Consider the following 136,778-nt stretch of genomic DNA (forward strand, 5'->3'; position numbering starts at 1 on the left):
GTTTTCAGGAAGGGAAATGAAGACAGCAGAATCAGGGGTCCAGGGACTCACCGTGGCCCTGAGGAACCGGGGGACTGGGGGCCCACCGTGGCCAGGAGGAACTGGGGGACTGGGGGCCCACCATGGCCAGGAGGAACCGGGGGACTGGGGGCCCACCATGGCCAGGAGGAACCGGGGGACTGGGGGCCCACCGTGACCAGGAGGAACCGGGGGACTGGGGGCCCATCATGGCCAGAAGGAAGCGCTGCTCTTGGAAGGACACCGTCTCCCTGCTGTCAGTGTGAGGCTCACGTTGCCTGTCCCTGCCGCTAACACATTTTGGGAGGTAGCAGTGACAGATCGAGTGATTGGGTTCCTGCCACTCCTGGGAGACCTGGAGTTGATTCTAGCTCCTGGCTCCAGCCCAGCCTGGCCCAGCCAGGCCCAGGCCATTGCAGGCATCAGGGGAGTGCGCCAGCAGAAGGGAGCTCTGGCTCTCTGCGTCTCTCTCTCTCTCTCTCTCTGCCTCTCAAATCATCGTTTTATTTGAAGGATCAAAGACTTCTGCCGGATCGCAGCTGTGGCCCGGAGCGTGGACTCGGGTCACCACCACGCTCTCCCTGCAGGCACCAGCCACAGCCTAATGAAGGAGCAGACAATTACACTGCCCGGAGGCCCCGCTGCCTGCCCGAGGCCGCTGGCCTGTGCCTCAACAGGCGTTTCCTTTCTAAAGCTGTGGCTTCTTAGCTTCTACTGGTCACATGGCCCCTGCTCCTCCCCAACACGGAAATTCCCCCCAACCCATCCTGCCTTCCTTGGAGCACTGATCCAGAGCCCTCCCAACCTGTGTCCCCAGACAAAGCCCTTTTACTTCAGCGGTTCCTTGTGTTGACAGACACCTGCCACAGAGACGCAGGGACGGACTGACCGTCAGTCCTGCGGCGCAGCTTCTTTGGCACCGTCACTTCTCCAAAACCGTGCTGCTGGTTGTCTAAGACGCTACAGCGACTGGAGCTCTGAGCCACCTCTGGAGTCCTCCTCAGAGCCCTGGAGATAAAGATCCACAAGCTAAACACACGCCCTTTGCTTTCCTCCTGTCCATCTGTCTCCTGATACAGGGACCACAGGACCCAACCTGGGCTGAGGCTCCCTTGGCTCCAGGCTGGGGCCTGTGCAGAGGGTATGGGGGAAGTGGAGAGGCGGGGCGTGTGCGTGTAGAGCTCCGACAGGTTTCAGCCTCTCGACCCCCGCTCAGGCAAGGGCCTCTCGCAGCTGTGGGCAGCGTGGTCCTCTCTCTCAGGGTCTGCCTCGCCTTTTGCTTCCTGGGACAGACCCCACCCAGTGACTGAGGAAGACGGTAGGTTTAAGGGTTGGCCATTTAGACTTAAAATAACTCACCAGAAGGCCATGAGGCAGAAGTCGGTTGCTACATAAGAAAGGGAGAGGCAGCTCAAAGGAAACTAAACTTAACCAATCAGAGACTGCTGAGCTGGAGAGTTTAACCAATCAGAAACCACCAACCGACCTCTAACAGCAGCCATACCCCACACATCTTCCTTTCCTTTTCACATCCCGTTTAACCAGAGCCGAGGGCTCCTCTTGCGGCTGTTGGAAACGTGCGTTCAAGCAGAAGCCGACCTAAAAACTTCGGGAGCTGGCAGCAGGGAGCGGGGCTGGAACTGCAGACCCCAGCTACGGATGGGACAAACACAGAACCTTATCTACGGCGCGATCTACGCCCTGGGACACCATCCTGGGCTCTAGTCCCTGCCGCCATGGCTGGAGGCCAGGTGACCCCATGGCCCAACCACCGGTGTCAGCTCCACCCCCATCCTCCTGGGATTCGCTGCTCCTACTTCCCTGCCCGCCCTCGGGTAAAGTTTTAAGAAGACCTGTTCCTGAACACGTGGCTCTCTCCTTCTGTCTCTCTCTCTCTCTCTCTCTCTCTCTCTCTCTCTTTTGAGCTCTCTCCCTTACGCTCTCCTCTTTTCCTTCTTCACCCCTTCCCTCTGGTCTGTCCTGTCCGGTTTCCCTCACCGATACACCCTTTCCTTTCCTCCGGTGTTGGGTGTGTTTTGTGGTGGCCTTACACAACCCCCAGCCCAAACACCAAGTCTCACACAAAGGAGCCTCCACTTAAAGCAGCCCTACCAACCTGTTTGACAACCTCCCCCACCCCCGCTTTCATGGTTTATTTGTTTGTTTATTTGAAAGGCAGATTTACAGAGAGAGAGAGAGAGAGATCTGAGAGAGAGAGACCTTCCATCAGCTGGTTCACCCCACAAGTGACCACAGCTGGGCCAGTGCTGGGCCCAGTTGAAACCAAGAGCCTGGAACTCCATCTGAGTCTCCCATGTGGGTGTAGGGGCCAAAGCACTTGGGCCAGTCTCTGCTACCTTTCCAGGCGCGTGAGCAGGGAGCCGGACCAGGACTGGTGCTCATATAGGATGCGGGCAGGCAGTGGCTCATCCCATAATCCACAATAGCCTTGTTTTCCTTTAAAAGTCTTCCTATTGAGTTGCAAATTGGAAAGAGCATATCTGGGACCAAAGAGGTCCCCTTCCTCCCAGAGTCCCAGTTTCTTGAATAAACCCGGTTCCTTGCACATCTGCTGAACTGGCTGTCCAGTGCTGAGCAGCCAGGGCCTAATTTTGACTGGTAGCAAAAGTAGGGACTCCCACTTTAACCAATCAAATATTTTTTCTGTCTCGCTCCCACCAGCATCTTTTTTTTTTTTTTTGACAGGCAGAGTGGATAGTGAGAGAGAGACAGAGAGAAAGGTCTTCCTTTGCCATTGGTTCACCCTCCAATTGCCACCGTGGCCGGCGAGCTGCGGCCAGCGCATCACGCTGATCTGAAGCCAGGAGCCAGGTGCTTCTCCTGGTCTCCCATGCAGGTGCAGGGCCCAAGCACTTGGGCCATCCTCCACTGCACTCCCGGGCCATAGCAGAGAGCTGGCCTGGAAGAGGGGCAACAGGGACAGAATCCGGCACCCCGACTGGGACTAGAACCCCGTGTGCCAGCGCCACAGGCGGAGGATTAGCCTAGTGAGCCGCGGCGCCAGCCCCCACCAGCATCTTAAAAGCATCTCCCCTCTGCCCCGGTCCAGTGGAGCACTGACCCCTCACCCAGCTGGAATTGTTCAGAGTTTGGTGACACCCGACTCATGACCATAAATGCTCAAATAAACCTGTTACAGTGCTTCTGTGTCTTAGTTTATCCTTTAACAAGCGTCACCTAGAGACCTCCCACCCAACCTTGACCCTTGTACGCTCCCATTCCTTCCCCTCCTCTCCCTCCGTGGGTCTCCCATACATCTCAGCACTGCTTCCAGAGAAGCTGCTGTTTCCAGGGGCCGCGGAGCCCACGCTGCCTGCCGCTCCTCTCCCTTCCAGTTCGCTGAGGTTCCTGACCCATCCAGAGGACGGAGATGGAAGCTGGCTCACTCCCCAAAATGGCCGCGATGGTTGGGGCTGGGCCAGGCCACAGCCAGGAGCCAGGAGCTTCTTCCAGGTCTCCCACATGAGTGGCAGGGGCCCTAGCACTTGAGCCATCTTCTTCTGCTTTCCCAGGCACCCTAGCAGGGAGCTAGATCAGAAGTAGAGCAGCCGGGACTTGAACCAAGGCCCATATGGCATACCAGTGCTGCAGGTGGCGACACCTGCATTGTCACAGTGCCGGCCTCTCTCCCACACTTCTGAACCGGAGAAGAGGTGGGCAAAGTTAGGCAGGTGGTGATCAAAGTAGCAGCTTTACCATGGTCACAGCTGGAGGAGAGCATGGCTTCGATACACAACCACCACAGGTCTCCTCACAATGGAGCCCACAGCCAGGCCCCGGACCTCCCAGTCTGTGTGTCGCAGGCAGCAGGGAGCAAGCAGTTCCCCTCAACGGAGGGCAGAGGCTGTGGGCACTACGCCCCACATGGGGTTCCCATGGGTGCCCCACTCTTGAGCAGGAGGTGAGGAACTGTGAGAGCCTGCTTGGCCCCTCAAGAAAGCTCAGAAACGTGGGCGTCCAGGGGCTGACACTGTGGTACAACTGCTTAAAGCCACAGCCTGCAGCACCAGCATCCCAGAAGGGTAGTGGTTTGAATCCCGGCTGTTCCACTTCCAATCCAGCTCTCTGCTGTGGCCTGGGAAAGCAGTGGAAGAAGGCCCAAGTGCTAGGGCCCCTGTACCTGCGTGGGAGACCTGGAGGAAGCTCCTGGCTCCTGGCTTTGGATTGGCCCAGCTTTGGCCATTGCGGCCATGTGGGGAGTGAACCAGTGGATGGAAGACCTCTCTCTGTCTCTGCCTCTCTAACTCTTTCAAATAAATAAAATAACTCTTAAAAGAAGAAAAAGAAAAAGAAAGAAACACGGGCACCCAATAAGCCTCAGCCAGAGGGAGGAATGAGGGAGGGGCCGGGGCTCAGGCTAGGAGCTCCTTCCCATCCCAGGGCGGCACAAAGCAGGAGTTCTGGAACAAACAAGAAGCCCAACAACAGGTTGAGGCCAAAGTCCAATGTGGCATTGGGTTAACTCAGAGTTTCTCAGCCTGGGCGCTACTGACTTGTGGGGGAGGCTCCTTTGTTGGGGGGCTGTTCCCTGTATTGGAAGAAATGCATTGTGCAGCAGCCCTGGCCTCTACCCACTGCACGGCTGGAGCCCCTCATTACCCCACCCCAGCAAGACCACCAGAAACGGCTGGTGTGGTGGCTAAGATGCCTGTAGCCTGTATCGAAGTTCCTGGTTCGAGTCCTGGCTCCGTTTCCAATTCTAGCTTCTAGCTAGTGCAGGCCCTTAGAGGCAGCACGTGGGAGACCTGGATGGAGTTCCTGGTCCCTGGCTTCGGCCCAGCCTAGTCCCAGCTGATGCTGGTATTTAATGAGCAAATCTTTAGACGGGAGCTCTCGCTGTCGGTCTGTCTCTCTACCTCTCAAATAAAGAATAAATATATAAAGAAAAAAAAGTTTAAAGAAGAGAAATCTTTTGTTAATATTTATTTATTTATTTTGAAAGTCAGAGTTCAGAGAATTGGGGAGAGAAATTCTCTGGATGGCTGCAAGAGCCAGCCCTGGGCCAGGCCAGTCCCCGGAGCCAGGAGCTTCCTCTGGGTCTCTCATGTGGGTGGCAGGGGCCCAAGCCCTTTGGCCATCTTCCAGTGCTTTTCCCAGGTCCTTAGCAGAGAGCTGGATCAGAAACAGGTCAACAGGGATATGAACTGATACCCAGATGGGGTGTTGGCATCAGAAGCAGCAGCTTTACCTTCTACGCCACAATGCTGGACCCAAGAAAAAAAAAATTTTTTTAAAGTCTCCAGACATTGCCAAATGTCTCCAGGGGTCACATCACCCTGGCTGAGCACCGCTGTGTTTACTGGGGAGAAAGACAAGAAGATCTCCTCCCCTAGCTGCTGCGGCTGTGCGAGCTGGGGGGATGCACCTCAGACTGCAAAGGAGGCGCAGGGGTGCCCACCCAGACAGGTGTGCAGTTGACACGCACCTGCGCTGAGGAGGGGGTAGAGCCTAGGTGTGCATAAACACACACAGCACAGAACACCACAAACTGACATTACTAGCAGCCAGAACCGGCTTCACATTTTTATGAACACGGGAGACCCCCGTTGAGAGGTTACACAAGGGCAAATATCATCTTCATTTTTCAACATGTTTCCAGAATGTTAAGGCCACCGGGCTTGACAGCTTTGAGTCCAGCCGGGTGTGAATCACCCAACAGATGGAAGGCGCACATTTAGAAGCAAGCGCAAGGGGCCCTGGGAGCTAGGGGAGCCCCAAGGACAGCCCTGCCAAGCCGAGCTGAGGGGCTCCTTGGAGAGTGGGCCGGGCAGCTGGGGGGTTTGGGGGTTCCACTCTTCCTGGCTTCGGGGAGCAGCTGTGACTCCACACATTCCAGTACAGAGGGGTAGAGGGACACAGCAACCTCGACACAGAAACACAGAGGCACCTCTGCCAGGGAGTGGGGTGCACCGGCTGCAGAGGGAAGAATGGGTGCTACCATCAGCAGGCTCACGAGCACACAGGACTACCAGTCACCCCAGCCCTCTGGGGAGTGGGAATGGGACGTAGGAGAGAGGAGGAAGAAATCCCTCCTCTTACTTTGCAACAAGACAGTTTGGGTTATTTTAACTGCCCTCCTTGCTGGATATATGTCACTTTCAATCAAAAGAACCCAGAGGAATCATTGTACTGTTCTTGTGTTTTTCCGTAAGTGTTTGTAAATTTTTAAAAACTGCTTTATTAAAGGGATGTTTTTTCAAAATGCTGCTGGCTAATTCTTAATTATAATGTGCATTTAAAGGTAGACTTCCAGTGGCTCCTCATGGTTTCTCTCTTGCCATCGTTTCATGTGCCATATAAAACTTGTGAATTGGGGCCGGCGCTGTGGCATAGGGGGTAAAGCTACCGCCTGCAGTGCTGGCATCCCATATGGGCGCCGTTTCTAGTCCCAGCTGCTCCTCTTCCGATCCAGCTCTCTGCTATGGCCTGGGAAAGCAGTAGAAGATGGCTCAAGTCCTTGGGCCCCTGCACCGCATGGGAGACCCAGAAGAAACTCCTGGCTCCTGGTTTCAGATCAGCTCAGCTCCGGCTGTTGCAACCATCTGGGGTGTGAACCATAGGATGGAAGACCTCTCCCTCTCTCTCTCTCTCTCTGCCTCTCTGTAACTCTGCTTTTCAAATAAAATAAATAAATCTCTTTAAAAAATTTGTGAATTACCCCTAGGTGACTGGGATTTACAGAGTTCATTTTGGCGCTGGCTGTGGCCTTCAACCTGACAACAGAACTAGTGCTGACTTAAAGACAGCTCCTTGCCACTCGGAGAAGCAGGGCCGCCCCAGTGCCCACGGCAAACAGCTCGCTCGGTCGGACGAGCTTGCTCCTGTGGCTTCATTTCAGCTCCATGGGCTTGTCTGAGCAGGCCTGCTTTGCATGGGTGGCTGAAAACACTCCATGAAGCGGTTCCCGGGTGTTAACAACAGAGAGCGTCGTGTCGAAGCCCAGGACATGAACGTAATTAAAATCACATTGTGTTTCCTGTCGGTCGCTGAAGCAGACACTAAGAAAGTCTTATCTTCACCAGTACATTTGGAACGCGCTGTCACAGAGAATTATCTTTAAATGATAGCCCAGGAAAGAAATAGAGAAGGTTCTCATGCCATTCATTATTCATGGGATTTATGTTGAGTCTCTCGGTGGAATGCTGAGAATGTGCCAATAAATAAGCTCAAGAAATGATGCAAAATTAAGTATTAATGAAGTGCTCAAACAAGCACCAATTATACTGCAGTATAAGCTTGTAAATATGTCCACAAGTAATTCCACTCCCTATTCAGGCAACAATAGACCCAAAAAAGTCATTAATTTATACCAAAATTTTTTTATACTAATAAATTTTCCGATTCACAAACTGAATCCTAACTTCTGCTTTTAAAAATGTCAATAAGCTGCTAATGTTTGCGCTTGGATTCCTGGGCAGCGTTGATGGCCTGCGCCCAGCAGAGTGCGGCAGGTGAAATGGAAGCCCCTAGGGGTTGGTGCTGCGGCCCGCGATGCTGGCAGGTGCAGGTTTGAGCTCTGGCTGCTCCCCTTGTGATCCAGCTCCCTGCTAATGCCCTGGGAAGACCGCAGAAGATGGCCCAAGTGCCCGGGCCCCTGTCACCCACGTGGGAGGCTGGGAAGAAGCTCGGGCCTCCTGACCTGCCCGTGTTCAGCTATTGTGGCCATTTAGGGAGTGAACCAGAGGTTGAAGGGTCTCCCTCTCTGCCTCTCCTTCTCTCTGTTGGAAACTCTGCCTTTCAAATAAACAAATAAATCTTTAAAAAACAAAAACAGAAAACCACAGAAACCTTTGAAAGTGACTCCCACACCCCAGCCAATCAAAACCCACAATGTGTGCTGGGAAAGCAGTAGGAGATGGCCTAAGTGCTTGGGCCCCTGCACCCATGCGGGAGACCCCGAAGAAGCTCCTGGCTCCTGGCTCCGGCCATTGCAGCCTCTGGGGAGTGAACCAGTGGTTGGACAACCTCTCTCTGTCTCTCTCTCCCTGTAATTCCACCTTTCAAGCAAATAAAATAAATATTAAAAAAAAAAAAAAGGAGGAGGAAGATTGGGAACCGTTTTATGCCTGGTGGAAAACATCTTCGGGGCACTCTGCACAGCGACCCAGGAGTGTGGCTGTATTGATGGCGCTCGGTAACCAAGTCGAAGGAGGCAAAGTTAGCTCTGGAGGGTGAGAGATGAAGCCTCCCGGGATCCGGGAAGCCATGACGTCCGCGGCCTTCTTAGGAGCCCCATGGGGATAGCCCACTCGCATCAGGGAGAGATGATGTCATCTCTGTAGGCTTTGGGTCCTGCTGGCCCTGGATTCCTGCTCCCTGCCCAGACGGCTACTCACGCAGCCCTGTCCCGGGGCCATGGGACTGCAGTGTTCAGAGATCCCTGGATGGAAGAGCCTGGGCAAAGCTCCCGAAACGCACCCATGGGACAGTCACAATTTAGATCCCTGGGGCTCAGGAGCAAGGTCCTAGCGTCTGCACCAACTGACCGGACAGCGGCAGGACAGCGCTGGGTCTTGGAAGCAGAGACAGAACCAACAGGAGACACAGAGATCCGTGAGAAGAGAACTGTCAGGGGAGTTGCCGCATGCGGTTACGGAGGCTGAGCAGTCCCGTCGATGACCTGTGCTGGGCCGGCTGGGCAGCCACAAAGCCAGTGGCACAGTGAAGGCCACGTCTGCAGGCTGAGCCCCTGGGGATCCGATGGCACCGATCCTGGAGACCAGACGCCCGGGAAGCAGGAGTTTTAATATCCAGGGGCAGAAGGTGTGTGTCCCAGCTCGACGAGAGATAGAGGGGGAATTCTCCCTACTTGCAGGCTTTTGTACCGTGCAGGCCCTGAATGGAGTCCCTAACGCCCACTCATGTTGGTGCACCCTCTGATTCAAATGCTGACCACTTCCGGAAACGCTGGCGCAGCCACAGCCAGGCATAACACTTCACAGCCCTCTGGGCGTCCTTGAGCCCGCTCAGGTTGACAGGTGCATTAGCTGTCGGAGCATCTGACCCTGGGATACCGAATGAGCCTCTCAGTCCACCCTCTGTCGCTTGAAGGAAATGGAGCATAGCAAGGGAAGAGCTTAACTGAGCTCCCTGCGCTGGCCCCCACGGGCCGGGTGGAGAGAGCAGCAATGGGGACCCAGGGCAGAGACACAGGTCTCAGCTGGCTGGCCAGGGACCTAGAGGGAGACACAGTAGATGACCCCAGAAAAGAAAATCGGGAGAGGAGCCGGCACCATGCTGTAGCAGGTAAAGCCGCCTTCCACCCAGGCTATAGAGGAACAAGGAAACAACTTTGAATTTAACATGCTCATCTGGGGACTGAGTAGCCAGGGACACTTCCGGCTGGACAGAGCTGGGAGAGCAGGGGTCCCGTCACTCACCAGGGAGGCGAGGAGCCCGCCTCCACACCAACACTTTCCACATCAGACGCCCCCTGCCTCTCAGGACCACGGGGTCTCCTCCTGGGACAGGTCCCGCTTGCCCTTCCTGTTCCCCAGGAAATGCGCGCACACACACACACATACACACATCTTTAAACTCCATTCCAAGCCAGGACAGATGAGAAGAAACTGGGGGATGACGAAGACACGTGGATCCACTTTGTTAGCACAGAATTCAAGGGAGGTTGTTCGGCAAGAAGCTACACACTGCAGTAAGGAAAGAATTGTGGGTTTTTCTTCTTTTTTTAATTTTCACTTTTATAAGGCAGAGAGACCGAGACAGGTAGAGAGAGTTCTCCCATCTACTGGTTTACTCCTCAAATGCCTGCAACAGCCAGGGCTGGGTCAGATCAAAGCCAGGAGCCCAGCACTTGGCCCAGGTCTCCTGCATGGGTGCAGGGACCCAAGTCCTTGAACCATCAGCTGCTGCCTCCCAGGGTGTGCATTAGCCGGAAGCTGGATCAGAAGCGGAGCGGGGACTCCGACCCCGGGCACTGGAGTACGGGGTGTGGGTGTCCCAAGCGGAATCTTAACCACTGGCAGGGAGGAATGGTGCTACGAGTCAGCATTTCACTCAGAGGGAACTCAAACCCGCTTGCTCACACGCCAACTTCCACTTGCATGGAGAGAAAAACTAGAAAGGGCCATGTGGCCCGGGCTGGCACTGTGGCACAGCCAGGTTAGCCACCACTTGCGATGCCAGCATCCCGTGTTGGAGCACCAGTTCGAGTCCTGGCTACTTCACCTTCCCATCCAGCTCCCTGCTGATACGCCTGGGAAAGCAGCAGAAGGTGCTCCAAGGGTGTGGGCCCCTGCCACTCACATGGGAGACCTGCATAGAGGTCCAGGCTCCTGGCTTCAGCCTGGCCCAGCCCTGGCCACAGTGGCCATCTGGGGAGTGAACCAGCAGATGGAAGATCTCTGTGTATGTGTTGCTCTTTCAAACAAATAAATTTTTAAAAAAACAAAACAAAAACTGTGTGGCTGACAGCCTGGGGTAGAGAAGCAAATGGCCTGGACTGAGGCTGGAGGTGTGAGGAGGGGGAGGGGAGAGGCTAAGGAGAAGGTAGACGGGGCTTCCTGATGCCCACTGAGTGGGGCTCAGCGACCAAGGGGTGATGGTGTCCACTCCATTGCCGTTAGCCAATGCCGAGCCATTGCCTTCCAACTCTGTCGCGTGTTAAGGGCTGGGCCCCCTTGTCCTAGCCGTGTCCTTAATTGCTCCTGGGTATAACCCAGGTGCTCTCGGAGCGCTGGTTAAGATGCAGGGCAGCTGCTGGGGAGGCGCCCTTGGTATTGGAAGGGCGATCCCATGAACTCAGAGCTCCCACCTGTGCTCCGTCGACTGTGTGCGGTACAAATGATCCCCCCTCCCACCAGAGGCGCCTGGCCTCAGAGGGGAATTTTAAAATGCTGCTGACCAGCCCCAGAGGAGATCTGTGGCGGGTTTTCACAGCACGCTTGCCAATCATGGAGCACAGCCACCAGCACGGACAGCAGCTCCACACCAGCCAGCAGCTCAGACAGGTGTCTCTGACGTCAGCAGGTGAGCTCGCTGAAATCATAGACCAGGTCACGCAGTGGGGTGCAGCTCACCCAGAAGCAGAGGTTTATTTTGCTGTCTAATATCCAAACCGCCTCCCAATAAATGAGCAATAAACCCCTCATTTTAGTCAGGGGTACAGATCTGGAACACCTGCTTCTCTCCGTCTCCTCCTAATAAATGTTTAAGGAGGCTGGCTTGAGGGGGCACCCATGGCTCTGTCCCCCTGGCGCCAGCCTCCATAGCCTGCAGGTGCAAAGGAGAATGTCCGAAGCTCCAGGCCCTCAGCGGCACTGCCCAGCCCCCTGTGCCCAGGGACAGCCTCCCTGCCGCGCCTCCTCCCCAGCCAGCTGTTCCGCCCAGCACTGACTGTCAACCCCCTTCAGCATCCACGAAGACAGAATTCCCCAACCTCAGGCTGTCAGTTAGGATGGACGGTCACTATGAGGAGAGCATCAGGGGCCCGAACGCTGTCCTGTGAAAGTTCAGCCCCGCCAAGCCTGGACGTGTTTCTTTGTAGTGAACGTGGACGCAGGGCCGTGTCTTCACATGTGTGCTCAAGCCTCAGCCGCCGTGATGCACGAATGAACAGACATACACACACGCCCACACACGCCATGGACCATCCATCAGAACCCATCCTGAGAAGCTAAGCTGTGTCCGAGGGCCAGTTCTGCAGACACGAGCCCGTTAACCTCTGCAGGCTGGGTGGTCAGTGCCTTGCAGGTCTCCCCCGAGGAGGAATGGGTGGGAACTTGTGTGTCCTCCACGTAAGTCAGGCCCCCTCCCGGTGTTTTGCCTGGAGACAGAATCACCTGGGCACAAAGGTGAATTGCAGGCCCCGCTGTGAGCTGTGAGTGAGAACCCAGCACAGCTGTGGACCTGCAGTCCGCGTCCGCTCCTGGGAGCAGCCTCCGGAGGCCTGATTAACTGCAGCTGCTTCCGCCCCGCGCCATCATTTTTATCATGTTAAAAGCACACAAGAGGGCTCTTCAAGTGTTTTGCAATCAGAAATCAAGGGTAGGGGGAGACTCTTAAAATCAGAGCAGACCAAGAGGGAAGGGGATGAAGGGGGGCAGGGGCAGGGGTCATGAGGTCAGCTCAGCCTGGAGGGAGCCTGGGTCCAGGAAGACAGGGCCCTGGGGAGGACCTGGAGTTGCATTTGGAAGATGAGGTAGTGTTTGTAGGCCGTTGGGGGCGGGGGAGGGGGCTCAGAGGTCAGGCCGGCCTGCGCCCTTCTCTGCACCTGCGAGACGTGGTTTTCCAGGGCCTTGAACAATCAGCAAATCCTATCACAGGAAACGGTGGATGCAGCAAGCACGGGATGCAGCACATTGAGGACAGGAAGGACCTGCGCATCTTGTTCTCAACGCTCAGGTGAACGACGAGATTGGAAGAGCCTAACTAACCCTTGGCCGGCAATGGCTGGCAGGTGGAGGGGCAGACACGGCTCTCTGGATGTTGTCCTGTCTCCCCTTCTTGTTCTAGCCAAACACCCCAGGTATGGCCGTCCTGGGTAACTAGCCATGCCCAGCAAGGAAATTTGAGGAACTTCAGCCACAGTGCGCCACTGGGGCCGAGGGCAGGCATCGCTGGAGAGGGCAGGAGAGGCTGGCGGCCCAGGGGAGTCCCCCTCCCTCTGCAGGCTGGGGCTAGAGGCTGGAGTGGCCTGAGAGATGACAAGGCGGAGCTGCACCCCTGCTCTGTCCCTCACCTCTGCACCCCTGCAGTTTTCAGAGCACCCCAAGTGCACTGCGGCTGCCGGGCGGGTCACGCTAGGCAGAGCCACGGAGACCCTGGGGAGCAGCTGGCTGGCTCCATGCAACAGACAAGCCCCCCGCCATCGTACTGGGGTCCCAGAAAGCCTTCTTGTTGACCTGGTCACAATGTTCCACCTTCAGGAGAACTTAAAACTAACGCACCTCCAGGGCAGGCCCTTGGTGCCGAGGTCAAGACCCTGTTTGGTTCACCTGCCTCCCCTATCAGAGCGCCGGGTTCCAGTCCTGGCTCTGCTTCTGGTCCAGCTTCCTGCTAATGCCCACCCTGGGAGGCAGCAGGTGATGGCTCAAGTACTGGGGTTCCTGCCACTCAAGTGGGAGACTCAGACTGAAATCCAAGATCCTGGCTGTAACCAGGTCCAGAGAGAAATAGGCCACTCCCATCATGCAGCTGGAGATCAAACCATCAGCTTCATCCGTGGCAAAGGGAACTGGTGGATATGGCTTTGGCTCCTGCCACAAATGGGCTCGCCGTGGTCCACCCCTGACTTAGGCAGACTGTGTGCGTAGCCCGGACACATCGCCTCCTGCAGGGCCACGGCATCTATTGCCAGGCAGAGAGCAGCTCAGAGAAGCCCTTGCCCACAAACAGAAAAGGCATTCCTCTGAGGAGTGGGCCACGCAGAAGTCTCCAGGGTCTCCGTGGCCTGAGTCGGTACCACCCTGATCCAATCTCACCTCCAAGGAATAAAAAAAGGAAAGCAGGGAACTGGGGATTCTAACTCAGCAGCCACCCTGGGCAGGCTCAGCTTGTCCCCGGGAGGGTGAGGTGGGACAGAGCCCTTAGCAGCTGGAAGAAGTTTCTGCAGCTGGAAAGATGAGCAGCCCCCGAGCTCTTAAGGAAGCCGCCTGGGGTGGGGTGGGGATATTTTCCTGCAGTGCACTTTGTAAAAGCGTCTGATTCAAATTCTCAGTAGGATTCCACCAGGCTCCGGGCGGGTGAGAGCTAGCAGCGAGAGAGAAAAGCTCCTGGTAGAGACAGACAGCTGAGAGCAGGAAGTGCAGGAGGCAGACAGAAACCACCAGGGCCAGGAGAAAACCCACAGTGCAGGCTCAAAATAGCAGGCGAGGCGTTGGGCAGACAAAATTCACAAGGTCATGGGTGAGATGATAAAAAGATGGCAAGGGAAGAGGCAGGGGATGGAGCCTGGGAATAGCAGGAATTCTGGAGGGAGGAAGATAGATGTAGCGAAAGCAGTAATCAAAGAAATGGGGAGAGAATTTTCTGGTATAAAGATCCCAGTTACTTAGGGTATTTCTGACTTCTGAGAAAAGTTAATGGGGGAACAAAAGCCACATGGGGACACACACGATGGATTTCTCAGAGGGAAAAAGTGAAGAACATTCCTGGAAGGCATTTACACACACACACACACACACAGGTCCACACACCTGAAACAGGGAACAGAAGGGAGGAGACAGCTTACTTTCCTTTTTGTATCTCTTGTTCTGTTGGGGTTTCTTTCATTACCACGTACATATATTTCTTTTTGAATTTTTAAAAAAATGTTATTTACTTGAAAGGCAGAGTGACAAAGAGGGGGAGACCCTCCATCCAGTGGTTTTCATCCCAGATACTGACAACAGCCAGGGCTGGACCAGGGTGAAGCCAAGAGCCAGGAACTCCAGACAATCAGATGCAAAAAAAAAAAAAAACCCTCAGGAATGAGAGGTAAACCCAGCTGGAAGCACCTGCTGAGAGGCAGCCCTTGTGCATTCCCGGAAGATGTGAATTGCTGGCACTTTTTTGCAATCTTCTGGCAATATCCTTACAATTGAAATGCATGTAGCCCTCTGACTCTTGGAGAGCTAGCACACAGAAAGGAGGACACCAGTGGATCACACTATGAGCTAAGATGCTTCTCGCAGCACTGGCAAAATACTGAGTGATGCTCTCAATGTCCAGTGACAGGGCAGTGGTTTATTAAATTACGGTGCGTCCATACTAAAGTAAAAAACATCGTGTAGTTATCAAAAAAAGATTCATTGTATTTACTTGAAAGGCAGAATGACAGAAAGAGGTAGAAACAGAGATAATTTTCCATCTGCTGGTTCACTTCCCCAATGGCCACAAAGGCCAGAACTGGGTCAAGCCAAAGCCAGAAGCCAGAAACTCCATTCTGGTCTCCCAAGTGGGTGCGGGGCCCCAAACACTTGAACCTTCTTCCACTGCATTAGCAGGGAGCTGGATCAGAAGCAAAGCAGGCTGGCGCCGCGGCTCAACAGGCTAATCCTCTGCCTAGTGGCACCGGCACACCAGGTTCTAGTCCCGGTCGGGGCGCCGGATTCTGTCCCGGTTGCCCCTCTTCCAGGCCAGCTCTCTGCTGTGGCCCGGGAGGGCAGTGGAGGATGGCCCAAGTACTTGGACCCTGCACCCCATGGGAGACCAGGAGAAGCTCCTGGCTCCTGCCTTCGGATCAGCATGGTGTGCCGGCCGTGGCGGCCATTGGAGGGTGAACCAATGGCAAAGGAAGACCTTTTTCTCTGTCTCTCTCTCTCTCTGTCCACTCTGCCTGTCAAAAATTAAAAAAAAAAAAAGAAGAAGAAGAAGCAAAGCAGCTGGGCCTCCAACCAGCACTCCAAGACACCAGCCCCTGTAGGTGTTTTTTTGTTTGTTTGTTTTTGTTTGGTGACAGGCAGAGTTAGATAGTGAGAGAGAGAGAGAGAGAGAAATGTCTTCCTTTTTCTGTTGGTTCACTCCCCAAATGGCTGCTGAGGCCGGCGCACTGCGCTGATCCGAAGCCAGGAGCCAGGTGCTTCCTCCTGGTCTCCCATGGGGTGCAGGGCCTAAGCACCCGGGCCATCCTCCACTGCCTTCCCGGGCCACAGCAGAGAGCTGGACTGGAAGAGGAGCAACCGGGACTAGAACCCAGTGCCCATATGGGATGCCAGTGCCACAGGCGGAGGATTAACCAAGTGAGCCATGGCGCCGGCCCCTAAGTTGTTTTTTTTTTTTTTTTTTAATTTATGTTTCCTTATTTGAAAGGGGGAGAGAGAGAGAAAGAAAGAGAGGTCTTCCAGCCACTGGTTGACTCTCCAAATGCCTGCAACAATCAGTGCTGGGCCAGGCTGAAGCCAGGAGCCAGGAACTCCATCCACCCAGGTCTCCCATGAGTGTAGCAGGAACTCAAGTATTTGAGCCTCACCTGCTGCCTCCCAGGATGTACATTAGCAGGAAGCTGGGTCAGAAGTGGAGCTGGTTCTTGAACCCAGCAACTCCTTTATGGGCTGCAGGCGTCCCAAGAGAGCTGCTTAACCGCTGTGCCAAACACCGGTCCCCACCCCATCTTCTTGGTACTACAAAGCCTGCCTCCCGCAGCCCCTAGTTGCTCACTGTGTCCCGGGTACTGCCCCTCCCCCAGCCCTCATGTGGCCCCACCTGCTCTGTGCACAAGTGACTGAGAAACTCCCTCTGACCTCATGTGCCCAGAACCAGGTGTCATGTGTCCAGCCATCCTCAGAACTCTGGGGCAGGACCTCTTCCCTCACTAATGGGATGAATGAGAAGTCAGCAAAACACCAGAAAATACTAAGCAAATAACTTGGGACTGCTGGTTAAGAAAACTAACATGGAAGGTATGATCAATCAACAAAGTGGGAAAGGAGAAAAAGGACAGTGAGAAAAAAAAATTACATGGAATAATAGTAACAAAAGAAAGTCCAAATAGCAATAAAGGAAATTCAAATACATTGTTAATGGCAATAAATGATTACCCCAGACTCAGTAAGACATAAAGTATCAAACTGGGTTAAAAATATCAGAATCCTATTGTATGTTACTGATGCTTTCCTTCAATTCTGGAATAATCACAGCTCTCATGTCTTCAATGCTCTTTCCTGGTCACTTTCTTTATTTTCTTCCTCTGCAGATCCTATTAGACATATTTTGGAGGCTCTGACTCTGAACTGTTCCTTCTTATTTTCAATCTCTTTGTCTTTCTGTGTGTTCTTCAGAACCACCTTCCATTTCACTGATCTTACCTTCAACTATTTCCAGACTAATGTTCATCACAGGGGCCAGCGTCGTGGCACAGCAGGTTGTCAGTGCCTGCAACACTGGCATCCTGTATTGGAGGTCCAATTCAAGGCCTGGCTGCTCTGCTTCTGATCCAGCTCCCTGCTAGTGCACCTGGGAAAGCAGTGGAAGATGGCTCCAGTGCTTGGACCCCTGCACCCATGTTGGATATCCAGATGGAGTTCCAGGCTCTTGGCTTCAGCCTGGCCCAGGCCCTACGGTTTCAGCTATTTAGGGAGTGAATCAGAGGATGGAATAAATCAATCTCTCTCTTTCTCTCTCTCTCTCTCTTTCTCTCTCTGTCCTCTCTATCACTCTGCCTTTCATATAAACGAAATAAATATTTTTAAATAATAAGGTTCATCCCATTTTATTTTTTATTTTGTTTTTTTAAAATATTTATTTTGTTTGTTTGAAAGAGTTACAGAGAGAGGTAGAGACAGAGAGGTCTTCCATCCACTGGTTCACTCCCCAGATGGCCACAACAGCCGGAGCTACGCTGATCTGAAGCCAGGAGCCAGGAGCTTCTTTCAAGTCTCCCACGTGAGTGCAGGGGCCCAAGCACTTGGGCCATCTTCTACTGCTTTCCCAGGCCATAGCAGAGAGCTGGATGGGAAGAGGGGCAACCAGGACTAGAACAGGCGCCCCATATGGGGTGCCGGCACTTCAGGCCAGGGCTTTAACCCGCTGTGCCACAACGCCAGTCCCCACCCCATTTTATTTTTAAGATTTATTTATGTATTTGAAAGTCAGAGTTATAGTGACAGAGGGAGAGGCAGACAGAGATCTTGCATCCACTGGTTCACCCCTAAGCTGGCCACAACAGCCAGGGCTGCTCCAGGCTGAAGCCAGGAGCCAGGAGCTTCTTCTGGGATTCCCACATTGGTGGCAGAGGCCCATGCACTTGGATGGGAAGTGGAGCAGCTGGGACATGAAGCAGCGCCTGTATGGGAAGCCAGTGTTGCAGGTGGTGGCTTTATCTGCTATGCCACAATGCTGGCATCTCATCCCAGCTTCTAAGATTTTTTAATTGCATAATTATATTTTTATAGCTCAGATTCACAATTATTTTTCATGGCTGCATGTCCTTTCTTGTTCATAACTTCTCCTTTCTCAAACAATTTCTCCATTTATCTCTTTGAACACACTTATTTCCTGGGGCTTTCCCAGACAAATCCAAACAAGGAATTTCTCCTAAGGCAACCTCCTGTCCCAGCTGTTGGCTTGGGTGGCATTCTGTCTTCGTGTGCTGTGAAATTTTGGTCTATGGGCTCATTGTGGCTGGGAGGCTTTGCTTTTGCGTTGTTTTCTCTCCCCTTTTTGCCTGTTGATGTATTTTGTGGTTGCATCCACTGGGCTCTGGTCCAGAACCCATCTTGCCATGGGTGTTGGGAGTTCCTGCTCTTCCCTGATGCTGGGGAGTGGGGGTGGGGGACCTGCAGCCCCAGTCCCATAGTTACAGGATGGCTCCACCCAGTTCCTTCTTCCAAGGCTGTTTCCACCATTAGCTCCCTATAGGGGTCCTGGGCTAGATGCTTTTGCTAGAAAGTGCTTTAAAATCCATAATGAACAGCAAGGTCTATTGTTATACAGATTGTTTCAAAGACAGAATAAAGAAAGAATGCTCTTCCACTTATCAGCTGATATAACCAGGTCCCAAGTTACCAAACATAAAAATGGGGGGAGGGGCAGCACTGTGCCATAGGAGGTAAAGCTGCCGCCTGCAGTGCTGGCATCCTATATGAGTGCCAATTCGAGTCCTGGCTGCTCCACTTCTGATCCAGCTCTCTGCTGTGGCCTGGGAAACAGTAGAAGATGGCCCAAGTGCTTGGGCCCCTGCACCTGCATGGAAGAAGCTCCTGGCTCCTGACTCCAGATCGGCTCAGCTCTAGCCCTTGCGGACATTTGGGGAATGAACTACCAGATGGAAGCCCTCTCTTTCTCTCTCTCAAATAAATAAATACATCTTTAAAAAAAATTGGGAAAATAAAACCACAGACCAGAGATTGCAAACTCAAGTTTGTACAGCAGTCGGAAAGTAACATACAGGTGCAGTTGATTGGGAGTGGGGGCAGGGAAAGTGGGAGCTGTAGGCATTGGCCAGTGTGCACCCCTTGCCCAGGAATTCAGATTGAAATGCTCCACAACTCTAGGCTGGCAGCAGGTGTTCGATCTAGGGATTAAGACACCTGTGTCCCACATCTCAGTATCTGCGACTCTTGCTCTTGACTCTTGCTTCCTGCTAACAAAGACCATAGAAGGCAACCAAGAGCACCACAGGGTAATGGGGTTCTTGCCACTCATGTGGGACACCTGGCTCCAACCTCATCCACACCCTGGTCATTGTGGGCACTTAGGGAGCAGATACAAGATGGGAGTTGGTTTTTTCTCTCCATCTCTAATAATTTTTTTAAAAGATTGTATTATCTGAAAGGCAGAGCGACAGTGAGAGAAGGAGAGAGAAAGAAAGAGATTTTCCATCCACTGGTTCACTCCCCAAATGCAACAATGGCTGGGGTTGGGCCAGGCCAAAGCCAGGGGCCCAGAACTCCATCTGGGTCTTCCACACGTGTCAGGGCCCCAAGGACTTGGACCATCTTCTGGTGCTTTCCCAGGAGCATTAACAGGGAGTTGGATTGGAAGTGGAGCAGCTGGGACTCGAACTGGCATTCTATTAAGGGCTGCCAGTGTCGCAGGTGGCGGCTTTACCTGCTCTGTCACAATGCTGGCTCCTCTCAAGTAAACTTTTTAATTAAATTAAAAGAAACTTGTGCTGGTCAAATAAACAAGTCCCTTGAGCCACCAGTTTTCAGTCTGTGGTTTATCTCCATTATAATCATAGATGCAAGAAAGCCAAAATACTAGTAAATCCACAATTAAAAATAAAAAGTTAAGACCAAGTAACATCTACTCTAAGGATGCAAAAAGTGATTTTTTTTTTAGCTATGAAATTTCTATTTCTTTGGATACTGCTGATTCGTTGTACAGTGCATCCCTGACAAACAGCCAGGTTGGTTTTACATTGCTTCTTCTGAACTGCAGTTTTCTGTGGCTCCACATTGGAGATCGTCAGATTGTAAGTCAGGAAGCGCGTTCCTGTGCCCTCCACCCCACGGCTCCAGCGGCACAAGCCCCCACGCTCCAGCTGATGTTGTTTGCAGCCCTGTCCCTTGCTCTTGTGCTCAGAGTCCCCGCACAGCATCGGGCTCCTCGGTACACCGTGTTCCAGGGCAAATGGACTGAGGCAGCAGCCCAGCGACAGAGGACAGCCCGAAGGTCCTCCAAAGGACCCCGGTGATGACACGGAGCTTGCACTTGGCCCCCTGCTGCCAGGGCCACCGCTGCCGCCACCTTCTACTTTTGGCCCTGGCTCAGCCCCTTCTCGCCTGCTGGCCGTCACAACGCCCCAAGATGTTTTCATACGTGGAAGTGATGCTTTTAAATAATTCATCGTCTCCAGGGGTCACATTGGAAAACCCCACGTGTGATCCTTTGGGTAGACCCACAAACTTCCTGACAAGCAGGGACGCGGGGACCGAGCGCTGGGCTGCCAGAGGTGCCCCAGGAGGCAGCACGCAGGGAAGAAGCCAGGATCAGATCCTGCAGACAGTGCAGGAAAGTGTCAATCTGGAGGAATCGGACAGATAAGCAGAAACCAGATAAAAGCAGCCAGACAGAGCCTGAGGAGGCTCCGGGAGGCACAGCCTCGAGCCTTTGCTGCAGGGCCTCCGTGCCCTCTGGTGCTGAGCCAAGGTTGGACTCCAGCTGCTGAAAATGCATTTGAAAACATTTGGCATCTTTGCTCCTAAAATATCCGTGCACAGGAAGACCAGGGGGATAATCCCTTCACATGAGAAAGGAAGCATCCTACAAGCAACCTCCTGGAAACGAACGTGTGCTGTCCCACTCTGATTTTCAGAGCTACCATGTGGCATTTTCAAGACTTCCTATGACACCATGGAAAAAGCACCATGGAAGTTGGAGGGGAGCGTGACGAGAAGACAGAGGGGAACCATGAAGCATTACCTCTGCTGAAATAGAACTCGCTCTCTGCGTGATGCGCCTCAACAAAGCTAGAGTAAACTCACGCAGGCAGCTGTCTGCTGTAGTGGCGAACGCGTGCTCAGGACCCCCGCATTGCATCCCATATTGGAGTTTCCGGCTTTGAGTCCCGGCTCTTCGGCTCTGCTTCTGATTGCAGCTCCCTGCTAATGTGCACCCCGGGAGGCAGCAGGGGACGGCTCAAGGACTTGGGTCCCTGCCATCACATAGGAGACCTGAACTGAGTTCCAGGCTCCTGGCTTCAGCCTAGCCTGGCTATTGTGGGCATTTGGGGGTGAACCAATGGATGGAAGATCTTTCTTTGTCTCTCTGACTTTTAAATAGAATTTAAAAAATAACTCTTAAAATAGTAAACTCTAAATAGATTATCATAGAATGACTAGAAATATCTATTAAATAGATCTCCCTTCCCTGTTTCATTCTATATTCAAAAACAAATTCCAGGGGCCGGCGCCGTGGCTCACTTGGTTGATCCTCTGCCTGTGGCACCAGTGTCCCATGTGGGTGCCGGATTCTGTCTCTGCTGCTCCTCTTCCAGTCCAGCTCTCTGCTGTGACACAGGAGGGCAGTGGGGGATGGCCCAAGTGCTTGGGCCCTGCACCTGCATGGGAGACGGGGGTGGGGGTGGGGGGGAGGTGCCTGGCTCCTGGCTTTGATTGGCGTAGCTCCAGCTGTGGCGGCTGTTTGGGGGGTGGGCCAGTAGAGGGAAGACCTTTCTCTGTCTTGCTTTCTAACTCTATCTGTGAAATTTAAAAAAAAAAAAAAAAATTTCAGGGACTGGTGTTATGGCATAGTGGGTTAAGCCACTGCCTGTGACACTGGCATCCCACACAGGCACTGGCTCAAGACCCAGCTGTTCCACGTCAGATCCAGCTCTCTGTTATGGCCTGGGAAAGCAGTAGAAGATGGCCCAAGTCCTTGGGTCCCTGCACCCATGTGGGAGACCCAGATGAAGCTCCTGGCTCCTGGCTTCAGCCTGGACCATTACAGCCATCTGGGGAGTGAATCAGCAGATGGAAGACCTCTGTTTCTCTCCTTCTCTCTGTAACTTTGACTTTCAAATAAATAAATAAATCTTTTTTTTTTTTTTTTGACAGGCAGAGTTACAGTGAGAAAGAGAGAGACAGAGAGAAAGGTCTTCCTTCCGTTGGTTCACCCCCTAAATGGCCGACGTGCTGTGCTGATCTGGAACCAGATGCCAGGTGCTTCCTCCTGGTCTCCCATGCAGGTGCAGGGCCCAAGCACTTGGGCCATCCTCCACTGCACTCCCGGGCCACAGCAGAGAGCTGGACTGGAAGAGGAGCAACCAGGACAGAATCCAGCACCCCAACTGGGACTAGAACCCGGGGTGCCGGCGCCGCAGGCAAAGGATTAGCCTAGTGAGCCATGGCACTGGCCTAAATAAATCTTATAAAAAGAAAAAAAAGTCTCCTGAACATATAACTCATATATGCAACTATGACCTTCAGAAGTTCCTCAAAATGAATATAGGTAAAATTAAAAATAAAATTTGCTTCCCCCTTGGTAAACCTTAAGTCAGAATATGTCACCAGGGGCCAGCGCTGTGGCGCAGTGGGTTAATGCCCTGGCCTGAAGCACCGGCATCCCATATGGGAACAGGTTCTAGTCCCAGCTGCTCCTCTTCTGATCCAGCTCTCTGCTGTGGCCTGGGAAAGCAGTAGAAGATGGCCCAAGTGCTTGGGCCCTTGTACCCACGTGGGAGACCCAGAAGAAGCTTGGTGGTGACCAAGCTGCAGCTGGTCCACCCCAGGTCCAGCTCGCGGATATTGCAGGCATTTGGGCAGTGTTAGGTGGGTTTTTTTCACTTTGGATCAGCTCAGCTCTGGCCGTTGCGATCATCTGGGGAGTGAACCAGCAATGGAAGACCTCTCTCTGTCTCTACCTCTCTGTAACTCTGTCTTTCAAATAAATAAAATAAATATTAAAAAAAAAAAAAAAAAAGAGGGCCAGTGCCATGGCACACTAGGTTAATCCTCCACCTGTGGCGCTGGCATCCCATATGGACGCCGGGTTCTAGTCCTGGTTGCTCCTCTTCCAGTCCAGCTCTCTGCTGTGGCCCGGGAAGGCAGTGGAGGATGGCCCAAGTGTTTGGGCCCTGCACCCGCAAGGGAGACCAGGAGGAAGCACCTGGCTCCTGGCTTCAGATTGGCGCAGCTCCTGCTGTTGCGACCATCTGGGGAGTGAACCAATGGAAGGAAGACCTTTCTCTCTGTCTCTCTCTCACTGTCTGTAACTCTGCCTGACAAATAAATAAATAAAATCTTTAAAAAATATATGTCACCAATATTCAACCTTCTATAAAAGACAGCTATTTGGAATTTAAAAAAAGAAAAGCAACATATAAACATTTTTAAAATTCTAAATTCATGACCATTGAGGGAAACTTTACATTTTAAATAGATAAGAATTCTTAAAATTAATAGGAAAAAAGAAACAACACAATAGCAGTGAATTAACTCGTGGCAAACAGGAGGAAGCAATTCCATGAAAACCAAATCCAAACAGTGAATAAATGAATTAACAGACACTGCCCAGCCCAGAGAGTTGCAAAGTAAAAAACAATGCGGGCTCTTCTCACCTATGAGATTAGCAAAAATGAAAAGCACACTAACACCTGCTGCTGGCAGGGAGGCAGACAACAATACCCTCACACAGTGTGGTGGGAAATGTGAATGGTCACATTTTAGGAAAGCAGTCTGGCAATAGCTCGTAAAATTAAAATCCCCTGGGGTGAGCATGTGGCCTAACAGTTAAGCCACAGCTTAGGACTCCCACATCCCATGCAGAGTCCGTGAGTTTCGTGAGTTTCATTCGCAGCTCTGTACCTGCTGATGTGCCCCTGGGAGGCAGCAGGGGGGCTCAGGTGGTTGGGGTCCTGCTGTCCCCATGGGAGCCCTGGATTGGCTTCCGGGACCCCAGCTGCAGCTTGGTCCAGCCCAGGTCCAGCCCACGGTTATTGCAGGCATTTGGGGAGTGCTAGGTGGGTTTTTTTCTCTTTATCTCTAATAAATTTTTAAAAAAGATGTATTTATTTATTTGAAAGTCAGAGTTACACAGAGAGAAGGAGAGGCAGAGAGAGGGAGAGAGAGAGAGAACCTCCATCCTCTGGTTCACTCCCCAATTGGCTGCAATGGCCAGAGCTGTACTGATCCGAAGCCAGGAGCCAGGAGCCTCTTCCGGGTTTCCCTTGAAGGGTGCAGGGGCCCAAGCACTTGGGCCATCATACAATGCTTTCCCAGGCCATAACAGAGAGCTGGATCAGAAGTGGAGCAGCCGGGACCTGAACTGGCACCCATATGGGATGCCGGCACTGTAGGCAGCAGCTTTACCCGCTATGCCACAGCACCAGCCCCTTTCTCTCATAAATTTTAAAAATACATTTTAAAGATACATAAAAATTCCCCTTTCCCAGGAAACGACCCTAGAAATAAAAGCATCAGTGCTTAGGGACACACACAGAAGCCTGTCCATCATAGCCTGTGGCGGTGGCAAAACCTTGGAAACAAAGTGAATGCCCGTTCAAGAAGGGAGTGGAGTATCACGCTGCCATGAAAAAGAACGGCTTAGACCTGTCCCACCCAAGCTAGGGAAATTTCTACATAAGTGTATAGGACATGGTTCAACTTTTAACATACCCCTACCCTCTCTCTGTGGCACAGTGGGCTAAGCTGCCTCTAGGATGCCTGCATCCCGTAACAGACTGCCTGTTCAAGTTGCAGCTCCTCCACTTTAAACCCTGTTTCCTAATGTACCTGGGAAGCAGCAGGTGATAGCCCGAGACCTTGGGCCCCTGCCACCCATGTGGGAGACCAGGATGGGACCAGGCCTGGTCTGATACAGCCAGGTGGGCAGTGAAGCAGTGAATGTGCTAGGGAGAAAGGAGAAAACAGCCTACAATGTGCGAGCGGGGACCTAAAGAAAACAAAGCACCTATGGGAAGCCACTAAGAGGTCCTGGGAAGCAGCCCAGGGTTCACACCACAAAGTCCTGCCCGTATCCCGCTAACTCCACAGGTGTTCCCAGCCTTCCCCATGGGAAAACTCTCCAGGAGAATCCTCTCTGCTCAGCACCAAATGAGCTCCCCAGGCTGATAGCACTGGGTAATAAAAAGAAACTCCAGGGGCCTGCGCTGTGGCGTAGCAGGTAAAGCCACTGCCTGCAGCACCGGCATCCCATATGGGTGCCTGTTCAAGTCCCGGCTGCTTCTCTTCCCATCCAGCTCTCTGCTGTGGCCTGGAAAAGCAGTGGAAGATGGCCCAAGTCCTTGGGCCCCTGTACCCACGTGGAGACCCTGGCTCCTGGCTTTGGATCGGCACAGCTCCGGCCGTTGCGGCCATCTGGAGAGTGAACCAGTGGATGGAAGACCTCTCTCTCTCTCTCTCTGCCTCTCCTCTGTGTAACTCCGACTTTCAAACAAATAAATAAATCTTTAAAAATAAAAAGAAACTTTATCTACTTCACACCCAGTAAACCCTCTGTCCAGGAGAAGTGGGGGGGAGGTCAGAAACGGTGGGGAGAACAGGGCCCCGTTCCCTACTGAGCCCCAGTCTGAACACAGACTGCATTCTTAGTCTCTCCTGAGACGCCCACCTGGCCTGTCTGTATTCTCTCCATTAAACTATGGAACTTTGCTTACCCCAGTCTGAATGCCTGGGTTCTCTCTCTCTCTCTCAGATTCTGCCTGGAGAGGTGCCCGTACATTCTGACGGATGCCCTACTCCATTAAAACTTGCTACCTCACTTACCACTGCTTTCTGCCTCACGCCTGAATTCTTTCTTGCGCAAAGGATCTATTCCACCCCATCACTGCTAACGAATGGAAGACCTCTCTCTCCCGCTCGTACATTTGTGTGAGTGCCTGTGTTTGGATTGTTAGGAAGAACGGTGGGAGGAAGGAAGTTAAGAAGGCAATAAGCAAGCTGGGTTGTTGGCAATGGAGGGGAAGGAAAGAGGAATTCTTACAACACAAGTTCCTAGATTTTTTTTTTTTTTTTTTTTTTTTGACAGGCAGAGTGGACAGTGAGAGAGACAGAGAGAAACGTCTTCCTTTACCATTGGTTCACTCTCCAATGGCTGCTGCAGCCGGCGCACCGCGCTGATCTGAAGCCAGGAGCCAGGTGCTTCTCCTGGTCTCCCATGGGGTGCAGGGCCCAAGCACTTGGGCCATCCTCCTCTGCACTCCCAGGCCATAGCAGAGAGCTGGCCTGGAAGAGGGGCAACCGGGACAGAACCCGGTGCCCCAACCGGGACTAGAACCTGGTGTGCCAGCGCTGCAGGCGGAGGACTAGCCTTGTGAGTCACGGCGCCGGCCACAAGTTCCTAGATTTAAAAACCACATTGCGCTCTGAGCCCATCCGTGCAGGATGAGCCACCCAAGCAGGGTCACCCAGCCGCTCTGGATGATTATCTAAGAGGGTGGGACTGCAGCTGCTTTTCACCTTTTCCTGCATTTTTTAATGTTTCCATGCTGTGTAAAGAGTACATGTTATTTACACGATCGGGGGACAGAGAGCCACTCTCGTAGGTAGAGGAGGCAGAGCACAGAGGTCAGCGGTTCACGGACATATCAGTTGCTGGCACGTCAACCGAGGCGTCCCCAATCCTGGGTTTGGAGGCCTCTCCTTCAGCAACCAAACTGTCACCTGAGACACTGTTTACAATGCTCCCGCTGCACTGATTACAAATGTCAAAGCCGCAGGAGATGATGAAGGCGGATTTTATTTAAGAGCCTTCTCAATGGCTGTATCTTCTGTGCTCATCACGGCTGAGAACCCCTCTCTGTGCTGGCTTCCCGTTTGCTGCCTCACCCTGCTCTCAGCGCCTTCCGATTTTACAAACTTTTCCTTCCTTCCTTCCTTCCTTCCTTCCTTCCTTCCTTCCTTCCTTCCTTCCTTCTTTTCTTTCTTTCTTTCTTTCTTTTTGTTTTAAGCTTACCATTTTTTTTTTCAGATTTATTTATTTGAAAGGAAGAGTTACAGAGAGGCAGAGAGAGAGGGAGAGGTCTTCTATCCATTGATTCACTCCCCAGATGGCCGCAGCTCTGAAGCCAGGTGTCGGAGCCTCTTCCAGTTCTCTCACGTGGGTGCAGGGGCCCAAGCACGTGGGCCATTTTCTTTTCTAAATATTTATTTATTTGAAAGTCAGAGTTACACACAGAGATAAGGAGAGGTAGAGAGAGAGAGAGGTCTTCCATCCGCTGGTTCACTCCCAATTGGCTGCAACGGCCAGAGCTGCACCGATCCAAAGCCAGGAGTCAGGAGCTTCTTCTGGGTCTCCCATGCGGGTGTAGGGGCCCAAGCACTTGGGCCATCTTCTACTGCTTTCCCAGGCCATAGCAGAGAGCTGGATCGGAAGTGGAGCAGCTGGGACTCGAACCGGTGCCCACATGGGATACCAGCACAGCAGGCAGCAGCTTTTACCTGCTATGCCACAGCGCGTGCCCCAAAACTTTTTCTTAACCGTTTCTCTTTCCAGGCCTTTCTGTGGTCGTTCTGAAAGTCTTCGTTTCAATTCTCCTGTTTTTGTTTTGCTATTTTCGTTGCTTCCTTCTCAGGATGCTTGGCTTAGCAGGCTGGAGATTCACCCGCTTGCCTCTTCTCCCCTTCCCTGTTGCAGGGGACCGCCAGGTGCAGGAGGGCCTGCAGGTGTCTAGGCCTTGTCTAACGCAGGGCTTGAACCGTAAACGTTAGGGTCGCTAATTTGAGGTGAGGTTGGTGGTCGCCTGCTTGTTTCCTACGCAACCTTTCTGGAGCAATGTTGGGTGTCCAATGTGGGGGGCTAAGGATTCCAAAGTGGATGTGGCAGAATCCCAAGGCGTCACCAGCAGACGTGTGATCACACTTGGTTGCTCAGTGCTGGGGACCCAAGTTGCGGAGGGGAAGGGGAGACACGACCTCCAGGGCTTAGGAGGGAAGGGCATGGGCCGGGGTCTGGTGGCTCTCCCAGTGTGGTCGCAGACCTGCAGCACCTGGGAGCCTGCTGGAAATCTTAATGCTCGGGCCCCATTGCCCGGTTCCCAGAGCAGGCACTCCAGGGGTGGGGGCTTGCAATCCTGCGCTCCACTCTGGCATGCTAGGGTTTGCGAATCACAACTCAGCCTCCTGAAGGGCCTGGGATGCCTGCGTGGCCCCTCGGGGAGAACCCCTCGGTCCTTAAGCAGGGCCTCTCTCTTTGAACCTGTGTATCGGGGGGCTCTGGCATTCCCTGTGCCCTGGGACTGAGTTCCCCATGACCCCCGACACCAGGAAAGATAGGCCGGGCTGCATTCGCTCCGCGCCCCCTGGACAATGGGTTTGCTGTCCAGGAGGACATGAACACGGCGGGACACGCGCAAGGCACTGCTGGGGATGCAGGCCGGGCCGGGGAGGCGGGCGCACAGCTCCCCACGGCCGCGGCAGCCAGGGACCAAGGCTCAGAGGCCCAGGCTCCGCCCCTGGCCCGCCCGGCTCGGCGCCTCGGCCCCGCCCACGCCCCGCCCCAGCCCCGCCCCGGCGCGCTCCCGGCTAACCACCCCAGGCGGAGGGGAGGGAACGGCCCGGCCCCGCGTCCGTGCGCGCTCCCGCGGCCAGGTTGCAGGGCTAGGCGCGCGCCCCGCGTCCCAGGCAGGAAGATGGTGGCGAGCGCGCGGGTGCAGAAGCTGGTGCGGCGCTACAAGCTGGCGATCGCCACGGCGCTGGCCATCCTGCTGCTGCAGGGCCTGGTGGTGTGGAGCTTCAGCGGCCTGGAGGAGGACGAGCCGGGAGAGGTGCTCCGGCGGCCAGGCGGGCGGGCCGGCCGAGCGCGGGGGCGCGCGGGGTCCTGGCGGGGCTGCGGGCAGCCCCGGAGGGGAAGTGGGGAGAGGGCCGCGTGCGTGCGGGGCGCGGGCGGCTGTCCGGAGCTGGGCAGCCGACCCCCGGTGCCGGCTTATCGGGCGGGCCTGTGGGGCTGCGCGCGGGGGCGGTGCGTGACCCGGAGGCCCGGGCCGCGGGAGGACTGGGGGCCGGGGCGGGAGGAACGGGGTCGAGGTGGGGTGGTCTCTGGCCTGGGAGTCGATGAAGGTCAGGCGCGGGGAGCGAGACTAAGGAGGCAGGGCTGGGCCCGAGCCTGCTCGGAGGTGGGAAGCCCCAGGCCAAACTTTCAGAAGTTGGGAGGGGGCGGGGGGTGTGCGCGCCTTGGGCGGAGGAGTGGGGCCGAGGGACCCCGAGCACCGTGCCCAACTGTGCCTGAGAGGCAGTGGAGCTGGGCTGGAATTCGGGCCTGTGACAAAGTGCTCAGGAGCTGGGGGAGCAGGGAGTGACCCAAGGGGAGAACTGGGGTGTCTCCAAGGTGCGGCTTCCTGGGCCAGGGGTTTGAGGGATCTGGGTGGGTCTTCAGGAGGGCGTGGGAGGGAGGAGTGAGCTGATCAGAGCATGAGGGAACTGGGGAAGGGGCCAGAGCCAGGGCTGCTCAGCCCCTGCCCCCAGGGGCTTCCTGGCTCGGGGCTGCTGTGTTGTCAGCTGGAGGCCCAGCAGAGAGCCCACCCCCCCCACGCCCCCCCCACCCGCCATGTGAGGAAGGGTCCAGGGACCCGGCCCATCCTGGGGGGCCGAGCAATGGGCCACACCGCAGCCCGAAGCTGGGGGCCGGAGGTCAGGCTTCACCCCGGCCCCCTCTTTGTTCTGGGGCCTCCAGTGCTCAGGGTCCGAGGCCCTGCTTGCCTTGCCCTCCGGGGCCTCTCCACCTGGCAGGGTGAGGGCCAAAGGAGCGCTGATGTCCAGGTCCGCTTCCGCTGTCTGGGCAGTCGGGGAGGAAAGCCGCCCTCGCCTGTCTTAGGAGAACCTAGGGGCTGGGACGGTGAGGGGACCTGGGAGCCGGGAGAGTCACGTGTGACCACAGCGCCAGAGGGAGCTCAGGGTGGCAGGTGTGGAGGCCGGTTCTGTGACGTCCACGGGGAGTGAGCTTGCTCCGTGCGCGCTGCTAAGTAGGGGGATGAGCAGAAGAGTTTCAGGCCTGCTGTAAGGGGCTCCAGGCAGGTGGGACGTCGTAAGGTGGAGCGGGGCATGCACGCAGGCAGTCAGGGGCCCTCAGACCCTGGGGTACCTGGGCAGGGGCCAGTCACCACTTTGGGGAGGGGCGTGTCAGAGTCCCTGAGCCATCTGGGAAACAAATGGCCCTCAGCCACACAGACCTGTGGGTCTCTGCATGGGCCAGGCTCCCTGCTGCCCTGCCCACAGCTGGCTTGGCCAGGTGGAGCAGTGCTGTGGTTGGGGTACCTCCCGTCTCCCCTGCTCCCAGCGTTGGGGTTGCCAGGCGGCAGAGCGTGGGGTTGGGGAGGTGAGCCCCCTCCGGCTCTGGCTCCGCTAGCCAGTGGGCCTCTTCTGAGTGCGCGTCCGTCGCCCCCCTGAAATGGGGATAATAATAGCGCCTCGCGTTGGATGATTACAGAGATTACATGAAAACGAGGCCTTCGAGCACTTACAGGAGTTCCTGGCACACGCGAAGCTGTCAGTAAATAACTCTGATTATCTCAGCACTGTATCTTGGGAATAGAGACTCATTCATCTGAGCATTCATTCAACAATTATTTATTAAGTCCTGCTTTGTATCAGGCACCGTGCTTGTCCTGGGGATGCGGAAGAAATAAAGGAGACAGAGGGGCAGCTTGCCCTCTGCGCGGACGAGCCACAGGGAAGGCCAGAGGCGACGAGAGGGTCCCCAGGGGCTGGTGGAGATCAGCTGGTGGGGAGAGGCTGCTCCTCCCAGGCAGAGGCCTGCAGGAGAGTTTGGGCAGAAGGCTCCGCGCCTGGGCTTAGCTGGGCACCCTCAGGGAATGGACAGGAGGGTGCGGTGCTTGCCCTGGGAGAAGGCGCCATCCTGCCTGGCGGAAGGCACCGTGGTGAGGAGCCCGGGTTTTAGCCTAAGTGCGGCGGGAGAGCGCCCAGGGGGTTTAAGCACAGGGGATGCCATGGAGACTGTACGCGGAGGACACCTGCGGGAGGGCTGGAGTGGCTACCTCGGGTGATCGTGCCCTGCCGAGAGCCACTTGAGAGTTCTCAAAGCATTCACAAGCAAACATCGCAGGCGAAGTGTGCAGGAGGTGGGCGTGGGGTGAGCCTTTCTGTGTTCCCTGTGCCCGGGGCTCAGGGCAGGATCCCCAGGGGGAGCTGCAGAGCCAGGAAATGGGGGGCGGGGTGGGGGGGGACTTTCAGCGCCTCTCCATGACGGGAGGGTGCCTGAGGCCAGAGTGCCTGCAGGACCAGTCCCCACCTGCAGTGTTCAGAGGGGCCCCTGACCTCAGGGTGTCCTGGAGGTAGTCCCTCTAGGGGCACAAGGCTGGGGCCCTGCTGATGCTCAGCTGGGCAAGCTTAGGAGGGGCCTGGATGGAAGCCAGATGCGCCCCCCCCCCACACCTCTGACTCCTGGCCGCTGCCTCCTGGTCCCCCAGCCTCCTCTGGGATTGTCCTTCTCAGGGTCAGCCAGCTCCCTGCTGCAGTGCAGGGCACACTGTGCCCGTCTCCTCCCACATCCTGTCCCCCACCGCAGCCAGCCTGGCCCTGTGCCCTGTGCCCTGGCCTCCTGACCAGCTTCCTGACTTGCCCATCCTGGCTTCTACCCTGGGCGCCCACAGCCGTCCCTGAGTGTCTTTGTCTGCTGGTGTGTGACCAGGTCAGATGTCCCCAGTGGGGCTGCAGCCACCTTTCCTCGGGACAGAATTGGGTTTGCCGCCTGCTCTGGCAAGGGTCTTTTCTTAGATGCTGTCCTTGGACATCTTAAGAGATCAGAGGGCTGGCTGGGCACTGGGCACTGAGGGCGTAGGTGCTAGGGTTCTGGACTGCAGGTGGCTGTAAGCCTGACAATGGGAGGTTCCTGCCTCACTGGAAGAGGAGCAAGAAGGTAACAAGGAGATCAGAGAGGCGGGATGTCCAGGGGGCTCGGGCCTCTCTGCCCTTCCAGTAGTAATAATGAAAAAGAGGCAGTGTAGCGTTTCATTCACTCAGCATCCCACAAATAGTTCTATGTCAGTGGACAAATGAAACTCTGCCCTTGGGGTACTTACAGCCTTGGGGGGTGGGGTGGGGGGGATGGGGACGGTCGCCCAGTGACACAACATAGCCGAGTAAGCGATAGGACTAGGACGACAAGAAGGTGTTCAGTGCTATGGGGAAATTAAACGGGGGCTGAGGGAGGGCTGGAGTGTGAAACACAGTTCGGTGTTCTCAGGGTGGAGACGCCAGCAGAGCTCAGAGTGGGGCTGGAGCTGGGGCTTTGTGGCATGGGGAATGGCAAGTGCAAGGGCTGGAGACAGGAGAGCCAGGTGGGGCGGAGGGACGCCGAGAAGGCTGTTGGGGCTGGAATAGTTGGTGGGCGAGGGGGGCGGTCATGGAGGAGGCCCTCCCGTGCCCTTGTGGGCTCCTGTGGAGACTTTGGTTTTTATCTAAGAGGACAGTCGTAAGAGGGAACTTCGGCTTGGATGGGAGCATTGGCTGTTGGGACCAGAGCAGCCTCTAGGGGGCAGGGAGGCCAGGAACCCGGGGCCAGCAGATTCTGGGTGTACTAGGAAGGCAGCACCAATAGTGCTTGCCGATGGATTCCATGTGGGCTGTGAGGGAAAGCGGGCAACCGAAGCTGGCTGTGGCCTGAGCAGCTCGGAGGGTGGAGTCGTCCTTAACCGAGCTGGGGGCGCGGAGCAGCAGTCACTGGGGTGGCGGGGAGGGCAGGCGTTGGCTCTCGACTCGGGGGTTTGCGAGGTCTGTGAGGCTCCAGGGAATGTCAGGGGACTGACAGTTATACGCCTGGAGGTCCAGGGGAGCAATCAGGGACGGACGGAGAGATACATCGGGACTCTGGGGCTGAATGAGAACTTCTAGAAGGGATGGAGCCAGGAAGACAGAGGGAGGAGGAGCCAGGAGCCAGGCAAAGTCCGGAAGGGTCTCCTGGAAGCCTCAGAGGAGGTGCTTCGAGGAAGAGAGAGGGGCCTGTTGAGTTGCTGTCCTGGTGCCTCTGAGCAGAGGGGGGAGGGGACTTAGGGAGAATGACCCCTGGGAGTGGGCTCCCGCTGGTGGAGACAGCACTCTCCCCTGCCCCGGGCGGCAGCAGCTCTCGTCTTAGCTCATGGGACAGGCTCAGCCCTAGGAGCAGACTCCGAGGAGTGAGGGGACTGCTGGTGGCTTGGCAGAGCTGGACTCAGAGCTCTGGTGACTCCGGAGCATTCACACTGTGCCGCTGCCCCTCTGGCCCTTCCAGCACTCAGCCACCAGCCACCTGTGCCCTGGGCGCCGGCTACTCCTCCAGGCGCTGGGCTGGCAGAGCTGCCCCGTCTCTCCTGGAGGTGTTCACCACCTCAGAGCTCGGCACACTCTGGGGCAAACAGGATGGCTGTGGATGGGGTCTGGCCAGGCAGGGGAGGAGAGGAGGGTGGGTACACAAGTCGTTCGTGCGGGACCAGGCCATCTAGAAATGCAGCAGGTGCTGGGGCACTCAGAGCCAGGAAGCAGCGGTGTGACAGCACGGCGGGCAGCGTGGTGGTGCGCAGCTTCTGAGTTCTTCGACAGAGAGAGAGAGAGCCCATGAGTGCGAGCGCCAGCTATGGGCGCCTTCCGGCTCAAGCCCCGCACTCCAGGCAGGGACAGAGCGTGTCGGGGGCTTCCTCAGTGCTCCATCCTGCCCGGCTCTCCTCTTCCCAGCTAGCCCCAAGGGCAGGGACAGGCCCCAGGATGACACTCCTGGGAGCCTGTGCCCACCATGCCCTTGGGACATACGTGGACGTTGGCACCTGAGGCTGCAGCCAGAAAGGAAGCGCAGAGCTGTGCGACGGGAGAGCTAGGGGGATGGGTGTGTGATGGCTTGCATCCTTCCAGCCACAGGCCAGGGAGATGCCCAGTGGTGCTGGTGTTTGCACAGCGCCCTCAGGTGGGCAGAAGCTGCCAGGGCTGAGGATGCCCCACTCAAGGTGGAGCTCAGGAAACAAGAAGTGGTGAGTGACTCTGCCCCTGTGACCTAGGTCCGTGTGTCTTTAACAGAAAGGAAGACAGAGGAAGCCACGGCCCCTGGACCCCGGCGAGGGCTCCAAGGACACAGACAGTTCCGCGGGGCGGCGAGGCAACACGGGCAGAAGGCATGGGCGCTGGCGGGGCCGTGCTGAGAGCCCGGGCGTGCCCGTGGCCAAGGTGGTCCGGGCAGTAACCAGCCGGCACAGAGCCAGCCGGCGAGTGCCACCTGCCCCACCCCCAGAGGCCCCAGGCCGCCGGAACCTGAGTGGGGCAGCAGCCGGAGACGCTGCAGTCGGCGCAGCTGGCTTCCCACCCCATGGAGACACGGGCAGCGTGGAGGGTGCCCCGCAGCCCACCGACAACAGCTTCACCCCTAAGTGCGAGATCGTGGGCAAGGACGCACTGTCTGCCCTGGCCCGGGCCAGCACCAAGCAGTGCCAGCAGGAGATCGCCAACGTGGTGTGCCTGCACCAGGCGGGCAGCCTCATGCCCAAGGCTGTGCCCCGGCACTGCCAGCTGGCAGGTGAGGGACAGGGGTGCTCCAGGCCTTCCCAGGCATGGGGGGTGTGTGGCATGGCCCAGATCCCTATCCCCCATTTTCTGAGGGCCCCCTCCCCACCAAAGTTTGCTGGCTGAGTGTACTAAGTGGCAGAGGTGGAACTGGAACCCGGGAGCAGCAGGCTCCAAGCCTGTACCTACTTCCATTGGAGGCAGGCAGCCCCCCTCTTCCCATCTCACCCCCGTCCTGGGACTCACCCATGCCCCTGTTCTCCACGCCAGGGAAGATAAGTCCTGGCACCCAGTGGGAGGAGGTCCGGGCCCAGCAGCCCCTGGACGGCCGCTCCGTCAGAATCGCCTACATGCTGGTGGTTCATGGCCGCGCCATCCGCCAGCTGAAGCGGCTCCTCAAAGCCGTCTACCACAGGGAGCACTTCTTTTATATCCACGTGGACCAGGTACTGGAGTGGAGGAGGCCGGGCGGGCTGGGCAGCAGAGCAGAGGCTTGGAAGGTCACAGACAGGGAGGGTCTACGGCCTGGCTCAGGTGGCCTAGAGATGGGGAAACTGGGGCCCTGAAGCCACTGGTGCACGAGGTGGTGTAGCTGCTAGGAGCCAGCGCTGCCATCATCTCCTGCATCCCATGGGTGATGGGAGTGGGTGGGGGGCTTACCATGCTAGAGGCCCAGCTGTATCGGCTAAGTGTCCCCTTCCCCCCAGCGCTCCAACTACCTGCACCGGGAGGTGGTGGAACTGGCCCAGCGGTACGATAACGTGCGGGTGACGCCCTGGCGTATGGTCACCATCTGGGGCGGGGCCAGCCTCTTGCGGATGTACCTGCGGAGCATGCGGGACCTGCTGGAGGTGCCTGGCTGGGCCTGGGACTTCTTCATCAACCTCAGTGCCACGGACTACCCAACCAGGTGTGGGCATGGGGCCCCGGCACCCTCTGGCTGGGAAGGGGCTGGAGCTTTCCCCCGTGGCCTCCTTCCCCTCCCTGAAGCAAGCCCCATTCTGGGGGTCCTGGGAGTCCAGGTGCAGCTCCCTGGACCCCCTGCCATGTTTAGGGGAGAGGACTGGGGATGACAAGAGCTGGGGAGGGGGAGGGACCAGAGACCTGTCCCTGGAGTGCCAGATCAGACAGCTGGGGCAGAGGGATGGGTCCTTTATCCCAAGGAGCGAGGCACATGGCCATAGCTATCAAGAAGGAGGGACGCGGCCGGCACCGTGGCTTAACAGGCTAATCCTCCGCCTTGCGGCGCCAGCACACCAGGTTCTAGTCCTGGTTGGGGCACCAGATTCTATCCCGGTTGCCCCTCTTCCAGGCCAGCTCTCTGCTATGGCCCAGGAAGGCAGTGGAGGATGGCCCAAGTGCTTGGGCCCTGCACCCGCATGGAGACCAGGAGAAGCACCTGGCTCCTGGCTTTGGATCAGCGCGATGCGCCGGCCGCAGTGGCCATTGTGGGGTGAACCAATGGAAAAAGGAAGACCTTTCTCTCTGTCTCTCTCTCTCTCTCGCTCCCTGTCCACTCTGCCTGTCAAAAATAATAATAATAATAATAAAAGGTCGGAAGGTGAAGGTCAAGGTGCTGGAGGGAGTCTGCCCTGGGCCAGCAGCCGAGCATCTGCCTCTCACACAGCCTTGTCTCCTACCCCACCCCCAACCCCATTCCCTTGCCAGGACCAATGAGGAGTTGGTGGCATTCCTGTCCAAGAACCGGGACAAGAACTTCCTCAAGTCACACGGCGGGACAACTCCAGGTGAGGGACTGCGGGAAGGTGGGCCCTGCCGTTGCTGTCTTGTCACAGCCCCTCCCGCCCAGGGGCTCTGCGCCCTCACAAGCCCTCCCCAGCAGTCCAGATTGAGGAATGCTGGTTGCCAGGCAGGACCTCGGCCATAGCCCTTCTGCCACCCGCAGGTTCATCAAGAAGCAGGGCCTAGACCGGCTCTTCCACGAGTGTGACTCCCACATGTGGCGCCTGGGGCGAGCGGCAGATCCCCGCGGGCATCGTGGTGGACGGCGGTTTCCGACTGGTTCGTGCTCACGCGCAGCTTCGTGGAGTATGTGGTGTACACGGACGATCCCCTTGTGGCCCAGCTGCGCCAGTTCTACACGTACACACTGCTCCCTGCCGAGGTGCGAGAGGGCCCCGGGGGGGTGGGGTGGGGGTGGGCTCGGATCGGGCTGCCCACGGCTCACCCTCCCGTCTCCCGCCTCCCCGGCCGCCTGTAGTCCTTCTTCCACACGGTGCTGGAGAACAGCCCGGCCTGCGAGAGCCTCGTAGACAACAACCTGCGCGTGACCAACTGGAACCGCAAGCTGGGCTGCAAGTGCCAGTACAAGCACATCGTGGACTGGTGCGGCGGCTGCTCCCCCAATGACTTCAAGCCGCAGGACTTCCTACGGCTGCAGGTGCTGGCCCGCGGCCCCGGGACGCCGCCCCTGGCTGGGTCTTCACCCGCCTTAATTACCATGAACTCCCCAGGGTCAAACGCAGGGGGAGCTGGGGGGAAGACTCCACCCTTGGGCCTCCAGTGCCCTTGACCCCGCCTTGCCTCTCCTTCCCCAGCAAGTGTCCAGACCCACCTTCTTCGCCCGCAAGTTTGAGTCGACCGTGAACCAGGAAGTGCTAGAAATCCTGGACTTCCACCTGTACGGCAGCTACCCTCCCGGCACGCCCGCCCTCAAGGCCTACTGGGAGAACACCTATGACGCGGCTGATGGCCCCAGTGGGCTCAGTGACGTCTTGCTCACCGCGTATACCGCCTTTGCCCGCCTCAGCCTGCGCCATGCCGCCACTGCTGCACCTGCGCCGGCCACCTCGCGTTGCAGGTGAGACCCCACCCCCCGCCTCCTGACCCAGAGCAGGCCCGCAGGTGGGGTGCCCTAGGGGGATGCCCGTGAGAAAGAGACAGCCCCTGCCCACAGCAAGCTCCCAGTCTGAGGCAGAGAGGAATGCAAACCACAGAAGTTCAAAAAAGAGGCAAGAGGCAGGTGCCTAGGTCTGTGGGACATGAGACTGGGGCAAGGACATGCCTGGGGCTGGGACTCCCCGCTGCCCCTCCCCGGGACTCCCAGCCCAGTCAGGTGCACTGATGGCATCTCCCTTTCTCCCTGCTGGAACCTTCTTAGGTTTGAGCCCCGGGGCTTGCCGTCCAGTGTGCACCTGTATTTCTATGACGACCATTTCCAGGGCTACCTGGTGACGCAGGCGGTGCAGCCCTCAGCCCAGGGGCCGGCAGAGACGCTTGAGATGTGGCTGATGCCCCAGGGGTCGCTGAAGCTGTTGGGGCGCAGTGACCAAGCCAGCCGGCTCCAGAGTTTGGAGGTGGGACAGGTCCTCCCCTTGCTTTCTCCTGACCTCCCCCAAAACTCAGGGTAGTGGGAGAGGGGGCGCACCCGGGAGGGCAAGGGCCCTGTGAGGCCTTCGCGGCCTGGTAAAGGCAGCCTTGGCGATGCCCCTTGCATGCACACGCTAGGGAGCACCCCAGACTTGTGGGGGTAGGGAGTTGCTAGTCCCACTACACCATGAGCCCGGGCTTCTGAACCATAGCAGTTTCCTTTAGAGGAACAGGGACATTCCGGGGAGGGGCCCTAAGGTCAAGCTTTTGGCTGTCTTCTCGGCATCTCTGGCTTCCGTGTAGCAGTGGTCCATGGACATGACCTTGAACTTCGTTTCCCTTTTGTCCCACCCCAGCAAGGCAGTTCCAAATGGAAGCCTAGGACAGATCTCAGAGCTGGGAGGGAGAGTAGAGAGCTCCTAGTCAGACCCCCTTTTTTTTTGCAGAAGGGGAAACTGAGGCCCAGAAAGAGATAGTGGCTGGCCTGAGGTTCCCTAGAGGGAGTTAGCAACAGAGTAGAGAGAGGCACACTCCCCAGGCTCCTCCCAGCCACCTCCCTCCCTACAGGTCGGCACTGAGTGGGATCCCAAAGAGCGTCTTTTCCGGAACTTTGGGGGACTGCTGGGGCCACTGGATGAGCCTGTGGCCATGCAGCGCTGGGCCCGTGGCCCCAACCTCACAGCAACCGTGGTCTGGATCGACCCAACTTATGTGGTGGCCACATCCTACGACATCACGGTAGACGCGGAGACCGAGGTGACACAGTACAAGCCTCCGCTGAGCCGGCCCCTGAGGCCAGGGGCCTGGACTGTCCGACTCCTTCAGTTCTGGGAACCCGTGGGCGAGACCCGCTTCCTCGTGCTGCCCTTGACCTTCAACCGCAAACTACCTCTCAGGAAAGGTGAGGACCCGGTCCCCAAGTGAGGCCCAAGCCCAGCGTGATAGGGTTCTGCAGGGGAGGGGACCCCTTGGGGAGCTGTAGTCAGGGAAGGTGAGCGTGTGTGCAGTGTGTCAGGGCCCCGCCCTGGGCTGCAGGAGAAAGCATGGCTTTGGAGTTGGGCAGACCTGGGTGTGCGTGGAGCCCTGACATTGATTGGGCTTTTGCCCTTGAACATCACCCTGATCTTGGTCTCATCAGAGTTGAAGAGGAGGTGCTGGGGGCGAGGACCACACGGCCCCTCCAGTGATAAAAGGGGAATTTCCAGAGCGTGGGATCCCACCCCGCAGGGCCCCACGGGAGGCTTGGCTCTCATCAGTGCTCTCTCCTCCTCTCGGGCCTTCCTGTCCCTTGCGCTGTGCTCCCTCCGTGTAGGAGCCCCGGGCGCTCTCCCTGGCCCTCTCCATTCGGAGCCCACTCATCCTGGTGGAAACTGACCAGGGCCCCTTGGCCTCCACATTGCACGGTCTCAAGAGAGCAAATGTGCCCTGCCACCCCAGCCTCCGCCTTCTGGAGTAGGGCAGGGCAGGCTCACGCGGTGGGGGCCAGGGAGCTGCCTGGGAATAGAGGTGTGGGCTGGGCAGGTTCCTGAGGGGCGGGGCTCCTACCTCTCACACCCTCTGGAGAGGACGGGGATGAGGGTGTGGGTAGCAATGGCTGGGTTGCAGAAGGTGCTCAATAGGTAGAAATCACCTTCTCCTGCCACATGCCATGACACGAAGGTGGGTCGGGGGCTGTGGCAGATCCAGAGCAGCGAGCCATGATGCCCCCTGCCCTCTGGAACTGGCAGTCCGGTGTGGGCCAGCTCCACAGCAGGTGCACCCGGATGCTAAGCCTCAGGATGGAGACAGAAGGGGGTGTGAAGCGAGTCTAACAAATTTGTGCAGGGGTCCTGGTGCATGAAGAAAACAGCAGGGGCCGGCGGGTTGTAGGGGGGTGGCAGCGGGCTGGCAGGCAAGGCAGCTGCAAGGCCTGAGCCCAGGCTGTGGAGGGCTCCAGGCACCAGTGGCAGTGCCAAGAAGGCCGGGGTGCCGCAGACCAGACTGCTAGCTGATTTTCTCAAGTGCCTGAAATCCGCTGTTTTACTTCATCCGAAAGTTAGGAATTCGGGGCTGACTGCCGTGGTTTTATAAAACAGATTCTCCCAGGCACAGAAAGGTCTTTGGATCAGCCCAGGGTCACTCAGCAAGATGTGAGTCAGTGGAAGGGTGGGGCGGAACCAGGGCTCCCTGGAACGGGCAGGGCGGGGTACTTACTTCCTGCTCCCCTCGCCCCCAGATGATGCCAGCTGGCTGCATGCGGGACCGCCCCACAACGAGTACATGGAGCAGAGCTTCCAGGGCCTGAGTGGCATCCTGAACCTGCCTCAGCCGGAACCGGCGGAGGAGGCCGCCCGGCGGCGCTCGGAGCTCACGGGCCCCGCGCTCGAGGCCTGGACAGATGGGGAACTGAGCGGCTTCTGGTCTGTGGCCGGACTGTGTGCCACGGGCGCGTCTGCCTGCCCCTCGCTGGGGCCCTGCAGGCTGGCGAGCTGGAGCTCGCTGTCCCCCGACCCCAAGTCGGAGCTGGGGCCCGTCAAAGCCGACGGGCGGCTCAGGTAGCAGGGCCCCAGCCGGAGGCCCCCCGGGAGGGTCCCGGGGAATTGCACCTTTACCCACGCTGGAGGTGGGACCAGCGGCTCAGGCAGTACCCCCCACGTCAGCCACAGAGAGCCTGCGCGTTGGCCAGGGCGGGCTGGAGCCCCTGCGAGCCGCCCGACGGGCTTGGCAGGAACCGGAAGGAAAGGGCTCCTGCCGCGTACCACGGCCCACTCTTCCTCACCGTCCTCTCTAGTTTGTATTTTTTTAAGTATTATTATTTAAAAAGGAAAATGGGTGACGGAGGAACTCGAGACAGAGGATGTGCAATAGGGCTCCGTGCCGTCCCCCGAGGTGGCCAGTGGCTGTGGGGAGCAGGAGCCACTGAGCCCACGGGCTGTTGCTCGGAGGAGCCTGGGCCTGCCTAGCATTCCAGGGCCTCGTGCCCCAGCCTGGGTGTGCGGTTCTCATGGCTGAGGCTCTGCAGGGGCGCAGGTGCCCTGCCAAAGGCTCTGCGGCTGGGAAAACAGGTGGTTTGTGGGGGGAGGGGCACCGCGGAGCTGGGCTCCAGTGGACAGCCTCTCTTGTAGCCAGGGGACCCTCGAGGGGGGCGGGGCTCACCCAGGGGTTTTCCAGCGTTCCCTGGCCCTTGACGGGAAGGGCAGGGAGCAGAGCCTCCTGAGACCAATGCAGACTTGCCCAGCGTCGCGGGAGGCACGCGCCCTCAGGAGCAGAGCAGCGAGAGCCTGTGGTGGCTCCTGGGAGGACCTGCGGTAGCATCGTGCCTGAAGCTCAGTGTGAGGTCTGAAATATGCAACAGAGGAAATATAGCTCTATCTCTCTCAGCCGAGCCTCTGTGTCTTTCCTCTTGTGCAGAACGGGGCCTCCTCACCGGTGCCCTGGTAGCCTGGGAAAAGTGACAGTCCCACCCCCTAGAGCGCAAGTAGTTCAGGAGCCGTGCAAGAACCACAAGGGATGCAACACCCATCTGATTTAGCTCGCTCTCCTCCTGAGGGGCACACAGGCCCAGGACTGACTTCCTCTGCTGCCAGTGAGACGGGGGACCCGAGCCTCGTTCTTGAGAGCCCTGACCTAGCAGGTCCACCCCTGCCACCGGCCAGGCCGCAGCAGATGCTGGCTTCTGTCTTCAGCATTGCCAAGGCTCAGCTTAGAAGCCCTCACTGTGCTGCTTTCCTGCCCAGCCCTCCTTGTGGGGCACCCCCAGGGACACAGGCAATCCCAGCTGGTCACCACTGAGCTTGGCCCTCTGGGGACAGAAGCAGCAGTGGTTGGGTCCCTGGCCACTGCTCTGGGACCTGGGAGGGCCATGTTTAAAAGGTCTGTCCGTCTTCCCTCCCTTTCTCAAGCCCCACTCCTTCCCCCCATTGTCATCAGAGACTCGGTGAGAGTCTGACATCACTGTCAGCCAGGTGTCTCCTCAGGACAGAGGGCTCAGTTAAGTGGCACTTATTTGAAAGGCAGAGATAGGTCTCCCGTCTGCTGGTTCACTCCCCACATGCACGGCCAGAGCTAGATCAGGCCAAAGCCAGGAGCCCAGAACTCAACCCAGGCCCCCACGTGGGTGGCAGAGACCCAACTGCTTTAGCCATCACCTGCTGCCTCCCGGGTCTGTATCAGCAGGAAGCTGGGATCTGGAGCAGAGCCAGCACTCAAACCCAGGCATTGGAACTGTTAGGCCAGACGCCTGCCTCTAAACGTTTTTCCTAGTGGCCAGGAGAGGGCGCTCATGACTCACCAATGACAGCTCCTGGGGCTTCTGTTAGCCAGGGTGCTGACCTTGTATGCAGCCTTTGACCCCTCCCAGCAGGGCTGGAGGAATGCCTGGCCCTGCCAAGGCAACCACAGGTGGAACTTGAAATTCAATAAATGGACAGCAGGCTAATTTTTGAGTTGACAGCTTTATATGGCCCTTTTATATGATGTCATAAATATCCACATGGCCCTTGGCAGAAAAAAGGTTCTGCAGCCCTGCGGGCCGGCAGGCACTTTGGTTGTCTTCATTTCGCAGATCGGGAAACTGAGGCTTAGAGCGGTGAAATGCTGGTGGTGACGGCAGGCTTCAGAGGGAGGAGGCAGCCTCCGGAGCCAGCACTGGCCGCTACGTTCTGTCCTGCGGGCTTCCGGACAGGCAGCCAGGGGGCGAGAGCAGGAACTCAGAGGAGATGGCGTTTGGGTGCCGGGACCACGGCGCTGACTTCTTTCTCGCTGCTATTTTAGTGGACACAGGACTCTGGTTCTCTAGAATGTTGACTTTTTGTTTTGTTTCCCAACCTCAACATTCAGGTCAATGCAAAGAACCCATAACCGCACAGGCAGTAAACAGTGGACCCCTCTGACACAGCAGCCCGCGGGGGACCCCAGGCTGTGGCTCCACTAGGTTTGGCTGTTTTCAGAGTCTTACTTGATTGATTTAGGCAGGACATGAGTCTGTTTCGACTCTTGCCGGCCTCCATCCTGTTCCAGGCGGTCCTGGTTTTATATCACAGTCAGTCACCTGCGGTCATGTTAGTGACTGAGGCAGCCTGTTTTAAAGCCCCAGGTGATTCTAATTCCCAGGCAGGCATGAGACCTAGGGGGATCCAGCCCCACGCCTGGAGCTCCGGCTGCAGGCTGACCTAGGAGCTCTGCAGGACCCAGGACCAGGCTTCAGGACGCGTGAAGGGTTCAGGGCAGGCCTGGGGGTGAAGTCTGTGCCCCCCTCCAGCCGCACCCCATTTCTGAGGCAAGGGGGAGCAAAGCTGCGCTGCCTGCCTGAATTCCTGGCAGTGTTCCCCTACCAAGTTCCTGGAGAGTTAGCTCAGCCTGCAGGCTTGGGTTTTTGAGGCTCCTTTGAAATCCTCCTCCCTGGCAGGGCCCCTGAGGTCAACAGCAGGATTCAAGCCGGTCAGGACACAGGGTGGGGGCGGGGAGTGAGCTCAGGCCGGCTAGGCCCCCGGGAGCTGCACAATAATTGCTCTGAAGGGAGGAGGGCCCAGGCAGATGCTTTTGTGCTGTGTGGCCCGGCGTGCCCTGTTTCCAGGGCAACCATGGACCCCACCGCTTCTTCAGAGGTGGGAGCCAAGACCAGAGGAGAGCCAATTGGCACGCAAAGCCCAGTTACCTGGGCCAATGGGAAGTGGAGGTGGGCAGGGTCAGAGTGGGAGGGGAACCTGAGGCTGAGATGTGCAGAGATCTGAGCTCCCTCGGCTGTCCGTCAGGTGCAGCAGAAGCCAGCCTGTTCCCGCCAAACCCCTCTCCTGAAGGTTACGGGGGACCCTCGCGGCTGCCGGGCGCACTGAGGGCAGTGCCATCCGTGGGACGCTAGGTCATGCGTGGTGCTGACCAGGACAAGCAAGGGCAGGAGGCCGAGAAGCTGCAGAGCTGCTCACAGCTGCCCCAGCCTTGAAGGAGGCTCTTCCTCTGGGCAGAGTGCTGGGCGGGGAGGGCCAGCCCCGGGGCCCTGCTGGCTGTCCTCAAAGCCCATGCCCCAGTCTGGGCACGCCGTGCCACTGCTCTGCGTGTGCAGACATCACCATGGACAGCAGCCTCCTGGCCATAGTCGCGGCCGCCGGTGAGTACTCACTGCCTTGCCGAATGCCCAGGGTGGGGCCCTATCCACCGCCGACCCCTCACCATAGGCCGGAAGCCCAGCCTCGCCTACACGGCCGCGTCCAGCAACGTCCCTCCCCGAGCCACTTGGGAAGAAAGCCGTGTGTGGTCAGCCTGCGGTCCCTAACGTCCCCTTCCTATCTGTGCCAGACTCTGGACGGCAGGCCTTCACAGCAGGACAGGGCCGGCCACTGGAGGTTGAGACCAGGCTCTTGGGGCCTCTCCTTCCCTAACTTTGTGCCCTCGTAAACTCCCCCTTACACCTAGCCCCGCCACTCGGGGCTGAAACTGCTCTGCTCTCCCGCATAAAGCTCTGCCCCAGGACGCTGAAGCAGCAGCAAAGGGAGACCTTGCCCTGCCCCTTGAGGCTGCCACGAGACCCAGCCAGGTCACTGCCACCCCACCTGCCGGAGCGCAGTTCCAGCATGGGGAGATGGGCCGCGTGCCGGCCCCAGGCTTCCCCTAACTGTGCCTGGGTGGGGGCCAGTTTCCTCCACCGTGTTCATCATGGCCATCCTGCTGCGGCTGCTGTACCAGCGTGACCTCCGGTGCTGCCAGGTCCTCTGCTCCTGCCACTTCTTTCGGAGTCCCAGCCGCTACGTGAGCACCCCTGCCCAGCAACCCTTTGCCTCATGCCCCTCAGCACCTGCACGCTGGCCTGGGAAAAGCCTAGCTCGGTGTGGGAGGGGCCCCTGAATCTCCGGCACCCTCCAGCCTGGTTCCTTCGGGGTCAGGGCGGCAGTGTGGGTAGGGTTAATAACATCCTGGCCAGGCCCCTCCCTGACAGCGGTCTTCCCCTAGCACTCCAGCTCCCACGGGGAGAACCCAGAGCCCCAACTTCAGCACCATCAGTCCTGTAGGGGCCAGGGCACCATAAAACTTCCTATAGAGAAACCTGCTGAGCTGCAGTCCCCCAGGCCCTGACTCTCCAACTCGGCATGATGCAGGAGGGAGGGTGGGGGGACAGGAGGAGGTCTCTGACTCTCCCTCCAATGGCCACTGAAGCCGGCTGCCAGATCCTGAGACAATGAGCCAGTGGCTGGAGAGGACTGGAGTCTCTACACCCCAGTGCATTTCGCAAACGCCAAGGGTCTGAGCTTTGTACCTTGGACTTGGTGGAGTGGACTAGTGGGACGGGGCAGAGGAGCATGGGGCGAAGGAAGGGTTGGGCTCTGCTCCCTTGCCCACCGACCCACACTCCTGAGCTTCACCCAGAGTTGACCTTCATGACCCCCAGGCCTGGCCCCCTCCCTGCTTCAGCACCACACGATGCCCCACCCCCGAGGTCCAGCCGGTGGAAAGGAGCCGAGTGTCCCAGGGAGTGCAGGTGAGAAAGGAACCTGTGCTGCTGTCCCTGCGGGTGTGGGAAGAGGTGTGTGCTGGGGTCCTGAGGCCAGGCAAGGGGCCCAGTGTGCTTAGGGGACCAAAAAGAATGCAGAGCAAAGAAGGGGGGGGGTGCTGGAGGCTTCTAGAAGAGGCGCATGGCATCCCATGTCTGAGGCTCGCTCTGTGGCAGCGAAGTCGCATGGAAGCCTGTGCCCCTGGCTCCCCTGGCTTTTCTTGGTCACAGGGCCATCCCCAGGGGGATGAAGTGTTCTGCGTGGGACTGACCAGGAGCCATCAGATGCCCCTGTGGCAGCCAGCTCGGCTACCCAGCTACGAGAGTGTTCGAAAGAAGGACCGGCAGCAGCAGATCCACCAGCTGATTGCACAGCGCTTCGGGCTCTGGGCCTGCAGAGAGGTGAGCGGTCAGCGCTCCCGGCCCCGTGCCTGCAGGGTGGAGCCTTGCCACACTGTTACCCACAAGGCCCAATTTGAGCTCCTGGGGTCAGGACAAGGGAAAGGCCACTGGTGGAGGACTTCAGTCTTTGCCTGGGGCCCACCCCACCTCTCTGTGTAGAGGGGAGGATGGCAGGCCCCAGCCCAGAGACTCAGGATGGGCTCCTGCAGAGGGGTCTCCATAAGCCACAGCTCTCGGGTCTTCTTTGAAAAGAAGGACTGGTCACTGCGGGAGACGACGCAGAGAATAGCAGAGGGCCTGCGTGTCTCTGGCGGGAAGACAGGGAATGGCTAACACCTTTTCTCCCATCCTTCCAGCTGCCACCAAGCTACGAGGAGGCCGTGGGGCCACTGCCTGCACCGTCGCCCAGCTGTGGCTCTGTGCACCCATCCCAGGAAGTGGCCACCTTCCCTGCCCTGGGGAACACCACTGTGTAGGAGGGCAACCGCCAACCCCGCCCCTTGCCATTTCCCCCTGTGGCTGGGACAGCGCTGAGTCTGTGGGGTCAGCCTCTACCCCCTTCCCTGCCTAAGGACTGGCCCAGCTGGGCCTTGGTGCCTGGTACCCCGCACAGGGCTTCAGAATGAACCCCTACCAGCCCCAGGTCAGCTGCAGGTGGGGAATCCGGGATCATGCCGAGAGAACGAGGCAGAACCGTGGAACTGAGGGGCTTCTCTGTGCTGGGTCCCTGGAGCCCCTGCCTCAACAGACCCCTTGGAAGGAAGCCCCTGGCCTCTGTAAGCCCCTCTCTGGGCTGCAGTCACCACCTACCTCCAAGAGCCAGGAACTGCCATCTTCCCCCGCGGAGACCACCTTCCTGCCCAACCACTCAGGTCTCGGCTGAGCTGCCAGCGAAGGCCTGTCCCCAGCCCGCCCCAGTCCCTCACTGAGTAAACCAGAAGCCAGATTCTTCGTTGCTGTTAATGGTTTGAGATAAACCAAGAACCACAGAAGTACACGGGCTTGTTGTGTCCAAATTTTCAGGTGGGCAGGAAGAAGCCATCTGTAACCTATCCTCTCTCGCCCTTGGTACTCAGGGGCAGATGGGGCCGATCAAGGCTAAGAGGGTCTCTTGGGCATCCCACAAGCCCTCCCTGTCCCGGACCCACATAGGCAGGGAAAGGTCTCCCATGTGGCCACCCCTGGGGCTACAAGCCCTGCTCTCTGCGTGTGGCTCTAGGAGACAGGAACACAATTACATCACTCCCTCTGCTGCTCCTACCCAGGGCCCCGTCCCTGGACGCCTTGGGATACAAGAGGGTATGGGGCAGTGACTCCCCCAGGCACAAGATCTCTCCCTTCCCCTTTGGGAGACGGAACCAAAGCAAGTCTTCTGCACATCAAAGCGCCCTCTTCCATCTGCCGACGGCCCCATTCCCGGCTCCCCCCTTGGCGTGGCACAGAGAACACGGGTAAGGACCACACAGCACAAACAGCTCCTTCAGGGTTTATTTCAAGCTTGCAGGCCACGACTCCAGCTCACTCTATCTCTGCCCCGAAGGGTTTCAGTCACCAGCTGGCAGGCCTCTTCCGGGGAGCCTTTGTAGTCACCCCAGCTGTTGCCTTCTGCTGTTGCCTTGTCACCTGAGCTTCAGTCTCTGTCCAGTGGCCTCGGCCAGACTTCAAAGCATGGCTACCAGTTTAAAGGTGCCCTCAGGCTTGGCAGGAACCACATGGACAAAAGTCTTATAGAGCACAGCCCCCCTGGGCAGCCTGGTGACCAGATCCACGGCCTCCGAGTTGCTGGGGTTGGGCACGTAGACCTCCTTGGTGTAGCGCACTATCCCTTCCTCCAACGCGTACAGGCACTTCCTCTTCCCCAGCCCCACCTGCAACACACAGACCCCGTCCGTCAGCTGATGGGGAGCCGGGTGGGCCACCACGGGGCTTCACAACAGAGTCTCCCATAGACTCGCCCTGGACCGGGGGGTGCGGTTCAGAGGGCTCCATCTCAGGTTCCCTTTCCCACTGCCTGGCACTTCCTTGTCCGGGTGTCTGCTCAGTCCCAGAGGGCTGATGCCGGCAGCCATGTCTATGCAGCCAGTCAAAAGCTTCAAAACCAGGCCCGACCAGCGCTGTGGTGTAGGAGGGTAAGGCTCTGCCTGTGGCACCGGCATCCCATGTGGGCACCAGTTCACGTCCCAGCTGCTCCATTGCTGATCTCTGCTTATGGCCTGGGAAAGCAGTGGAAGATGGCCCAAGTGCTTGGGTCCTCGCACCTGCATGGGAGACCCAAAGAAGCTTCTGGCTCCTGGTTTCAGATCGGCTCAGCTCTGGTTGCGGCTGGACATGTGAAAACCAACCCCACGGATCGGAACTGAAATGTGGCACACACACAACAACTTCCGGGCACGCCTCCCAGAGCCTCCCTGAGCGCGCACCCCCAATCTCCAGACTTCGGTGTGGGGAGGATTACAATTCTTTGGAAGAATAAAAAGTTCACACGTTTGAAATTTCAAAGAAGAATTTTAAGGCCAAAACATAATGGGTTCATTTCTCTTCGCTGCCAGGGACCACTGTGATGCTTGACTCAGAGCCACATCAGGAGTGATGGGGAGTGACCCAGTGGATGGAAGACCTTTCTCTCTACCTCTCAGATAAATAAATAAAATCTTTAAAAAAAAAAGAAAACCAGGCCCAGGAAGATAGCCTCAATCACTGCCTCTGGCGCTTACTTTATGTAGACTTAGAACATTAAAACTAGGGATGGGCAGCGGCCTGGCAATTAAGCTGCCAGTCAGGAAGCTCGCATCCCTCTCCGAAAGCCTGGGTGCGATGCCCTCCTCTGGCTCCGCATTGCATTCTCCCGCCAGGGCAGAGCCTGGGAGGCAGCAGTGAGAGCTCAAGTAACTGGGTTCCTGTCACCCACACCGAAGAGCTGGATCAACCAGAGACCAGCGCTCATAAGGAGTACCAGCAGCGCAGGTGGTGGCCTAACCCGCTGCACCATGATGCCGCCCCCTGAAGTAGTTCATGCTGTCCCTATTTTGCAAATGAAATCACTGAGGCACAGGGAAATACAGTAACTTGCCCAGGATCACGCAGTGCTAAACTGCCCACTCCTGGCTTCAGGCCCACAGGTTCTGGGTATCTGGGGAGCAAATAGTGGATGAGAGCATGCTTTCTCTCTCAAGAAAAAAAAAAAAGAAGAAGAAAAATTTGAAACACACTAGAACTGTCATATTAAACACTAGTTTGGTATACATTTGCATTTACATAAAGTTTAGGTCCCATAGAAAGCACAGATTGGGGTCAGTGCTGTGGCATAGTAGGTTAAGCCTCAACCTGTGGCATCAGCATTCCATATGAGCGCTGGTTCTAGTCCCGGCTGCTCTACTTCTAATCCAACTCTCTGCTAATGGCCTAGGAAAGCAATGGAAGATGGCCAAGTGCTGGGCCAATGACACTCGCATAGGAGACCTGGAAGAAGCTCCTGGCTCCTAACTTCAGATTGGCCCAGCTCCAGCCATTGTGGTCATTTAGGGAGTGAACCAGTGGATGGAAGACCTCTCTCTGACTCTCCCTCTGTCTGTAACTCTGACTCTCAAATAAATAAATCTTTTTTTTTTTAAAAGCATAGATGAAAGTTATATGAATAATACATATGCCAATAAAATGACATTAGCTAATACCTGTATGAGTATTACCATGTGTGCTTACCACATATAAGCACTGTTGCAAGCCCTTTTATATACGCTAACCCATTTAATCCTTACCTTGTGAAACAGGGACTGTTTCCAACCCTGTTTTCACATGACTGAAGCGGTCAAGTCAATGTGCATTGTATATGTGGTTTCTGTTTTTTAGATTTTTTAAAAATGTGTTTGAAAGTCAGAGTTACAGAGAGAGGAGAGACAGAGAGAGATTTTCTGTCCACTGGTTTGCTCTCCACATGGCCACAACAGCTGAGGCTGAGTCAGGCAGAAGCCACGAGTCAGGAGTTTCTTCCAGGTCTTCCATGTGGGCAGCAGGGGCCAAGCACTTGGGACATCTGCTGCTGCTTTTCCCTGGCCATCAGCAGGGAGCTGGATTGGAAGTGGAGCAGCCAGGACATCAACCGGCACCCATATGGGATGCTGGCATTGCAGCTGCTGGTCTTACCTGCTATGTCATAACACCAGTCCCCTTATATGCAGTCTTTAAACTCTACATATTTCAGTTTTCTGCTTTTAGAACTTGAGTTTGGATCTGTGGCAATTTTCACCCAGGCCGTCCAGCACTATTTTATGTCTCTCCAATTAAAATGCTTCACTTCCACCCAGCTCCCTGCTGATGCACCTGGGAAAGCAGCGGATGATGGTCCAAGTCTTTGGGCCCCTGCACCCGTGTGTGGAAGACCTGGATGGAGTTCCTAGCTCCTGGCTTCAGCCTGACCTAGCTGTGACTGTTGTAACCATTTCAGGAGTGAACCAGCACATGAAAATCTCTTGTCTCTCCCTCTCTCTAACTCTGCCTTTCAAATTAATTAATTAATAAATATTTTAAAAACTATATTAACTACTTTATAGGGTCATCTTGAGGTTTAAATGAGTTAACAATCATAGAGAGCTTTTTAAAATACCACCTAGCCCTGCCTCTCTCTGGTGCAGGTGGCTAGCATGTTTGGCTGTTAACCGAAAGAATACCACCTAGTTCAGAACTTTAGCTTTTACTGCTGCTGTTATTTTAGCACATGTCAAGAGTTAAAGCTATACATCTAATATCTTTCAAGTTGTAGAAGATAAAAGCTACTACATATATAACCAATTCACATCCAAATTAATATCTTTGAAATAATTACAGATTACTAACAACTTTTTTGTGTCTAGTAAAATTACCAAAAAGGGGTGAGGGGAGAAATAACTATAAAGGAAACTAAACAAATCTTTAAAATACGTGCAGGCCAGCACTATGGTGCAGTAGGCTAAGCCTCTGCCTGTGGTGCCAACATCCCATGTGGGTGCTGGTTCAAGTCCAGGCTGCTCCTCTTCCGATCCAGCTCTCTGCTATGCCCTGGGAAAGCAGTGGAAGATGGCCCAAGTGCTTGGGCCCCTGCACCCGTGTGGGAGACCCGGAAGAAGCTGCTGGCTCCTGGCTTCAGATATCAGCCCAGCCCCAGCCATTGCAGCCACTTGGAGAGTGAACCAGTGAATGGAAAATCTTTCTGTCTCTCTCTCTCTGTCTGTAACTCTACCTCTCAAATAAATAAATAAATCCTGAAGAAAAATAAATAAAATATGTGAAGCAGGGGGCTGGTGCTGCGGTGCAGTGGTTAAGCTACCACTTACAATGCAGGCATCCCGTATCAGACTCTGGTTCAAATCTCAGCTGCTTCACTTCCGTTCCGGCATTTTGCAAATGCACCTAGGAAGACTGTGAATAATGGCCCAAATACCTGAGCCCTGCCACCCATGTGTGAGACCTGAATGGAGTTCTAGGTTCCTGGCTTTGCCTTGGCCCAGCCCTGGCTGTTCTGGCCATCCGGGGAGTGAACCAGCAGAAAGATAGAAGGTTCTCTGTCACTCTGCCTTTCAAATAAATAAATCTTTTAAAAAATAAACTACGTGAAGCAGATAGTACAGTTCTGTCATTTTGTCCTAACAAAGAACTGTCCCACCTCATAAAGTAATCCCAACTTGCTGAAACGGAACCCTCTGCCTGGTGGGACCTGATTTCTGGCACATACTGAGTTCTATTTTATCCAATTCAAGTTATCTCTCAACCATCTAATAAGTTTATGCAAAAGAAGAATTTTCAGAAATAAGGAAAAAATGAATACACTGAAATCAGTTTCCCTAGACTCAAAAAAATCTTCAATCACTAGGCACCCTGGCCTCCAAAAACTGAGGCTTAGAAAGAAACAAGAACACCAGGCTGACGCTGTATCAGGGTGGACAGGAAGCCCCCACAGCACCGTGCTATGCGTCGTAGTTACAGGAAGAAATATTTATTGAATTTGATTCAAGTATAATTGAAAATTCCTTTCTCAAAAGGAGTCATAAAAAGAGAAATGTCTACTTTATCAAATAGACTAATAAAAACATACAACGTCCACAGGAGCATCTTCAGAAGACTGCTCCAGCTCTCAGCCCTCAGGCTGCTCCAGCTGCTCTGCACATTATAGTTTTTCTTAAACATGTATTTATTTATTTATTTGAAACTCAGAGACAGAGAAAAATATTCCATCTACTGGTTCACTCCCTAAATGGCCACAACAGCCAGAGCTGGGCCGGTCAGAAGCCAGGAGCCAGGAGCCAGGAGCCAGGAGCCAGGAGCTTGTTCTGGGTCTGTCATGTGGGTGCAGGGGCCCGAGCACTTGAGCCACCTTCTGCTGCTTTCCCAGGCCCATCAGCAGGGAGCTGGAACGGAAGTGGAGCAGCTGGGACTCCAACTGGTACCTATGAGATGGCGGCATCACAGGCAGCAGCCTTACCCACTACACCACAGCACCAGCCTCTGCACATCACATAATAGTACCCATTTCTATTTCCCATCCAGGAGAAAATGAGACACAGGATGTAACGTTGGGTAAATCCTAGCTGTTACTTGGGCCCTGTCACTCTTCAGGTCTCTGAAATGTCACCATGTTGTAAAATGGAGATGATACCCACTTCTGAGGCACACGGGAATGAGAAATGAGGTAAGTAGGCAGAGGAATCAACACAATGCTTACATACAACAAAGGCAACTGCCACTGTTATTCCTGTGTTTAGGGGCAGGCAGAGGAGGTCTTAGGAAAACTGGGGAGCCACAGAGCAACTCACGTGGGCGCCTGGGTGCCAGCGGAACTGGCGCTGAGTCCCAAGGATGTTGCCAGCATGCACGTAGTGACCTGGAAGAGAAGCCCCAAGTGTGCTGACTCTCGGCCCCGGTGACCACAGCAGCACGGTCCACTGCCCAGAAAGCAGACAGCCCAAATGCTGCGCACCAGCCTCGCAGCCTGCCCCCGTCCCGACTGCTCCCAGGCGGTCCGACACGGCAGCGCCCAGCCCCCGCCCACCAGTCTCCTCTGGTTGCATGGCTGAGGGCCGCACATGCGCACGCCTCCTCAGGTCTTCTGTGCCCCTTGAATCTGCATGGTGCGGTGAGCTGAGAGGAGAGGACAGGACTCGACACCCTGGGGGCTTCCCAGGCTCAGGTGCAGCTGGGAACAGAAGCCAAGACACAGCCTCACCTTCCAGCTTCTTGATGCCAAAGCGCTTGCCTGGTGCCTTGCCACCGAGGTTTTTAGAGCTGCCGCCTGTCTTCTTGGATGCGTATCTGACAGCGAGCGCGGCAGCCGGTGAGGGGCTCAGCAGAGCTGCAGCTGCAGAGGAAACAGAAACTTTGCTCAGGGAGGCTCTCCGGGACCTTTCCTAGGCCTCAGCGGACCAATTGCTAAGCTGGGAGGTGGTGGGGAGCCGAGACAGTCGGCGGGGAGCCGAGACAGACGTGTGAGGAGAACAGAAATACTCCCTGAGTGTGCGGGAAGGCCTTGGGCTTTTCTCAAGGCAGAGGTCAACTCATTCCTTCCTGTGCAGGCCATCCGTGCTGCGTGAGGGGGGTGGGGGCAGTGAAATGGAAACGCGAGCAAACATCATGTGCTCTGGGCCCTGACCCGTTCAGTCTTGCTGAGGAGAGAAAACCACAGTGGCGGGAGAGGCCAGCGAGGGGACACGGCGCTGCTGCCTGCCTCGCAGCCTCACTGCCCCAGGTCACACCGGAGAGGGGCTCCGCCTCAGCCTCACCACCACTGCCTTTCCTATCCACTCATCTCCCAAATGGATTGGCTATTTAAAGCGCACTGGGTCCGGGGGTGGCTCCCAGCTGTTTCAAAGGCTACACCCTTTCTTCCCAAAGTCCATCAAGTGGTAGCGGTTGTGGTACAGTGGGTAAAGCTGCACTTAGGACGCCTGCATCCCTTATTAGAACCGCCGGCATCAAGTCCGGCTCCTCCACTTCCCATCCAGCATCCCGCCAGTGCGTCCGGAAAGCACACGAAGGCCCAAGCACTTGAGTTTCTGCCACCCATGTAGGAGCCCTGGGTGGAAATCCTGGCTCCTGGTTCCAGTGTGGCCCGTCATCAGCTGTTGCGGGCACTTGGGGCGTGAACCAGAGGGTGGAAGCTCTGTCTCTCCTCTGCCTTTCAAATAAACAAATTAAAAAAAAAAAAAAAAAAAAGTCTATCAGAGATCCAACCAAGACCAACACAATGTCCTTGTTAATCTCACCTCTCTAGACTCGTTCCAAAGTGTTCAGTGGCATTTATTTTAAAGAAAGAAAGTGAACTAAAGTTCATTGTAACTCAGATGGAAGCCCTTGCTGCATGACCAGCTGGCAGGCCTTGCCCCAGGTCTGCTGAGACAGTCATGGTTTAAGGACCAGGACAGCGTCTTAGAGAGGCCTTGTAGATCTGTGGTGCATGTAAATTCAGTTCCCAAAGCCTATGTTTCTGCAGTTTTCATGAGAAGAGATGAGCTGGGGCAAAGGACCAGAGACAGCATGCTAAAGGCCTAGCACAGGGACCGGCACTGTGGAGAAGCCGCTAAAGCCACCGCCTGAGACGCCAGTATCTCATATGGGTGCCAGTTCAAGTCCTGGCTGTTCCACTTCTGATCCAGCTCCCGGCTAACGTGCCTGGGAAAACAGCAGAAGATGGCCCAAGTGCTTGGGCCCTTGCACCCATGTGGGAGACTAGGAAGAAGCTCCTGGCTGCTTGCTTCGGCCTGGCCCAGACCTGGTCGTGGCAGCCATTTGGGGAGTGAACCAGCGGATAGAAGATCTCTTTCTTCCTGTAGCTCTGCCTTTCAAATAAATAAAATAAATCATAAGAAAAAAAAACCTTTAAACATCCATTCATTTACTTAACTTGGGAACTGACCTTTTGCTTTTTCTATATGATCTCATTCACAAATCTTCGCTCTTAACCCGTACTCCCCATCCTCTTCCTCAACATAAATCATTCCACAATCTACCCAGCTGCTCAGAGACCCTGCAGGCATCTTTCCTGTGCTTCCTCCACAGATCCAGTGCACCGGCAACCTCTGGTGGAGCCTATCTCCAAAAGAGATCTCAAGTCCACTCATTTCCTCCAAGTTCAGGGCCACCACCATCTTGGCTAAATCATCTCTCATCAGGGTTCATATGACAGCTTCCCATCTGGTTTCCTCATTTCTACCAAAACTCCCTTAGTTACATAAACACAATAGTTTCTCAGAATGTGAAACTGGGGGCCAGTGTTGTGTCCAAGTGGGTAAAGCTGCCACCTGCAATGCCTGCATCCTATATGGGTGCCATTTGTGTCCCAACTGCTCCACATCTGATCCAGCTCCCTGCTAATGGCCTAGGAAAGCAGCGGAGGGTGGTCCAGGTGTTTGGGCCCTTGCCACCCAGACTCCTGGCTTCGGCCTGGCTCAGCCCTGGCCATTGTGGCCATCTGTGGAGTGAACCAGTGGATGGGAGATCTCTCTCTCTCTGTCAACTCTTTCCAAATAAATAAAAATAAATTTTAACAAATATGTAAAGCTGGATCAAGTCATTCTCTGGTTCCCACAGGTCTCGGCCTTTTAGGTCTTTAGGTGTTATCAGCTGCTAGGGCCTTCCTGACCAATGTAAAACACACACACAAACACGTTCTTTTCTTAGCACCGATCACAATTTACAACTGTCATATATATGTATGCTTTTTTATAATAAATTTTTTTATTATTTTTTATAATAAATAAAAAATGAAAACTAGAAAGGGCCCTCGGGAGGGTGGAGACCATGTCTTCACGTTTTCCACTGGTACTTCGAACACCCACCGGTGTCCGGCACCAAATTAGATCTCAACATGTTGAATGCACAGATGAACGTTCTAAAGTCCAACGTGTCAATATTACTGCTCCTTCTTACACATGAAGGGATTCACGCAAGCCCAGCGAGGCAATGCTGCGTGCTCACGTCACCAACCGCCAGAGAAGCCAGAAATCCACACGCAGGGGAGGGCCGAAGGCTCCCCAGCTATTCCCGGAGCCCGCGGCTCCGCCCAGGATACGGCACGTGACCGGCCACAGCCGCCACTCCAACCGGGCGTGCGCCACAGAACTCCCCAATCCCGCACCCGGGGACCTCCGCGGGGGCTGCCTGCCACCTCCCGGCCCCCTGCCAGATCGCTCCGCAACGACTACGATGTCCCATTACCGGCCGCCCGCGTCCTCAGGGCCAGCGCCGCCGCCGCCATGTTTGCCTTACAATCGCTTCCGGTCTCGGAAGGCTGCTTCCGCTACCGGGAGATCTACTTCCGGGTCCGGTGCGGCAGTTGAACGAGTGGCGCGAGAAGGTACAGGTGAGCGTCCGGGGTGTCGGACTTCACCGGCCAAGGCTGTCTTCCAGAGCACCGCCGCGCGGCAGCTTGGTGGCCAGGGCGTCGGGGTCCTCCGCCCTGACGGCTGACCTGGGAGGCGCGGAGCGTGCCGGGCAGGGGTCTGCTTGTCCGAGTGGCTCATTTTGCAGGCGTCAACTGAGATCCCGCTGCGGGACACGGATGAGACCCCCTCCCTCGTCTTTAAAGTAGCTGGAGAACTGTGCCAGACACCGTCCTAAGCGCGGTAATGCGTTAATTCCCACGGCCCTGCAAAGGCGGTATTGCTGTCCCTACTTTACCAGGGGAGAAACAGGCCGAGGATTAGCTGGCTCACCCAGGGTCAGTAAGTTTTTTGAGAAAGGAGGCTTGCATATGACCCAGCTAGTCCAGTCCTCAGTTTATATGCAAGAGAATTGAAAATATGCCCACATAAAAACTTGTACCTCGATGTTCATAACCGCGTTATTCATAGTCACCAAAAATAGAAACAAACCGGACGTCCCTTAAGTGATGCATAAGCAAAATGTGGCAGAGCCACACGTTGGAATATTCAGCCATGGAAAGCAATAAAGTACTGGCCCATACTGTGACACAGATGAAACTCCCAAACATAAAAGGGAAAGAGCCACATAGTGTGTGATTCCTCTGTATACGCAGTATCCAGAATGGGCAGACCCATAGAGACATGGTAAATCTGTGGTTGCCAGGGGCTGGGGGGAGAATGGACAATGATTGCTAAATGACTTCTGAAGTCATTAGCATTAGCAGTGATAGTTGCACAACACTAAATATATTAAAACTGTTGGGCGGTACACTTAAAAAGGGTGAACTTTTTTTAAAAGATTTATTTATTTATTTGAGAAGTACAGTTACAGAGAGGCAGAAGCAGAGAAGTCTTCCATCTGCTGGTTCACTCGCCAAATGGCTGCAACAGCCAGAGCCAGGCTGATCTGAAGCCAGGAGCCTGGAGCTTTTTCTGGGTCTCCCATGCAGGCGCAGGGGCCCAAGGACTTGGGCCATCCTCCGCTGCTTTCCCAGGCCATAGGAGAGAGCTGGATCGGAAGTGGAGCAGCTGGGACTCCAACCAGCAGCCACATGGGATGCTGACACTGCAGATAACAGCTTAAACTGCTAGGCCACAGCACCATTTCAAATGGAGAGGTCAAGAGGGTGGTGATGAGTGTTGTTACTATCCAGTGAAAATTATAATATTGTCCCTACTTTTTTTTTAAAGATTTATTTATTTATTTGAAAGGCAGAGTTACAGAGAGAGAGAGAGAGAGAGAGGTCCTCTATCCGCTGGTCCACTCCCCAAATGGCAGCACAGCCAAAGCTAGGCTGATTTGAAGCTAGGAGCTTCTTCTGGGTCTCCCACGCAGGTTTAGGGGCCCAAGCACTTGGGCCATCTTCTACTGCTTTCCCAGGCCACAACAGAGAGCTGAGTCGGAAGTGGAGCAGCCGGGACTTGAACCAGCACCCAATGGGATGCTAGCACTGCAGGTGATGGCTCTATCTGCTATACCGCAGCACCGGCCCCCTTACTTTATTTAAACTTTGCCTAGACAGAAAAGATTTGAGGAAGGTTCCTGTTAGACCACAGATGTTGCTGTTCGGGGTTCCAGACAGGATATGGTGGGGATGTCCTCTTCCTGTGCTCATATTTTATAAAGCTTGGCTCTATCTAGTGTACCGAATTGGATGCTGCAGTCTCTGTCACCTCTCTCTTTTCCCTTGTAGGGAATTCATTCAAATAGCACGTGTTGATGGCTCTAAAGAAGTCACCACTGTCGCTGGAATCCAGTGGGAGTGAATCCGAAGAGTTACCCACATTCGCCTTTCTGAAGAAGGAATCATTTTCAACCAAGAAGAGGCAGGAGAAGGTCATAGTGGTTGTCAATTCAGATTCCGAGGGCTCCTGTCCGCCATCACCAGAGCCGATAGGTCCATCCCCTGGCCCAGACACAGAGGAGGCGCTCCCACACACAGAGCCAGTCCCGGTACTGAGCAGTGGAAGTGAGGACGAAGAGGAGTTCATCCCCTTGGCTGAGAGACTCACATGTAAGTTTTTGACCCACAAGCCGCTGAGCCCTGAAGACTCAAGCTCTCCAATTAAAAGTGTCTTGGATCATCAGAGTAATGAAGGAGCATCCTGTGACCGGATCCCCAACATCCCTGCTGTCCTCCACGGACCCTCAGGGAGGAACACATCAAGTGGCAGGGACCCTATCTTGGACAGTCCTTGCCGTCAGCCTGCGGCCTACCGGCCCTCGTGTGCCCTCCAGAGCGACAGCTTGACAGTGACCAAAGCAAATCTTGACATCCCCCCACCTCAGAAGACAGCCACGCGTGGTCGGAAGGTGGGGGGATGGCGGCAGCAGGGACAAGCAAGCCGGAAGGAAAGCCCCCCGAGACAGCAGGGAAGGAAGAAGGAAGCTCCAGTTAGCAGGCTGAAGGCGCCAAGGCCAGAGGAATGCTTAAAGCACATCGTCGTGGTGCTGGATCCAGGTCCTGCGAGCGGCCGGTTCACCTGGAGCCGGGTGATGGCTCTCCGGACCACCCGCTAACGGTCCCTTTCCCATCTGTTGCAGAGCTTCTGCAGACGGAAGGCGGGGGCCAGCTCCTGGGCGCGCTGCAGTCCATGGAGTGCCATTGTGTGGTCGAGGCGCAGGCCGTGCCGTGCAGCGTCACCTGGAGGAGAAGGGCCGGGCCGCCTGAGGTAGAGTTTTCTGGCTGATGTCTCTCCTCTCCTCTTTCACGCTTTTATTTGAAAGGCCGTCAGGGCCCCCAGCAGGAGAACAGATGGCACACTCGGGGTGATTTGAGGAGGACGGAATTTCGGGACTGTTTTCCAAGGCGTGGGCAGGGTGCCAGGGAACCACAGGGGAGGGGACAGTGCAGCTCTGGGATCCTCGACCTCGGCTTGGTTGACATTTCAGACCGGGTGCCTCTGTGTGGTGGGGCCGTCCTGTGCACTGTGGGATGTTACCCACTAGATGCCGGTAGCTGTCTTCCCAGCTGTGACAACCAAAATGGCTCCAGGCATTGCCAAATGTCCTTAGTGGAAAAAGAACCAGGGGCCTAGCTGCCACCATCCCTGGGCCTGAAGGGGTGGTTAACGGAATCCAGAAGGGGAGACCACCTGAGAGAAGCTTTGCTCTCCCATAGAGGGGTCAGGAAGCAGTAGGTGAGCCCACCGGGAGCAAGCCAGGGAAAGAAATGCCCTGACTTCCTTCCCACGGGTCCCCTCCTGGGAGTCCCCGCTGGTCACACCCAGCTGGGAGTCAGCGGGCCTGTGGATGTCAGGACTTCTGTGGAGACAACCTCAGGCAGAGAGCAGAGGGGGCAAGGGGGCGAGGGGTGAGCGTCTGCCCAGAATTCCTGGTTCTCCAACTGGGCTTTGGCCGGGGCCTCGGCCTCCGTGACTGTGTTGCTGTGACCCTGGGCACGCAAGTGCATGTCTGTGTGCCTCAGTTGCCTCTTGTGTGAAATGAGGACACTGTTACATCCCTTTCTGTCCCTCCAGTTTGAGATGACCTGGCACTGGCACGTAGAAGGCACACAGTGAATGAATGTTCTCCCCAGCCTGGGCTCTCCAGGTCACCACGGTTCCTGGACCAACCACTTCTCTGTGAATCCAGAATCCTCCGCCCCTTATTTTCAAGGGTCTAGAGATGAAGCATTAGGAGTATTTTTTGTCTCTCTCTCTCTCTCTCTCTTTTTTTTTTTTTTTTTGACAGGCAGAGTGGATAGTGAGAGAGAGACAGAGAGAAAGGTCTTTCTTTGCCATTGGTTCACCCTCCAATGGCCGCCGCGACCGGTGCGCTGCGGCCTGCACACCGCGCTGATCCGAAGCCAGGAGCCAGGTGCTTCTCCTGGTCTCCCATGGGGTGCAGGGCCCAAGCACTTGGGCCATCCTCCACTGCCTTCCCGGGCCATAGCAGAGAGCTGGCCTGGAAGAGGGGCAACCGGGACAGAATCCGGTGCCCCAACTGGGACTAGAACTCGGTGTGCTGGCGCCACAAAGCGGAGGATTAGCCTATTGAGTCGCAGCACTGGCTTGTCTCTCTTTTTTTTAAATTAAGATTTATTTTGGGGCCAGCCCTGTGGTTTAATGGGCCATTGTGGCCATCTGGGGAATGAACCAGCAGATGGAAGATCTCCTTCTTGCTCAGTATTTCTGCCTTACAGATAAATAAATAAATCTTAAAAAAAAAAAAAAGATTTATTTTATTTATCTGAAAGGCAGAGTTCCAGAAAAAGAGGGAGAGACAGAGAAGGAGAGAGCACTTCCATCTGCTGGTTCATTCCCCAGATGGCCACAAAGGCTGGGGCTGGGCCAGGCCAGAGAAGTTAAAAGTCTTGTTCAGGATCCCAGCTGGCACTGGGACCCAGGGCTCCTCCCACTTGCACTTTGCTGTGGTGTGGGTCTTGCCTTTGCTTGTAGGGACCCAGTGAGAAAATTTCCTGCAAAAGCCCTGTTCCCCAGGGACCTCAGTGTCCTGTGCCACTGTCGGACTGCTGGCCTTGGGGTGCCTTGGTTCTGACTGTGTCCTGGCTGTGACACAGATGCTCTCAGACTGAGGTTCCCTTCGGGATTCTTACCTTCATCACACAAAACCCACACGTCTAGGGCTGGCATTGTGGTGCAGTGGGTTAAGCCCCAGCTACTGCACCTGAGAAAACAGCAGGAGACAGCCCGAGTGCTGAGGCCCCTGCACCCACGTGGGAGCTCTGGCTGGGGCTCCAGGCTCCGAGCTTCTCTCTGGCCCAGCTCTGGCTGTGGTAGCCATCTGGGAAGTTGAACCAGTGGATGGAAGATCTAGCTCTCTGTGTTTCTCTCTTCTCCCTCTCTAACTCTGCCTTTCAAATAAATAAGTCTTAACAATAATAAAAACCTAGTATGTATAAGGGCCACCCACATAGCATCTGCCTTCAAAGCCAGAGAAACTTGTTTTCTTTCAAATCCTTTGGAAAAGTTTTCTTTCTCTCCATTCCCCAAAGTGTGTGGCAGGGAAAAACAGTTGCTCTCATCCCCTTTCAACTGGCTGCTGGTCCTTGTTTAGTCACCCACCCTGATGCAGTGTCCCAGGGTTAAACCCGTGAGGTCTGAGGAGGGATGGGATCACAGGTGGTTGTCTCCTGCCACCATGACTGCGTTTAAGAAGAATGGTGATGCACAAGGGTCAAGGGCGAGTTTGTCCACACAGCAGACCAGGGCACTCCGACAGGCGCTCTGTGCCGGCTCACCTCCCTCGCCGCGCTGTGTCTGGTCCTTTGGCAGGATGGAGAGGCCTGGGCGGAGGAGCCGATGGTGCTGGTGGTGCTGCTGGTGGAGGCGTTTGTATCCATGGTCCACAACGTTAAGCAGGTGGGCAGCACCAGAGGGGTGGGGGCCGAGCATGCGACCGAGGCCGACTCACCTGGGAGCAGGTTTTAGTTCTGCCCCTCCTGCAGGGAAGTGTAGGCAGCACTGAGGAAGGGAAGGAAACACTTCGAGGCTTCGTCACTGATGTCACGGCAAGGACAGCGGGCAAAGCTCTGTCGCTGGTGATCGTGGACCAGGAGAAACTCTTCAGGTTTGGATTTGCCCAGGAGGTTTAGTGTTAATGGGGCAAGTGATTGGCCTAGCAGGTTGGGATGCCCACATCTCACATCCTTGTGTCTGGGTTCAAGCCCCAGCCCTGCTCCTAACTCCAGCTTCCTGCTCGTGCAGCTCCCGGGAGACAGAGGTCAGAGACTTGGAATGAGTTCTCAGCTTTGGCCTTGCTCAGTCCTGGCTGTTGCATGCATCTGGGGGGCAAACCAGCAGACGAGAGCTCTTGTCTCTTCCTCTGCCTCTCCAGTAAGTAGTGTAAATTTTTTTTCCTGGAAAGCAGGGGGCCACTCTTGGGCCAATGGAGGTGAGTTTATTCACCCAGATATAAGTTACTCTGCAACACAGCATTCCTGCAAAGCCCCGGGGATGCCCTGGTCCTGTCTTCTTGCCCATCTTTTTCTAGAACACAGCCTGGAGCTGCCTCTTTTCTTTGATTTCCTCCTCTGCTTCAGTCCCCAGAATCCACCAAAGAGAAGGAAACAGGGAGCAGGACACAAACAGGCCAAGGAGAAGCAGCAGCAGAGACAACCAAAGGCCAAGACAGGGCGCGTGGTGTCCAGGGTAGACATGGAAGAGGTAAGAACTGTCCCCTGAGTCAGGCTGGGTACTCACTGGTCACCTAACCAGATTTGCAACTGATAAAAAACAAAATGGCCACTGGGCGCTGCTGTCTGCATTGGCACCGAGTAGGTGAGAAGGGGCCACACAGGGAGCCGAGGGGCTGGGGTGCAGCTCCAGCAGTGAGAGGAGGGCGGTTTCCAGCGGTCTCTGCACCCTTGCAGCCCATCGCTGCTTTGGGGTTTCTAGGCACTGGTGGATCTGCAGCTGCACACAGAAGCCCAGGTTCGAATCGTGCAGAACTGGAAAGAGCTGGCCGACTTCGCCTGCGCGTTCACAAAGGCTGTGGCCGAGGCGCCCTTCAAGTGAGTGCCCCGAGCAGGGCCAGCCTCCGTGCTGGGCCTTGTCCTTTACAATGGTTCTTGCAGCCAAAGAAAATGTCCCTTTCCCCTAGACTCCACTGTCAGCCATGGTCTCCAGCTTGAGAAGCAGCTGGCCTCACGCTGGGGGGATTGCAGGGATGAGCCAAGCCCAGTCTGAAATATTCTCCTTAGCTTAGTCCAAGTGCATGTTCTGCAGGTCGACACTGGGTTACCAGTAGGTCGAGTAGCCAGGACTCATCATAGGTCTGAACACAATGTAGCAATCCTATAGTCCTATGGTAAAAGGACATTTTTAGCCTACTTGGTTCAAAAAGTGTTTATATTCAGAAGTTAAAATTGATAAGGGTGACCGGCGCCATGGCTTAACAGGCTAATCCTCCACCTTGCGGCGCCGGCACACCGGGTTCTAGTCCCGGTTGGGGCGCCGGATTCTATCCCGGTTGCCCCTCTTCCAGGCCAGCTCTCTGCTATGGCCCGGGAAGGCAGTGGAGGATGGCCCAAGTGCTTGGGCCCTGTACCCCATGGGAGACCAGGAGAAGCACCTGGCTCCTGGCTTCGGATCAGCACGATGCGCCGGCCGCAGCGGCCATTGGAGGGTGAACCAACGGCAAAGGAAGACCTGTCTCTCTCACTATCCACTCTGTCAAAAAAAAAAAAAAAAAAAAAAAAAAAAAAAAAAAATTGATAAGGGACTTCAGAGAATCCTCTCCAAGTCCCTTATTTTATACCTCAGGGAACTGAGGCCTGAAGTTTGACTTACCCAAGTTCCCAGCAAGTTAGAAGAACCAGAAATTCTCCAGATTGCCCGATATCCAGGCCCTTGTGCTGCCATGGCACACTGCCTCCCTGGGCACTAGAACCCCACGTCTACATGAGCCAAAGGGTCTGGTCCCTTCTCTTCCAATGGAAAGGACCAGATGTAGTCTTTGGGGGAATCAGCAGCTAGCACTATGCTTGGGAACAAAGTACGTGCTCAAACTGCTGGAGGCTCAGGCTGCACATACACAGGGTGGCCCTCTCCTGAGTCACTGCAGGTTCCCGTGGAGGGGACAGGTATAGGAGAGTAACGGGCAGCTCACAGCTCTGCCACCGCTCTGTTACAGGAAGCTCAGAGACGAGAGCAGCTTTTCCTTCTGCCTGGAGAGTGACTGGGCTGGAGGGGTGAAGGTGGACCGCTCTGGCAGGGGGCTTGCACTGGTCTGGAGGCGGCAGATTCAGCAGCTGAACCGAGTCAGCCTGGAAATGGCCAGTGCTGTTGTGGATGCCTATCCCTCCCCACAGCTCCTGGTTCAGGTACGCCACTCTGGAGTCCCTGCTAGGTGCCCGTGCCCGAGGTCTCAGCAGGGCCCTAGATGATTCCCACTGACCGCAGCATTGAGAGCCCAGGGATGCCTTGCAGGTCAGCACTGTGGGTCTGCTGAGATCCAAGTGGTTGGCCCCTGGAGGGAGGACAGGTTCTCGTGCCCCAGCCCATGCCTGCTGCCCTCCCTGGTCATGGATGAGGGATGATCATGGATGACGGGGTTGTAAGAGGCCAATCGTGGCTTTCAGGCATATCGGCGGTGCTTCTCAGTGCAAGAACGCCAGAATCTGCTGGCAGACATCCAGGTACGCCGTGGGGAAGGGGTGACATCCACCTCGCGCCGGGTCGGGCTGGAGCTGTCCAGGCGGATCTACCTTCAGATGACCACCTCGCAGCCAGACCTCTCTTTAGACAGTGCTGACTGATGCCAGCCCTTGGGGACAAGGATGGAAAGCTGGTTTTGACCTCCCCAGCTGCAAGACCTGACTGCCATTAAGACTTGGAAGTGCCTTCTGGGACGTGCACAAGTCGACGAGGCCCACAGTGGGCTCTCCTGGGTCTCGTTGGTGTCTTTCCCTGTCAGCTCAGGGCAGAGGCTGCAGCTCTGGCATTGACATTCACACTGAATCTTCCCCTCCTGGCCAGTCAGCTGCCATGGTCAAACCACCCTGCCAGCCCTCAAAACACAAAGGAACACACACAGACCATTCAGACACGTATTTAATAATCATAGAAATCCAAAAGAATCGGCATGGACTCTGGAAGTCGTGAGTGAGCTGTCGCCTGTGGGTTGGCTTGACTAGGCTCAGCCACTGAGCTGCCTCAACCAGCCAAGGAACAGGGGTTTGATGACTATGCTGACTTCTGTATTATCTTAACCTCACCTTACGTATTACGTGTTTAGCTTCAATAAAGCATTTGTACCAATGGCTCTGGAGCGTGGAGGAAGACTAAAGGAATGTGTAGTGACTCTGAGTAAGGTGTGGACCTACGCAGCAGAGCTGTCCTTGGAGGAGAGGAGAACAAAGTCCTTTCTTGCAGTATCAGGACAGTGCTATCGAGATGGGCCGCTGGGGCTGAGCAGTTGGACCCTGCCCTCTGTGAGCTATGACAGGCTCTTGCCCCTCTGGAGAGAGGCCAAATGCTTGCAGTTGGGAGTTTCTGGTGAATGAGCACCATGGCAGTCATTTCTGATCCCTGCATCCAGCTGTTTTAAAAGGTGGTGAAGGAGGCGAGAGAGAGCTGCTGTAGTGGACGAGAAGGGACGGTGCTGCCCGATGTGTGCTGGGCACTAGTGAGCCACTGTGCAGCTCCAGGGCGCTGCCCGGTTCCCTTCATTGTTCCCTTCAGTTAAAGGCTGAGAAGCAGGTCTGGACCTCAGTGTCTACAAAGCCACGTGCTCAGGCTGCCCCTGAGGTATTTAGTCACACTGAGTCCTAACAGCTGTCAGGGCACTGTAGCTTTGTAGAAACCCGCTTCCTTGCCTACTGGTAATCAGTTAATGCTCCAAAATTCACACAAGGAGCCCGGATGTTACCATTTAATGGAAACCAGATATGTTGGGGCAGGACTCCACAGGAGCTGCTGGAGGCCTCGACAGCGTGATGTTTCTGTTAGCGATGAATCCGTCTGCCGTGAAAGTCTATACTTCGGCTGAGACATACTCACTCCTGGTGTGAGTTCTGTTCTCTGAAGATATTATAAAGGAGGCAAAGTGACAAGGAAATAGCACTGAGTGAGTCCAATTCTGCTTCACACTAGCTGAGAGACTGCAGGCGAGCCACGGGAGGCCTGTTTCCATGTTTTCAAGTATTACATTGGACCACGTGGTCAGGAAGTCCCTTTCACAGCTAGCTTGTGTGTGGTCACAAAAGGGCCTGACTGTCTGAGGTCCTTAAGAAAATAGAAATGTCCCCCTGCCCTGCAATTTAGGCTGCATTTGCTGAGTGTAGTGTTCCCCTAGTCCTTCTAACGCACTGCCTCCTGATCTGCCCTGATTGCCCAGGGAGGAATGAAAGAAAAGGTTTGTGACATACAAAAGTATAAATGTAGTGACAGCTGACCGTTTAGTAGAAATGAGCCTTGCCTTTACACAGCTTTGTACAACTAGAAAAGGCTATGTTGTTTTCTCTCCCCGCCCTCAGCCCATTCCCTTAGGCATGCAGGTAGCCGTCCCCCTCCCACCTCCTCACTCCACCAGGGGACCCCGACTAAGGAACGCAGAAGTCCTACAAAGAGGAGGGCTCAGGTACCAATCAGCAGCCATTTGATGGTGGCAGGTAGGTCTGACGCTAAAAAGAGGTGTCCAGCAGAACCCAATTCCATAGGAATCCAAGCTGCGAGGCTGGGAGGCAGCAGGTGCTAAGGACAAGCTCACTGCTGGGAGTCGGTCTGCAGGACCCACTGGAGGATCTCGTGGCGACGCAGGCCCTGGACGGCATTGTCGTAGATGGCGTTCACGCTGGTGCACAGGGGCTGTTGCTGCAGCTCCGTCACCCGGCACGCAACCAGCCCGCCTGCCACACACAGCAGGAGCAGCAGCAGCAGCAGCTTCAGCACAGCCCAGGACCGAGTTTGCTTCCGGGGTGGTGGCTTGCGGGGGCGGGAGCCAGACTTAGATTCTGGAGGGACAAAGTCACAGCAGACAAAGTACAGTCAGTTTGAGGAGGGCCACTCTCCACCCAGCTGTGCTGGTCTCTTCCATGCAGATCCCTCCTCAAGCTCCGAAGAGAAAAGCGTGTTCAGAGTATCCGAGACCTTACAAACCTTGCTACCCACTACCCAGAAGCTGAAACATGAATGTCTTCCCCCTGGGGTCTTGGGAGAGCGCACTGGAACTGGGACTCTGCACATGTCACGGAGCTCACCACGCCCCGGCCCCAGGTTCTGCTTGGGAACATGGTGATGATCACAAAGGGAGGGGCAGGGAGAAAGTGCTGCCTGTCGCAGGGGATGTTGTGAATGTCATTACTGTCACGTGACACGTACATGGGAGGAAAGTCCGGAAGATTATGCACCATTCATAAGCAGTACTGCTGAAATGGGGTATTACAAGGGACTGCCGTTTTTTGCGATACATACATATCTTTTCTAATTCCTTTGCAATGAATATAAATTTAATTTATGATCATAAAAAATGATTTTGAGACCTTTTTTAAGGCAATTAAAAAAAAAAAAACTTGAAAGGCAGAGACAGATCTTCCATTTGCTGGTTCACTTCCTAAATGCTCATAACAGCCATGCCTAAGCCAGGAGCCCAGAACTCAAGCAGGGTCTCCCACGTGAGTGAGAGGGACCGAAGTACTTGAGCCATCACCTGCTGGCTCCTAGGGAAGTTGGAATCGAAAACAGAGGAGGTGGGGCCGGTGCTGTGGCGTAGTGGTAAAGCCACCGCGTCCAGTGCCAGCATCCATGTGGGCACCGGTTCGAGTCCTGGCTGCTCCACTTCCAATCCAGCTCTCTGCTATGGCCTGGGAAAGCAGTAAAAGATGGCCCAAGTCCTTGGGCCCCTGCACCCATGTGGGAGACCTGAAGGAGACTCCTGGCTGTGGATCTACTCAGCTGGGCCATTGCAGCCAATTGGGGAGTGAATCAACAGATAGAAGACCTCTGTCTCTCTGCCTCTTCTCTGTATAACTCTTTCAAATAAATAAATAAATCTTTCAAAACAAAACAAAACAAACAGAGGAGGGACACAAACCCAGGCACTCTGGTATGAGATGGGGGCATCCAAGTGGTGTCTTCCCCCGCCCCAAACAAAGAAACAGTTACTGAATGATCAACAACTGGGTGTATTTATAGCTAAGCTAAAGAAACCTGCTGTTACCAACATCTCCTGGTAGAAACATAGGACACATTAGCTCAGTTAATTCTTCCTATTTTGATATTTAATTCTCACGCTAGCTCTTTGTTATCCAGTAGAAGGCAAAATATTGTTGAAATAATGACCCTAAGCAGTAAATATAAAAGAAAATAGATTCCATATTTACTGAAATCTCAAGTAGTATGCTGGGAAAATACAGGCCTAGTACAGAATAAAGTACATAAAGGAAGCTGCAACTCAGAAGACGCACTAACAAACGGCCAACACTCTGGGTGCTAGACAGCAGCTTAGCCAGGATGCGCACATGTGCCTTTGTAGCTGAGATAAGCTGGGCTAAAATTCTGTTAAAGTTGAGTTAAAATTCTGTTGTTAATCCTGTTTTGCTTAGAACATAATGAATTTGGATAAATCAATTCCCTTGTTAGACTGTACAGCGTACCAGACAACCAGTGCACCTCACAGGTGCTAAGAGGCACTTTAAGGAGCAATTTGACCATGCGTGATCTTAACCTAGCTCAGTGATTTCAAGGCCTCACCCCAACAGAAGGGGAGACTCCCGGTTCTGACAATGTCCATGTTCTTAGGCTCACTAGGAGACAGGGTCACCCGTTCCCTGTAACCATACTTGAAGCCTGGCACCCCTCAAAGCCTCACATGCCACTCGGCTTATCTATCACATGCCTGAAGACACGGCACGCCCCCCACCCGTGCACCTCTGCAGCACAGAAAACGTACTTGGGGCCTGGTTTGCTTCCTTCTTCGGCTTCTTCTCCTGCTCCCGCTTGGCCGCTTTGAGGGCGTCATACTCCTTTCTCCGACGCTCCTTCTCCTCTGCCTTCTCCCGCTTCCGCACCTCCCGCTCCTGTGCCTCCTTAGCTCGTTGCTTGGCCTCGCGTTTCTTCTCTGCCTCTATAACGTCAAACACCAAAAATGTGATTTCTCTCCCACAAACCCTGTAGCAGTTTGCTCTCCAAAGTGATTAAAAGTATGGATTCAGCCACCTTTTCCTTTATGCCATGGGTTGCATAGGAAATACCGAAAGGCTGAGACCAGCATGTGGAGCAGTAGCTGAAGCCGCCACTTGGGGCACCAGCACCCCTTATCAGAGTGCCAGTTCCAGTCCCAGCTGCTCCACTTCTGATCCAGCTCCCTGCTAATGTGCCTGGGAAGGCAGCAGAAGATGGCCAAAGTGCTTGGGTCCTTGCTACCCAATAGGAGGTCCAGATGGACTTCTGGGCTCCTGGCTTTGGCCTGGCCCAGCCCCTGGTATCATGGCCATTTGGGAAGTGAACCAGTGGATGGAAATTATCTCTCTGTTGCTCTGCTAAAATAAATTTTTAAAAAGAAGAAGAAGAAAAAAAAAAAACTACTGGAAACACCCATCTTTCTGCTCTCCAGGAAGGAAAGCCCTCCCTAAACTACAGTAGCCCCTACGAAGATTCAAAGGGTTCCTGGCCAAAAGCATCAGGAAGATCTGGGTGAAATAACAAAAGTGACCTCGGGCGGCACTGTGGTGCAGCAGGTAAAGCCGCCGCCTGCAGTGCCAGCATCCCATACGGGCACCGGTTTGAGTCCCAGCTGCTCCACTTCCAATCCAGCTCTCTGCTATGGCCTGGGAAAGCAATAGAAGACAGCCCAAGTCCTTGGGCCTCTGCACCCACGTGGGAGACCCGGAAAAAGCTCCTGGCTCCTGGCTTCGGATCAGCCCAGCTCTGGCCATTGCGGCCATCTGGGGAGTGAATCAGCAGATGGAGACCTCTTTCTGCCTCTCCTCTCTCTGTGAAACTCTGACTTTCAAATATATAAATAAATCTTTAGAAAAAAAAAAAAAAAGTGACCTCAGCAGGCATGGTTCGAAGTGTGATGGTACTCTGGTGCGAGGCACTAACCCAGAAGGCACCGCAATCGACAGCCTTCTGGAAGTCAGACACAGAGAAAATGGTTAATTCTAAGAGAGGGCAAGGGAGAAGAGGACATACGCACTCAGGCTTAAGCTTGAAGGAATGACAATGTTTCTCTGAAAAAATACCCAGTTTGTCAGAGTAATCTCTAGACTTCAGCTTGGCAATCTGTGCGGCAAATTCTGATTAACTTAACAGCTCAGATATGTTACATGCAGTACCCAACTTCCAAAATTACTGGGTTCTAAAAATGCATTTCCAAATTAGTTATCTGGAAGTCTGAAATACATTTTCCCAAAGCCAGAATGCCACAAATGGAGGTTACGTGTCTTAGGGCTTAAACCAGCGTCATCAGAATGTAGCTGAACAGCAGTGGCCTAAGTCCTGCAGCTTTCCACTGCTTCTCCGTGGATAAACAAGCTCCCAGCTGGGCACCGAGAACGCCAAGAGCATGCTACACCCAGCCTCTAGAGGACGCGGGCCGTCAAGAAGCGAGAGCAGCGGGTCTGAGTGAACGTGGTTCGTCCTACCACAGTGGCTGTGCAGGCAGAGAGGATGGTGGCTGTAACTCACGGCCAGCCCTTCTCCAACCACAGCATCCTCCAAGTGCCAGCTGGCCAACAGGGTACCCGCTACAGGCCAGATCCTGTTCTAAGTGCTGAGATGCAGCAGCAAAGAAGACAGGTCAAGTTCTAGTCCTGAGTTACTTACTTAGGAGAGGGAAACAGACTATCAGCAAGTGAATACCCGGTATGGGAGACAGTGACATGTGCCATGGAGAGTGACTGGCAGGACAGCCATTCTAGTTGGGGTCATTCAGAAAGGGTTAAGGCCAACCTAGCGCAACATCTGAGCAGGGAAACCAGGCATGGAGAGACTGAGGGAAAAGGAAGCCAGGCAAAGCCCCCGGGGTGGTCCAGGGCAGTAGGGGCTGGTGTGGCTGGAGTGACAGGCATGCTCTCCCTGAAGTGTGGACAGGGCCAGAGAAGCAAAGGAGCAGGCCTGCACCATGTCACTGAGCTTGGATTTTATTCTCAGTTCCATGGCATGCCAATGGATGGTTTAAGCCAACAGCTACATAACTGATTTTTAAAATGTTACAAAATGATCTCCCATACTAGTGTGCAGGAGGTGAGGCTGTGGAGACCAGGCAGGAGGTGGAGCAGTGGTCCACAGGGGGGTCTTGTTCCAGAGGAGGCACTGGAGGCCAGCAAACTTGCTGACAGACTGGGTGTGAGAATAACACAATAAAGGGGCTGAGATGTCTTTCTCACCCCAGGCTGAGTAACCTCCTTTTATGGGGACTGAAGGGAACCAGGGCTCTGTTTCAGCCACGTTTAAGAAAACCATTAGCACTCCTAGCAGGTGATGCCATCTACCACCACACTGCCATGCCCTGGCCCACTCTTTAGGACTAGTCTACAGACCCCCAGCTCCTGACGCAGGAGCCTCTGGTGCTGGGACAAGGGCCTGGAGAATGACTAGACGAGGGGTGGCCACCTACCGCGCTCCACTTCCAGCCGCCGCTGCCTCTCCCGCTCCTGATCCGCCTGCACGGCCTTCATGTGCTGTAACACCTGCAAAGGGAGAAGAGAGCTCGGAGCTACTCAGGCAGTAAAGTCACTGAGTGAATCCTACTTCTGTAGCCCAAGTTACCGCACTGAGTTGGAGAAGAGCCATGAGCCCAGTTCATTAACTGTCAGAATAACTCGGTTTTGGGATAGATGTTGTGGCACAGTGGGTCAGGCTGCCAGCTGGGTGCCTGCATTCCATACTGGAGTGCCAATTCAAATTCCAGCTCCTGCATTTCTAACCCAGCCCCCTGCAAATGGGCTTGAGAAGGCCCAAGATGACAGCCCAAGTACCTGGGTTCCTGTCACCCACATGGGGGACCCAGATGGAGTTCCTGGCTCCTAGCTTTGGCCTGGCTCAGCCTCAGCTGTTGTGGGTATTTGGGGAGTGAACCAGAGAATGGGAGATTCACACATACCCCCCAACTCCTGTGTGTGTCACTCTGTCTTTCAAATAATAAACGCTACAAAAAGAGTCTGTGAAACACATGCCAACTTAAATCTGTAGAAAAGTTCTGCAACGTACAATTACTCTCGCCAGATTCATGTCATCCTCCAACACACTTTCCTGCCCTCCTGCCTTTGCTACCTAGGGGGCCCCTGCTCCCACACCACCACCAACATCCAACACAGGGTGCCACAATTCCTTGCTATCTGTCAGTCTCAGTCATTGGACTGCAAGTTCCTTAAGGATGGAAACTGCTGTCTGTCCACAGGGACTCACGTGGCTGAAACAGAGCTTAACTGACTCCAGACATTCAAGGCAATGATGATGACTGATAAAGAGTCCCACTTCAGGCCGGCGCTGTGACTCAACAGGCTAATCCTCCGCCTAGCGGCACCGGCACACCAGGTTCTAGTCCCAGTTGCCCCCCTTCCAGGCCAGCTCTCTGCTATGGCCCGGGAGTGCAGTGGAGGATGGCCCAAGTCCTTGGGCCCTGCACCCCATGGGAGACCAGGAGAAGCACCTGACTCCTGCCTTCGGATCAGCGCGGTGCGCCGGCCGCAGCGCGCCGGCCGCAGCGGCCATTGGAAGGTGAACCAATGGCAAAGGAAGACCTTTCTCTCTGTCTCTCTCTCTCACTGTCCACTCTGCCTGTCAAAAAAAAAAAAAAAAAAAGAGTCCCACTTCAAAAGACCGGCAAGACTGATGGGTGACTTTTCCATGGCTAGAAAGTAGAACAGCTGAGACCTAAGTACAGTTCCTGAGTTCCTAGACCAGCACTTGTTCCACTCACTACCAAATGAAGAGAGGAGCAGCTCTCTGAAAGACCCAAACAACACACATTTGTACTTGGCACCCTGAGCAACCCAAATCTTTATCCACCCATTCATGGATGACCTCAGACTAAAACAGCTGCAAAGATTCTCACTGTGAGCATGGTTGGCGAAGAAGTCAAAGACCTGTTCTGTTTGTTTTCAGAAGCTGGTATTCTTTGGATGTTACGATCAGAGGGTAAGCCTGGAGCCCAATATGGTCACTCTAGCACTTACCAGCTGTGTGATTTTAGCAAGTGACTTAACCTTTCTGAGCCGTCTTCTCATCTGGAAAATGCTGTAAAGATGAAGTAACATAGCTTGTCCTGGCTGCCTAGCATAGTCCCTGGCCTTGCATGCACTCAGTGAATACTGCTGCTTTATCACTGCATCTTCTTTACTGCAGGAGCAGAAGGAAAACCAGAACTATTCTAATTTAAGGCAAAGGTCTTATTTGACTACTGCACCACAGACATGTCAATATTCAAAAGCTGTTCTTTTTATTTCTTATCATGCCCCTCACAAGGTCTGCAAAATCAGCTCACTACAAGAGCGTGGTTGGAGCAACCAGGGACTCTGGCCCTGAGTAACCCAGAACTCGAACCTTCTATCCCCTCTCCCAAGGGAGTCAAGCGGCAAAAATGGCTGCTGGATGAGGAGCTGCGTGATATGGGGGAAGGGGGGAAAGCAAGGTGAGAGGCAGCCCAAGTTGAAAGCCCCTGTCTCACTCTGAACTCTGAGTATTGAAAAAAAATCATCAATTACTGAGCTCGTGTTAGGGAGTGCACAACTGGCTAGGAAGCATCCTTGTTTGCCCTGGATACTGTACTGCAATCAGGAGGCCGTTATCTGGAAACACAGGCAGTCCAGAAACGAACAGGCTCCCCTAGTGCAGACTGAGCTCCTGGAGGCAGATTCTGTCTACCTATCCCAGTTCACAGAATACAGAAAGCACTTGAGGAATACTGTGGAACAAATTATTTCTAAAAGGTCTTTTGGGGCCGGCGCTGTGGCACAGTGGGTTAATGCCCTGGCCTGAAGTGTTGGCATCCCATATGGGAACGGTTGGAGACCCGGCTGCTCCACTTCTGATCCAGCTCTCTGCTCTGGCCTGGGAAAGCAGTAGAAGATGGCCCAGGTCCTTGGGCCCCTGCAGCCACGTGGGAGACCTGGAAGAAGCTCCAGGCTCCTGGCTTCGGAATGGCACAGCTCTGGCCATTGCGGCCAACTGGGGAGTGAACCATCAGATGGAAGACCTCTCCCCACCCCATCCCCTCTCTTTCTGTGTGTAACTCTGACTTTCAAATAAATAAATAAATCTTAAAAAAAAAAAAAAAAGGTTGGCTGGCGCCGTGGCTTAACAGGCTAATCCTCCACCTTGCGGTACCGGCACACCGGGTTCTAGTCCCAGTTGGGGCGCTGGATTCTATCCCGGTTGCCCCTCTTCCAGGCCAGCTCTCTGCTATGGCCCGGGAAGGCAGTGGAGGATGGCCCAAGTGCTTGGGCCCTGCACCCGCGTGGGAGACCAGGAGAAGCACCTGGCTCCTGCCTTCGGATCAGCACGATGCGCCGGCCGCAGCGGCCATTGGAGGGTGAACCAACGGCAAAAAGGAAGACCTTTCTCTCTGTCTCTCTGTCTCTCTCACTATCCACTCTGTCAAAAAGAAAAAAAAAAAAAAAAAAAGAAAGAAAGAAAAAAAAAAAAAGTCTTTTAATATGGCTGATCAGTTACTCTGACCAACCCACATACCCTCAAGGTCAGAGCTAGTGAGACCTAAACTATTTCCTAGAGACAAGTGATTTCATTCTGACTGGCCCAAGCCAACCCCTACAATGCATAAGGGCTCACAATGCACTGGGCTGCCTGGAGCTTTCTGTAAAGATAAATGGAGTCCAAAAGGCCCTTTTTGGGGCCAGCATTGTGGCGTAGTGAGTGAAGCCGCTGCCTGCAGTGCTGGCATCCCTTATGGACACCGGTTCAAGTCCCCGCTGCTCCACTTCCAATCCAGCTCTCTGCTATGGCCTGGGAAAGCAGTAGAAGATGGCCCAAGTCCTTGGGCCTCTGCACCCACGTGGGAGACCCAGAAAAAGCTCCTGGCTCTGGATCGGTGCAGCTCCAGCTGTTGCGGCCATCCGGGGAGTGAACCAGTGGATGGAATACCTCTCCCTTTCCCTTTCCCTCTCTCCCTCTCCCTCTTTCCCTCTCTATCTCTCTGTAACTCTGCCTTTCAAATAAATAAATCTTAAAAAAAAAAAAAAAAAAAAGCCTTTGCACCTAACATTCAATTTTGTAGGTCAAAACCTTTGGATCATCAATTCCATACTATCTGTTGAATGAATGGACGGATACATGCACACGGCCTGCTGTGTTGGCACAATGGAAGTAGTCCTCAGGGCCTGAGGATTCTGAGATACACACAGAGCACCCAGGACAGAGGGAGAGCAACCAGGCCTGGGTCACCAGACAGGCATCACACCGAGAGCACCAGGATTTCACTGATGCCTTCTGCCATTTTCATCCAAGAGGAAGCTGTTGCCCTGGCTACCTGGCTATGCTAACTCTGTGCTTGATTTCTTACAACAGTGAGTAACATGAGACTATGGAAGAAGCTCTGGAGGGTGGACACTGTGGTGCAGCAGGTCAAGCTGCCACTCGGCACACCTGCACCCCAAACTGCAGTGCCTGGGTCAAGTCCCTGCTACTACACACTTCCAGTCCTGAAAGGCTCGAACGCTTTAGCTCGGCCACCTACATACATGGGAGACCCACATGGAGTTCCTGGCCATCACCTGGTCCAGCCCTGGCTGTTGCAGGCATCTGGGGAGGGAACCAGTGGATGGAAGATCTCTCCTCATCTCTCTCCCTACCCCAATCATTCTTTCAAAAAAATAAATCTTAAGAAAAAAAAAAATCGGCCATGGCTCACTAGGCTAATCCTCCGCTTTGCGGCGCCGGCACTCCAGGTTCTAGTCCCGGTTGGGGCGCCAGTTCTGTCCTGGTTGCTCCTCTTCCAGTCCAGTTCTCTGCTGTGGCCCAGGAAGGCAGTGGAGGATGGCCCAAGTGCTTGGGCCCTGCACCCGCATGGGAGACCAGGAGAAGCACCTGGCTCCTGGCTTCGGATCGGCGCAGTACGCTGGCCTTAGTGGCCACTTGGGGGGTGAACCAACAGAAAAAGAGGAAGATCTTTCTCTTTGTCTCTCTCTAACTCTGCCTGTCAAAAAACAAACAAACAAACAAAAAAACCCAAAAAACAAAAACAAAAAATCCCCAAGTTAACAAGGAATAAAAGGCCATTACACTTGAAATTCACAGCAGAGCCCCCTCATCACACATTTTGCTTACATTAGTCCTAGCGTTTTGTTCACGTGCCCCTAACCAATAGCTGAGTATGGCATCTGGTGCTTGGCTAAGGAAGCAACCATCTGTTCCAAAGCTGGAGGAGAAGACGGCTCCAGCTGGAGCTGGCTGCAGGGCTGTTCTCAACAAGCACCCTCCAGGTTCCCAGCCTGGCAGTGTTCACCCTTAATGCTGCCTTTAGGTCCCCAGATGACTCAACGGTAACCAAATGCCAGGTCTGCCCAATAGAGGTCTGTCTATAGCAATACATTTAAATACATATTAATACCTTTATTACCAAAACGCCTACAGATACGGCCTCAGAAAGGCCGCAGCCCCAACCCTCCTGTCCCATTGAAACCACTGTCCATGCAGTGCACCGTGGGCCCCGGGAGCCCTCGTGGCTCTAGCAGGGAAGCACCGCAGGGCAGCACAAGGCCACATGGTTCTACTTGAAAAGCAAATGCAGCGACAAAGGTCCCTGCTTAGTAGGCTCCTCTCTCTGAGACCTCAGTGCTTTGATCAACACAGCGACAAGTGCCCTGGCAGTGAAAAACAAGAGGGAGTGGCAAGTCCCAGGGGAGCGAGTCAGTCCCTGGGAGTTCTGTGCTTACCTTGTTTGCGCACTGCTTACACTGCTTCTCATCCAAGCAGTCCCCTGCCACTTTGGCCAGGACAGGGTCCAGGGGGTTATCCTTCAGGTCCAACCACTTCAGATTCTAAACAGATAGGCAAAGAAGCAGCCCAAGTTCATACACAGTCCCTCAAGGCCAAACCAAACAAGCAGAAAGCGGCTCCTCTGTGCCCCACCTACAAGAGCCATGCAGGCAGGTGCCATTTCTGTCAGCCTTTCTCACAGCCGTGCCCCATCTGTCCCTGTGCCCTTAGCCACACCTGCCATGAACCATGGCTCGGGAATTGTTACCTTGAGCTGAGCAAAGCTGACAGGCAGGGTGACCAGCCTGTTGTTGAGGAGATCCAGGTGCTGGAGGTTGACCAGCCGGCCAAAGTCTGCTGGCAGCTGCTGTAGCTTGTTCTTACTCAGGTCCAGCTTCACCAGGTGTGTGAGGCCACAGAAATCCGACTAGGACCCAAAGAGAGAACACTTCAGCTGGGACTTAGACACTTTGGAGTAACAATGTGGGAACCACCAAGCCACAGGCATCTAAGTATAAATCCTGACTAGCTTTTGCCACCTATTCCTCCTTGTGTGAAAGTGGAGAACACCTGCCACTCCTGGTGGTGAATGACTGAGGAGTGCACACCAAGGGGCCTAGCGACAAACACAAGTGTGGGCCAGCTTTGCAGCACAGTAGGTAAGTCGCCACCTACAGCCCTGGCATCCCACATCGGTTCACGTCCCTGCTAATGCACCTGGGAAAGCAATGGAAGATGACCCACATGCTCAGACCCCTACCACCCATGTGAGAGACCGGATGGAGATCTGAGCTCTTGGCTTCAGCCTGGTCCAGCTCCAGCTGTTGCAGCCATTTGAGGAGTGAATAAGATCTTTCTGTGTCTCTCACTCTGCCTTTCAAACAAATAAAAACAAAATCTCAAAAAAGAAAAGGGCGGAGAGACAGAGGGAGACATAGAGGTCTTCCACCTGCTGGTTCACTCCTCAAATGCCAGCAACAGGCAGGGCTGTTGACTAAAGCCGGTAGCCCTAACCCCCAGCCAGGTCTCCCACATGGGTAGCAGGGGCCCAAGCACTGAGCCATCATCTGCTGACTCCCAAAATGCATTAGCAGGAAGCTGGATCAAAAGCTGAGTAGCTGAGACTCAAACTGGCACTCCAGTATGGGATGCCGGCATCCAAGCAGCAGCTTAATCTGTTGTACCACAACGCACACTCCTGTGTTCACCTTCCATAGCACTTGATAAAACACAGCATGACTGTCCCTTTTCCCAAAAAGTCCAGGCACTCCTTAAGTTCTCAGTCTTAGTCTTCTTTGCTATGTGCATCACCGAGCACAGGTGCTCAATGTTTTTTTATTTTTTTAAAGATCTATTTATTTGAAAGTCAGAGATACAGAGAGAAGGAGAAGCAGAGAGAGAAAGAGAGGTCTGGAGACCTTTGGAGAAAGAATCCGCTGGTTCACTCCCCAGCTGGCCACAACGGCTGGAGCTGTGCTGATCTGAGCCAGGATATGCCCCAGCTCATTCAGTCCCTGTTCTAAGAACATTGAGGGGCCAGTGCTGTGGCACAGTGGGTAAAGCCACTGCCTCCAGAGCCGGCATCCCATATGGGTGCTGGTTCAAGTCCCAGCTGCTCCACTTCCAATCTAGCTCTCTGCTATGGTCTGGGAAAGTAGTAGAAGATGGCCCAAGTCCTTGAGCCCCTGCACCCACGTGGGAGACTTGGAAGAAGCTCCTGGCTCCTGGCTTTGGATCGGCGCAGCTCTGGCCATTGTGGCCAACTGGGGAGTGACCCATTGGATGGAAGACCTCTCTCTCTTTGCCTCTCCTCCTCTCTGTAACTCTTTCAAATAAATAAATAAATCTTAAAAAAAAAAAAAAAAAGATGAGCCCAGTGATTCAGCCAGCATCCTGTTGCCTTTAGTTCTCTGTGCCCTGACTTTTCCAGTGTTCTAAAGAAGGAGGCCTCAAGTCTCCTCCAGTGGACAGCAGCCTGACTGCACACCCCAATACACACTCAGATTCAGCTGTCGCCTTCCTGCAAGACCTATACTGAACTATGTCTTATGAATCCCCCCACAACCCCATATGTAGCAGGAAGGCGATGCACCCAGAACTCGGGCCGGCCGAGTCACCTGTCACACCTACCGGCAGGGTACTGAGTTTATTGCAGGACAGATCCAGGACGGTGGCCTTTGGAAGGGCAGCCTAGGAAAGGAGATGAGAAAAACACATCAAGTCGGCACCTGCAACGGCTCAGTGACACCTGCAAGTGACGCATTTTCCCAGGAAAGGATTTTTTTTTAAATGGCACTGAAGAACAGCGTTGCTGGGGGTAAGAGAGGAAAAACTGAGCCAGTTCTAAGGCAGAACGAAAAGAGGGGTTTGGCCATGGAACAGCAGAGAAAGGAAAACCAGGGTGCTCAGAATTCTCTACGGCACCAAAACTCTCAAGCGCCCCTCTTGGGAGGCTGCGGGGCAGGGACCGAGTCTCCCAAAGTGCTGCAGTTTTCGTACTTCCCACTTCAGGGCCCTCCTGGGAAGCAGGCGCTCAACCGAGAGTGCACGGACATAACGCCGGCGTGCAAACGGGGCCCTCACAGCCCATCATGTTCCCACAGTGTCAGGGCGGAAGAGGCCCCGCACACCTGACCCTTCTTTCGCTCTGGGAGACAGTGGGGCGCTGACCAGACAAATCAGTTTCCCACAGCAGTCCCGGGGCCAGTCCGGAACAAGGCTGGCCATTAAGGACCCACAGCCCACCTGCCTTTCCAAGCGTCAGAAGGTGAAATGAGACAGTGTTGGCCGCTACAGCGGGAAGAATCACGGTAACGGTCCACCTGTCAGCGCCTGCCACCTTCCAGGCACTTTTAACTGTCACAACCAGCATAGGAGAGATGATCACCATTTTATAGGTGAGGAGATCTAGGCCCAAGAGTTACCCAGCCGCCAAGGGCACTCAGCCAGTAAGCGATGAAGCTGCCATATGATCTGGGAATCCACGCTAAGCGCCACACTACACAGCCCCCTGGTGAGGTGAAGACTGGGCCTTGCTAAAGGCAAGGGTGGTCCTTCACCCGCGGTAAGGAAGGTGTAGGAAGTTAGCACTCCGGGTGGGGGCGGCTGGGGCCGAGGCTCCAGACCCACGTAGGCAACGAAGTAGGTAGTTATCTCCCCAGGATCGCAGGCTTCAGTTTGTGGGGTAAGAAAGGAGGAAGGGTGGGGGGAGGGGGGTTTCCCGCCAGTTTCGGCGGTGTTGGGATGAGACCTTGCCAGCCTGGCCGGGGAGACTTAAAGTTTCTCGAAGCTAGTCGCCCGAGGGCTGGGACAGCCAGCAAGGCTGCCAGGTCCCGAGCCACACCCAGGTCTGCAGGGAGGCCTATTTCCCCACACCGACTCATTCATTCATTTTCCAATACAGCCAGCAACCGTTCGGTGGGCTTCGGCTTGGGGTCGGGCACCGGCTGGGGCTATGAAAGTCCCCACCCCCCATCCCTCACTCTTGGCTGGGGAAGAGCCCAAGGCCAGAAGAGACCGTCTCCCCCATCTTCTGGAGCCGCGCCAAAGTGACACGTGTACATCCCAGGAAGAACACTGCGGCCGGACGTGGCCTCCCCGGGGGCTCAGTCCCCCGCCCCCCGCCCACCATGGCTTTAAAGACGGGGAAACTGAGGCTCGGGACAGAAGGCGGCCCGCGCGGGGGCCACTGCCAGGCGAGGTGGGCGCCTGCGCCTAGCGGGGCTGTACTGACCAGCTCCTTCACTGGGACCTCATTCAGGTCGCTGAGGCTCAGGTCCAGCTCATTGCCGTCCAATTTGTCGCGGAGATTCCCGCCCTTGCTACCGGCCTTGGTCATGATGACGCCGGCTGAGCGGGCCCGGGTCCGGGCTTCCGACGGGCAGGAAAAAGGAAAAGCCTCTCGAGGGTCCGGCAGACACGCAGCCAACCGACAACGCCTGCGCCCCCGATCACCGCCGGTGCGAGACCGCCGCGACCGTCCGCCCGCCGGCCGCACTCGGAGCCCCGCGCCCCGCTCCCACCGGTACCGCCGCGACGACGACCACTTCCGTGTCCACGTCACCTTCCGCGGCCACCGAGACGCGCTGGGCCAGAGCGGCTCGAGGTTGTACGAGCGCGCCCTCTGGTGTCCAGGAGCGTGTAGTGCCGTCGCCGCCACTGGGATCGGGTGCAAAGCTCTTTGAATCCCGCTTCTCGGCGGGAAGCCCTGGTCCCCTTGGCTCCACGCAGAAGATCTGCATTCGCATCTAAAACGGACTCCGTCAAATCTGACCCCACCCCCTTGGATAAGGAGCAAAAGCCCCCTGTCCTTTTCTTAACCACGCAAAATCACCGCCTTCCGGAAAACTCTACTTCCTGAATTTCTCTTCCCTCTTGCTCCCCATCCACCTTCACCTTGTGAAAATCTGGCCTCCTTCCTGGGCTGGGTGCTGCCTGCTTCTGCGGCCTCCTCCCAAGCTGCAGCCCCTGCCTGGCCTTGGTGCCCATCAGACTTCTGGGCAGGTGCCCCACGCACCTTTCCCTCTACCCAGCTTCTCTGCCCAGCTAATTCCCAGCCCTGGCAGCCTCCCCTGACCACCCTGAACGCCGGGCTAAGTTCGGAGCCCTCCCGGGGCTCTGGCACAGCGCCATCTGCGTGCCATCTTATCACAGATGGTAGAGCTTCTGGGTTAAGTGGGACCCCCGCCCCAGGCACGCTGGGTGCTCCTCCTGGCTCTGCTGTTGCCATGCCTTGGTCTTATCAGTGGGTCCCTGAAAAATATGAATTAAAATGTTAGCCAGCTGATGCGTGTGGGCGGTCGAGTGAGTGAAACACGGGAAGAGATTAAGGCAGGAACCAGGAAGCACTCTAACCATCATCCGGAATTCGCCGTCTGCCTCTCGTTACACTGTTCTTGGTGGATCTGAAATGTGAGGGCGGGGGTTGTGCCTTACTCACCTTTGTATCCCCAGAGTCTGAGCCCCCGCGTGAGATTTGCCGGTTCAGATGTCTTTGGGAGGAATGAATGAGGCAGCAAACCTCAACTTGCTCATCTTGAAACGGGCTATTGTCCCAGCGGGGAGCCTTGAAGACCCAGTGAAGACGGGCAGTGGCCCAGTCCTTGGGTCAGGCCCCACGGTCCCAGCCTCCGCACTGTGTCGGCTTCTGGGAGACAGGCAAGGACACATTTGGATGATGAGACGTTAGCTTTTGGCAATCCCTACGTCCTTTGGCACCCGTTACTTTGCTCTGATGATGAACAGGAGACTGCGAGGCACATTTTATTGTAATACTTCTCTCACGGAGGAAGAAACCAAGGCTCAGAGAGACAGAGTAACTTGTCCCCCGCCACACAGCTGGTTGTGCACAAGTCCCTTGACTCCAGGTCCTCTTTCTGCTCACTACGCTTTATTATTGCTACCCCGAAGAACTCTATAGGCCATGCAAATAATTATTATACATCACGTAGGAAGATCTGTGCCCTGACACAGATAAAAACCTGTGTGCGAATGCATAGGGCAGTGTGTGTGAGTGGGGTGTGTGTGTGTGTGTGTGTATTGACATCAGAGTAACAGGCAACAGCATTCTTTTTTTTTAAGATTTATTTATTTATTTGAAAGTCAGAGTTACACAGAGAGAGAAGGAGAGGTAGACAGAGAGAGAGAGGGAGAGAGAGAGAGAAAGAGAGAGAGAGAGGTCTTCCATCTGCTGCAATGGCCGGAGCTGGGCTGATCCAAAGCCAGGAGCCAGGAGCCTTTTTCAGGTCTCCCATGTGGGTGCAGGGGCCCAAGCATTTGGGCCATCTTCCACTGCTTTCCCAGGCCGTAGCAGAGCTGGATTGGAAGTGGAGCAGCCGGGACTTGAGTGGGCGTCCATATGGGATGCCGGCACTGCAGGGGTGGAGGATTAACCTACTGCACCACAGCGCTGGCCCCCACACATATTCTTTTAACTCAGTCCTCATGGCAGCCTTGGAGAGAGAGATTATTTCAGCCTTCCCGTTGAAGTAAATGCGGCTCAGCAGCGTTAACTACTGAACCACCATCACCGCAAGGAAGTGAGGGCACTCCAAGAATGGCTCCCACCCAGCATGGTGAGGACAAGGAGCCCGCGAGGAGGAGACGGGAACCAGACAAGGCCCCACGGAGGAGGTGGCAGCATCCACTCTGAGTTTTGAAGAATGGGACAGATTGCAACAAGCACAGCCACAGCCCAGGGAAGGCAGGCAGCAGAGCGGCAGGGGTTCATGGTAGGGAGGTGGCTCTAAATCTCTAGGCTTGGTGAGGACATGAGGCAGTGGCCTTTCCCTTGGGCACAACATATTGGATATGTGCCACGTGTCCTCTGCCTGCCCCCCACTCTCAGGTACCACCTTGTGCCTGCAAAAGGGTACATGAGAAGGCTCCTGGAAAATGCATATGATGTCAAAATGCAGGTGGGGCTGGAGCTTGGCGCAGCAGTTAAATCATCACTTGGGACTCCTTCATCACCTGTCAGAGCACCTGGTTTGTGTCCCTCTGCTGCTCCATTTCAGATCCAGCTTCCTGCTGGATCTTGGGAGGCAGCAGGTGGTGACTCAAGTACCTGGGTCCCTGCCACCCATGTTGGAAACCCAGATTGAGTTCTGGGTTCCTGGCTCACCCTGGTCCAGCCCCAGCTATCGTGGGTATTTGAGGAATGAACCAGCAGATGGAAGCTCTTTCTCCATCTGTCTCTTATCTCTCTACCTTTCCAATAAAATGCAAAAAATTTTTAAAATTTTTTCAAAAGAAAAAAAACTATGCATGATTTCAAAATGTTTTGTACTACGATAAACTCTGTCCATTCCATTTTCCCATGAGCTCCCTGAAGCACCTGCATAGGCCCGAGGTTATCGGCAGAAGAGAATACAGGTACCTGCAGCCCCTGGGCAGGTGCGGATCAGAAGATCAGCGCCAGCACAGGAGGCAGAGGTTTCCTGAAACTGAAAACCCACTGGCGTCAGGCCAGCACCGCCACTGCACACTCCAGGGCCGTCTCAGCAAATCACTGCTTCTCGGGCTCCTGCTTCTCCTTCTGTAATGTGAGAAAGAATGTGGAGAACCCACAGAGAGACGCACGTGACAAGGGACCAGCCAGCACCTTGCGGCATGAGTCAGCCTTCTGAAGGGCACTGGGTTCGTTCACTGTTCTCATGGCTGGAGGTGGATTTTAAAAAGTACTCTCCAGGCTCTGCGTTGTGGGCAGCAGGCGAAGCCTCCGCGTGCGACACTGGTGTCCCATACCGGAGTGCCAGTTTCAGTGCCAGTTGCTCTTTTGCTCTTAGCTCCCTGCTAATGCACCTGGGAAAGCAGCAGATGATGGTCTGAGTACTTGGGCCCCTGCCACCCATGTGGGAGACCCAGATGGAGTTCCTGCCTCCTGGTTCCTGGCTCCAGCATGGCCCAGTCCCAGCAGATAGAAGATTCTCTCTCTCGTTCTTGCTCTCTCTCTCGCTCTCTGTTTATCCTCTCTATTACTATGTCTGTCAAATAAATCAGACAATCCTAATAAAAAAGAAAAAAAGGTGTCTCAGGAATAGCCTTTAGGGATTGGAGTCTGCACAGTACTTTTGAACGCAAACAATCTCTGTTTATTTAGTTTATTTATGTAACATTGCTTTAAAAATGAGAGTACTTTTTAAAGGCTCATGGAAAAATGGAATTAAAGAGGTGAGTTTAATTTGGTACAAAAACATTGAATCGTTTCTATGAGGAGTCTTCAAGAAATTCAGGAAAATGCATTCTATGAAAAAGCCGTGGGAGGTGTTCGGCACGGGGGTTAAGATGCCACTTGGCATGCCCACCGCCTGTGTCAGAGTTCCTGGGGCCGGGTCCCAGCTCTACTTCCAAGTTCAGCTTCCTGCTGATGTGCACCCTGGGGGGCAACTGAATTGAATTGAATCCCTGCCACCCATGTGGCAGACATCGCCTGGGTTCAGGTCTCCTGGCTTGGACCTGACTCCGTGTCTCTCTCTGTCTCTGTTTCTTTGCTTTTCAAATAAAAATAAATAATTTTAAAAACTAGGCATATATTTAAAATGTTTTCACCAAGGATCCTGCATGTGGCACAGTGGGTTAAGTTGCCACCTTCGACGCTGGCATTCCATTTCTGAGCGCTGCTTCAAGTCCCAGCTGCTCTGCTTCCGATCCAGCTCCCTGTTAATGTGTCTGGGAAGGCTTCAGAGGATGGCCCAAGCGCTTGAGTCCCTGCCAACTATGTTGGCCACCCGGATGGAATTCCTGGCTTCTGGCATTGGCCTGGCCCAGCCATGGCTGTTGTGTGTATTTGGGGAGTGAATCAGAAGATGGAAGATCTCTGTCTCTTCCTGTCTGTTGCTCTGCCTCTCAGATAAATAAATCTTAAAAATAAAATAAAAGCCAAGGCCGGTGCTATGGTATAGCAGGTAAAGCTGCAGTCCGCAGTGCCGGCATCCCGTATGGGTGCCAGTTTGAGTCCCGGCTGCTCCACTTTTGATCCAGCTCTGCTATGGCCTGGGAAAGCAGTAGAGGATGGCTTAAGTCTTTGGGCCCCTGCACCCATGTGGGAGACCCGGAAGAAGCTCCTGGCTCCTGGCTTCGGATCAGCCCAGCTCTAGCCATTGCGGTCATTTGGGGAGTGAACTGGCGGATGGAAGACCTCTCTGTCTCTCCCTTTCTCTCTGTAACTCTGCCTTTCAAATAAATAAATCAATCTTTAAAAAATAAATAAATAAAAGCCTATGCATGAAATTAAAATTTCTTGCTCCAAAATAAACTTCTTTTAATTCCATTTTCCATGAACTTTTTGAAGCACCCTGGTACTTCCATACATAGGAGAGGCACCCTACTAGTCAGTCCTTCCCGAAATAACCTTCAAATTTAAGGCAATTGCAATTAAAAATCCCAGCAAGATGTTTGTTGTGTGTTTATTTTTAGAACTAAGTAAATTACCTAAAATGCATATAGAGACATATGTATAGCAATTACATTCTTAATTTTTGTTTAAGATTTTAAATTTTAAAAAATGGTTAAGTCTGCTTCATTTATCCTTTCCCCATATCCTTGTAGCATCCCATTGGCTGTCCACAATTTCTCCTACACACCCTGTCCGTGGTAGGCTGCACAATGGCACCCAGAGAGATCCACATTCTATCCCTGGAACCAGTGAATGGCAAAGGGACTTTCCAGATGGGATTCGGTTATGGTGCTTGACATGGGGACACTGGCTTGGAATTGCCCAGTGGACCCTCAACGCCATCACACGTGACCCTCCTTTGAAGAGGACAATCAGATATAGAGGAAGAAGCCATGTGACCACAGAGAGCCAGATCAGGGTGTGTGGCCGCAACCCAGAGGATACCTGGGGCTACCTCAAGCTGCAAAAGACGAGGAACAGGTTCTGCTCTGGAGCTTCTAGAAGGAACCAGCTCTTGCCAGCACCTCAGTTTAGTGATCTCAGGTTCATTTTTGACTCGTGAAATCCAGAACTGCGAGAGAAGAAATCTACGTTGTAGGAAGCACTAGACATGCGTGATTTATGTCAGCAGCGATTGGAGACAAGCCCACAGCTCGTTTCTCAGATATCCTGGAGACCTCTGCCACCTGCCTGGGGTACAGGCCTCTCCCCTGCTGCCCCCTCACCCAGCCCTGGCCCCACAGCGCTTGGTCGTCAGTCACAAGGGTGCATTCTCTACCAAACAGCCCATCCCAATCACATGTCCAGTCCCAGGGCCCAGCATGGCGGCTGGCACCAGTTGGCCTCCGATGAGTGGCTATTAAAGCAATGAATGAGTAGAGGAAGATAAACTACAGCTGACCTGACAACACTGGATCTTTACCCGAGAGGTCACAGTTGACTTTCTTTGGCTAGTGCCTTTGACTCCCAGAATGTAAAAAAAAAAAAAAAAAAAAAAAAAAAAAATTGCATCATCCAAAGGTGTTTGTTTTATTTTCTTCATAAAAGCAAGGTTTTCACAACTTCTGGCAGTCGCTGGGAGTGTGTGGCTTCTTTTGCTTTTTGATCTGGGAGCTGTCAGCAAGATCCTTTAAGAGCACACCTGCCATGGGCTGTGTACTTGTCAGCGCAGTGGTCTGGGCAAGTTCCTTATTTCCGCTTTCAGTTTGAAAATCAGAAACATCCGTTTTGAGACTAGTTTTTACAGCCTTGTTTTCCGGTATCAGATGCTGGTATGCAAACGCAGAGTACAAACATTGGGTTCCCAATCATGTTAAGGTCTCCTTTGGACCCTGATGCCTCCTTCCTCATCCTGTTCTCCTCTCCTCTCTGTGTGGCTACAGCAGTCTCTCCTTCTCACTCCTCTCTCAAAATCATGGCACTGCTTGAGACAGCTTCCTTAGGGTGAAGAAAATTCTTTAGAAGAGCCATTTTCCACATACTATTGGAAATACTCAATGACTACAGAGAGCTATGAAAAAACACACCAAAGAAAAGGGGTTTTGCTCAAGGCTATTGATAGAAAAAGCAGTCAGGCTGGATTCTTCCAAGATCTGACCCTGAGCCCAAGTAAACTCTTCACATACAATTTTTTTTTTTTTTAAAGTAAAAACCTCATCAAACCTTGTAATTGATTGATGGCCTTCATCAGGAAGCCTCCCTTAGGCTGGATAATAAAAATATTTTATTGAGATAAAACATATAGGGGGAGGGGAGGATAGGTTGGGAGTGTGGATAACAGGTTCCAAAATACAGTTCCATAGGAGGAGTAAGTTCTAAGGTTCTACAGTGTGGCCACATTGTGGAATAGCGGGGTAAGCCACCACCATATGGGTGCTAGTTCAAGTCCCAGTTGCTCCACTTCTTATCCAGCTCTCTGCTAAAGCAGCGGAAGATGGCCCAAGTGCTTGGGCCCCTCCACCCATGTGGGAGACCTGGAAGAAGCTCCTGGCTCCTGGCTTTGGCCTGGCCCAGCCCTGGCTGTTGCAACCATTTGAGGAATGAACCAACAGATGGAAGATCTCTGTTTCTCTCTATCTCTGTAACTTTTCAAATAAATAAATAAATAAATCTTTATAAAATAAAATAAAAAAATTCAACAGTACAATGTATTATATATTTTATAAAGAATTAAAAAAAAGGTCAGATGTTCTCAACACCAGTGATAAATGTTTGAGGAGATAGAAATGCTAATTACTCTGATTTGATCATTACACATTACATACCTGTGTCAAATTATCACACTGTACCCCATAAATATGTGCAATTACTATATGTCACAAAAGGATGAGGGGCTGGCATTGTGGTGTAGCAGATTAAGCCTCTGCCTGCGATACTGGCATCCCATATGGGTGCCGGTTCAAGACCCAGATGCTCCTCTTTCAATCCAACTTCCTGCAAATGCACCTGGGAAAGCAGTGGAAGATGGCCCAAGTGATTGGACCCCTGCATGCGTGGAGAAAACCTGCATGAAGCTCCTGGCTCCTGGCTTTAGCCTGGCTCAGCTGCAGCAGTTGCAGCCATTTGGGGAGTGAACCAGCAGTTGGAAAATGGATTGACCTCTCTCTTTCTGTAATTCTGTCCTTCAAATTAAATTTAACAAAAAGATAAAAACTGTATCCTATCTTAGAAAATAAATCAAGAAGGCTTGGCATGTTTGTGCAAGGTTTGGCATATTTGCCACACTGCTGGCATCCCACGTGAGTGCCAGATCAAGCCCCTGGCGCCCTGCTTTCATCTTTCCTTCCTTTTTTTTTTTTTTAATTTTTAAGATGTATTTATTTATTCGAAAAAGTTACAGAGGTAGAGAGGAAAGAGATCTTCCATTCACTGGTTCACTCTCCAAATGGCCATAACTGATGCAGCTGGGCCAAGAGGAAGCCAGGAACTTCTTCCGGGTCTCCCAGAGGCATGCAGGGGCCCAAGGACTTGGGCCGTCTTCCGCTGCTTTTCCAGCTGCATTAGCAGGGAGCTGGATGGGAAGCAGAACAGCAGGCACATGAACTGGTGCCATAAGGAATGCGAGCTGGAGGCAGCGGCTTCACCTGCTGCGACACAATGCCTGACCCCTGGACATCCTGAGTGTATATCTGAGCATCTGGGATCGAGTCAACTTCCTCTCCAGCTTCCTCCTAATGAGCAGGTGATGGCTCACCTACTTGGGTTCCGGCCACCCACATGGGAGATCTGGAGAGTGTTTCTGGCTCCTGGCTTCAGCCTGGCCCAGCCCCAGCTGTCGCTAGCATTTAGGGAATGAACGAGTGGATGAGTGATTCTGACTTTCAAACGAACAAAAATAAATAAACTTAAAAAAAAACCCACACAGTGAGAAGCAGCAATTTGTTGCATTCCACAGCACATCAGGTGACGTAGTTCCCAATTGTGTGTCATGTACTGTGTGAAGAGCACTTTTTATGTGCACAGTTCAGTATATTCGCATCCTTACATAGCCATCGTCACGTTCATCTCCAAGACGTTTTTATCTTTCCTAACTGAAACTCTATGTCTGTTAAACAACGGGACCTCAGTCCCCTCCCTGCCCCCAGCCCCTCAGCCACCAGGCTCCTTTGTCTCCGTGACTTTGTACACTGCAGGCGCCTCATCTAGATGCAACCATACAGTGTTCATTTTTTGTGTCTGGCTTCTTTCACTTGCCTTAACATCTTCATCTGTAGCAGGTGTCATGACGTCCTTCCTTTTTAAATTTTTTTCCTTAGAGATTTATCTTATTTATTTGAAAGACAGAGCAACAGAGAGACACGGGGAAGAGACAAAGAGAGAGATCTTCTATCCCCTGGTTCATTCCCTAAATGGTCACAATGGCTGGAGCCAGGCTGATCCAAAGCCAGCAGCCAGGAGCCAGGAGCCAGGAACTTCTTCCGGGTCTCCCACAGAGATACAGGGGGCCCGGGCACTTGGGCCATCTTCCATTGCTTTCCCCAGCACATTCATAGGGAGCTGGATCGGAAGTGGAGGAGCCAGGACGCTAAGCAGTGCTTCAATAGTGGATGCGGGAGTGGTAAGAGGAGGTTTACCTGCTGTGTCACAATGTGGTCCCTATTTTTAATCTTTTGAGGAACTACCATACTGTTTTCCAAAGTGGTAGCACCATTTTCTTTTCTTTTTTCTTTTTTTTTTTAAGATTTTACTTCATTTATTTGAGAGGTAGAGTTACAGACATAGAGGGAGAGACTGAGAAAAAGGTCTTCTATTCGCTGGTTCACTCCCCAAATGGCCGCAATGGCGGGAGCTGAGCTGATCTGATCCAAAGCCAGGAGCCAGGAGCCAGGAGCTTCTTCTGAGTCTCTCACACGGGTGCAGGGGCCCAAGTGCTTGGGTGATGTTCAACTGCTATCCCAGGCCATAGCAAAGAGCTGGATCAGAAGTTGAGTAACCAAGTCTGGAACCTGCGTCCATATAGGATGCTGGCACTACAGGCAGCGGCTTTACTTGCTATGGCACAGTGCCGGGCCCCCTCTTTGTTTTTTAACAATGGTCATCCTGATGGGTGTGAATTGCTATGGTGTACCTTTAGTTTGTATTTCCCTAGTGACTGGTGACATTGTGTATCTCTCCATCGGCTTCTTGGTCATCTTAGTGTCTTTGGAGAAATGTCCATTCAAGTCCAAAGGGGACCATTTAAATCCATTTCTATTTTATCTTTTGCTGCTATTTACCTCTAAACAATATACTTATTCTGCTATGTCTTTTCTCTCATTTTTCTTTATTTTATTTGAGAGGCAGTAAAACTGTTAACAGACAGACAGAGCTCCTGCGTGCTCATTCACTCTGCGAATGCCTGCGAGGGCTGGGGTTGAGTCAGGCTGAAGCCAGGAGCTGAGAACTCAGTCCAGGTCTCCTATCCAAGCGCTAGGAGCCCAACTACTTGACCCATCACCTACTACCTCCCAGGGCACATGTTGGCAGGGAGCTGAACTGGGAGTGGAGCCAGGCCTCGAACCCAGGCACTATCTCTCTCTTTTTAAGATGTATTTATTTATTTGAAAGTCAGAGTTACTCAGAGAGAGAGAGAGAGGTCTTCTATCCGATGGTTCACTCTCCAATTGGCCACAATGGCTGGAGCTGAACGGATCTGAAGGCAGGAGCCAGGAGCTTCTTCTGGGTCTCCCATGGGGGTGCAGGGACCCAAGGACTTGGGCCATCTTCTACTGCTTTCCCAGGCCACAGCAGAGAGCTGGATTGGAAGTGGGGCAGCAGAAACTCAAACTGGCGCCCATATGGGATGCTGGCACTGCAGGTGGTGGCTTTACCCACTAAGCCACAGCGCTGGCCCCAGGCACTCTCATATGGGACATGGGGGTCTTACCTGCTAGGCCAAATGCCTCCTCTTACAGTCAGGTTTCACTTCCAAGGTTACTAACTCTTCCATTCTGTTTCCTAACTGTGCTTAACAATAGTGTTGACATCTTGAGCCTGTTTTTTTTTTTAAGCTCCAGAGGGAGGAATCTTGGCAAGAGGGAGGGAATAAGGGATTAAGGGCTGACTCAGGGCAGCCCACAGCACCAGCAGAACCGGAGGCCACAAACTGCCGACCACACAGTCTGCAGATGCTGTGCTGAGCTCAGGCAGAAAGCCCCAGGCAGGGACGGAGTTGGTGGAAGGGAGGGGGAAGGAAGTCAAAGGGTCTGGATGGCCAATGTGTTCTGCTCCCCACTTCAGGGGAACCTACGAGGGAGCAAAGTTCAAGGAAGATCTCAGTGCCTCTCCCTCCCTCTGGAACTAACTCTCAAACTATCACAGGGAGTATGGATGGGTCCACCAGGTGGGCAGAGTGTCTCATTTCACAGGCCCAGCGCCAGGCAATTGTGGTGCCCAGGGCCACCCAGCAAGCTCGTGGCAGAGCCTGCCAAGCAGGCGGGGGCTTCAAACTTGGGATCGTCCCCAGCAGCCCGCATTGCCTGGGTTGAGCCATGAAAGACAGGGAGGTATTCTACCCAGCGGGGCAGGCCTCTGCAAGCCCAGCTCCTCAGACCCTGTTCCTTTCTCTTCCTTCTTGCCCCAGCCCCACACAGCACGAGGTGTTCAGTGACTTGGGCTAGGGCAGCTAGCTGACCCTACCCCGTGTCATTCTATCCTGTCTGTCAGAACACCCTCTTTCCCAGGAGGCTCTACTTTCATGAGGGACCCGGGGAAGGGTCACCATGTAAATATGTACTTTAAGTTTCTGGAGGTGTCCAAAACGTCCCAGATGACCACACCACCTCCTAAAAGCAGGTACTGGGAGCTGCTGGCTTGCTCTCCTTCCCTTCCCCCACTCTGTCTCTTGGGGCCCCACCCACTCCTGTGCCTAACTGTGTGCATTTGTTTTCTCACCTTTTTTTTTTTTTTAAAGATTTATTTATTTATTTGAAAGGCAGAGTTACAGGGAGGCAGAGGCAGAGAGAGAGAGAGAGAGAGAGAGGTCTTCCACCCACTGGTTCACTCCCCAGATGGCTGCAACTGCTGGAGCTGGGTTGATCCGAAGCCAGAAGCCAGGAGCTTCTTCTGTGTCTCCCACACCGATGCAGGGGCCCAAGGACTTGGGCCATCTTCACTGTTTTCCAGGCCATAGTAGAGAGCTGGGTCAGAAGTGGAGCAGCCGGGACTTGAACCTGCGGCCATACGGGATGCCAGCACTGCAGCCTGAGGCTTTACCCAATTCATCACAGCGCTGGCCCCTTTCTCACTTTTTAAATAAGCTTTATCACTTGGTGCAGCCCATCTGTGCCTGCCCTTAGATTGCTTCTCTAGGTAGAAGGCAAGGGCATGGACTAAGAATGTAGACCGCACTCTGCCACATCATGAGGTCCCTGCCCAGGAGCCAGGGCTGCATGGGGATGGAGGTCACTCAGGATGGTGAGGGCAGCAGCCTGCACTCCTACTCATGACCTCAACTGAGCCAGTGCCCAGGAAAGGGCAAAGGTCTCTTCAGGGCAGACTCCACCCGCAGCCACCCTACTGCCCGGAGGTTACTTCATCTCTTCCAGGTCAGCAGAGGGGACTTCACTCTGCCAAGGCCTTTCTCCCCCCACCACCCACCCCTTTCTCTGGAGAAAGGGTCAAAGCTAGCCCAGGATGCTGCGAGCCTGGGACCTGTGTATGTTAAGCCACTCCTTGGAGCCCCGTGCCTCCTCCCGGCCAGGACCATGGATGGACCGGTCACTTTTCCGCCCTGCAACCCTGCAGGGTCTTAGCAGCCCACCTGGGGCCTCAGCGAATCAGGGGACAGCTAAGAGCCGCTCCCTGTGTTCGCCTCCCAGCAGCGGGAGATGGGATAAACAGGCGGGCCCCTGACGCCACCTTACAGCCCGGCGCAGGAACCCCACTGGGAGGGTGGTTGCCGAGGCGCAGGCGGAGGAGCGGAGGATGCCGCCTGCGAGACCGCGCCACCAACAGGCGTCCCCTGCGAGGCTGACGTCCGGCCTCGGCCCCGCGCCGGCGGGCTGGGAGGGGCTCCCGGCCGCGCGCGTCCCGGCCGCCTCCGCGGCTCCGCGGGCCTCTGCTCCAGCTGGCACGCCCCGCGGGCGCCTCGCACCAGCACCCCCGGCCTCGGGCAGCAACGCGGGGGGCGGGGGCCACGTGACCCACGCGCTAATTCGGGCGTACGAGACGCACAGGCCTGAGCCTGGCCACCCGGCCCTGCACTACTCACCAGTGGACATCCCCCCTCCCCCCACGCCTTTGTGAAATCTGCAAGCTCTTGCGCCCCCCAAGACCCAGATGGTTAGGGGGGAGCCCCTTGTCTTGGGCTGCAGGGCCAGTGTTTGGATCCGGAAGGGAAACAGGGGAATTCTTCGTGGGTGGGCGCGGAGGGCCGCGGGTCCCAGGGGAAGGTGGCCCCAGGGCAGAGTCGCCACTCCTCGCCTCGCCCCGCCCCGCCTCGGCGGGACCGAGTCCTCCGCACCCCATAGGCAGAGGCGACCCTCCCCGCCTCCCCGCCTGCTCCGCGCTCGCCCCGCCTCGGCTCACTTTAAAAGTTTAGTCCGGCCGGGACGCGGGGCGAAGCGAGTCATGGCTGTCTACGCCGGGATGCTGCGCTTGGGGAGGCTGTGCGCCGGGAGCCCGGGGGTCCTGGGGGCCCGCGCGGTCCTCCCTCGGGGTTGGCAGGAAGCGAGGCTGCAGGGTGTCCGCCCGCTCAGGTAGGGGGGCTCCGGGAAGAGAAGAGGAGGCACGGCCCCCCGGAAGGGCTCTTGCGGGGGGGGGGGGGTGGGCCCCGCAGAGTTTGCTCCCCATCCCACTTGAGCGTCGCAGCCCACGGGTGGCGCGCCCCGGGGAGTCGGTGCCCCCTCCCCCGCACCCGGGCCCCGGGCAAAGCAGGTTTCGGGGCTGTTGCTGGCCGCTTCGGTGAACCATTGCCGCCTTTCTGGGTTCTAATCCAGGACCCTGGATTCCCCTTCTGGGTGCACGCAGAGGCTCCCGGCGTGGGCCTGTAGCAGTCTGCCCTGAGGGGGAGGGGCGAGGGCCACGGCTGCGCCCTGCCCCCCCCCCACGGCCTCTGCGCCCACCCCCTTAGAGGGTAACTCTGGGGCTCGGCGCCACCCCACCCCCACCCAGGCCACTGCACCCAGCAGTGTCCCCTCTGCCCCTCAGCCGCTGAGAATCACTGGTTTCCTTCCTGGCTTCCTACTCCTGGGCCCCTTTGCTTCTGTCCGTGGGTGGGGGCTGGCAGGAAGGCAGAGGATGTGCTGGTCTCGGGAGCTTTGCTGGGTCGGCAGCAGTACAATAAGTAAGCCTGCCTTCCCGGGGTCGCCGGTTGTTGCAGGATCCCACGAGACTGCAAATGTGGAAGTCCCGGCCGGGCCAGATGCTGTTAGGGTGGTGTTATCGCCTGCGCCAGCAGGGGGGAGGCCTGCGCTCTTCCCTGCTCCCAGCCCTGCTCCCAGCCCCAGCCGGGAACTAATCTGCGGTCAGGACATTTCTGGTGTGGGTCACAGCCGTGGGGCCGGGGCCTGGGCATGGCACCGGGACAAGAGGCCCGAACAGGGCTGTGTCTCAGAGGACTAGATTTGGTATTTAGGGGGAAAAAAAAGCAGATCCTTTTTTGGCAAGATCAGGACATTTTGAACTCGCTCATTCCGGAGAGCTAGAAAGCAGGCTTTGATGTTTCATATCACCGCCTAATTGCTAGAGAACGCTCCGTGGGTGCCTGCTGGCCTGTAGATTCCGATGCAGAGAGCTGGGCCTGCTTCCACTCCTCCTTCACCCCCAGCCTTCCAGCTCCACCTTGGGATTCCTGGGTGCCCGGTCTGCCGTGAGGACTGGAAGGAGAGTTATCCCCCAAAGTGAACAGAGTTTATGATGCTAAACGCAGGCCCGTTGGGCCACAGAGTGACATTTCTGACTGTTGATTTTTGTGGGGAAGCTAAACTACTAAGCCTATGACCTCTGCGGGGGGGTAAGGGGGGGGGAGCAGACCTTAGCGATAAGAGCTCCTGAGCTCCAGCCTAACTTCCGGTCTGTCCTGACCCCCCCCCCCCCCACGCTTGCGGCTGACTGCTGGTTTTGCCTGGTTTCCCTCCTTCGGAAGCCTCTGGCTGGCAAACCTTCCACAAACGCTGTGTGGAGCACCTAGTGGGCGCTCTGGGTAGAGGCCATGGGGCCCGGCGCTCAGCTTTCCAGGAGTTTGCACACTAGTGGAGGAAACCTACAGGGACCGCTGCTGAGTGATGTGGAGGCTCCTGGCTTCTGTCCTCTGCTGTTTCTGATTTGGTCACACATAGCCTGCTCTGCTGCCGCCCAACCCAGCCCCCAGCCCCCCAAAAGCTGTTCCTTCTCATCTCTGGTTTTTGCTTGGTAGGCAGAGAGCAAGAACGCTGAAGCCAGATGGTCTTGAGTGACAGCCCTGGCTCCTCCCCCAACAGTTGCATGATCTTAATGCCGAGCCTGGTTGGTTTGACGCTAATACTCCCTACTTGACAGGTCGTGGGGCTGATGGACAAAACTCTTCTACCCAGCCTTTGCTCTGGGGTAGGGCTGCTGCTCCCTGAACCTCTAGGAATGATGCCTGGCTGGGCGGTCCAACCGTTTGGAAAGTGACAGAGGCAGCCGGCGCCGTGGCTTAACAGGCTAATCCTCCGCCTTGCGGCGCCGGCACACCGGGTTCTAGTCCAGGTCGGGGCACCGGATTCTGTCCCGGTTGCCCCTCTTCCAGGCCAGCTCTCTGCTGTGGCCAGGGAGTGCAGTGGAGGATGGCCCAAGTCCTTGGGTCCTGCACCCCATGGGAGACCAGGAGAAGCACCTGGCTCCTGCCATTGGATCAGCGCGGTGTGCCGGCCACAGCGCGCCAACCGCGGCGGCCATTGGAGGGTGAACCAACGGCAAAGGAAGACCTTTCTCTCTGTCTCTCTCTCTCACTGTCCACTCTGCCTGTCAAAAAAAAAAAAAAAAAAAAAGAAAGTGACAGAGGCTCCCCTCCTCAGGGGTCTCTTTCTTGGACCTGATTCTTTCTCCTGGCCAGTTGCCAAGATGGTGGCTTCCGACTGGACACGAGTCGAGTCCTCTATCCAAGACAGGGCTGTCCATCCTGCTCCAGAGCTCCCCAACCCTCAACTCCTTCCCCTGTCCACACTCCCCTTTCCCAAGGAGGGTGGGTGGGCTACTCTGGGGTTCCAGGGAGCTGCAAGGGAGGCATCCAAGGGAAATCGGGGATGAGCAGACCTGCCTCAGAGCTGGCCGGGGCAGCCTGTGCACAGCCATATCCAGTGCTGGGAAGGCTCCGTGCAGGGAAGGACAGAGAGCACTGGGGTTGAAGCCTCCAGAAGGCAGTGTGGTGCTCAGAGTGGGGAATCCAGGAACTTGGTGCTGATAGCAGGGGCGGAGGGGTGCGTGGGCTTCCGGGCTCCTCTCCAGGGGGTGGCTATAATCGCATAGGTCCAGCAACTTAAACACACATCACACATCCTATATTGGAAACTTATATTAAGCCACAGAGTGTTTTGGGTGGGAACCATTAGTTACAAAAAATAAACTTCTGCTGGTAAGCCCCCAAAGGTCATGATATCCTTACACATTCCACTGGGGATCCCCCAGTCTGAACCTAACAGTAGAAAATGAACTCTGAGCTCGGATCCTGTAATCACTGAGCGGAACACAGCTGTTGCAGCTAAAGGCCCCTGCCTGGCGTGCCGTAGTCAGTTGCGGTCTGCTGCAGAAAGGGTGCTGGGGCTGTAAAGATGAATGAAGTGCTTTTCGCTGGAAGAGTCCTTTGCCTTAAAGGGTTCCATGGAGGAAGACTTTGGACACACTGATTCAAGACAGAAAGTGCGCATCCCACCACTGTGGAATTTTTTTTTTTTTTTTTTTGACAGGCAGAGTGGACAGTGAGAGAGAGAGACAGAGAGAAAGGTCTTCCTTTTGCCGTTGGTTCACCCTCCAATGGTTGCCGCGGCTGGCGCGCTGCGGCTGGCGCACCGCGCTGATCCGATGGCAGGAGCCAGGTGCTTCTCCTGGTCTCCCATGGGGTGCAGGGCCCAAGCACTTGGGCCCTCCTCCACTGCACTCCCTGGCCACAGCAGAGAGCTGGCCTGGAAGAGGGGCAACCGGGACAGAATCCGGTGCCCCGACCGGGACTAGAACCTGGTGTGCTGGCGCCGCAAGGCGGAGGATTAGCCTAGTGAGCCACGGCGCTGGCCCCACTGTGGAATTTGATTGGTGGGCATGGACAAGAAGACTTCCTAAAGAGGCTGGGGTAGGGCTGGCGCTGTAGAATAGCAGGTAAAGCCACTGCCTGCAGTGCCTGCATTCCATAGGGGGCCGGTTCAGGTCCCAGCTGCTCCTCTTCTGATCCAGCTCTCTGCTATGGCCTGGGAAAGCAGTGGGGGATGGCCCAGATCCTTGGGCCCCCGTACTCATGTGGGAGACCCGGAAGAAGCTCCAGGCTCCTGGCTTTGGATCAGCTCAGCTCTGGCTGTTGGAGCCACTTTGGAAATGAACCAGAAGATCAAAGACTTCTCTCTCTCTCTCTGCCTCTCTGTAACTCTTTCAAGTAAATAAATAAAATCTTTAAAAAATATATGCATTTAAAAAAAAAAAGAGGCTGGGGTTTGATCCTAGCCTCTGAAATGACAGGGCTATGACCTGAAACTATTGTACTGATGTGAAACCATTGTACTGATGTGAAATCTTACTTGTGCTTTTGACATTTTTCTGTAGGATTTATTTATTTGAAAGAGTGACAGAGAGGGACAGACATACACACACACACACACACATCTACTGTCTGCCAGAGAGAGAGAGAGAGAGAGCTTCCATCTGCCAATTCATTCCCCAAATGGTTATATTAGCTGGGGTTGGGCCAGGCTGGAGCCAGGAACTCCATTCGGATTTCCCCCGTGGGTGGCAGGGACTCACCTGCTGCCTCCCAGGCGCGTTAGCAGGGAGCTGGATTGGGAGCAGAATAGCTAAGACTGGAACCAGTGCTCTGATATGGGTTGTAGGCATTCCAAGCAGTGGCTTGACCCACTGAGCCACGGTGCTCACCCCTTCCTTGTGCTTGAATCATTTTGAACTCTGAGTGTGATGCCCTCCCAGCTTCCTCTCATTATCTGACTCTTTCAGTCTAAAATGGAAACTTTGGAACCAGGCAGATCTGGGTTCAAACAAACAGCGTTGTAGCGGAGTAGTCTGGGGGCTTGAGCTGGACTTTTCTCCTGTGGGGAAGAGTGCTGTTGAAAGGGTTAAATGAACTTGTATAAGAAAATGCTTAATTGCTTGGCCAAGGAAATGTTTGGTTGCAGGGGAGAATTGTTTTACAGGCCTTGCTTGTGTAACAATGGCTTTGCACATTCCTTCTGTGACCTGCGGCTCAGAGTTCAGCAACTGTTTGGAGGGTAGAAGGGAGAAGGTTTCAGCTTGGCTTGCCTAAGCCAAGTTGGGGCCGGCTGTTCAGGATGTGTTGATAGTCCTTTTAGACTGCAGGTTGGAAGGGAGCCTGTCCTGTTCCGCAGGCCAATGTGTGGGCTGTCTCTCATCTCTTAGTGTCCTGACAGTGACAGGTACTATAATCCTGCCAGGTGCACCTCCCTTCGCCATCAAACAAATTGTGTTTCTAACATTTGAATCATGTTTTTGGAAAGCTCAATGACATGTGTGTGAGCCTTGATTTGGAAGATGCAGGACAGGAGGCGAGTCCTAGCCCTGCCGTTTCTAACTCAGTGTGGCTGTAGGCAAGTTACTCAATCTCTCTGGAGCTTACTTGCTTTGTAAAAGCAGCTAAAGGACTGGCGCCGCGGCTCAACAGGCTAATCCTCCGCCTCCAGTGCTGGCACACCGGGTTCTAGCCCCGGTTGGGGCGCCGGATTCTGTCCTGGTTGCCCCTCTTCCAGGCCAGCTTTCTGCTGTGGCCCTGGAGGGCAGTGGAGGATGGCCCAGGTCCTTGGGCCCTGCACCCGCATGGGAGACCAGGAGAAGCACCTGGCTCCTGGCTTCGGATCAGCACACAATGCACCGGCCGCAGCGCACCGGCAGCGGCGGCCATTGGAGGATGAACCCATGGAAAAAGGAAGACCTTTCTCTCTGTCTCTCTCTCTCACTGTCCACTCTGCCTGTCCAAAAAAAAAAAAAAAAAGAGCAGCTAAAGAGGCACTCAGCATTTCCGCCCACATTGTGGGATTCCTACAGAGGCTGGTTCTGAGCCCAATCCCGTCAGCCAATAGGACTATGGTTTCATGGAACCTTCGTGCTTGATTCCTCGGAAACCCTGAGTGTGGAGCCCTCCTAACCCTCTGACATTCTGTAATTCCTAATCCTCCAAGTGAACACAAAATATTCAGGGCTTTGATCCTCAGAAGCTAAGATCTAGATCTTGCGTGTGACTCAGTGAGGGGCCTCGAGGATCAAGGGTCGTGAGTCAGCCTCCATGCCCGACTCCTGGGCTCTCTCCCTCTATACCCACCGAGTGTCTCCAGGAAAAACCTGCAGCCTGGAGACCTCCCAACCCCAAGGACTCCATGCTTTCAGGAATCTCCTCGTTTCGAGAGAATTTGCTGGACTTCCTACAGATTTTCTCTACATACCCCAGACACACATATGCCAATGGTTCCATTTAGGGTTCTGAAAATATAGAGTATGTTGCTCAAAATCTTCATTGTAGCTCTAACTACTGGAGAGTTCTTTGTAGCCTGCATTCTTTGGGGAGGTTATGTTGGGTGTGGAAAGAGCATGGGCCCTTATGATATAATTACATACAGTAAACCATGCAGATCCTAACTGTACAGTTGAGTGAATTTTTTAAAGATGTATTTATTTATTTATTTAATTGAAAGGCAGAGAAAGAGAGAAAGACAGAGAGAGTTCTTCCATTTGCTGGGCCGATGCGAAACCAGGAGCTTTTTCCGGGTCTCTCATGCGGGTGCAGGGGGCCAAGGACTTGGGCCATCTTCTACTGCTTTCCCAGGCCATAGAAGAGAGCTGGATTGGAGGTGGAACAGCTGGGACTGGAGCCAGCACCCATATGGTGGCAAAGGTGGTGGCTTTACCTGCTAGGCACAGTGCTGGCCCCAGTTGAGTGAATTTTAGCAAATGCCTTATCCTAGCCTATTTTCTGTTACTGTTCCTGAATACCCCACAGACTGGACAATTTATAAGGAATAAAGGCTTTTTTAGCTTATGGCTCTGGAGACTGGGAAGGCCTAGACTGTGGCGCCGGCATCTGCTCAGCATCTGGTGAGGGTCCTGCTGCTGGGTCTTCCGTGGTGGAGGACATCTCAAGATGAGCTAGAGCTATGCTACCTGCCAGAGCTCTCTGCTATGACACAGCCTTTCTCTTGGTCACCCCTTAATCCAAGAGTGGACTGATGCCCTCAGGATCCAGTCACACCACAAAGATTCAATAACCTATGGATCTGGGGCTTAAGTTTCCAGTGCACGAGATTTGAGGAGCGCATTCAAACCCCAGCACGTACACAACCATGACGCAACACCTCAAGGTGGACAACTTGTTTTGCTCATCACGCTCCAACAGTGCTGTTCAGTAGAATTAGAATGTGAGTCATGCATGCAACTTTTCTTTTTTCAAGATTTATTTATTTATTTGAAAGGCAGAGTTACAGACAGAGAGAGGGAGAGAGAGAGAGATAGATATCTTCCGTCTGCTGGTTCACTCCCCAGATGACCGCCATGGCCAGAGCTGGGCCAGGCCAAAGCCAGAAGCCAGGAGGCCCAAGCACTTGAGTCATTTTCCGCTGTTTTCCTAGGCCTTTAGCTGGAAGCTGGATCAGAAGTGGAGCAACTGGGATATAAACCAGTGCCCATATGGGATGCTGGCATCACAGGTGCTAACATCACGAGTGGTGGCTTTACCTGCTACATCACAATGCTGGCCCCCACATATGTATGTAACTTTTAAGTTTTCCAATAGTCAGCCTTAAAAAGTAGAATCTTTGGGGCAGGTGTTGTGGCACAGGGGGTTAAGCTACTCCTTGAGATGCCTGCTTCCATATTGGAATGCCAGTTTGAGTCCTGGCACCTCTGCTTCTGATCCAGCTCCTTGCTAATGCATTGTGGGAAGCAGAAGGTGATGGCTGTAGTGCTTGGACCCTCATACCCATGTAGGGGACCTGGATGAAGTTCCTGGCTCCTGGCATGGGTCTGGCCCAGTCTTGGCTGTTGTGGGCATTTGGTGAATGAGTCAGTATATGGAAGATTGATCTCTCTCTCTCTCTCTCTGTCATTCTACCTTTCAAATAGATGAAAATAAAGAAATAAGCACTTAGATTAAAAGTAGTATTTTTGAGAAGAAGAAATAAATTTTAATGATATACTTTCTTCAACCAAGTTTAGCCAAAATGTCAACATGTAATTGATCTTTTAAAAATGGTTAGTAAGGTATGTTACATTTGTTTTTGCATAAAGTGTCTCAAATGGTATGTGTATGTGATACCTACAGAAATATCAATTCATGTTAGTCACATTTTAAATACTCCACAGCCACATGTGGCAAGGACCACCGTACAGACTATTCAGCTCCAGAAGTTTCTCTGTTGCCCATTCTAGTCCATTCTGTTCCCAGAGATAACTGCTGTTCTGACATTTATCTTTATAGATTAATTTTGCCTATCCTTGAATCCTAGGTATACATGTTTGTGTTTGACTTTTCTTTTCTTTCTTTCTTTTTTTTTTTTTTTTTTTTTGGCTCAAAGAGTGCTTTTGGGAAGAGTGGCCCATTAATCTTCACAACAATTCACAAAAGTGAGTGAAATAAACAGCCCAACTCTTCAGAGTTCTTTTGTATTCTAAAAACTCTTATTTGGCAGATATGAAGTTTGTAACTTTTTCCCACTCTGTGGCTTTTTTTCATATTTTAGGATTTTTTTGCCAGGCACATTTTTTTTTAAAATAAATATTTGTTAGGGCTGGTGCGGTGGCATAGCTGGTAAAGCCACCACCTGCAGTGCTGGCATCCCATATGGGTGCCGGTTTGAGTCCCGGCTATTCCATCTCCAATCCATCTCTTTGCTATGGCCTGGGAAAGCAGTGGAAGATGGCCCAGATCTTTGGGCCCCTGCACCCATGTGGGAGGCTCAGAAGAAGCTCCTGGCTCTGGCTTCAGAGTGGTGCAGCTCTGGCCATAACAGCCATCTGGGAAGTGAACCAGCAGATGGAAGACCTCTTTCTCTCTCTCTCTCTCCCTCTCCCTCTCCCTCTTCCCTCTCTCTCTGCCTCTATCTCTCTGAAACTTTTTAAATCTTTTTTTTTTTTAAGTTTGTTTATTTGAAAGCCAGAGCTATAGAGAGAGAGAGGGAAGGACACGCAGAGAGATCTTCCATCTGCTGGTTCACTCCCCAGATGGCTGCAACAGCCAAGGTTGCAGGCCAAGAGCCAAGAGCTTCTTTCGAGTCTCCCATGTGGGTGGCAGGGGCCCAAGTACTAGGGCCATCTTGTGCTGCTTTTCCCAGGCCATTAGCAGGGAGCTGGATTAGGAGTGGAGCAGCCAGGGCTCCAACTGGCACCCAGATGGGATGCTGGTGTCACATACAGCAGCTTTACCTGCTACACCACAAGGCCGAACCCATGCAAGGCAAATTGTTAAAGTTTGATGAAGTATAGCTTATTGATTTTTCCATTCACGTACTGTATTTTGGTGTCAAGTCTTAGGACTTTTTCCCGAGACCTAGAGACCTAGATTCCAAAGGCCTTCCTTCCTTCCTTCCTTCCTTCCTTCCTTCCTTCCTTCTTTCCTTCCTTCCTTCCTTCCTTCCTTCCTTCCTTCCTTCCTTCCTTCCTTCCTTCCCTCCTTTCTCTCTCTCTCTTTCTCTTTTATTTGAAAGGCAGAGTTACAGGGAGAGAGAGGAGAGTCAGAGAGAGAGAGAGATCTTCCATCTGCTATTTCCCTCCTCAAATGACTGCAATGGCCAGGGCTGGGCTAGGCTGAAGCCAGGAGCCAAGGAACTTTATGTGTGTCTCCCACGTAGGTAGCAGGGGCCCAGGTATTTGGGTCGCTTTCTGCTACTTTCCCAGGCACACTAGCAGGGAGCTGGATCAGAAGTGGAGCAGCTGGGACTTGAACAGGCACCCATATAGGATGCTGGTGCTGCAGGTGGTAGCTTAACCCACTGGGCCTCAGCACCAGCCCCACCCAAAGGTTTTCTAAATGTCTTTTGGTTTTACATTTTACATGTAAGCTTGTAATACATTTTAAGTTACATTTTTTACATAGGATGTGAGACGTAATCAAAATTCATTCTTTTACTGCAGATCTTTAAAAATATTATTGGTATTCCTGTGCTTTTAACTGCCACGAGGTGTTAAAATGGCCATGGATTAAGAAAATGACCATTTAGTAGTGCTCTTTGCTTTGGAGCTTATTTGTCAGAATAGCGCCTTCATTTTCTTGAATGATAGTTGTACATTGTAGCTGGTATACATGTAGCACCTATCTGTGCAAGTACATAAAAGTTATAACTTTATTTCAACATAGAACAGGTGTGACAAGTTCAAACTCAGTGCAGGGCTGTCTCCTCTGGGGTTGATAGTTCTACTGCCGTACCAGGTGTCACCAGAAAGTCGATCACTAGGCTCTCATGTGTGCAGATTAGGGAAAGAAGCTCCTTGAGAGGTTATGGTCCCACAGGGCGTGTTGTGCGGCACACAGGCTGGCCATGTCGGGCTAAGGAATCTTGGGGAGCGGTGTGAAGGAGACAGAAGAGGGGGAGCCTGCCTCTCAGCCCCAGGGAGCTCAGACATGCATTGCACCATTGATCTGGAACACCGGAGTGAATGTGTTAAATGAGAACGGAAGCTTTCCTGTGAGTACAGCCCATGAACTTCATGGACAGATCGAGGCTCTTCCTCATTGCGTAAATGCACATCTCCTCTGTCCACCCCAGGAAGTAACTGTCTTCTTGGGAGAGCATCAGCCCCCTGCTGATCATAGAAATTTCACTTGGGAGCAGGCATTTAGCTCAGCAGTGAAGATGCCTCCATCCCACATCCGAAGACCTGGGTTTGACACCCGGGTTTGATACCCAGCCCTGGGTCCTGACTCCAGCTTCCTGCTAATGCAGACTCTGGACATCAGCAGCGATGGCACAGGTACCTGGGTTCCTGCCATTCATGTGGGAGAGCTAAACTGAATACCCCAAACTGGCATTGGCCCAACCCAGCCCTGGCCAATTGTTGTGGCCATTTGGGGCGTAAATCCAAATAAATAAAAAATTAAGGAAACAGAATAATATGTAAAAAAAAAATCTGAGCACAGTCACATGATAAAGTATCAAACACTTAGGGCTGGCATCCCACTTCTGATCCAGCTCCCTGCTAATGGCCTGGGAAAAGCAACAGAAGATGGCCCAAGTGCTTGGGCCCCTGCTACCCATGTGGGACACCTGGAAGAAGCTCTTGGCTTTGGCCTGGCCCAGTCCTGGCCATTCTGGGCCATTTTGGGGGAGTGAACCAGTGGATGCAAGCTCTCTCTCTCTCTCTCTCTGTCTGTCTTCCTCTGTCTCTCTGTGACTTTGGCTTTCAAACAAAAACGGAATAAACAGTTGTGTACTTGACACTCAAAGCTTAACTATGCATGTTTAAGAAACTGTAAATAAAAGAAATAGAATATTACAGGTAAATTGATATACACTTATTGCCATGTTGAAGGGTTATTTTCAGGTGACTCCCCTGGAGAGACTGTGCCACTGTGACCACCCACAGCAACCACATTTTACCATTTTCCCACGTCCTTGCAAATATTGTTTAAAAGTTTATTTGAAATGAAGAGAGAGCGAGAGAGAGAGAGATTGATCTTCCACCCACTGATTAATTTCCCAAATGGCCACAACTGGTGGGGCTGGGGCCAGGCTGAAGCCAGCAGGCAGGAACTCCATCCTTATCTCCTAAATGGGCAGCAGGGCCCCAAGCACTTGGGCCATCATTCATTGTCTTCCAAGACCCATCAGCAGGAAGCTGGATTGAAAGTGGAGCAGCCTGGACTTGAACTGGCGCTCTGATATGGGATGCCAGCAGCCTTGTAAACATTTAGTAAGTATTTGCCATGCTGCTCTGATGGGATAAAGAGTATCTTAGTGTGGTTTTAACTTACATTTGAGCATGTATTGAAATGTTTATTGTTAATGTCTCTTGTGACTATTCTGTTTGTGTTCTTTGCCCTTGTCCTGTGTTAGATTATTTGTGTTGATTTGCAGGGTTTCAGGGGAAAAAAAACAAAAAAAACAGGCTTGGGGCAAGGTGTTTGGCCTAGCAGTTAAGATTTCCAAGTCCTGCATTGGAAATGGAGCCAGGACTTGAACCCAGGTACGCTGATATGGGATGCAGGTATCCCAAGTGACATCTTAATCATTGCGCCAAATGTCTGCCCATTTTCATTTTTTAAAAGAAAATAATTTATTAATTTATTTAAAAACAGAATGACAGAGAGAGGGCCGGAACTGTGGCATAGTGGGTTAAAGCCCTGGACTACAGCGCTGGCATCCCATATGGGCTCCAGTTCAAGCCCCAGCTACTCCACTTCAATCCAGCTCCCTGGAAATCCAGCTCACCTGGGAAAGCAGCAAAGGATGGCCCAAGTCTTTGGGCCCTTGCACACATTTGGGAGAACTGGAAAAAGCTCCTGACTCCTGGCTGTGGATCGAGTCAGCTCTGGCTGTTGCAGCCATTTGGGGAGTGAACCAGCAGATGGAAGACTTCTCTGTGTCTCTACCTCTCACTGTAACTTTGTCTTTCAAATAACTAATAACATAAATCTTTGAGAAAAAAAAAAAGAATGACAGAGAGGAAGAGAGATAGAGAGAGATCTTTCATCCACTGGTTCCATCTCAAATGTCTACAATAGCCAAGTGTAGGCCAGGTGGAAGCCAGGAGCTGGGAACTCCATCCCAGCCTCCCACGTGGGTGCCAGGGACCCAAGCACTTGGGCCGTCCTTCCCTGCCTGCCCTGGCACATTAGCAGGGAGCTGCATTGGAGGCAGAGTATTGGCATCGACATTCCCATACAGAGCCGGAGTTGCAAGCGGCAGTTTAACCTGCTGCCCCACATGGTGCCCCCGCCTCCCCATCTTCACTATTTAATGGCAGTATTTCATTGTATAAAAGCTTATAATTCAATTACCTAATCCCTTACTCACTTAATTGTATACTTGGCTCTGGCTCCTGACTGCTAATGTGAACCTGGGAGGCATCGATGATGACTCAAGTAATTAAGTTCCTGCCACCTAAGTGGGGCACATGGATTGTCCCCAGCTCCTGGCCTCAGCCCCAGCCGTTGTGGGTACTTGAGGGAGTGAACCAGCAAATGGGAGCTCTCTGCCTTTCAAATTAAAACAACAACAACAACAACAACAAAAACTTTATGTAGACTGAAAACTTTGTCTCATATAAAATTAAATTTATAAACCCAGAAAATTGCTTGTCTGTTAGCCATGTTGATGGTGTATTTCTTTTTTCATTTGCTCTTTTAATTTTTTCATTTATTTATTTATGTTTTTAAAGATTTATTTATTTGAAAGACAGAGTCACAGAGAGAGAGAAGGAGAGACAGAGACAGAGAGAGAGAGATCTTCCATCTACTGGTTCACTCCCCAAAGGGCCCAAACAGCCGGGCCTGAACCAGGCCAAAGCCAGGAGCTAGGAGCTTCATCCATGTGAGTGCAGGAGCCCAAGGACTTGGGCCGTTTTCAGCTGCTTTCCCAGGCACATTAGCAGGGAGCTGGATTGGAAGTGGAGCAGCCAGGACTTGAATCGGCGCTCATATGGGATGCTGGTGCTGCAGGCCATGGCTTAACTGCTGTGCCACAGTGCCGGCCTAGAGGATGTGTTTCTTGGAACCCAAGGACCAGCCTTTTCCCAATGGGGAAAGGGGCAGATAGATCAGCTGATGACTTGGAACAAAAGCTGGTACTGCTTTCCATTCTGTTTCAAAAGCCTTGGTAGTGCCTGGCAGGGCACTGTCCTCAGAGAAGCAGGGGCAGCCTCGGCTTGGTCAATGTCACTGCCATCCTGCGTCCCACTCTCGGGAAGTCTTGCCAGTCTTTCCTCCCCATGGGTTTTTGAAAGGATTAAGAGGCTTTGCCCAGCACCAGAAGCAATTGCAGCCTCTGGCAGGGGGCAGGGTTCACTTGCCAGCACTGGCCCAAGTTCCAAGAACCTTCGCCCAGCAGGTAATATGTTCAGGAAGCAAAACAAACAGCTTCTCCCCTTAGACCTGTTTGCTCAGGCGAATGGTCCCTGCCTCCAGCAGCCCCTTCAGAGCCCAGCTCTGCCTTTGGTCTGTACCAGCCCTGTCTGGAACTGTTTGTTCTGAAGCTTTTGAGCCTACTGTGACCTCCAGTGGCTATGTTATTTGGATGTCATAGCATGCCACAGTTGCTCCACCTGGAGTTCCCTGAGCCAGCGAGCCCCTGGGTCTCTGTCCAGTCTCTGGGGGAAGGTGAAGCTGGGCTTGGCAGGACATTCACTGGGGCACAAGTTTCCCAGGCTGGCCTAACCAGGAGGCTGCAAAGTTACTGTGGGGTTGTTGCCAAGAGAGTTGAGCTGGAACCATGAAAACAGAATGGTGAGATAAGAGGCAGCGGAGAGAATGAATCAGATACCACAAATATACTTTGGAAAAAAGTCAATGCGTCCTCCTGGCTGCGAGACGGGAGGCCAAGCAGGGGCAGGTGCTCTAGGGACCTGCAGCAAATCTCTTGTTTCTTCACCCGTGAAAACACGTGGCCTGACACTGCTGTGAGAAGGAGACGGCTGTGGAAGGCTTTCTTCCATTGTAGGGCTCTGTAGAGATCTGTCTTGTGTGGCAGTGAGGCCTGGGAACAGGATAGTCCTGGGTTTGAATCCCGCAGCTCGGCCACTCTACGGCTCTGTGGCTTTGAGTGAAATACTGCAGTTCTCTGGGCCTCATCCCTTTGCCTGCAAAATGGGTATGTCGTCTTGGCCAGGGAGTGCTTATTAGATCATGCCTGTATAGTGTTGACAAGAGAGCTGGCCTGAGGACAGCCCAGTGTCAGCTCACATTTCCATCCAAAATTACCGGACATCACCCATATTGTTAAATCTAGACTGTCTTCATCTTCTGAAAATATTTTTAGGGGCCGGCGCTGTGTTGTATTGGGTAAAGCCATTGCCTGCAATGCCGGCATCCCATATGGGCACCAGTTCGAGTCCCACCCATTCCACTTCGGATCCAGCTCTCTGCCATGGCCTAGGAAAGCAGTAGAAGATGGCCCAAATCCTTGGGCCCCTGCCCCCATGTGGGAGACCCGGAAGAAGCTCCTGGCTCCTGGCTTCAGATTGGCCCAACTCTGTTGTGGCCATTTGGGGTGTGAACCAGCAGATGGAAGACCTCTCTCTGTCTCTTTGCCTCTGCCTCTCTGTAACTCTGCCTTTCAAATAAATAAATAAATAAATATTAAGAAAATAATGAGAAAATATATCCAGAAACATTACCTCCTGCCACAGCGCCGACCCCTACATTTTCATACTCAATTTACATTGTCAATAGAACATAAGTTCTGTGAAAATCCTGATTAGAGGAATATAATGAATGGTTTGGCTGCAGTGTGGGCAGGAGAAATAAAATTTATGGAACAAAAAAAACGTTCATTTATTTTCACCTATTTGAAAGACAGAGAGCGGGCACTTCCATTTGCCATTTGCTGGTTCACTCCCCAAATGGCTGCAACACCCAGGGCTGGGTCAAGCCGAAGCTAGAAGTCTGAAACATCATCTGGGTCTCCCACATGGATGGCAGGGGCCCAAGCGCTTGGGCCATCAACTAGTGCCTCCTAGGATGCACTAGAAGGAAGTTGGGTTAGAAGCGGGGGTGCCTGCCAAGCCTCATCTTAGCCCCCTGTGCCACAACTCCTGCCTCCCCACCTCCCCTCCACTTCATTTCTAATGGTGGTGTTCCATTGTATATTTTTATTTATTTATTTATTTTTTTGACAGGCAGAATGGATAGTGAGAGAGAGAAAGACAGAGAGAAAGGTCTTCCTTTGCCATTGGTTCACCCTCCAATGGCCGCTGTGGCCGGCGCACCGCGCTGATCCGAAGGCAGGAGCCAGGTCTCCCATGGGGTGCAGGGCCCAAGGACTTGGGCCATCCTCCACTACACTCCCTGGCCACAGCAGAGAGCTGACCTGGAAGAGGGGCAACCAGGACTAGAACCCGGTGTGCCGGTGCCGCTAGGCGGAGGATTAGCCTGTTGAGCCACGGCGCCGGCCCCATTGTATATTGTAAGGATGCTCTGTAATTAATTATTTAACCCCCTACTCATTGAATAAAGTGTTTTCCCATTTGTTTGCTGGGCAGCAGTTAATGTCTTTCCTCCTACCTCTAGGCCTTTGCTACTTTTTTTGGAGAGAGTTTCCTACAAGTAGAATTGCTCACTCTTAGAGTACATGCACTCAGAATGTCAGCAGAGATTACCAAATCAGAAGAAATCTAGAGTTGTGTGTTCTGAAGCTTACACAATTTTGTGTGCCCTCTTTCTAAAAAAGAATATAAAATTATAAGTGCCAAATTTCGTGCAAGTTGAATATTAACTTGGAATAAGCAAGGGGTTTGCAGGGCTGGCACTGTGGCAGAGCAGGTTAAGCTTCCGCCTGTGGCACCAGCATCCCCTATAGGCACCAGTTCATGTCCCGGTTGCTCCACTTTTGATCTCTGCTGATGGCTTGGGAAAGCAGTGGAAGAATGATCCAAGTGCCTGGGATCTTTCACCTGTGTGGCATACCTAGAAGAAGTTCCTGGCTCCTGGCTTCGGATCAGCCCAGCTCTGGCTGTTTGTGGCCATTTGGGGAGTGAACCAGTGGAAGGAAGAGCCCCCCCCCCCATCACTCTGTCTGTAACTCTGCCTCTCAAATACATAAATAAATCTTAAAAAAAAAAAAAAAAGAAAGGGATTTGCTACAGACTCCTGGGAGCTAGAAGATGCTTTGCTTTTGAGATCTCTTTAGGCAGTTTGCTGGGAGTGCTGACATACGCGTGTTGGGTTTGCAACCAGACTTCCTGCTCCAGCTCCTGGGAGTTTCTAGGCTAGGGTGGCAGAAGGAGGCCAAAGTATCATAGGCTTCAGGGCTGCTCTGCTCATTGCCCTTTGGAAATCTCGTATCAATTAATAATCCTTGTCTCTCTGTTGAAGTTGTCAGCCATTAAATTAAGCTTTTCTGGCTGGGGAGCTTGAGGCAGTGCCCCATGCCGCAGTGCACTCTGGTGCGGTCTAGCTTTGCGCTAGCGTGAGCTTGCTTACTACTTGTCTGTAGCTAACAGGAACACAGACTGGCATGGGTTGCACGGACAAACCCTCTCTTTTTAATTTACTTATTTAAGAAGCACTGCTCCAGGCCACAACCACCAGGCCTGGGCCAGACAGAAGCCAGGAGCCAGGAGCTTCATCCAAGTCTCCCACGTGACTGGCAGGGTCCATCCACCGTGGCCATCCTCCACTGTCCTCCCAGGCACATAAGCGTGGAGTTGGATTGGAAGCCAGGACTGGAACTGGCAGGATGCCAGGGGCTTCATCTGCTGGCCTGCAGCGCTGGTCCATCATGAACTTTCTGAAGGTCCTTCGTACACACGGTCTTTGGGATAGCAGCTTTTTGGGCCTGGTTGCTTAATAATCCAGATAAATAATCAAAAGGATTGAGTTTGAAATATCAGCTGCTAAAGGGTCTGGGACTAGGTCTTTTCCCCAAGTCCCATTTTTTTTTTTAACCCCTGAAACCTTTTATTTAAGGAATACAAACTTCATGCTTTTCATAAATACAGCTTTAGGAATATAGTGATTCTTCCCACTGTACCCGCCCTCCCACCACACTCCCATCCCTCTTCCTCCTCCTTCCCCTAATCCCGTTCTTATTTTTTTTTTTTAAGATTTATTTATTTATTTGAAAGTCAGAGTTACACACAGAGAGTGAAGGAGAGGCTGAGAGAGAAGTCTTCCATCTGCTGGTTCACTCCCCAGTTGGCTGCAGTGGCTGGAGCTGCTGTCCCAGGCCATAGCAGAGAACTGGATCGGAGAAGTGGAGTAGCCAGGACTCGAACTGGTGCTGGCCCTGCAGGCGATAGCTTTGCTCGCTATGCCACAGCACTGGCCCCAGTCATTGTATCTTGAATTGTTAATTTCACTTCTATAGATTTAGGTGCTATATTAATTATCACAAATCAGGGAGAACATAAGATATTTGTCCTTTTGGGACTGGCTTATTTTCCTAAGTGGATGTTTTCCAGTTTCATCCATTTTGTTGCAAATGATAGGATTTCACTTTTTTTAACCACTGTATAATATTCCATGGTGTACATATATCTCATAATTTTTTTATCCAGTCTTCAGTTGAGGGGCATTTGGGTTGATTCCATATCTTAGCTATTGTGAATTGAGCTGTAATAAACGTAGGGGTACAGATAACTCTTTCAGATGCTGATTTCTTTTCCCTTGGGAAAATTCCCAGGAGTGGGATGGCTGGGTCATATGATAGGTCTGTATTCAGATTTCTGAGGTATCTCCATACTGACCTCCACAGTGGCTGCACCAGTTTACATTCCCACCAACAGTAGATGTGCATTTATGGTCATCAGGGAAATTGGTCTGGAGTTCTCTTTCTCTGTTGTATCTTTTTCAGATTTAGGAATTAAGGTGATGCAAGCTTCATAGAACGAGTTTGGGAGGATTCCTTCCCTTTCAAGTGTTCTGAATAGCTTGAGAAGAATTGGAGTGAGTTCTTTAAATGTCTGGTAGAATTCAGCAGTGAAGCCATCCGGTGCTGGGCTTTTCTTTGCTGAGAGGGTCTTTATTACTGATTCAATTTCTGTCTTGCTTATTGGCCTGTTTAGGTTTTCTATGTCTTCATGGCTCAATTTAGGTATGTTTGTGTGTTCAGGAATCTATCCATTCATCTAGGTTTCCCTATTTGTTGGCATACAGCTCTTTGTAGTAATTTCTGGTGGTTCTTCTTATTTCTGTGGTGCCTGTTGTTGCATTTCCTTTTTCATCTCTAATTTTAGGATTTGGATCTTCTCCCTCTCTCTCTCTCTCTCTCTCTTTTTTTTTTTTTTTTTTTTTTGGTTAGTTGGGCCAATGGTGTGTGAATTTTATTTATTTTTTCAAAAAAAACCCCAGCTTTTTGTTTTGCTAATCTTTTGTATTGTTTTCTTTGGGTTTCAATTCTGTTTATTTCTTCTCTAATTTTAATTATTTCTTTTCTCCTACTAACTTTGGGTTTGGTTTGCTGTTGTTTTTCTAGGTCCTAGAGATACGTTGATAGCTCATTTATTTGGTGCCTTTCCAATTTCTTGATGTAGGCACCCACTGCTATAACTTCCCTCTTAACACTGCTTTTGCTGTATCCCATAAGTTTGCATGTTGTAATATGTTGTATTGTCGTCTTCATTCGTTTCCAGAAATTTTTTGATTTCCTAAATGACCCACTGTTCATTCAGGAGTGTGCTGTTCTGTCTCCATGTGTTTACATATGTTCTAGAGAGTCCTGAGTTGTTCATTTCCAGCTTCATTCCATTGTGGTCTGAGAAGGTGCATGGTATGGTTCTGATTGTTTTGAATTTGTTGGGACTTGCTTTGTGGCCTAGCATGTGGTCTGTCCTGGAGAAAGTCCTTGCACTGCTGAGAAGAACGTGTAGATACCCGTTAGGTCTATAGTGTCGATTAACTCTGCTGTTTCCTTGCTGATTTTCTTTCTGGTGGATCTGTCCATTGCTGAAAGTGGGGTATCAGAGTCCCCCATTACTATTGTATTGGAGTCTATGTCTCCCTTTAGATCCATCAACATTTCTTTTAAATAGCCAGGTGCCCTATAATTAGGTGCATATCCATTTATAATAGTCACATTACACAGTGCCCTCCTTTGTCTCTTTTAAATTTTTGTGTTGAAGTCTATTTTGTCTGATATTAGGATGCTACAACAGCTGTTTTTTTTTTTTCTTCTGTTAGCATGGAGTATCTTTTTCCATCCTTTCACTTTCAGTCTGTGTGTATCTTTGTTGGTGAGATGTGTTTTTTGTAGGCAGCAAATAGATGGGTTTTGTTTTTTAATCCATTCAGCCAGTCTGTGTATTTTTAACTGGAGAGTTGAAGCCATTTATATTCAGGGTGACTTGGTAAGTAACAACTTGCCCTTGCCATTTTCCCATAAATATTCCTATTGTTTACTGTGGATTTCCTTTATGCTTTTACTGGGAGATTTTCTGCCTTCACGTTCTTTCACAGTGATGACCATGTTTCTGTGTTTCTGTGTGTAGCACATCCTTAAGCATCTTCTGTAGTGTTGTGCCTGAGCGAGTGCAGAGTGCCACACGTTGATAAAATTTGATGGTCCTTTTTTTTTTTTTTTTGACAGGCAGAGTGGACAGTGAGAGAGAGAGACAGAGAGAAAGGTCTTCCTTTGCCATTGGTTCACCCTCCAATGGCCGCTGTGGCCGGTGCACTGTGCTGATCTGAAGCCAGGAGCCAGGTGCTTCTGGTCTTCCATGCGGGTGCAGGGCCCAAGGACTTGGGTCATCCTCCACTGTACTCCCGGGCCACAGCAGAGAGCTGGCCTGGAAGAGGGGCAACCAGGACAGAATCCAGCGCCCCAACTGGGACTAGAACCCGGTGTGCCGGTGCCGCAGGCAGAGGATTAGCCTAGTGAGCCACGGCGCCGGCTGATGGTCCTTTATTGCTGGTGGTGGAGAGCAGGCTCATGCCCTAAACTCTCAACCCTGAAGGCCAAAACAACAGGGTTTATAAAGGCAAACACCACAAAATTGGAAGGGGAATGCATGGTTGCTAGACCAGGGGGGATACATGATTGCTGGGGTCAAGCTGACCTAAAGCCTGTGCGAAACTAATATCAATTATAATTTAACAATACCAGTTACAATCTGAACAACTTTAATTATAATCTTGACATCATCCAGGTATTGACTTAAATCATATGTAGGACATAGAGAAATTACATTTTTATCATTAATCCAGGTGCAGCCTATCTGCTTCCAAGCTTGAGCGATCATGCTAGGGGGTTTCTATGCTTTGCCAAGTGTGATGTAGTGGACTGCTATTGTCCGATAGTTTTAGGTCATAGTTTCAGGCCAGAGTCTCATGGTGGGTGGGGAGGTGCTTTCTCAGGATGGAGTCTCAGGTGCCCCAAAATGGAGTCCCTACTGTCAAGGTGTTACTTCAGGAGGGCTGGATGAGTGGTGACAAATTCTTTCAATTTCTGTTTGTTATGGAAGGTCTCATTTTCACCTTCATTCATAAATGAGAGCTTTGCAGGGAACAGCATTCTGAGTTGACAGTTTTTTTCTCTTAACACTTGGAACATACCTTGCCATTCTCTCCTAGCCCGTAGGGTTTCTGATGAGAAGTCAGCTGTGAGTCTAGTTGGAGATCCTCTGCAAGTAATCTGGCATTTCTCTTGTGCACATTTTAGAATCTTTTTTTGATGTTTTACTATGGGGAGTTTGACTACAATGTGTCGTGGTGAAGATCTTTTCTGGTCACATCTATTAAAAGTTCTGTGTGCTTCCTCTACTTGAGTGTCCCTTTCTTTCTCCAAATTAAGAAATTTTCTGTAATTATTCATTTAAAAGGCCTTCCAGGGGCCGGCGCTGTGGCACAGTGGGTTAACTGCCTAGCCTGAAGCACTGACGTCCCATATGGGCACCGGTTCTAGTCCCAGCTGCTCCTCTTGTGATCAGGCTCTCTGCTATGGCCTGGGAAAGCGGTACAAGATGGCCCAGGTCCTTGGGCCCCTGCACCTGCATTAGAGACCCAGGGGAAGCTCCTGGCTCCTGGCTTCAGATTGGCATAGCTCCAGCCGTTGCAGCCATCTGGGAGGTAAACCATTGGATGGAAGACCTCTCTCTCTCTCTCTCTCTCTCTCTCTCTCTCTGCCTCTCCTCTCTCTGTGGAACTCTGACTTTCAAATAAATAAATAAATCTTTTTTAAAAAAAGGCCTTCTAATCTATTCTGTCTTTCCATGACTTCAGGATCTCCTAAGATCTGTATGTTGGGTCATTGATAGCATCCCATAAATCTCTGACACTGTGTTTTAATTTTCTTCTTTCGTCTTCTCCCTACTCCCTCTCCTCCTCCTCCTCTTCTTGTTCTTCTCCTTCTCCTTCTTTTTCTTCTTCTTGTCTGACTGTAAAATTTCCAAAGATTTATCTTCTAACTGAGATATTCTTTCTTCTGCCTCACCAAGTCTGTTCTTAAGGGTTTCCACTGTATTTTGTATTTGTTCTATTGAATTTTCATGTCCAATCATCTGTTTTGATTTCTCTTTAAAATCTCAATTTCATAAGAAAAGTTTTCATTCATGTCATATATGGATTTCTTTAGTTTATGAATTTGCTTCTGATGCCTTCTAAATAATCCTACAATCAATTCTTTTGAATTCCATTTCTGGGATTTTGTCAGTCTCTTCATCTTCCCATTCTAGTATTGAAGTATTGTGTTCTTTTGGGGCCATCATGTTGTCTTTCTTATTCTTGTTCCTTGAATTGTTGTATTTGTTATTAGGCACTTGTGGTGATACTTGTTTGTTTTTTCCCTGTGATGGCTTTTATCTTTGAACTATTCCTCTGTGGCTTAGTGGAGTGTCTGCTCTTTCAGGGAATACCCAGGGTGTGGTCAGGGAGCTCTATTCAGTGCTCTAGGGTGAGGGGAGTGTTGTAGGTGAGCTCAAGTTGGGCGTGGTAAATCTCTCTCTCTCTCTTATCAGAGGGGAGGTTTGTTCTGCTCTGTTGGCATATTCTCACATTCACCTCCTCTCCTCAAAGAGACCAATGCCTGGGCACTTGTCCCAATTTTCATCTGTGCTGCCACAAGAACCACACAAAGGATCCGTGCAGTCCATGCAGTCCTTGGTGTGAACACGGATCCTGCAGCAGTGACCTTCCCGAAGGATTCAGGGAGCCCTGAGCATGTGGAGCCGCCCACAGCGACTGCCCAAAGTCCTGTCACACCCTGCACCCTCCCACGCAGCCACAGTGTTTTCACAGTCTCGGCACACAAAGCTCCCATGGTCATGAGCTCCCAGCCCCATGTCAGTTCTCCCAGCCAGGCTCAGGCGTGGACAGGAGCAGGCGCAGCTGTAATATATATGTCTAAAGTGGCGCCCGCCCTCTCTCGGGTAGTTACAGGATGCCAGTGCCAGGTGGTCGGAGAGAGAGAAACGTGCCCCCTTTTTTCCCCCTCTAGTTTGGCAGGTGCACTCTTCCCCACAGGGCTCTGAGCCGGACTCCCACCAGGCTCTCCCCTCAGCGTTATCACCAGTGGCTTGGGTCGCTGCTGTCTGGGCTCACCTCACTCCCATGCTGGTGCTGAGGCTCTCGGCCGCTGGGGTCCTGAGCTGTGCATGTCCACACATCCACGTGGGTCCCCAGTGTCCCTCTAATTTACGTGGAGTTTCCTTTGCCCTTTTCTCTCTAACTCCTCCCTGAGCCTGTGCTCTCTCCGCTTTTTTTTTTTAACTATTTTTCCCCAGATTAGAGCAGACTCTCCCCATGTTTCTCTGCAAACACACAAGCACATAGGCACACACGCACATACACACTTTTATCACCATTGCAGAATCCTAACCACACTACTTTCCTCTTTGCTTATCTCTTGGGAAGTACATGCCTCCTGGCCATTTTGCCTTGACCTATGACAGGGACACCCTTTCCTGTACTTCCTGCCGCTGGCCTTGCAGCAGATTTGGCCTTTGTTGTGTCACTGTCACTTGATCTGCTTTGTTGGAAAATCATTTGCAATCAGATACTGAGGCTGTTTTTTTTTTTTTTTTTTAAGATTTTTAAATTTTACTTATTTGAGAGGTAGAGTTACAGAGAGAGGCAGAGAGAGAGAGAGAGAGAGAGAGAGGTCTTCCATCTGCTGGCTCACTCCCCAGATGGCCCCAATGGCTGGAGCTGAGCCAGTATGAAACCAGGAGCCAGGAGCTTCTTCAGGGTCTCCCACAGGGATGCAGGGGCCCAGGCACTTGGGCCATTTTCTACTGCTTTCCCAGGCCATAGCAGAGAGCTGGATGGGAAGAGGAGCAGCCGGGTCTAGAACCAGCACCCATATGGAATACTGGTGCCACAGGCAGAGACTTAGCTCACTATACCATCACCATGCTGCCCACCCCCCCTTTTTAAGGTGTATTTATTTATTTGAATTACAGAGAGAGACAAAGAAAGAGAAAGAGATCTTCCACATGATGGTTCACTCCCCCAAATGGTTGCAACTGCTGGAGCTGGACTAATCAGAAGCCAGGACCCCTCTACTGCTTTCACAGGCACGTTAGCAGGGAGTTGGATCAGAAGTGGAGAAGCTGGGACTTGAACTAGCACCCACATGAGACGTGGTAGTTTCAGGAGTGGCTTTACCCACTACACCACGGCGCTGACCCTGAGTGAGGCTGTTTCTTATCAACTTTTCTTGTGGCATTTGGGACAAGTGGCTTAACTTCTCTTTGTCAATTTGCTCCATTTGTAAAGCAGGGATGGAAGTTGAACACCTGCAATCATAGTACAGAGGACAAGCGCGTTGCTCCTTTCTCTCGGCTGCTCACTTGCCCTGTGGACTTCCCCGTCTGCCTTCCCTGCTGAAAGTGTTTTGTTGTTGTTGTTGTATTGTTTTGTTTGTTTGTTTTTGTAAAGCAGAATCATCAGACTCCTGACTTACCACTAAAAGTCTGAAGTTTCTAAAGGGCAGGCAGCTGGCCTTGTGGTGAAGATGCTGGCTAAGGTGCTTATGTCCCAGATCAGAGATCCTGGGGTGGACACCCAGCTCCTGGTAATGGAGACCCCGGGAGGCAGTGGCAAGGGCTCAAGTTACTGGGTTCCTGCCACCCACAAGGGAGACCTGGGTAGAGTTCCAGGCTTTTGGCCTCAGCTCTGGCCCAGGAGCACTGAAGGTTTTCGGGGAATGGACTGGTGCTTGGGCTTTCTCTCTCCTCGCTCATTACCTCTAAATAAATAAATAAATTAATTAATTAAAAATTAAAACAGAAGTCTCTCCAGGCATTCTTGGAAATTAGCTTGAAAAGCAAATTGTTATCACGTGGCTTTTGGCTTCTTGCTGCCTTTTTTGGGCTCCCTTCCGGCACAAAACCTCGCACCCAGGAAGCCAAACTGTAAACAGGGAGCAATGTATGATGAGCTCCTTAGAACTCCTGAGCCCAGAGAAGGGACATCCACATATGGAACGCATGGCAAGGGCCAATAATCACAGCACACCGTGAACCGAGCCGAGAGCAAGAAATGTTATCATTTATGGAAACTCTCTGGGAAAAAAATCCTACTACATTCAAAATTGAGATTCTTATCTCGAGTAATTTCTTTTTTCCTTCAATATTGATTCATTGATTTTGAAAGTCAGAGTTACAGAGGGAGAGAGTGACACAGAGAGAGACCTTCCATCCACTGCTTCACTCCCCAGGCGGCTGCATTGCCCAGCGCTGGGCCAGGCTGAAGCCAGGAGCCATGTACTTCATCCAGGTCTTCCACATGGGTACAGGGGCCCAAGCACTTGGGCTGTTCTCTGCTGCTTTTCCCAGGCTATTAGCAGGGAGCTGGAAATGGAGCAGTCAGGACACAAATTGGCGCCCATTTGGGATGCTGGCATCACAGGTGGCAGCTTTACCTGCTACACCACATCATTGGCCTCTTGAGTAATTTCTTTCTTTTCTTTGCTAAAGATTTTATGTATATACTTGAAAGTCAGAAATATGGAGAGAGAGAGAGAGAGAGAAATTTTCATCTGCTGGTTCACTCCCCAAATGGCTGTAATGGAGCCAGGAGCTTCTTCTGTGTCTCCCATGCAGGTGCAGGGGCCCAAGTACTTGGGCCATCTTCTACTGCTTTCCCAGGTGCATAGCAAAGAGCTGGATTGGAAGTTGTGCAGCTGGGACTTGAACTGGCGCCCTTAGGGTTAACTTTCTATGACACAGTGCCGGCCTCGCCTTGAGTAATTTCTAAGACAGATTGCAAAAGAAGCATTTTCTTGGCTTGCCCAATGTTATCTATTAATGTATGAATGGACATTTGAGAACTGAGCTACAACTGCCTGACTCCTTGCTCTGAACATTGCAAAATAAACTCTTACTTTCCTTTACTAAAAACAGAGGATGTATGTATTTTGCACAGAGGTGAAGGATATGGGCTGCTTTTATTTTCTTGCCATAATGGTAAATAGATGCTACAATCTGTTGCTAAATTATTTTATTAATTATGACTCAATAATAACCTAAGCCCTAGAAGAACTTAAAAAAATAACTTTGCATTGAACTGTACTGTAGATTCAGAAAAGTACATACAGGAAGGCATTTCAAACAGTGTGTGCAGGGCTAACCCTGTGGCTTAGCAGGTTGAGCTGCCACCTGCAGTGCCGCCATCCCATATGGTCGGGTCCTGGCTGCTCCACTTCCCATCCAGCTCTCTTCTATGGCCTGGGAAAGCAGTAGAAGATGGCCCAAGTCCTTGGGCCCCTGCACTTTTGTGGGAGGCTGGGAAGAAGCTCCTGGCTCCTGTTTTCGGATCGGCTCAGCTCCTGTCATTGTGGCCATCTGGGGAGTGAACCAGCAGATGGAAGACCTCTCTCTCTGACTCCCTCTCCCTCCCTCTCTTTGTCACTCTGCCTTTTAAATAAATAAATAACCTTAAAAAAAGTGTGTGTGCAAAGTGGAACTTAAGCTAATTTGAGTGCAAAGACCCCTCTCCTTTTAATCCTCTTCTCAGAAATTTTTTAAAGTGCCCCTGTATTTTGAGCCCTTATTTGATGAGTTGTTGATAAACTGAACACAGCCAGGTAACCAGACACAGAACATGCCCTGACCTCAGAGGCTCTTTAAGGTCATTGACCCCCCCCCCCCCCGACCTCTCCTCTGATTTCCAACAGCATAGATTAGCTTTGCATGTATAAATGGAGTCAGACGGATGGTTCCTATCTGGCTTCTTTCATTTGGCATTATTTTTACAAGATTTGAATTGTCTCATTTAATCATAGTTCCTTTGCTTGCATTAACCTATAAAATTATAAGTAACCAATCGCCACTTATGTATTCTATTGTTGATGGACTCCAGTTTCCATGTTGGAGATGATACAAGTAGCCTAGTAACGCCTGTCTTTGGTGATCACATGTATGGTTTCTGTTGGATACGTACCTCGGAGTAGAATTATGCACATTTTTAAAAATTGATTTATTTGAAAGGCAGAGGGACACAGAGAGGGGGATATATGTGTATGTGTGTATATATATAAAAGGAGAGGGAGAGGGAGACATACACACACACACACAGATCTTCCATCTGCTGGTTCATTCCCAAGTGCCAGGCCAAAGCCAGGAGTCAAGAACTCCACCCCGGTCTCCCACATATCTGAGAGAAACCCAAGTACTTGAGCCATCATCTACTGCCTCCCAGGCACATTAGCAGGAAGCTGGATAGGAAGTGGAGGTGGGACCCAATTCCAGGCACTCTGATATGGGATGTGGGTGTCCCAAGTGGTAGCTTAACTCACTGTACCACAACACTTACCCCATGTTAGTTTTTTTAAATGTACACTCAGTGGTTTTTTGGATATTCACAGATATGTATGACCATCGTCACTGTCAATTTTAGGTCACAGAGAAACCCCACATCCATTAGCCAACCCCTCTTTCCACCCAGCCCCCAGCCCCAAGATCCTACTTCCTGTCTCGAGATTTGCCTGTTCTGGACATTTCCTACAAATGGAGTCATATGGCTTGTATGGTTAAAATAAGGAGATGACCAAAGTTTGATTTTAGAAGTGACATGGTTTGTTGCTGAGGGTTTTTTTTTTTCTTCTTCTTCTTCTTTTTTTGTTCACAATGGTGAAAGGCAGAGAGGAGAATGAGAGCAAATCTCACAGGGAAGACACTTGGTAGAGGTGTTGGTGGGTGAGGCTTTGGAAGTTAGCTTAAAGGCTAGTAGGCATGGCCCTGTGCCCGCCTGAGCTGTCTCTCCATTCGCTTCTCCGTTTGTAGAGAAGCAGCCTTCAGGGTGGCCCTGCCCTGGCTTAAAGGCTCCAAGTGTCTGTCAAGTTGTCAGATTTGGATGCATTCTCTTTGAGGTCAGTAATTCAAATGGCGTGACATGACAGTCCTTTGTTTTTTTTTTTTTTAAGTGTATTTGAAAGGCAGAGAGAAGGAGAGAGAGAGAGAGAGAGAGAGAGAGAGAGAAAGAGAGAGAAGAGATCTTCCATCAGCTGGCCTACTCCCCAAATGTCTGCAATAGCCAGGGCTAGGCCAGGACAAAACTGGAAGTCAGAAACGCAAATACCTGAGCTCTCAATCTGCTGCCTTCCAGGGTGCCTGTTAGCTGGAAGCTGGATCGGAAGTGGAGGTGGGACTATCTCAAGCACTCTCCCGGGATGCAGGGGTCCCTCATGGGGACAGTGCCCACCCATGACATCCTTCTCTTTAAACTAGATTTATTTATTTATTTTTGAGGCAGAGTTACAGAGAGGAAGGTCTTTTTTTTTTTTTTTTTTTTTTAAAGATTTATGCACTTATTTGAAAGGCAGAGGCAAAGAGAGAGAGAAAGGTCTTCCATCCGCTGGTTCACTCCCTAAATTCTGAAGCCAGGAGCCAGGAGCTTCTAACGGGTTTCCCATGCAGGTGCAGGGACCCAAGAACTTGGGCCATCTTCTACTGCTTTCCCAGGCCATAGCAGAGAGCTGGATGGGAAGCGGAGCAGCCAGATCTCGAACCGGCGTCCATATGGGATGCTGGTGCTGCCGGCAGTGACTTTACCCGCTACGCCACAGCGCCTGCCAACCCCCCGCCCCATGACTTCTCGAGGGAAGTGGAGTAGGCTTCATTCTTACTGCAGAAAACCGGAAGTCATAGAGCAGACTATGTTAAGTATTTGGAATCAATTCAAAGAAATATGTGGACTTCTGTGACTGATTTCTTTCACTTAGTGTGATGTCAGCAAGGTTCATCCGTGTTGCAGCAGGTGTCAGAACTTCATTCCCGTTTATTGCAATTAGTATTCCATTGTAGGATGTGTGTGCCACTGTTTGTTTAGCCATTTGTCTGTTGATGGGCACTTGGGTTCTCTTTACCTTGTGGCATTATGAATTGTGCTGCTGTGAACGTATGTACGTGCTTTTGTTTTGTCATAGGATAAAATTATAGCGATTTGGTTTAAATATCTTAATTGGTTTTAAGTCCAGTTCTCACCAGCATTTCATTCATTCCATAAAATACAGGAAGTGTTCTCATGGCTAAACAGAAGAGCTTGGCTTTCTAGGCAGAGAAGAGCTGAAAAAAGCGAGAACGGTGAACAAAACCTCGAGTTGGTCATTTCAAAATGCCTTTCCCAGGAAGGCAGGAGGACAGAGCAACAGAAAAATAACTGGCTAACGTCAGGTGGCTTTGCAGCTGCCTTTGACGTAAGGAGCTTTGCAGAGGGCGCTTCATTGTCTCACCACTTGAAACCGGCCTGACGGAAATGTGGCTTGCTCGTGCTTCTCCTGGTTTCTTCCAAGGTCAGGAGAGCAGTTAGGGCAGTTGGGAGACTTGGGATTTTAGCACAGGTGACTCCTTTTTGATTTTTAGCATGGTCTGTTGGAGTTCAGGGCAGGATCATGTCTAAAATGGTGGCCTCTTCTGTAATACTTATTCAGCAGTTTGAACACATGTTTTTGGTTCTCTAGGGCACATACTTAGGGGCAGAATTGCTGGGTCATATGGTAATTCTATGTTTAACTTCTTGAGGTTTCGAAACATCACTGTTTTCCACTGTGGTTGAGCCATTTCACATTTCCACCAGAGATGAACAAGGATTCCAATTCTTCCTTTTTTTTTTTAAATCCTGTTATTTATTTGTATGTATTTGAAAGGGTGTGCATTAGCTGGAAGCTAGAAATGAAAGGAGATCTGGGGGGGTGGGCGGTTACTGGTACAGTGGGTTAAGACGCCAGAACCGCCTGCACCACTGGCATCCCATATAAGTGCTGGTTCCAGTCCTGGCTGCTCCACTTCCTATCCAGCTTCCTGCTAGTGCACTTGGGAAAGCAGCAGATGGCCCAAGTGCTTGGGCCCCTGTAACCACATAGGGGGCCCCGGTGGAGTTCCAGGCTCCTGGGTTCCGCCTGACCCAGCTCTGGCCCTCTGAGGAGTGAACTAAGGGATGGAAGACCTCTCTTTCTTTCTTTCCCTCTCTCTGTCAGAGTGAGTTAGAAATGGAGAGAGAGAGGTCTTCCATCTGCTGGTTTACTCCCTAAAAGGCCACAATGGCTGGAGGTGGGCCAGGCCGAGGCCAGGAGCCAGGTGCTTCCTTCAGGTCTCCCATGTGGTGCAGGGACCCAAAGACTTCGGCCAACTTCTGCTGCTTTCCCAGGCCTGGACTGGAAGTGGAGCAGCCGGGACTCAAACCAACTCCCATATGGGATGCCGGGGGCTCCCCAAATGCCATATTTTTTTTTTTTGACAGGCAGAGTGGATAGTGAGAGAGAGAGATAGAGAGAAAGGTCTTCCTTTTTGCCGTTGGTTCACCCTCCAATGGCCGCTGCGGCCGGCGCATCGCGCTGATCCGAAGCCAGGAGCCAGGTGCTTCTCCTGGTCTCCCATGCGGGTGCAGGGCCCAAGCACTTGGGCCATCCTCCACTGCCTTCCTGGGCCATAGCAGAGAGCTGGCCTGGAAGAGGGGCAACCGGGATAGAATCCGGCGCCCCGACCGGGACTAGAACCCGGTTTGCTGGCGCCACAAGGCAGAGGATTAGCCTGTTAAGCCACGGCGCTGGCCCCCAAATGCCATCTTAACTGCTGTGCCAAACTCTCATCTCAAGGATTCCAATTTCTTAACATGCTCACCAACAGTTGTTATTCCTTTTATGTTTACTTATTTATTGATTTTAGCCTTCCTGAGCAGTGTCAAGGGGTGCCTTACTGTGGTTTTAATTTGCATTTCCTCTGCCTGTTGGCCATTCATGGATCTCCTTTGGAGAGATAGCTAGTCCTTTGTCTAATTTTTTTCCCCTTTGGGTCATTTTGTGCATTATCCTTAATTCATTCAGCTGAGGCCGCCTCCTCTTCTAGACACTCAGGCACCAGGGATGAAAGAAGGGAACATACTCACTGCCACCACTGAACAGCATTTTGATTTTTTTTTTTCAATTCCTTCTTCCTGCCCTCTGTTATGGAATCAGCTCTGGGCGTGGATTCTCTGGGGCCTCTGAGAAGCTCCTCCAGTGGCCTCGTGCCGAGGTCCCTCGGGGCCCGTGGCTTTCACAATACGCAGCCTAATTAGCTGAGGGCCTCACCAGGCATTGACTGTACTTTATTCTTCAATCTTCAAGTTGATAGCAACTGGAACTACTGGCTCTCCTCCTGCAGCTCCCTAAGTGTCCACCCCCACAGAGAACAAAAACTTTTCTTAAAAGCAGATCCCCCTGAGCCCTTTCTAGCCTGCCCTTTTCACCCCAGGCAGGTTGGGAGTGGCCCAGGAAGGAGAATCCATTTGTTTGCCTGTGCCACAGCTTTGAAAAGGAAGGGTGGTTCTTGTGTTTCTGAGCAAACTGCATTGCTAGGAATTTTCTTGAACTCCTTGGAGGAGCCACTTGTTTCCACGTCAGCCCTGCCCCGCCCCAGTCCCAGTCCCAGTGGCTTGGGAGCAGTGAGTAGACATGGTGGAAAAAATAAAATTGAGGTTAGATTATTTCTGATGATCACATGGAGTAGGGTAAAATCAGAAGCCAGGAAGAAGAGGAAGTGCCCTCCCACCCCTTTCTCCCAGTTCCCTGGGGGTGGGGCACGGGCAGGCCCGGCCGGCGCAGCTGTGCTGGGATCCCCGCTTCCGGCTCGGCCCTGTGCCATGTGCCAGCCAGGCAGCTCCTTGACTCTCCCTTAACTCCTTGATGTTGCAGATGCCAGCCCGTCTTTCTCACCTGCGTTGTCTTTTAATCTTATGCATTTGTTTTCATTTTATTTGAAAGGCAAAAAGAGCCAAAAAAGAGAGATCTTTTATCCAGATGTTCACTCCCCTCAAATGCTTAGAACAGCTGGGGCTGGGCTGGGTTGGGCTGGGCTGAAGCCAGGTTTTCCATGTAGGTGGGAGGGATTCAAGTCCTTGGGCCATCGTCTGCTGCCTCCCAGGGTGCACGCTAGCTGGAAGCTGGGTCAGAAGCAGAGGAGCAGGACCTCAGACTAGGCACTCCCCAATATGGGATGCAGGTGTCCCTAGTGTTAACTTGACCACTTGCCTAACACCCTCCCCTTTTCAATATCAGATTAACGTGCACCAGGGGAGGCTCCCTCCCGAGAGTGACTTCAAGGCCACCCAGTCTCTTTTTCTGCAACGAAGTCAGCCTGTGGCTGGTGAGCTCGTCCTGCTGGGAAGGCGCCAGCTCCTTCCGTCCTGTTGCTCTCTGGTGATGAAGATCGCCATGGGACCCCAAATGCTCCCATGCTCCTCCTGTCACAATGACCTCTGCTTTCCGTCTGCAAGTGGGAGCCCGAGCTTGGGCGCCTTTTGGAGCACAAGGGCTTTCCTTGTCTGCAGGTGCCCAGCATCTCGCTGGCACCTGGCACCCGGCCATTCTACAGAACAATAGGAGCCTCCCAGCTGCCTCGTGTTGAACGTCCATCTGCCCTATTCTGTCTTTGACCGTCAGGCCCAGAGGAGAGAAACTGGCTCACCCCCAAAACCTCAGGCCTTGGATTCTCCAGCTCTGGGTCCAAGTGTGGGCTTCATTGGTTCCTCAGGTGGGGTGCAGGTGCTGTGTGTTTTGTTAAGATCTGTCTAAGTGGACTCCCCCAGGCTTATCCTCCCTTATCCTCCCCAGGAAGGCAAGGGAAGACCCCTGGTCCCCAGTATGGTGAAACCTGGCCTCTGTCCTGCCACCTTAGGGCTGGGTTTGAGGTTGGGAAAAGGGTCAAGTGGATGTGTGGATGCTCAAGGCTTACAAGAAGCTCTGGGGAAAACCTAGTAGGCCCTAACATGTTTCTTTCTTATTTATTTATTTATTTATTTAGACAGGCAGAGTTAGACAGTGAGAGAGACAGAGACAGAGACAGAGACAGAGAAAGGTCTTCCTTTTTCCGTTGGTTCACCCCCTAAATGGCTGCTACAGCCAGCGCACTATGGCCAGTGCGCTGCACCAATCTGAAGCCAAGAGCCAGGTGCTTCCCCCTGGTCTCCCATGCGGGTGCAGGGCCCAAGCACCTGGGCCATCCTCCACTGCCCTCCCAGGTCACAGCAGAGAGCTGGCCTGGAAGAGGAGCAACTGGGACAGAATCCGGCACCCCAACTGGGACTAGAACCCGGGGTGCTGGCACCGCAGGCGGAGGATTAGCCTAGGCCAGCCGGCCCTAACATGTTGTAAGCAGCCTGCCTCCTAGTTGGGTGTGCCTGGCCCTCAGGAGCACGCGGGCCAAGCCAGCCAGGCCTGGTGGTGCCCACGGCCCCTCTCTCCATAGTTCCGCAGAGGTGGATCGCACGGTGCCCCTGCCCATTGGAGGCCTCAGCTATGTTCAAGGCCACACCAAGTTTCGTCTCATCAACAAGACCGTGGGCCAGTGTCTGGACAGCACAGCACAGAGGGTCCCAGACCAAGAGGCCTTGGTGGTCCTCCATGAAAACATCCGGCTGACCTTTGCCCAGCTCAAGGAGGAGGTGAGGCCTGACCTGGAGCCCTCGCAGTGGGCAGTTGCTAGCCCCCAGGCTGCCCTGGTGCTGTGAAGGCATGGGGCGGGGCCTGGGGCCTTCTGTCCCAGGTCGCCCCTGGAGCCCTTGTTAACTGTGTGCAGACCCAGTGAGGCCTGGGAATCTGCTTGTCCCTAATGGGAGGGTGGGGGTCATGGCCCTTTCTCCTCACCTCGCCCTGTGCCCCGTCCACTTGCCCCCAGGTGGACAAAGCTGCTTCTGGCCTCCTGAGCATCGGGCTCTGCAAGGGTGACCGGCTGGGCATGTGGGGCCCCAACTCCTACGCCTGGGTGCTCATGCAGCTGGCCACCGCCCAGGCAGGCATCATTCTGGTGAGGCGGGGCTTGCCTGTCACTATGGGATAGATGGTGAGGGGATGTCACTTATGGCCCACCGAGGCGGAGGGTTGGGGTGGGGGTGGGGGGCAGGACCCTATCTCAGCCTCCTGGGAGTGGAAAGGCAGCAGGAGAGACAAGGTCTGCCCAAGGACACCGACACGCCCCACATGCCCCTCTGTCCCCCCAGGTTTCCGTGAACCCGGCCTATCAGGCCATGGAACTGGAGTATGTCCTCAAGAAGGTAGGTCCCATTCCTGGGGGAGGGACCAGCCCAAGAGTGGTGAGGGAGGACATGTGTGGGTGGGTGGCACAGAGTGTCCCTCTGGGCTGCCTGTGGTTGGAAGGAGGCCTGGATTTCAGAGAGAGAGAGAGAGAGAGAGAGAGAGAGAGAGTCTGGTCAGATACAAGGTTGATGGGAGTGGGGCAGGCATGTGTATCAGGGTGGGGTGTGTGTGCACCCTGGTACCTGATGCACACATGTCCCAGAGTGGCGTGTGTGTCTTGGCATTGGTGCCTCTGGGCATCTGCCTTGGTGCGGGGTCCACGTGGCTGTGCCACAGGCTGGTGCAGTTGTAAGTTGGGGCAGTGGTACATGTACACGAGTACACAGCTGATCAGTGAGGGTTCTGCCGAGCTCCGGTCTGGGGCTTCCTGCTGAGCCGTGGTGCCACTCCCCTCCCCCAGGTGGGCTGCAAAGCCCTGGTGTTCCCCAAGCAATTCAAGACCCAGCAATACTACAACATCCTGAAGCAGATCTGCCCAGAGCTGGAGAAGGCCCAGCCAGGAGCCTTGAAGAGTCAGAGGTGGGTGTGTCCCAGGCCAGGGCTGCATCGGGCAGCACCCCTGACCCCCACACCCCCTACCCAACCCTAGGAGTGGGGCTGGCGTCTCCCCGTGTCCTCCCTCAGCTCCTGCCTCCCGCCGCCGTCCCTCACCCGCAGGCTCCCAGATCTGACCACAGTCATCTCGGTGGACGCCCCTTTGCCGGGGACCCTGCTCCTGGATGACGTGGTGGCGGCCGGCAGCACACAGCAGCATCTGGCCCAGCTCCGGCACACCCAGCAGTTCCTGTCCTGCCACGATCCCGTCAACATCCAGTTCACCTCGGTAGGGCTGAGGGCCCCCAGCCCAGGCTGACCCATGCTCCCTGCTCCTGTGTGACCCATTCCTGGGGCTGAGGGGCGGCAGAGGTCAGGAGGGCAGGTGGCCTCTCCCGAGACCAGCCTCCCACTGTCCTCTCTGCCAATGGGGTCCTTGTCACACCTCCCCCCTCGCCCTCCCATTCCCAGGGGCAGCTTCCCTAAGCTACCAGGGGTCACAGCTGTCCCTCACTGAGCCGAGGGGAACTGGAGGGCATGTGACCAAGCCACCCCCGTGGGAGTGGAGTGGCCTTTTGTGTCTCCACTAAATGAACCAGTGGACATGGGCAGCAATCCCAGTCCCCTGGCTCCCAATCCAGGCCCTCTGGGCAGTGGGCGGGGTGGGAAGGGGTGTGGAGAAGGCAGCCAAGCTGTCGCCTGCTTCTCTTGTCAGGGGACCACAGGCAGCCCCAAGGGGGCCACCCTCTCCCACTACAACATCGTCAACAACTCCAACATGATCGGCGAGCGCCTTAGGATGCCTGAGAAGGTGAGCTGGGCGGGGACAAGGAGCTGGCCCGGCCCCCCTGCTGGCCAGAGGAACTGGCTTCTGTGGCTTCCAGCTCCACGCTACACCCAGTCTCCTGTCTCCATCTCCAGATGCCGGCAGAGAAGCGGGTGGTCCTGCCCAGCCCCTTGTACCACTGCCTGGGCTCCGTGGGAGGCACCATGGTGTGCATGATGCACGGTGCCACCCTCCTCCTGTCTTCCCCGAGCTTCGATGGCAAGAAGGCGCTGGAGGCCATCAGCAGAGAGAAGTGGGCATTGGTGGACAGGCCACCTGGGGCTGCTGGGACCCTTCTAGTCCTCCCTCCTGGCCCTTAGCCCTTGCTCCCTCCAGACAGGAGACCTGGGGACCAGGGTAGTGGGGAGCCCCAGAAGAGGACCAGCTCCCACCTCAAGACCTTCTCCCATGGGTTCCCCACAGCTTTGGCCTTGGCCTTTGCTGCAGGTTCATGGCAGGGTGGGGTAGAAGAGGGAGTTTCCTTCCGCTTCCCAGCCCAATTTTGAGATACCCCCTCCCCCCTTATACAGAGGCTCCTACCTGTATGGCACCCCCACAATGTTTGTGGACATTCTCAACCAGCCAGACTTCTCCACTCATGACATCTCGACCGTTTCTGGAGGTGGGGTGGGGCCTAGGGCAGCCAGGTGTGGGGAGGGGGCTGCCTCCCCCATAGGACTGGGCCTGGGTGAGCGAGATGTGTGCCCAGTCTTTGACTGAGGGGGCAGTGATGGGGACTATAGGAATGTGGGTGGGAGGGAGGCAAAGCCCCAGTGTCCCCAGACCCCAGTCCCAGGCCAGCTGCTAGGCACAGGAAGGAACTAGGGGTTGGGGGTGGGAGGGAGCAGGGGGCCAGAAGGGACTATTCTTCCCTCCCATGAGGTTAAGGGGTCCACTGGGCCTGGAGGACTAGGGGGCTGTGTCAGCCCTCTCTCTGATTCAGGTGTGATCGCTGGGTCGCCCGCACCCCCGGAGCTGATCCGAGCCATCATCAAGAAGATGGATATGAAGGAGCTGGTGGTGAGTGGTGGCCGGGGCCAGGGCTGGGGCTGGGGCAGGGGCTGGGGCTGGGCCTGGGGCAGGGGCTGGGGCTGGGGCTGGGATAGACTGACAGGCCTGGGGATGAGCCCAGGCCAGGTCTTCAGGGGAGGGTGCCTGGGCCAGCCCTCCTTCTAGAATGCATGTGTCAGGAGCCAGCCTGGTGCCTGGCGAGTCATGGAGATGGGTGACAGGGGAATAGACATTACACAGACATACATTTATATTTATAGAAATCTGGGGGCGAATGCAGCGGGGGTGACGTGCAGCAAAGCACGGGTGTCCCGCTAGGCCGTCCTGGCAGGTGGTGTCTGGCAGAGTTGGGACATGGGCTTAAGGATCTGGCATTTGTTTCCAGATGGCTGGGGAAGAGGATGATTCTGGAGGGGTGGCCATCCTGATGATCACCCCGTTGTGTTTCTGATGGACTCAGGGCTGTCGGCAACAGATTGTCTGAGAGGAGCCCTGGTGGGACAGCCAGGCACCATGGCGGCGCTGTGTCCTTCCCCGGACGCCGTCAGGTGGGGCTGAGTTGGTAGTGAAGTGCCCGAGGCCCCCTGCCAGGACGTGTCTAGGTGTGGGCAGCTCTGTGCATGCGCAGGGGCTGTGGGGGGAGGCAGGAAGGTCAGTAGTCTCTCCGGCAGAAGGCAGAAGCCAGTCACCAGGACCGGCTGGGTCAGGACCTGCAGTGAGGCAAGGACCGGTATGAGAACTCCAACTACCTAGGTGATGCTTGCAGGCAACGGTGGGAGGCCTGGGTGGTCTCCTTTCCTCCCTTAGACAGAGGCCCCAGCCCTCCTGTCCTCTCCCTGAAAGAGTGGAGGGTCTGCCTGCCCCCCCCCCCCCCGGGGGGAAGGCGTATTCTGGAGGACAGCAGCTCACTTGTTGGAATCTCCAGAGAAGGCAGTGGGAGACCTGCCCACCTGGCCCCACCTGTTTAATGGCGACCGGCTTTCTTGGACCTCTTGGTGGGGAACTTGCAGCTGCGGAAGGCGTCCGTGGAACGGATGTGCTGGCCCTTGAACTTGGTGGGTGAGGAGCAGGTGGCATCAGGGCGAGAAGCCTTGGCTTCCAGCCACCTGGAGAGACAGAGAATTGTTGGGGCTGGGGAAGAGATGTGGGAGTGCGAGCTGTGGCGCCAGGACGGACTTTACATATGGGGAAACCTCACTTTACATATGGGGAAACCAAGGCTTCCGGGTCTCGGGCCTCTTGGAGAGCAGATTTAGGGCATGAGGGGGTTCCCCGGGAGTGACAAGGGGGTGCTCTCACCTCCGGAGGCCCTGGAGCTGGCAGGTGCACTTCCAGGGGTTGTTGGTGAGGGTGAGTGTCTCCAGGTTGTCGAAGGGGAAGTTGGAGGGCAGCTGGTTCAGGCGATTGTTCTCCAGGTGGGCGTGTTTCAGTGTGGTCACTCCCAGGAAGGCACCGTCTGAGAACTGGGGAGGGAGGTGGGCAGCAGTGAGCACCGAAGCCCCAGTGTCCCGTCTCTCCCAGCTGGGTTTCCCACAGGTGCAGGGTCCTTCCCTGGACAGGACCAATGGCATCCTGGGGAGTTCCATGGTTTTCTTTTATAAGGAGGTTTTTGTTGTTGTTAAGATTTATTTATTTGAGCCGGCACTGTGGCTTAACAGGCTAATTCTCCACCTTGCGGCGCCGGCACACCGGGTTCTAGTCCCGGTTGGGGCACCGGATTCTATCCCAGTTGCCCCTCTTCCAGGCCAGCTCTCTGCTATGGCCCGGGAATGCAGTGGACGATGGCCCAGGTCCTTGGGCCCTGCACCCGCATGGGAGACCAGGAGAAGCACCTGGCTCCTGGCTTCGGATCAGCGCGATGCGCCGGCTGCAGCGGCCATTGGAGGGTGAACCAACGGCAAAAAAAAAGGAAGACCTTTCTCTCTCTCTCTCTCTCTCTCTCACTATCCACTCTGCCTGTCAAAAAAAAAAAAAAAAAAGATTTATTTATTTGAAAGTGACAGAGAGAGGGAAAGGGAGAGGGAGAGGAAGAGAGAGAGGGAGAGAGAGAGTATCTTCCATCTGCTGGTTCATGTCCAATGCCTACAACAGCTAGGGCTGAGCCAAGAGGAAACCAGGAGCCAGGAACTCCATCCAGATCTCCCACGTGAGTGGCAGAGACCCAAGTGCTTGGACCATTTCCAGGTACATTAGCAGGGAGCTGGATTGGGAGCCGAGTAGCCAGGACTCAGACTGGCACCCTGGTATGGGATGCGGGCATCCCAAGCAGTGGCTTGCCCTGCTGCTCCACAACACCTCCACACTTTCCACAGCAGTGTGACCAGGGTGTCCCAGATGAGCTCACCTGCACAACCCCTTTTCAGATAGGTGCTGTTATTTCCAATATGCAGATGGGAAAACGGAAAAAAAGAGTTCAGTCCTTTGCCCAGGGTCACCCTGGGGAGTAAACAGTAGCCACAGGACCACACCCCACCTCTCTCACCCTGGCACTGCACTCCCTGCACAAACACTGCACCTGGGGAGGCAGCCAGAGTCGGCCCCGCCAGCCCAAGCTGGCACACGGTGAACCTGGTCAGTGTTTGGTGGGTGGGCAGGAGGCCCAGGCTCCCCACAGCCCTAGGGTCCCAGGACTTCCCCCAGCTCTGTCCTCACTGTGCCCTCACTGCCTGCCAGACACTATTTGTAGAGCCACCTTGGTGGAGACTTTGGCCAAGCTGGATGGCTCCGGAGGAAATATTCTATTGGTGCCCACATCTTGGCCCAGGCGCCACGGTTCCCGCCTGGCCTGCCCTGCCCCAAATCAGCTATTATGCTGCCCACTCTGGCACTGGGGCGGGGGGTGGAGGGGAAGAGGGGTTGGGCACAGAGGGCTCGGACTTCATGTAGGGGAGGGGCAGGGCTGAAGAGGTCAGGCTTGGGCAGGCCTCTAGCAGACACGGGCTGGCTGTTGCCCAGGTTGGAGTCCCATCTCTGTGCCCGTGCCACCTCCTGCGGCCCAGGTTGGGCATGACGTTCGCTAGGAACCAGACTGTCCTCTACCTTGTCCTGGCCCCCACCCAAACTTCCTGGCTGAAGCCCTTGTCCCATGGTGATTTTCCAGTCTCAAAGAAAGGATTCTACTCTGATCCAAGGTCTCTGCACCTGGCCAGACCGGGCACCCGGCGGGGAAGAGGGACTGAGAATGGACTTGGGGAGGGCACAGGGCAGCCAGCAGCCCTTCTCCTAGTGGGGACACACTAGGGTCTTACAGAAAGGCTTGACAAGGGCGTTCAGGCCTTTGCCCCTTCATGGAGTCCATGGGCCCCGTGGGTGCCCGCAGCCTGGGGCAGCCCCTGGTCCCCTTGCTGTGACTGCCCTCCTCAGCTTAATCAGACCTGAGCATGCAATGTCCTGTGTGCTGGAGGACAGGGCCTCGGTGGGCGTGGGGGAGGTCTTCCTCAAGTATTTGCACACGCACCCCCCCAGCTCCCCAGCCCCTGAATCCACCTTAGCAGACACACCCAGCCCCCACCAGGAACACGGTCTCTTTGTGGGCCGGGTTTGCCCAGCTCCTCTGGAAGGCTCCTCAATAAACAAACCTTCCTTTATGGGATGGTAGGGTTCCTGGAGACAGGAAAACAGCGGGGTTGGCGGGGGTGCAGGGAGAGGCCCAACAAGAAGAGGCGACAGCTGCACACAGTGGGGCTTTGGGAGCACTGCGGATGTGTCCTAAGGGGCCATTGGTGGGGCCAGAGCAGCCCCTGCTCCTCTTACAAATGGGCTTCCTAGGAGGGCAGTGGCTGGGACAGGCAGTCGGACAGGGATTAGGGTGCGGATGGATCCAGAGGCGGGGACAGAGGGACAGAATTCCTGGCCTTGGAGATACCCAGAGGAACAAGGAGTTGGGGGGAGGTGCCAGACAGGTCCGCACTGGGGATCTGGCTCCCTGGGCCTCCAGGAAGGGACGGGGCAGCAAGGACAGAGGCCACGGCCAGGAGCTCACCTTCTCCAGGTTGGTGTTGTCCAGCCACAGCGTCTCCAGGTACCTGCCGAAGGACTGGAAGGCGTGGTCGGGGATGCTCTTCAGGGGGTTGTGGGACAGCTTCAGTTCCTCCACCACCCGCAGCTTGCTCAGAGCGGCCGAGGGGTAGCTGGACAGCTGGTTCCTGTCCAGATAGAACTTGGCCAGGTTCTCCACGTCGTCCAGGGCGCCGGGCTGCAGGGAACTGAGTGCGTTTTCGGACAGGTAGAGCCAGCGCAGGTCCTTGGCGCCCTGGAAGGCGCCTGCGCGCAGCTCCCGGATCTTGTTGTTGTTGAGCTGCAAGATGAAGAGGTTGACCAGCGGGGAGAGCAGCCCCCGGGGCAGCTCCGTCACCTTGTTATGGTCCAGGTAGAGGTAGGTGAGCTCCGTCAGGTCGTCGAAGGCGCCGGCGCGCAGCACGCGGATGTCGTTGTGGGACAGGTACAGGTAGATGAGTTGCTTGAGGCCCCGGAAGGCTCCCGCCGCCACCTCGCGGATCTGGCAGTGCTGCAGGTGCAGCGACACGAGGTTCGGCATGGCCCGAAACGAGTTGGCGGCCAGCACCGGAAAATTGTTCCGCTGTAGGTTGAGCAGCTTGGTCTTCTCAGACACCTTGGGGATCTTCTGCAGCCCCACTTTGTCGCAGATGACGTGTTGCAGGTCACCGTGGCAGTGGCAGTTCTGGGGACAGGCGGCCAGCGCCGGTAAGAGGCCGGCCAGGAGGCCGAGGCTGAGCAAGAGCATCGGGCGAGCCATGGCCAGGGCCGGGGGCGGCGGCGGCGACGGTGGGGCGCGGGCAGCGGCAAGTCCTCGGCGCTCGGGTCTCCTGCCCTACTTATACGGCTGCCCTGACCACAGCCGGCGGCCGAGCCAGCTCCTACGTGGAGCATCGAGGCCACCGGGCTTAACTCCCTCGTGCCCAGAGATGCAACCGGGCCCTCGATGGGGGCGGGTCTTCCCCCTCCCCGCAGCTGGCGACCTGCACTGGGGGGGCCGGGGTTGCACCCCCAGCCCCGGTCCCTTGCTCCCTGCTCTCAGATGCGACGCTGCTGCTTCTCTCCTTGCCTCCTTTCCCGGGCTTTCCTGGGGAGTGTGTGTGTGTGTGTGTGTTGGGGGGGCGGTGATGGGTGTGTCCAGTGCCCCGAGTTTACACCGGAGGGAGGGAGGTGCTCCCTGAACTTGTTTGTTTGCTCAAGTTCGAGCCTCCTCGCTATCCCATTCCTCCCACCCCATACGCTCTGGGCCCCGAGCCCTGGAGCTGGGGAGGGAGGAAGCGGGGCCGGACACCGGACGTACGTCTCGCCGCGGTCAGCCAGCCCGCGGCGCTTTAATGGGGCGCTTGTGCGGCGCCGGCGGAGCGTGCGAGCCGCGCTGGCGTGCGGCTCCCCCTCCTGGACGCCCAGCCCGCAGCCGCCCTGCGGATTGTAGCTGTAGCTCCCGCCTTGCCTCTGATCCCACTCGCCCACCAGGGGTTTGCCTCTCTGGGCCCTGCACCTCCACCCCTTTTCCCCACTGCTGGAGGTCAAACAGAAAAATGAAAAACGGGAGGGGGTGATCCCTGGGCTAGAGACCACAGGCCACTGAACAAGCAGTCTTCCAATCCTCTACTTCAGTTCCCCTAAAATATTCCCAGCCCCTCATCCGCAGCACCCCACCCCCGTGGTCAGGGCCGGCCCCCTGAAGGGTCTCGGGGTGGGGTGGAGTGGCGCCACCACCCAAGTGGCCTTGGCAGGGGCCACACACGGGGCGGTGGCCCCAGGACTGTGAGGACAGCCAGGGGGGTCAGGTCTGGCTACAGGGGACCATCGCTGGTCAGCGCAGGCGGCCAGCCGCAGGGTTCTGTGGGCTGCTCCACGCCAGCCGGCCAGACCCCTGGGTGCCCACTTGCAGTCACCGTGTCCGGATTCCTGTGGAAACCTAGGCTGCCGGCGGGAAGGAATGGCCGTGCTGGGGGTGGGGTTGGGAAGCAGAACCAAGGTTGAACCAGAATGGACCCATGTGGGAGCCATCAGCTGACTCAGGCAATGGGGACTTGGGGCTGGGCCAAGAGCCTGGAGGGGACTTGGAATACAGGACAGCTGGCCCTGGGCCCCTTGCCCAGCCCTCACTTGTGGGGGCCTGATCTCCAGGCCCTACCCTTCTCCCAAACCCCTTTCCCTCCTTGCCTCTAAAGGGGGTGCAGGGAGGGTGTCCTTGGCCTAGAACATTCCCTTCTGGGATTGTGGCTCCTCCAAGGCTGGCTTCTGGTTTTTCTGTTGTTCAGGATGTTCTAACCACTAAACAGTGTGTGTCTGTGGCAGGGAGTGGGGGTGGGGGTGCGGGGAGGGTGCTACTGTCCTTTTGAATCCCTGCTGTTTTCTTATTTTGCTGGAAATAAATGAACAGGAACCTCTCGGAGCTCGAGGCGCCCACCCCAAGGCCTGGGCACTTGTCTGGGTTTTGGCGTGGGGGTGGGGTGGTGTCTGTGTGTGGCTCAGCCAAGGCAGGCTGGCTTTCTCATCCAGTCTACCAGGCCTTCAGCTTGGAAGGAAGACGCAGGTGGAGCTCAGGCAGCCTGGAGATGGGGGGAGGTTTCTGGGGCACTGGTGATGCCGGGAGTCACAGGCATACACGTGTGGGAACAGGACAGAACGGGCCCTGGGCGGGAGACAGCGGTTCCCCTGCTCGCGATTACAGTTTGGGTTCGGATCTGGGGTCCCTGCAGAGACTAGCACCGCTGCCTCCTGACCCCTGACCCCTGGTCCCTGGGATGCGTCTGTTCCCACCAGTGCTCTTCACGGACTCCCCCCGGGGGTGGCTTGCTGCTTCCCTGGGCAGCCACTGAGCTCCCCCCAACACCCTCTGGACCCTCCAGGTTGTTTACGGAACCACAGAGAACAGTCCTGTGACCTTCATGAACTTCCCCGAGGACACTCTGGAGCAGAAGGCAGAGAGTGTGGGCAGAGTCATGCCTCACACAGAGGTGAGCCTCTCACCAGCACGCACGCACACACTCACACAGACAAGCACACATAAACATACACATACACACATATCCACCCCATACATACAAGTACACACATACACATATATACACACACCCCACTTCTCACCAAGACACACACATATACATACAAGTACACATACACAAACATACATATATACACATGTGCATATACAAACACAAATACATTCACACAATACACATACACACATAAATATGCATACATGCATATCTACCTCTCACCAAGACATACACACATACACATATTGTGTGCATGCACACATATACATATATACACACATACACAAATACATACACACATACATACACGTAAGCACTCACACACCTACATACACAGACCTCTCACCAAGACACACACACACACTCCTACATATACACGTCTACACATACTCACATAAAATACACACACACATGCATATACACACAAATACATGCACACACATGTACAATATTCATACACAATAAATATACATACAC

The 136,778-nt window shown here is 53.7% G+C and overlaps 7 protein-coding genes across 14 annotated transcripts in view; 4 read left to right on the forward strand and 3 right to left on the reverse strand.

Moving 5' to 3' along the window:
* The first annotated feature begins 28,472 nt into the window (after nt 1-28,472).
* Nucleotides 28,473-41,050, forward strand: XYLT2 (xylosyltransferase 2). The gene is given in 14 exon segments (XM_062175765.1): nt 28,473-28,642; nt 33,876-34,368; nt 34,626-34,801; nt 35,063-35,265; nt 36,024-36,088; nt 36,091-36,103; nt 36,262-36,325; nt 36,327-36,368; nt 36,370-36,480; nt 36,577-36,756; nt 36,914-37,176; nt 37,477-37,672; nt 38,253-38,586; nt 39,901-41,050. Coding segments are annotated over 14 exon segments (2,598 nt in total). The 5' UTR covers nt 28,473-28,507; the 3' UTR covers nt 40,224-41,050.
* Nucleotides 41,051-41,192: 142 nt separating this feature from the next.
* LOC133747358 (uncharacterized) lies at nt 41,193-47,026 on the forward strand. Of its 2 annotated transcripts, XM_062175773.1 has the most exons (5): nt 41,193-43,770; nt 44,296-44,408; nt 45,046-45,135; nt 45,379-45,549; nt 45,906-47,026. In XM_062175773.1, the coding sequence occupies exons 1-5, from the start codon at nt 43,734-43,736 to the stop codon at nt 46,023-46,025; spliced, it is 531 nt and encodes a 176-aa protein (XP_062031757.1). In that variant the 5' UTR covers nt 41,193-43,733; the 3' UTR covers nt 46,026-47,026. The 2 variants fall into 2 exon arrangements, with proteins under 2 accessions (XP_062031757.1, XP_062031756.1); XM_062175772.1 differs by having other exon boundaries at nt 45,046-45,549.
* Nucleotides 46,989-55,788, reverse strand: MRPL27 (mitochondrial ribosomal protein L27). Of its 4 annotated transcripts, none has more exons than XM_062175777.1 (4): nt 53,588-53,680; nt 52,742-52,873; nt 52,332-52,399; nt 46,989-47,417 (listed from the first exon to the last, which is right to left on the reverse strand). In XM_062175777.1, the coding sequence occupies exons 1-4, from the start codon at nt 53,628-53,630 to the stop codon at nt 47,211-47,213; spliced, it is 450 nt and encodes a 149-aa protein (XP_062031761.1). In that variant the 5' UTR covers nt 53,631-53,680; the 3' UTR covers nt 46,989-47,210. The 4 variants fall into 4 exon arrangements, with proteins under 4 accessions (XP_062031761.1, XP_062031762.1, XP_062031758.1 ...); XM_062175778.1 differs by lacking the exon at nt 53,588-53,680 and adding an exon at nt 55,729-55,788 and having other exon boundaries at nt 46,990-47,417; XM_062175774.1 differs by lacking the exon at nt 46,989-47,417 and adding an exon at nt 47,430-47,807 and having other exon boundaries at nt 53,588-53,707.
* EME1 (essential meiotic structure-specific endonuclease 1) lies at nt 55,788-64,661 on the forward strand. 4 transcript variants are annotated; one of them, XM_062175767.1, is made up of 9 exons: nt 55,788-55,873; nt 57,629-58,396; nt 58,480-58,607; nt 61,173-61,259; nt 61,346-61,467; nt 61,940-62,063; nt 62,295-62,410; nt 63,532-63,721; nt 63,980-64,661. In XM_062175767.1, the coding sequence occupies exons 2-9, from the start codon at nt 57,655-57,657 to the stop codon at nt 64,154-64,156; spliced, it is 1,686 nt and encodes a 561-aa protein (XP_062031751.1). In that variant the 5' UTR covers nt 55,788-55,873; nt 57,629-57,654; the 3' UTR covers nt 64,157-64,661. The 4 variants fall into 4 exon arrangements, with proteins under 4 accessions (XP_062031751.1, XP_062031754.1, XP_062031753.1 ...); XM_062175770.1 differs by having other exon boundaries at nt 55,846-55,867; XM_062175769.1 differs by lacking the exon at nt 55,788-55,873 and adding an exon at nt 55,954-56,169.
* Nucleotides 64,434-80,283, reverse strand: LRRC59 (leucine rich repeat containing 59). The gene is made up of 7 exons (XM_062175771.1): nt 80,011-80,283; nt 78,408-78,467; nt 76,546-76,704; nt 76,235-76,339; nt 70,960-71,032; nt 68,290-68,463; nt 64,434-66,352 (listed from the first exon to the last, which is right to left on the reverse strand). The coding sequence occupies exons 1-7, from the start codon at nt 80,113-80,115 to the stop codon at nt 66,105-66,107; spliced, it is 924 nt and encodes a 307-aa protein (XP_062031755.1). The 5' UTR covers nt 80,116-80,283; the 3' UTR covers nt 64,434-66,104.
* Nucleotides 80,284-93,198: 12,915 nt separating this feature from the next.
* ACSF2 (acyl-CoA synthetase family member 2) overlaps nt 93,199-136,778 on the forward strand; it is a 46,735-nt gene continuing 3,155 nt past the window's right edge. Inside the window, exons 1-11 of the mRNA XM_062216841.1 lie at nt 93,199-93,350; nt 126,079-126,274; nt 126,508-126,636; nt 126,830-126,883; nt 127,327-127,445; nt 127,584-127,749; nt 128,176-128,271; nt 128,382-128,539; nt 128,817-128,908; nt 129,230-129,306; nt 136,152-136,259. Of these exons, the coding sequence (XP_062072825.1) occupies nt 93,223-93,350; nt 126,079-126,274; nt 126,508-126,636; nt 126,830-126,883; nt 127,327-127,445; nt 127,584-127,749; nt 128,176-128,271; nt 128,382-128,539; nt 128,817-128,908; nt 129,230-129,306; nt 136,152-136,259 (1,323 nt within the window). The 5' untranslated portion in view covers nt 93,199-93,222. The remainder of the gene's footprint in view (nt 93,351-126,078; nt 126,275-126,507; nt 126,637-126,829; nt 126,884-127,326; nt 127,446-127,583; nt 127,750-128,175; nt 128,272-128,381; nt 128,540-128,816; nt 128,909-129,229; nt 129,307-136,151; nt 136,260-136,778) is intronic.
* CHAD (chondroadherin) lies at nt 129,539-134,053 on the reverse strand. Its single transcript, XM_062216339.1, has 4 exons — nt 133,280-134,053; nt 130,597-130,760; nt 130,258-130,403; nt 129,539-130,007 (listed from the first exon to the last, which is right to left on the reverse strand). The coding sequence occupies exons 1-3, from the start codon at nt 134,051-134,053 to the stop codon at nt 130,262-130,264; spliced, it is 1,080 nt and encodes a 359-aa protein (XP_062072323.1). The 3' UTR covers nt 129,539-130,007; nt 130,258-130,261.

This window comes from Lepus europaeus, chromosome 18, assembly GCF_033115175.1.
Source record: "Lepus europaeus isolate LE1 chromosome 18, mLepTim1.pri, whole genome shotgun sequence".
Classification (NCBI taxonomy): domain Eukaryota; kingdom Metazoa; phylum Chordata; class Mammalia; order Lagomorpha; family Leporidae; genus Lepus; species Lepus europaeus.

Excerpts from the sequence above, each read along its gene's own strand:
- LOC133747358 (XM_062175772.1), top strand. The coding sequence starts at position 43,734 with ATGGACAGCAGCCTCCTGGCCATAGTCGCGGCCGCCG. Across the intron at positions 44,409-45,045 it reads TTCGGAGTCCCAGCCGCTAC|GCCTGGCCCCCTCCCTGCTT; the intron begins GTGAGCACCCCT and ends CATGACCCCCAG. Across the intron at positions 45,550-45,905 it reads GGCTCTGGGCCTGCAGAGAG|CTGCCACCAAGCTACGAGGA; the intron begins GTGAGCGGTCAG and ends CCATCCTTCCAG.
- LRRC59 (XM_062175771.1), bottom strand. The coding sequence starts at position 80,115 with ATGACCAAGGCCGGTAGCAAGGGCGGGAATCTCCGCGACAAATTGGAC. Across the intron at positions 76,705-78,407 it reads ATAAACTCAGTACCCTGCCG|TCGGATTTCTGTGGCCTCAC; the intron begins GTAGGTGTGACA and ends TTTGGGTCCTAG. Across the intron at positions 68,464-70,959 it reads GCGGCTGGAAGTGGAGCGCG|AGGCAGAGAAGAAACGCGAG; the intron begins GTAGGTGGCCAC and ends TTGACGTTATAG.
- EME1 (XM_062175767.1), top strand. The coding sequence starts at position 57,655 with ATGGCTCTAAAGAAGTCACCACTGTCGCTGGAATCCAGTGGGAGTGAA. Across the intron at positions 58,397-58,479 it reads CGTCGTGGTGCTGGATCCAG|AGCTTCTGCAGACGGAAGGC; the intron begins GTCCTGCGAGCG and ends CATCTGTTGCAG. Across the intron at positions 63,722-63,979 it reads CCCCACAGCTCCTGGTTCAG|GCATATCGGCGGTGCTTCTC; the intron begins GTACGCCACTCT and ends CGTGGCTTTCAG.
- CHAD (XM_062216339.1), bottom strand. The coding sequence starts at position 134,053 with ATGGCTCGCCCGATGCTCTTGCTCAGCCTCGGCCTCCTGGCCGGCCTC. Across the intron at positions 130,761-133,279 it reads ACAACACCAACCTGGAGAAG|TTCTCAGACGGTGCCTTCCT; the intron begins GTGAGCTCCTGG and ends CTCCCTCCCCAG. Across the intron at positions 130,404-130,596 it reads CAGCTCCAGGGCCTCCGGAG|GTGGCTGGAAGCCAAGGCTT; the intron begins GTGAGAGCACCC and ends CTGTCTCTCCAG.
- MRPL27 (XM_062175774.1), bottom strand. The coding sequence starts at position 53,630 with ATGACGGGCCACACTGGAACCAGGAGCCAGGATTTCCACCCAG. Across the intron at positions 52,874-53,587 it reads GAGCCAGGATTTCCACCCAG|CTGCAGCTCTGCTGAGCCCC; the intron begins GGCTCCTACATG and ends TTTCCTCTGCAG. Across the intron at positions 52,400-52,741 it reads TGGCATCAAGAAGCTGGAAG|GTCACTACGTGCATGCTGGC; the intron begins GTGAGGCTGTGT and ends CTTCTCTTCCAG.